The 144,179-nt window shown below is 45.3% G+C and overlaps 1 protein-coding gene and 1 long non-coding RNA gene across 5 annotated transcripts; one reads left to right on the top strand and one right to left on the bottom strand.

Annotated features, from left to right (window-relative positions):
• Positions 1-31,776: 31,776 nt before the first annotated feature.
• FAM78B (family with sequence similarity 78 member B) lies at positions 31,777-138,549 on the bottom strand. Of its 3 annotated transcripts, none has more exons than XR_004249291.2 (3): positions 137,539-138,335; positions 42,371-43,299; positions 31,777-33,188 (listed from the first exon to the last, which is right to left on the bottom strand). XR_004249291.2 is itself a non-coding variant. In XM_032161109.2 (2 exons), exons 1-2 carry the CDS (start codon positions 137,799-137,801, stop codon positions 42,777-42,779), a joined length of 786 nt encoding a protein of 261 aa, XP_032017000.1. In that variant the 5' UTR covers positions 137,802-138,549; the 3' UTR covers positions 41,319-42,776. The 3 variants fall into 3 exon arrangements, 1 of the variants encoding a protein (XP_032017000.1); XR_004249292.2 differs by having other exon boundaries at positions 42,374-43,299; XM_032161109.2 differs by lacking the exon at positions 31,777-33,188 and having other exon boundaries at positions 41,319-43,299; positions 137,539-138,549.
• On the top strand, positions 52,850-63,867 carry LOC131383967 (uncharacterized). Of its 2 annotated transcripts, none has more exons than XR_009214391.1 (3): positions 52,850-53,348; positions 54,892-55,035; positions 59,311-63,867. It is a non-coding gene; the product is annotated as an uncharacterized LOC131383967 (long non-coding RNA). The 2 variants fall into 2 exon arrangements; XR_009214390.1 differs by having other exon boundaries at positions 52,850-53,582.
• Positions 138,550-144,179: the final 5,630 nt, after the last annotated feature.

Genomic DNA, 144,179 nt, shown 5'->3' with positions numbered 1-144,179 from the left:
AAAGTCCCTTTTGTGAAGGGAAGGTCCTGATTTTGGTCATTTACTGGAGTCCCTGGCAGAAGTGGCCATTAATCAGAGTCAGCTTCTTAATCTGGCTGGTAAAGCTGATAGATTTCCAAATCTTGGGTCAGGAGAGGGCAAACTGGGTTGGGTGGCACTTAAATGCACAAAGTGATGAGGTCACAGGTGGATTTTGAGGGTGGATGTGGCAAAAGTGGGGGCTGGAGCAAGAAAGCCCAGCAGGCAGGTGCTGTTAAGGTGCTAGAGGGTGGCAGGAACGATTGTTGAGTCTACCATCTGGGCTTCTCCTTCCAAAATTCACTCCCCTTCCACAGATGCCAATGCTTCTCAGAGGTTTATAGAACCAAAATGAACCTGCACTCCAACTGTTGATGATACCGATGAAGTGTCCTTCATTTTCTGTTGAATGAATATGGTCATTTTTCTTTAACAGAATATAGACTTGTCTTATTAAGCATGTTCTATCTTTTAGACATCGTGCTAAAGTTTTATATGTATTATTGTCTTTTATATTTATTACAGTCCTTTGAGCTAATTTACTATTTGTGGATAAGGAAACTGAGGATCAGAATGGTTGAGTAACTTGCCCTCTGTCACACATCTCATTTCTACTCAACACAGTAAAAAGGCCCATTATTCATGTATTCATTCAGTCCATGAATTCTCCTTAAGATGCTTACTAGAGCAAGCCAGAAATTACTAGAAGCTCACCACCCTGTTTATTTTGGACTTGGCTTCATTTCTTTGTGATTTGCTCAGCTAACCTAAAAGCTCCTAGACAAATCCTTAATAATATTATTTTTAAAAGCCTCCAGGGAAGAAAGTTTTTTCGGTTTTCTTGGTAACTTAAGATTCTCATAACTTCTAGGGATTTCTTAAGGGCTAACCTATGACCATTTTGCTACAGTTCAAACCAACTCCTCATGATAAGTGGAGAACAGCCAGAGCTGGAGGGAAGTCTCTGAGAACAACCTGTCCTTGGAGGAAGGTAGATGTTGTTGTTAGCAATGAGACGGAGCCACAGGGTCAAAGGATACTAGAGCTAACTGGAACCTCAACAGACAACACGACTCTAACTCTCCCACTTTCCAGGAAAGAAAATGAGCTGAGGGAGAATGAACCTTTCCCCCAAATCACTGAGCTATGTCATGGCAGAGCTAGAACCAGTGTTTTGGGCTGCTTGTCTCCAGGGAGGGAGAATACGTGGGAGAAATAGCCAGAGCTTTGAAGGCAGGCAGGTCAGGATTCAAATCCTTGTTCTCCATTTCCTAGCTGTGGAATTGGGCAGGCTTTTCAATTGTATATATTTTGTGCCTTGGTTTATTCATCTGTGAAGCGGGCCTGGTAAATGAGATAATGTACGTGAGTCCCTGCGGCACAGCAGGGACTCAATTAATATTTCTTTCCCTACCCAGGACCCAATCTTTTTATTGACTGTATTCGTTAATGTACAAATCACACCAAAACGTAGTGACTTGAAACAACAATGATCATTTATTTTCTCTAACAATTGCTGTTGGTCAGGAATTTGGGAGGGGCTTGGTTGGGTGGTTCTGGCTTGAGAGTCTCTCATGAGGTTGCAGTCAGATGTCAGCTGTGGCTTGACTGAGGAGGGAACATTCAATATTAAGGAATCTCACTCCTTAATGGCAAATTGGTGCTGGCTGTTGGCAGTTGGGCAGGGGGATGGTGTCTCAGCTTTTGTCGCATGGGCCTCTCTATAGGACTGCCTGAGTAACCTCACAACATGGTGTCTGAATTCCCCTGAAGTGAGTGATCCAAGAGAACAAGGTGAAATCTGCGATGCCATTTGTGATTTATCCTTGAAATTCACATACTTCTGCTATATTCTATTGGCCACACAGGGCCAATCCTGATTCACAGGGTGAAGGGACCATACAGGACACAAATATCAGGAGAAGAAGATCACTGGGGGCCAGCTGACATACTACCCCACAAATGAGGGCCTATTCCTCAACTCACATTGTGCGAGGGTGTTATGTCCCCACTTGACTTCCTGTGTCTTGAGTGTTGTTAATGTTTTCAAAAGTTACCCATAGATCCTCAAGGAAGACAAGGGCTGTGCCCTCCTGAGCGTGTTCTGGAGTTCTGGGAACACTGCTTATAATTAGCCAAGCAATAATTCCCACCACTGAGCTGACTTCAAGGCTCATCTGCTAGCTTCTCTGGAGGTTTTTAAATAGACAGGGATGTGTTAGTGACACAGTACATTATCTGTCTGTTACCATTTTGGCAGGCAACGTAGAAACGTGACTTTTTAAAGGAAGAGTTAATCAGTGTTAAGGCAGCTCCTACGGCACAGGCATGCAGCAATGCTACAGACTGCTTGGGAAGGCTGGAGCTGCAGAACACCAGGGCCCTAACGTCATGCCCTTTGAGTGTCCCCTGGGCATGACCTGGAAGCAGAGCTGGATGAGACACTGCTGGAGCTCCTGGTGCCCTGGCTCAGCTGGGCTCATTACTGCTGAGATCTTCCCACTTCCTCTTCACTTGGAAAGCATTGAATCTGCTCCCAAATTCAGCATCATTCCCAAGGAGGAAGCCTGTGAAGTGCGATTCTTGCTTATTTGCTGATGACTTTCAAATCTGTATGTCTACTCCGCCCCCCCACCAAATCTATCTCTTGAGCTCTAAACTACTCACTGCTCATTTTCATTTGGATGTCCTACAAGCATGTTGAAAGCTGAACTCATAATTTTCTTCTCGCCCAAATTTCCAAATCCTCCTGTGTTTTCTACCTCAGTAAATGACACCACCATTCTTTCCATTGCCTAAGCCAGAAACCTAAATGGTATGACATGATGATTAAGAGGGAAGGATAAGAGGATCAGAGCTTTTGTGCCTGTCCTGAATCTCAGCTCTGCCATTTATAAACTGGTGGTCTTTGGAAATTTGCTTCGCTTAATGTCTCAGTTTCTTCTTTTGTGGAAATGGAGATAATAATAGAAATAATCAAAGAAAATGGTTAGGAGAATTAAAAAAGGAAGGTGCTTGGCATATAGCAGGAACTCAAAAAGTGCTCTACACATCGTTAGACTCTTTGGATTCTATCTCCTAAATATTTCCTGAATTCACTCACTTCCTTATATTTGCCATCTCCAGCCTCGGGCACCATAATTGCTCAGCTGTACAATTGCTTCTTGATAAGAAGAATCTGCAGCCAGAGAGATAGTTCAAAAGTACAGACATGGGGAATGTTACATCCTGGCTCAGCTCCCACATCCTCTTGTTCTTAGGAGTTGAAACAAATTCTTTACATGGCCCAAAGGGCTCCTGTGGGCTTTGACCCTACTTCCTCTCCAGCCTCACACCCTTTCCTTTTACTGACCTTCTTTCATTTCCTCTGATGGAGAATGCTGGCTCTTACCTTCAGGCCTCACACCAGCTCTTTCCTCTTCAAAGAAAAATTCCCCCTGTTAAGCCCTTTCTCAGCATTCACTGTAGATCTTACTGCTGAGAAAGAAAGGCAGAGGCAGGTAGAGGTGAATCAGATAAAGATGTTTATCTCTTCCTTTCACACCACTCCTAGGCCTTCTTAGTTGATTTTTGACTCTTAGGTTTCTCAGTCGTCTGAACGGCTGTGGTTGGAGGATTCCTTAGGTCCGATCTTGGGTTTTCCTAGATGTACCCTGTGACACCTCTGACCCTGCCCCCTCTGCCTGGCTCTCATTCCTTTTCATCCTTTAATCTCGGCTAAACATCGCCTTTTGGGAAATAGGTTCAGATCTGCTGGTCTTGGCCAGGCTCCTCTCATCTCCTATCTCAGTCTTGCTGGTTATTCTCTCCTCACCTCCTCCCTCAGTCTTGCTGGTTATTCTTTCCTCAGCTCCTCCCTCAGTCTTGATGGTTATCCTCTCCTTACCTCTTCCCTCAGTCTTGCTGGCTATCCTCTCCTCGCCTCCTCCCTCAGTCTTGCTGTTTATTCTCTCCTCAACTCCTCCCTCAGTCTTGTGACTAATCTCCACTCACCTCCTCCTTCAGTCTTGCTGTTTATTCTCCACTCATCTTCTCCTTCAATCAATAAGGCTTTGCTGAAACGACTTGGTCATCCACAGCTCAGGCTTACCTCTATGTCCTCTGTGGCTAGGTAGTGACTGGTGCTTAACAAACATATGTTGAATTAATACATGTATGGGTTACTGCAACTTTTCAAGTCTATATGCTATGAATATCCAAAGGGCTACCAACGCTGCCTCTTTGCTAATATTTTACTCTTATTTAAGAAGTGGGTACATAAATCAAATTCTTAGCTTGAGTGTGTTTGACAATTCCCTGAAAAAAAAAACTGATATCCAGAATTCCCGTTTTTCACCCAGCAAATATTTTTTGAGCATTTCATATGTAACAGGAGATACTGAAGATGTAAAGCTGAATATGACATAGTCTCAGGCTTCCTATTGTCACAGAGTTTTCAGTCAATAATTAAACGAGGTATTGGGCAAACATTTGTTGAATGAATGAATAAATGAATAAATGATGAATAAAAGTATTTAATCTTAAAAATGAAACATTTTAACTTTATAATTGTTTAAAGACAACTGAATGAGTGTTGCTGTTGTGCAGTTGGAAACCTATATTCAAATTCATTCATTCATTTATTCATCCAAATTATAGTTATTGAGCATCTGTTATATTTTGAGTACATGAATATCTACTGGTTTCTGGATTTGAGCCATTAACCCTGCCCAAACTGGAAAAATATTATGGGCCCTTCAAGACCAAATGAAATGTCAACACAAAAGAGCTATTTGCAATGCAAATGTGAAGTCACCAGTCTTTGTAATAAACAGGCTGAGGAAAAAAAACCCTGCAAGCTTCTTGGGAGATCAGGCTTAGTAGTTCTGATGAATTACAAAAGCAGTGAAAATCTGGGAACTCCTAATTTGTTTATCTTCATATCTAAGGTCAACAGCATCAATCTGTACTTGGGCAGGCCTGCCAGATCATTGCGCCTATCTGTAAACCAACCAGTTTCTGCCTGTAGGTCAGTGATTCTTAGCCTTTTATAGGACACACACCGTTTGGAGGATCTGCTGAAAGCAACAAATCCGCTCCCAGAAAAATGTAGGCTGTCATTGTCTCAAGAGCTGGAAATCTCCATTTGCGTCACTTTTAATCACAGCCCTTCTCTCTGCAGGAACCTGGTACAGTTTCCTCAAGGGGCTGAGCTAGAAGTTAATTTGAGGGATTCTCCATTCGCACTGACTCCATCTTACCATAGGTTCTTTCCTCAGTGGTGTTAAGAGACCTTGCAGTATGCATTTCCTCCGGTTCTTTGGTGGGGGAGGACTGTCTTAGAATGACGTGGTTAGATGTCAGCCCACCCTATATGGTCATTGTCTTAATCAAATCAACCAAACCCTAGCTGTCCCACTCTTCATCCTAGACAGATACTGTGGATGTGCCAGGAATGGGTCAGAGGCACACAGGCATGTCATTGTTTATTAAAAACCCTGATTGCTCTGTGCCTGATTTGTATCTGAGCCCTCCTGATGTCTTCCGTTCCTGAAATCCCTAGGAATTTTCCGGCCTGACTCAAAATGCATGGTAGCTTCGGTGACATGCTGTTCCTGGCAGACACTCTGACACCTCACTCCAGGTGGGAGGACCTCAGGCCAGGGCTGGCAAAGAGCCACTACCAGCTGGAGCTGCCAGGGTCAAGGCCTGTGAACATGCCCACCCGGACTCTGCCAGCCTAGGCTTTCACAATTCACCATTTCAGCTTCCCAGGGTCTGACAAAAACCCAGCTTTTACACTGCAAGCGTTGCATGAAACTGCCTGTTTGAAATATATTAGCAGCTGCTGTCATATCCAGCTGGCAGGGCACCAGAGAAGGAAATTAAACTGCACTTCCCCAGCCTTCCCCATCTCCTGTTAACCAATCGATTCTGTTCAGTGTGCGTCTGAGAGTGCTAAGTCTTGCCACTTGCCAGGACTGTGGTGCTTGGAGTTCTTGGTGAATTTAGATGCCCATTGAGCCTCTGCCAACTCACTGATGGGCCCAGAGAGTCTAACATTATCCCCTGGAGAAGGATCCTAGCCTGCCCAGTGTTGGACCCTGAAGTGAGAGGGGCCTATGGAGAGACAAAGAAGGCGTGTGGTTGCCAACATCCCAATTGGACTTTTCAATGACAGGGAGGAAATAATTTATAAAAGTCAGAGAAGTGATATGTAATATATGCCAACAGCTTAAGAAATCAGCATGTGAGTAAAAAATTATGGTTCTATCTATCCTATAACAATAAAACTAAAATCTTTCATTGAGAGAAGAATAACAAGTATATTAAGTGTCTTCTTATGGAGACTCCTACCACTACCATGCCCAAGGAATCTGTCCCTTTTTTCCCAACCATTTTACCCAGGTCTGCTGGAGGCCACATAGGCATGGAAGGCCCCTCCTGGCCACTAGTTTACCATCTACTAGGGGAGACAGCAGCCATACACATTATGCCTGCAACACAGAATGTGATAAACACTTGTTCAAGAGAAGAAATATCTACACTGAACACAGGGGCACAGCTCATACCCATCCATTCGTCCAGCAGACTTTTACTGAGCTCTTATCATGTTCCCAGAATGATTATTGCATTTGGGATTCAAAGATGAAAACAAAAATGTAGTCTCTACCCTCAAGGAGTTTATAGTTAGTATGGAGACAAGAAAAGAATACAACTTTTGTAGAGAAAGACTTGGGTTCAAGTCCAAGCTATGCCTTTTAGCAGCTGAATAACCTTGGGCAAGTCACTTTTTTATTCTCAGCCTCCATTTCCTCATTAACATAATGGAGGAGTATGAGAAAAACCTCAAAGGGATGGTGAGGATGAAATGAGATTAGGCATGTGTGAGGTTTTGTAAGAAAGTGGTAAAGCACTGGATAAATAGGAGTTATCTTGGCCCTCCGGTGGGTTGAGAGCTGGGCAGACTGATGGAGGTCTCCTGGCTTGAACATCTCTCTCTGTAAGACCTGACTGCTTCCTCTGCTGGGATCTGGGGATCCTGCAATCTCAGGGCTGCAGGGAGGGAGCCTGGGCACATCACCCATTTCTCTGCCTGCTGGACATGCCTTTTGGGGAATAGGACCTCCTATCTATACAGCCAACCTAATTCTCCTTGTTAAAACATCTAGAACCCTGGGAGGGTCCTACCAAGATGTGGTGTAAAAGCTACTGAGAATCTGGCCCCTTATTTGTTTATTATTTTTAACTTCTATTCTGGAAAATTTCAAACATATACAAAGGTAGAGAAAATAGTGTAATGAACTCCTATGTACCCATCCTGTAATGCCAACAATTATCAATACATATGAACAATTGTTTCATCCATAACCCCACTACTCGTCCTGTACCTTGGATTATTTTTGAAAAAAGCATTTTAGAAAACATAATTACATAAGAGTGTTATTGCACCTAAAATTAAAAAAATTCTTTATGCTATGAAATATTTTGTCAGAGTTTACTTTTCCCTGATTGTCTTATAAATGGTTTTATGAGGAATATTTTTAAAAATCAGAACATGAATAAGGTCCACACAATGTATTTTGTTGCTATTTTGGCATGTGTGTATGCTGATGGAATGACCTGGTAGGGAGGAGGAAGCTGTAGATGCAGGAAAGTGAGAGGATAATTCAGGATTAAAGTACTCTTGAGTATGCCAGGTCCAGAGCACAAGTGGAGAAGCTGACTTTACAGAGGAGTGGAGATACTTTTCCGACTAAACAAAGGAGGAGACAGGGTACGCAGCTTTAGAGGCAGGCAGATGGGAAGGTGGGGCAATTCTTATCTGATGGGTTTTATTTTCTCAATAAAGTATGATGAGAATAAGAGAATTGATTTGACCTGACAAGAGTGAGAGGACTACTCAGAACCATCTTCATTTGATAAATAAAGCAAGCAAGGGCCAGAGAAAAGATCTGCCCAAGATTCCAGAGCTGGTTAAGGACAGGCTGAAGAGCAGAACCTAGGTCTTCTGTTCCCATGGCTGCATTCTTTTTACTAACCCTGTTTTTTTTTTTTTTTTTTTTTAAGATGGAGTCTCATTCTGTTACCCAGGCTGGAATGCAATGGTGCCATCTCGGCTCACTGCAACCTCCGCCTCCTGGCTTCAAGTGATTCTCCTGCCTCACACTCCCAAGTATCTGGGATTACAGGTGTGTGCTTCCACGCCCAGCTAATTTTTGTATTTTTAGTAGAGACAGGGTTTCATCATGATGGCCAGGCTGGTCTTGAACTCCTGACCTTAGATGATTCACCCTGACTGTTAATAAATAGGAAAGCACATGGTTCTCTGGCCTTCTTCTAGTGATGGGTGGCTAGGCTGTGGTGGGCCAATGGAGGGGCGTGTCCCTGAAGATTGTCGTTTATATTCCCAGGATTGGCTTGGGTGAGTCTAGACATTGAGTAGCATAAATGCAAGAGCTTGGTCAAGGATGGGGCTTGGAATTACAGAATTTCAGACTTAAAGAGAAATCTGAGATCCATGCTCGCTGCTAGAATGTCCCCTTCAATCCTCTTAAAGGAAAATAGCATCCTTTGATCCTCTGTAAAGGAAAATAAAAAAATCTCAGGACCCCCAAAACTCTTTATGCAAAAGGGAAGGCTAAGCCTGGAGACTGAGTCATGCAACACCCTCCTCCAAATGAATAGCTATTACTAGCATTATGCATCAGCAGGCGACTCCCGAGACCCATGCTCCTGGCCAGAATGTTCCTTACAACATGCTCCAATCCTCCAACGAGTGGTCGTCCAGCTACTGTTTGAGCATGCATGGTGCCCGGGCACTCACCACCTCTCAAACTGTGTACCCTACTGTGAGACATCTCTAATGGCGAAAAAACATCAGGCTAATGTTGTATTGAAACCAGCTTCCCTATAATTTCTACCCACAGAGCCTAATTCTGCCTCTGAAGCTACACAGCAAGACTCATTTCTCTTCCTCCTGACAGCCCTCCAGTGACTCGAAGCTGCCTCTCAGGTCCTCCTGCTGAGATGTGACACAGCTTCTGAGCCTTGAGAGAGAGGCTGTCCCCAGGACAGAGACTTCTCAGTTTTTGCTACTTGCTCTGTGGATTCCAGGCAATACCCTCTGCTGTCTGTTCCATTTTCTATTTCTTAAAAGTGCTTTCTCATTTCATTTTAGTACCTTGGGACCCAATCAAAGCTCCCTACTACATCCTGCTTCTCTTCCAAGTATCTTGCCTGTTTTCCCTCATGTGCCCCAGGCACACCCCAGGTCCTGCTTGAAAGAGATGTGCTTCTTCCTTCTATGTTAGAGCCCCACAAGGAGCTCCAGAGTGCCAGTCAGGAGGCTCCTCCTCCCCTGACTCATGACAATCAAGAGTCCTTGGCTTGGGAAATGCCCCTCAATGCAGCAGACACAGAAGTGCAATCTTGACTGGAATCCTTACACTTACCCCTCACAATTCAAATCACCCCACACGTCAAGGCTTAACCTCTGGTCCTCTGCATCTGAGAAGCCTTCCCAACTATGCTAATCTGTGCTAACTTCCTCTTCTTTGGCAATCTTAATCTTAACACGAGAGGTATACGAGGAGAGAGGGTGCCGCAGGGCCTCTGTTCCTGTGAGGAGGAATATTTTATCACAGATAATAAGAGTTGTAAAAATGGTGATAAGAAAAAGCAGACCTCCATTGAGTCACCCTATTGTTTCTAAAACCTCAGTGCACACCATACCCCCTTATTGTGTGCACTGGGAGGGATGGGTGCTCCAGTGCACCCACCTGCTTGGCACGCCATGGCTTCACAGTGACTCACAGCTTGCCATGTGGTTTCTGCAACTGTTTTATGTGCCTTAGTTTTCTTCCCCTAATGAGGGATAAGTCACTGATGGCTGGGATGAGTCTTACAGTTTTTACCCGCTCCTTCTGAGCCTGGCCCAATCCTGGGTTTGCAATCGCCACTTAACAGAGAATTGCCTGATTTCATGAGTTAATAATTAGAGTGGTCCTCCTTTCCCAGCAATTCCACAGCAGTGCTCTTCCCTTGAAGTCATCCCTCCTGATCAGCTTTGAGGAGGAGAGGGATTGGAGTGTGTGTGTGTGTGTGTGTGTGTGTGTGTGTATGTGTATAGTGAAGGAAGAGGGGTCATGTGCGTGAGTCGCACCTGCACACCCACTGCTCCTGACTGTAGGAGGAGACAGAAATGGGCTGTTATCCGGCAGGCTGGGTCTGCACCTACCCAGAATTCCACAATCTAATAAGGGCAGGAATTTGATTTTGTTCCTCTTCTCTCATCCTTTCCCCTTCTCACCCCAACCATCCTTTCCTAATTACTCTGATGGGATTTCAAAGACCAGAGCATCCCTTGCCTGACCTCAGCAGTCCCTTTGATTTCATTTTGATTTTGCTTTGATGGGGCTTTTAACCTGTTGTAATTATTTTCCCAAAATGCCTGCAGTCCCCAGTGCTCACAAGCTAATTATCTGCAGAGCATGTACGGAGTGATCTGTCAGCTGCTGATGGATCTGGGACTCTGCAGGCCCTTGTCTATTGGTTAGGTACTAGGGGCTCTGGCTGAACAGCTTTGCATCACTCATTCAGGGTTTTGGCCTGTGGGAGGTTTGGTAAGGGCCTCATCCCTTACTAAGGCTGGTTGTCTATGAGCAACACCCAATAATCAAGAGTAAGCTCTTCTTGGATATTCATTCCAACCACATGGTGGTTAGTCTGCTTCCTGGGAATGAGGCCATGATGGGAAATAATTTAATTCATGTATTTACTCAATTCATTCCTTCATCTATTCAACATCTTTTGACCCCCTACTATGTGCTAGGCATTAGGCCAGATGCTATGTGTCTGACATAAAAATGAATGACAAACAGCTTCTGCCCTCAGGAACCTTGGTCTGGTTGAGGAAATGACAAACACACAAGAAAATTATATATATTATAACAGAGGCATAGATAAAATGCTATAGGAGTTCATAGATAAGAGGGGAAATTTACTTTTAAATAGGGGAGCAGGAAAGTCTTCTTGAGACAGGACATGTTTAAGCTGGGCCTGAAAATGGGTTTAATCTGGACACAGGGAGGCAGGGGCAGAAGAAGCCCTTTGCACACACAAGACTCAGGACTCTCCTGAAGGCCAATCAGTGGATCTGGCTTCTTCAAGGCCAGCCGCAGGGTCTCTCCAGAAAACTTTGCTAACTTCCTGTCTGCCACCCAAGTCCTCACTCCCTCCCTACTGGAGCAACGCTCTTCCAAAAGCTGATGCTCAAGGTCAAGGTCATGGCGTGTCATAGGCCCGTGGTTCCACATTCTTCTCTTTTCTAGCCCAGCTCACAAAAACTGAGGAAGTGCCTCATTTCCAAATCCCACCTGCTTACTTCCCACCATGCCCTCCACAGGGACTGGATGGGTTGCTCTGACATTTCAGCGATGTTGCCACCACAGACTGAGGGCCTGCAGCACACCCACCCATGCCCCGCCCCTGCTCCTGGGCCCGGCCCCATCCAGTGCTACTTCTCAACTTTGTTCCTTTGCTTAGCCTCTCACTCCTTTTGACAGCTGACTCCTTACATCCTTCAACACTCAGCTCCAGTGCTGCTCTGCTTAGGGATCCTTCGCCCTCAACCCAGGCTGTTTTAAGTGGCCCTCTTAGGGTTCCCATAGACACCATCGTTGCCCAGAGCTGCAACATGTTCAGATGATTGGCTTGTGCTGGTCTCTCTGTACTGCCAGGTCTCTGAGGGCAGGAACTCTGTGTGTTTGCATTCCTGGTGGATACACAGTAAGTGCTTAATCGGTGTACGTTGGATGAAGAAATGCAGGTAGGACCCTCTAAAGCAGGTGCCTCTATAATATATGCACAACATTCTGGGATTAGGGATTGAAGAGAAGGACTTTGCAAATTTTTCTTCAAGTTTTCATGATATTCAACAGATGTCACTGCTCCAGCCATATTCTGGCAGGTCAGAGGGCCCTGGGAACAAGCTCAAAAGTGAGAAAGTCTTCCTGGATGTGATGAGAGGCAGTGGTGAATAGCGGCCTATAGGCCTGGGGGCTGGGAACCTGCATTCTCATCGAACTCATCCCTTACCCAGATGTGTGGACCTGGGTCTCAAGAGTCTTCAGGAGGGTGATAAACTAGTTCAGCAGTTCTCAAAGTGCAGTCTCCATATCTCAAAGTGCTGTCTCCAGACCAGCAGCATCAGCACTGACTCAGAACTTGTTGGAAATGCAGATTCTCAGACCCCACCCTAGACCTTCTGGATCCGAAACTCTACAGGTGGTGCCTGGCAATCTGTGTTTTAACACGTTGTCTAGGTAACGCTGATACACACACACACATTAAAGTCTGAAAACCATGGGACTAGCTCAGTGTTCCTGAAACTGCAATGTGTATAAGAATTATTCAGGGAACCTATTTAAATGAAGATCCTTGGACCCCACCCCAGAAATTCTAGTTTGGAAAGTCAGGCAGAAGCCCAGGAATCTGCACCTTGAACAGATTTGCCCTGGGAGATTCAGAAGCAGGCCTACAGATGGTATTTTCATCAGTGATGTAGGAGATGACCTCTGGGTCACTATGACCCCTGTCACAGTGATGGTCTCTGGTACTGATTGGCCAGGAGCTGTGGGTACAATGAGTAGCAGAAAGGCAGGCCTGGGGGCAGATGCTCAACCTGCCTTCCAATTGCTTGGGAGAGGCCCTCAGTCATAACAATGGGGACTGTGTGCCATGAGACAGGACTACCTGAAAAGAGGCAGTCTTTCCCAAAAATAGCAGAGTGGTACCAAAGGGAAGGGTGTAGGACTTCCACCCCTTTAAACACCCTTGTAATTTACATTTAAAAATAGAAAAAGCTCATGAATAATTTGTGAGTCATGAGCAAGCCCCTTCAAAATACAGTCATGAATAAAATATCCCGCTTTGCCTCCTCTAATGGCACTGGTCTTTGATGTTTTATTGATGGATTCCTTGCCCTGAGTGCTAGAAGGCTCCTGGATTTATTCAAGGCACTGGGGCCCTCCCACCTGGAAGGTCCGTGGGTTTGCCCTTCCTGGCTTTCTGGCTTGCTTACACATAAATACATCACCTTGTTTCAGGCAATTCAAAGGAGTGGCCTCAGATTCCTTTGGAACAGAAAGCATAATTACAGGGATGTGGGAACCCCCGACCTGGGCCCACCAAGAGGGTGGGAACCAAGCCACCAGAAGCCTTTGTTTAAAGCCAGGTGAGTTTTTAGAGCAGCTGCAAGTGTATCTCCCATTTTATTGCTTCTTGAGAGGGTAGGAATGGAAAGCAGATTTTAAAAAGCTGTAAATAACAATCTCCTATAGGCAGAGCAATGCCCCAGAGACACAGGCCCCATCTAAACAGAGGCTTCTGCCTGCCCTGAGAGGCTTTTGTGTGAAACAAAGGCAGAAACCCCAAGAAAGAGCTATTAAAGAGAGTCCCTAATGAAGGAGGGTGTAGAGGGAGGTGTGGCTCTGTATCCACCTAGGGAGTCTGTAGACCCAGGCTGCTGCCAGAGCCGGTTTATAGGCAAAGCCCGAAGGCTAGAGTAAATGTGGTCTGCACAGGTGTAGGAAAGAGTGTGGGAGAGGAGGAGGGGACAACCTCATGCCTTTCTTTACTAAAAACACATAAAATAAACCTTATAAAATGAAAAAGTTCCATGGATAAAAAAGGATAGTGAGAATGAAAGACTCAAAGGCACTGGATGTAGGTGTCTTGACTGAGATGTGACCCTACCTTCCCAGAAGATGACCTCGATGCACTGGGAATTCATCTGAGGCAACAGGGGGCTGAGGTGCCTTGGGTCTGTCCTGGGACTCTGAGTGATTATTGGAGGGTTGGATAGTTTTGGAGTGGGCACCCTACAAATGCCTATGACATAGGATCTTGGGTCATGTCTTGAGTTTGTTAAGAAAGGAAGCTATAAGAATCAAGAAAGTGGGGAGTGGAGAGAGAGAGACAGAGAGAGAGAGAGAGAAAGAGAAAGCAAGTGCACAAAGCCACCATTCTGGGAACCCTACAATGGGAGTTGTAACAGATGGAGACAGCCCTTCAGAAGCTTGGCCATGTCAGTGTTGATAACTCTGGTCATCACTGTGATTCTGAAGGGGACAACACCAAATCTAGTGGTGATGAGAAGAGCCAAGGGACCCCAAGTGCATGGCAGAAGCCACTAAATTCAATCAGGCTGGGGCATGAGATCGCCTGGACCTCCAGAGGACTGTGGTGGTCAAAAGGAGTCTGTGTTGGTCAAAAGCTCCCTTGGACCTGCTGAGAAGAGAGAAGGTTTGGAGGTCTTGCATTACTGGGATTCACCTGGTGGGACCTAGAGCCAGTGCTTTTTCTGCTACCATTTATGTCTCAGGAGGAGGGTTAGCCACAGCCCTCAGTTGTTTATGGGAAAGCTTGTATAGCCTGGTGAATTGAGGGTCAGGCAGGGTGTACAGTCCCTGGACACATACAGGCATCTTCACTCTCTCAGGTTAAGCTTTTTGCCCACTGGGCATTCAGGAATAAGCAGGGGACACTCTCCATTTAACACCTTAATCCCAATGCCCTGAGGCCACCATCAAGTCAAATGCCCCTGTTATCTGCAGGTTTGTAGGCACTGTTCCTGGGCCAGGCTTCCTTAATGGGTGTCAGTTCAAGGTAAGGAGAAGAGGCCCTTAGCACCAGAAGGCATCAAATAGTAGTTGCATTGCTCCATAGTTTGATCCAGGGTCTTTCAAAGGTCCCTGGAAGGGAAGAGGCGTTCTGGAGAGAGATGAGGACTGTTTTACACCTGTTTCTCACTTTAGCATCTGAATTCTGTCAACACACCTGGAATCTTTGCTCCCTCTAGGATTCTTTAAAAGTCATCAGGGCACTCAGTCTACAGCCATACCTCCCTGGATGCTCCTGATCTCAGAAGCTAAGCAGTCAGGTGTGGTTAGTACACAGATGGGAGGCCACCTGGGAATACCTGGTGTTTTAGGCTGAAAAAAAGAAGTCATTAGAATCTAGGTGGTCAAAGAAAGACAAAGTGTGAGTATTAGAACAAGCCTAGCTTAAGGTAAAACTGGAAAGGTGTCAAAGATTTTTTTACTCCTCTATTCTTCTTTTTTCTTTTTTTGAGACAAAGTCTCGCTTTGTCACCCAGGCCACAGTATAGTGGCATGATTTTGGCTCACTGCAGCCTTGACCTCCTGGGCTCAAGCCATCCCCCAACCTCAGCCCCTCAAGTAGCTGAGACTACAGGCATGCACCACCATGCCTGGCTAATTTTTTTTTTTTTGTATTTTGTGTAGAGATGGTGTTTTGCCATGTTGCCCAGCCTTGTCTCAAACTCCTGAGCTCAAGTGATCCACCTGCCTTGGCCTCCCAAAGTGCTAGGATTACAGGCATGAGCCACTGTGCCCAGCCCCCTCCATTCTTCTTTAGAACCTGCTTTGCCCATTTTCCTGGCCATCAGAGCTTCCGGGTACCCCAGTTCCTGAAGCTGCCCCCAGTCTGCAAACCTCACATGCAGTGCCCAGACCTCTCACCAACCCTCCTTCTCCATCAAAACTGATATGTCCCTTTGCCTCCTGACCTTCATCTCTGTTAGAGAGAATCCAGTAAATAGTTCTAGTGAACAAGTTATTGATTGAGTCATACCTACAGCCCCAGCTTATTGCCTGTGCTTCGTGCTCTGAGACACCAGTTCCCTGACTTCTCTGGTGGTGAGGGGGTTCACCTGATCCAAGGGCAGCCACTATTGGCTAGCCTACCATCACTGACATGCATCAGCCAATCAGACAGGCTTCTCCCAGCAAATGAAAAGGGAAATACAAAGAGCAGGTGGCAATCAGGAGTGGGAGCTGAAGCAGAAAGGTCATGAGGGACCAAAAGGAGAGGGACCAGAGAGGCCACGTAGTCAATGGGCAGATTGAAACTAAAGGAGCAGACACACTCAGCAGGAGAGAGAACAGAGTACACCCTTGAAAAGAAGAGAGAGGCCATGAAAGAGAAATATTAAGTGGCCCATGAAAGAGGGAAAGTAGGCAGTTCCCAGAGCTTCTGCACAGCAAAAGAAATAACCGGGTGAACAGACAACCTACAGAATGGGAGGAAATATTTGCAAATGATGCATTTGACATGGGACTAATATCCATAATCTACAAGGAATTCAAACAACTCAACAAGAAAAAGCAAATGATCCCATTGAAAAGCGGGCAAAGGACACGAACAGTCATTTTTCAAATGAAAACATACAAATGGCTAGCAAGCATAAGAAAAAATGCTTAATATCACTAATCATCAGAGAAATGCAAATTAAAACCATAATGTTACCATCTCACACCAGTCAGAATGGCCATTATGAAAAAGTCAAAAAATAACAGATAATGGCAAAGATGTGGAGAAAAAGAAACTCATACACTGTTGGTAGGAATGTAAATTAATATAACCTCTACAGAAAACAGTATGGAGATTTCTCAAAGAACTAAAAATAGAACTACCATTTGATCCAGCAATCCCACTATGGAGTACTTATCCAAAGGAAAATAACTCATTATATCAAAAAGATACCTGCACTCATATGTTTATCGCAGCACTGTTCACAATAGCAAAGACATAGAATCAACCTAAGTGTCTGTCAATGAATGACTGAATAAAGAGAGTGTGATTATATATACCATGGAATACTACTTGGCCACAAAAAAGAATGAAATCATGTCTTTTGCAGCAACATGGATAGAACTGGAGGCTATTTTATCTTTTTTTTTTTTTTTTTTGAGACGGAGTCTCACTCTGTCACCCGGGCTGGTGCAGTGGTGTGATCTCAGCTCACTGCAACCTCTGCCTCCCAAGTTTAAGCAGTTCTCCTGCCTCAGCCTCCTGAGTAGCTGTGATGACAGGCGCGAACCACCATGCCCGGCTAATTTTTGTATTTTTAGTACAGACAAGGTTTCACCATGTTGGTCAGGCTGGTCTTGAACTCCTGACCTTGTGATCTGCCTGCCTCGGCCTCCCAAAGTGCTGCAATTACAGGCGTGAGCCATCGCGCCCGGCTTGGAGGCTATTATCTTAATTGAAATAACTCAGAAAAGTCAAATACCACATGTTCTCACTTATAAGTGGAAGCTAAATAATGCAGACACATGGACATAGAGTGTAGAATAATTGACATCAAAGACTGAGAAAGGTAGTTGGGTGGGAGTGGAGTGAGCGATGAGAAATTACCTAATGAGAATAATGTATAATATTTGGGTAATTGCTACACTAAAAGTCCAGATGTCACCACTCTATAATATATCCATGTAACAAAACTGCACTTGTACCCTCTAAGTCTACAAAATAATTTTAAAAAATAAACGTAGGCAGCCCCCATGGCTAGCTTGGTCCCTGAGATGTTTCTAGTTCTAATTTTGGTTCCCATTCATATGGCTTCTTATTGTAAACTCTTCCTTATTTGAGGCTACTTGAGCAAATCTCTGCTGTAACTGAGGGAGGGAGGTCTCAACAAAATAGTGGCATAGTGTGGATAAGAGCTCCAGTCTGTCCTTTTTCCTCTGCTCACAGCTGGAACGCCCTGAGGAAATGCTTATCCTCTTTCTCATTCATTCAACTATAATTTTTTGAGTACCCACCCTCAGGCATTGCTCTAGGTGCTTGGAATACTGAGTGAATAAAACAGACAAAGACTTTCTTAGAGAACTCCCCTGCTACTGGGATGGGGACGGAGCTGGAGATACGGGACAATAACAATAAACAAATTATCTATAAGTTAGAGGTGATGGGGGCCATGGGGGAAAGTGGAGCAACGTGCTGAGGATGAAGAGTGGTGATTATACTTTTAGTGAGACTGGTCAGGGCCAGTCCCATTGAGAAGGTAACATTTGACCAAAGACTTGAAGGGGAGGAAGTGAGCCATGCTGGGATTTGGGCTGTCCAATCAGAAGGAAAAGTAGGGGCAATGGGAGAAATGATTGTTATGTCTTCCTTTCTGTAGGAGGGGATAAAGATAGCATATGCCATGAAGACTGAATGAGGTCACCTATCAAAACCTTCTGCTTAGAGCTGAGTGAATGTTAACAACAATTAGATTAAAAGCCAGTTAACATTAGTGTCCCTGTTTCCAACATAACATTTAGATTTGATGCCTTAACCCAAAGGCGTGAGCAGGGGGAGAATTCTGGGCCTTCTGGTGAGGCAGGCGTGAGATGTTTTCATGCCTTGAAGCCTTTCAGGCCTGTGTCTACTCTGCCTCCACACAGGCCAGAGAGACGCTTTCCATTAGAAGTGGGGCTGAGGGCTATGGGGAGCTTTTCAAAATGCATGGGCCTGGTTCCTCTCCTCCTAAGTGTCGGTGGGAAATTTAAGTGAGGAGTCCCAGCTTTGAGTATTTTGAAATACTCCTCTTCCTCCTCCTCCCTCTCCATGATTCTGATACATTTCCATGTCCCTCTCCAATCCCTCCTCACTCTGAGTGAGAAGTCCTGGGCTAGAGTCCCCAGGCAAGGTCTCCTAGAGAGAGTTCAACCTTGGCTCCAGTTACCATGCAGAAAGAGGACACGGGTTGAAGCCATCACACCCAAAGCCATATTCCTCTGCTTGTAGACCTAATGACACACTCATGGTCTCATCTTAGGAGCCCCATGACTTATAGAGGAAATGTAGGCTCCATGAACCTCGTCTGCCCCATTCTCTTCAGAAACCCCTGAAGAAAGAAGAGAATGGGGCAGACAAGGTTCATGGTGCCTGCATTCCCTGTATAAATCAAGGCAGCAAAGGGTCAGGATAAAGTAGATTCTGTCCTGTTGGGGGTGAGAAACACCAGTGCTAGACCTTTGCCATCTGCCATAAAATTGTCACAAAATATACAAATCAATAATAATTACAATGTAAATGGCACCCTTAGAGTTGTGTGGTATACAGACTGCAGAACCAGGAATGCAGCTTGAGTGGAGGTGGGAAACGGGCTCTCTTGCTATGGCATCAGGCTGTCCTTCCAGGGGGAAGTTGCATTCTAACAGGACCAAAGCCTCAAGCAAAAGGAAATCCTGGCATTGCCCACTGAGAGTAGTTTTCTTGGGGGGATAGTTGTGCTGGAAGTGGCATTTTCTGGGGCTCCTAAGATGAGACCATGAGTGTATCATTAGGTCCATGAACACAGGAATATGTCCTTGGGTATGCAGGGCTTCACTATGACTCCAACTCATTCATTCTGCCCCTACCTATACTTGGGTAAATGGTTCATTCCAGTCTGTAGGCCTTAGTGCAGGGCCAATATTCTGGTTTAAGAGTGTTGGTTTGACAGATTTGAAAGTTGATGCAGAACTTGTGTGTGTGTGTGTGTGTGTGAGAGAGAGAGAGAGAGAGAGAGAGGGGAAGGATCATGAATATAGGCTTGAATTATGAAACAGTTAACACTCACAGGTGAGAAGAGCTCATTGCTGTCTTGGCCAGGGTCTGAGAGACAATGCAGCATTAGGTATTGCTGAGACTCGGGAGGAAAAAACACCAGAAGGGAAATGTTATTTCCAAGCCAGAGGAGGGAGGAGAGGGTTCGATTTCATCTTCATGCCTCTCAGTCAGTATAAACAGAGCATCCTTTCTCTGGAACCTTCTCCCTAATCGAATCCAGATCTCCTTGATTCAGGATATAAACAGAAGTCAAAAACAAGGTCTAATAGAGGCTTGGCAGTGAGATGGCCTGGATTTTAAGTACAATACTGCCACTTACCTAGTGCACTGGAGTGAGTTAATGTCAGTGAGCCTCGGTTTCTTCACCTATAAAACCTATAGTCATTCCATTCCCTTGCAGGGTTGTCATGAAGATGAACTGAGGAAGGTTGAAGCAGTTGGCACTTAGTAAGCTCAGTAAGTGTAGTGTTTGCTGCTTCTTGACTGGGAAATATACAGGAGCAGTATAAATACCCATATCAAACGTGGGAAAGGGTGTATATAGTCATAGGATGAGTTAAAACTTTTTGAAAAGTTATTACACATACACAGAAACAATTCAAATATGGAAAAAGGCATCTATAAAAAATGGATCTCCTTCTTACCCATCCTCCTAGTTCCCAAGCCCCATCTCTCAAAAGATAATAAGGTTAGTCCCTCCTGTTTGAAGAGCTATATTGCAGAATCTCCTTTATTTCATTCTTGTGCTTTAATCATCTCCACCTCCAAAATTTTTTATGCTGCTTCTCTTGCCTGAGAGCCAGTTTTACAGAAAACATGATTTGAAACAAATAAAGGAGCATTTCCCACATTTGTTCTACAAAAGATTTGTTTTCTCACACACTGATGCCCCAGACAACTACATCTGCCTTGCTGGACCTTGAGTGGCTGCTGGTGTGCTTCTGTGTGATACTGAGAGGCAGAAGCTGGAGCTGTGAGTTATGAGGTATGAAAGACAGGTGCCATGTTAAGGTGGTCTTCCGTGGGCATTTGAGGAGGCTGTCACTGCACCTGCCCCGCTGCCTTTTCTCACTCAAGTGTGACTTACCCTGGTAATTGGCTCCTGCAAAACAGCCTTTAGTGACAGGGACACTTGAGAGCAAGTCTTTGGACCCTTGGGGTAGCAAATGCCACAGCTGAAATCTCTGGCAAAAGATAAGCAGCCAAAGCCAAGGAACATTTCCTCTGGGTCCCTAAAAATGCCACTGATGTAGATTCCTGCTTGGGTTCATCTTACGGGGACTTAGTACCAGTGATGGGACCCTTTCCTCCTTCCCCAGGAGAGGCTCAGTCACATGACTCCTGCAAGGTCCTCATGAAGACAAGGAGCTTGGTTGTGTCCAGTTGATTCCAGCCCTGGGAAGGCGCTGCTCCACTGCAAGCGTTTCAAGTCCCAAGCTATGGGGAACGGGACTGACTGACTGTTTCAAGGGCTCTGTGCCAGGCTTGTCTGTCAGCTCACAGAGCCAATGAGAAGGAAAAGTAACTCCAAAAAGGAACTGTTTTGCCTTGTGTAGATGCTTCCTCCACGCGACTGCAACAATTGCCCTGGCAGCACAGGTTCTAGGCTCTTGATCCTAGAATCTCATTTCCATTTGCTCAATGGACATCTCTTCTGAAGTCCAGGGGATATAGTATTGCTCCTGACCTCAGGAACTCACAATAAACAAACTGCAGAACAGTTACATGAGTGCAGAGGTATGTGTGAGTAGATGGAATGGCCGAGCCCTGCAGCATGAGTTGGGGCAAGGGGAGGAAGGGGCATCCACAGAGGGCACAGCTTGTGCAAAGGCCTGACGAGAACAGCACAGCATGTGCACAGAACTTAGTTCTGTCTACACAGCCATAGTCTTTCCAATATTCTGAGTGTCCTATAATTACTTTTCCTTGTTTTTTCCCTCCTTCCTTTCTCAAATAAGAGTTCTGAACTCATTACCTCCATTGAAGACCTAGGAACTACTAGTTTGAAGTATCTTCATGGGGAAATTGGCTATCCAGCCAGAACATCCCCGCTTCTGAAGAAAACCTGTGGGATGTGTCAATTCAAACTCAGAAGGGCACTCAAATGAGCCCCTGGCAAGCTGAACCTTAAGGATAAGGCCTATTGTACTCCAGCCACACTGAGCCTCTACAGCTCTTGATGAGATCAGGCTCGACCCAGCCTCAGGTCCTTTGCGGGGCTCATCTCCTCTTCCTGGTAAGTGCCTTCTCTAGGTATCTGCATGACTCTTCATCTATGTCTGTGTTTCATCTGCTACCTTCTCTTACCACCCTATTTTAAGCTCCTCAACAAACTACATTCTTATTTCCTGCCTTATTTTCCTTCACAGCACTTACACTAACATGACATATAGTTTATGTACTAATATTCTTTATCACTCCGCAACTCCCAATTAGAATGCTAGCTCCTGAAGGTTTTGTTTGCTTTGTTCACTCCTGTGTCCTCTGCACCTAGAACAGTGCCTGTCACATAAGTGTTATGTAGGTGTGCCCTACATAGGTGTATGTGTGTATGTAGGTGTGCCCTATATATTTGTCGAATAAATAATAAATGAATATTTATGAGGGCTGAATAATGGGAATGAAGAGAGGTAATTGGGCCCATTCTTCGCGTCTACTTGGTTGTGGACCACAAGAGAAATTACTGGGAAATTCCTCAGCTTGGTTTTCAAGCTGTTCCATCGACTCTAAGACCCACTCTCCTCTTTCCTAGAGGCCTCACGTCCCTCTACCAGACTTAGGTCACTGGCATCTTCACAGAGTCATTCGAGAGCCTTGGGGCTGGGAAGGCAATGCCGCGTTCCTCTTTGCATCCCCTGTATAGTAGATCATATAGTTTGAATGTGTCCCCATCCAACCTCATGTTGAAATGTAATCTCCAGTGTTGGAGGTGGGGCCTGGTGGGAGGTGTTTTGATCCTGGGGGAGGATCCCTCATGTACTGGTGCTGTCCTTACCACAGTGACTGAGTTCTCACGAGATCTGGTTGTAGTAAAGAGTGGCACAAACCCCACTTCTTGCTCCCGCTCTGCCATGTAAGATGCCTGCTCCCGCTTCACTTTCTGTCACGAGTAAAAGCTCCTTGTGGCCTCCCCCGAAGCCGAGCAGATGCCAGTACCATGCTTCCTGTACAGTCTGCAGAACTATGAGCCAATTAAACCTCTTTTCTTCATAGATTACCTAGTCTCAGGGATTTCTTTATGGCAATGCAACAACAGCCTAACACAGTAGATGTTTGTTATACTGAACCTCTGAGGGGCTGCCTCCCTTTCCAAGTTCCTGCCTCCTAATGTAACTTGGTAACAAAGGAGCTAAACAGTTAGAGGAATTTCCCTGTTCATAGATTCTGGTTTCTGCCTGAGTGAGCTCACCAGCAGAAAAATCTTTCATTCAGGAGGGAAGGAGGCAATACTGAGCTGGAGCCCTCTGTCAGCTTTCGTGCTATTTTTCCTGCGACTTTTATAGGAGCCTCTCTGCCTCTAAGATCCCAGGATGACTGGTCACTAAGTAACTCAGCACTCAGACTCACTGTGCATGCACACACAACCACTTTGCAATGAGCTTCAGCCCATCCATCCTGAGACCTCCTGGTGTCTTTTCCATCTTTAGGGGAGATGGGACTGTGTGATAGAATAACACAGTAAGTAGCAAACCATCAGGGGAGAGCCTGGGAAAGAAAAGGACACAGGGCCAGCTGGGATTAGGTCTGGGATTGGACCTCTTTTCCAAAATGTGTTTCTTCATAGATCATGTGAATCAGCCTAGAATTCTCTTGAAATCAACCTTCCTAGAATTGGCCGAGGTGAGGGGGGTTTCCTCAGGGCTGGGGATGGGAGGTGCCCCTCAGTCTTTTCCAGACCTTAGCAGGGCTTCTGGACACTCTGAAGGATCTCTGACACAGCTACCTCAGCACCCACTTCCCAAGGCAGCAGGAGCCTTCAGCTAGAGAGGCGTGTGGTGAGGGCCCCAGTTTTTGACTGAGCTGGTAGGTGGATGAATTGGTGAATCAGTGGACTATCACTGATACTCCCTGGGGCTTCAATGGTATTTAGAAAGAGGGAAACATAGGGGTCTCACATCCTAAAGGGAAGTGGTTTTCTGGGGCACTCCCATTTCTGTGGTAGCTTTTGGCATGGAATTGAGGCCACACATGAAATAGGAGACTTACTGTTACTCCCCAGAAGCCCCTCAGCCCTTCCATGCCCCTGGAATGGGTTCAGAGCTAGGATTGTAGCTGTGTGGCAGGTTCTTATGTCGGAGGCTCACACTGCCTGGAGGGCTTATCTCTGCTGGAAGCAGAACAGATGGAGGCACAAAACCCAGTGGAATAAGTTGGAGCATTCCCTGCCTCTCTCCCACCTGACAGGGGAGGGAGAAGCTTGGGCTGAAACTCACCCCACCCTCAGTCCTCTCTCAAGGGCCTTTCCTTGGAGTGGCAGCCTCTCCATCCCTGAGTCAGTAAGCCCTCAGCTAGCTAACAGCAGGGGCAGAGGATGTCTCTCTTTGCTGAGCTCAGGACAAGCTATGTGGCTAAGCTAATGGACTTATGTGTTGGACTTCAGTGTTCTTCTCTGAAAAATGGCATGGCTGCATAATATGCAGGCTTCTTTCTCAGCTTTAAACTTCCACATCAGAGTCATGCAAAGTACACTGGATAGACAAGATTGGGAAACTGCAACTCAAGCCCCAGCACTGACATTTATGAGACCGTTTTTTCATATGTAAATCAGGGCTAGTAACACCCACAGGTTTGTTGATAGGATGAAGTGAAGTACCACTATATGTGTCAAAACTTGGTAAGCCATGAGGCTTTATACAAGTGAGAGGGCTTAGGAATCTCTGAATCTGAGAAAGGGAGATGCGTGGAAGTCAGGGGGCATATTGGATCTTAACTCTTGGGGAGCTAGGCCTGTTCACTTTTCCTTTAAACTAAATTGCTTAGCTCTACAAGTGGATGGCAGCCTCATGGCTGCTATTTATTTGACATTAAGGAGATATTTGTGTATCATTAAACACTCCAGAGAATCAGACTGCAGGCCACCTCTTGATAACCTTGAAATGTAGCCTGGTCATGGGTGCCCTAAGTTCTCCTACTTCCCACTGAGGGGCACTGCTTCCCTAGGGGTTGGGCTCTCTGGAAGAAGTATGATTTGGGGGATCATTTCTGCCATCAGTTTAATATTTTGGAATTCAGAAGTGGAGAGTCAACTCAGAATTGCCCAGGGATGGACTCTTCACCCTGCGGCGTTTGCCACTGACTTAATGGACTCCTCTGTTCCGAGTGGAAAAGGGATGTCAGGAACAGAAAAAACCCAAAATTCTCCACCAGGTACCATTTTTTTTCATCCTCTCAGAATCTTAACAAAGGGTCCCTAGGGTTTCAGTTGGAGCCCATTTCTCTTTCCTCAGTGATGGGAAATAACTGGTTCCCCTCATCTTCAATGTAGATAGTCTTACGAGGGTGAAAAATTGCCGTGGACTAGCTGTTGAGCTGAAACAAAGACACATTCTAGAATTTGGGGGATAGATTTGATTTAAACTATTTTATGTCTTGATCAGGCTAGGGACAGAAGTTTTTGGTTTGGAAACTATGATCATCATGATTTTAGCACCCTCATATCTCTTTTTTTTTCTTCAGAGATGGGGTCTTGCCCTGTTGTCCAGGCTGGAGTGCAGTGGCAAGATCATAGCTCACTGCAACCTTAAACTCCTGGGCTTGAGCAATCCCCCCATTTCAGCCTCCCAAATAGCTAGAACTAGAGGCATGTGTCACCACACCTGGTTAATTTTTAATTTTTTTTTGTAGGATTTCCATATGTTACCCAGGCTGGTCTCAAACTCCTGGGCTCAGGTTATCTTCCCACCTAAGCCACCTACAGTGTTGAGATTATGGGCGTGAGCCACCACGCCCGACCTTCATCTCCTCTTTATTTACTCCTGAAGTTATTGCATTTCTATCTTTGTTCATTCTCTATCTTTCCTCCTGAAAATGAGACTTCCCCACTCTTTTCATTTTGAACCTAGGCTTATCAAGGTATCTTTGTTTTTGGAGTGGTTTAATCCAATTTCTCTTGGAATCTTGGTGAGGAGCCTCAGAGGCAGGGATAGGACAGTTTTGCATATCCCCAGCCTGGGTGGATGGCTGAGGAGCTACCAGTCTTTCCTTGTTCTAAAGTCTCCCACTCTGACCATGGCTTCAGAGCTAGGATTGTAGCTAGGATTCAGAGCCAGGATTGTAGCTGTGTGGCAGGGGAGAAGAGAGAAGGCGACATTTGCAGCTCTCTGAAGGTACACTTTTATTTTTGTAGTTTATTTTTGTTTTTTTTTTTTGTTTTTGAGGGCAAGAACATTCCCTTTCTAGAAGCACAGGGATTGGGCAGCTAAGCTTCAGAAGCTTTTCAGAAAGTAGAGTATGCCTCTCCTCTTATAGTTTGTACCTCCTAAGATCTCCCTTCTAAGATCTGCTAAGCAGACTTCAATTTTATTTACTGGCTTAGACTGATGGACTTGGTACCAGCTGCCTTGCAGGCCAATGTGACACTTTTTTCTGTTCACTGGTGGGCATTCTTCAATGACTAGGATAACAAAGAGGGAGAGGCCTGGAACAGGAATAAATCCAACTGGTTGTTCACAGCCACCTCTACACCCCTGGGAACCATCACACGCTTGGCCATTTCTCCACACTTGCACTGTGTACAGTGAGTGCTCAGAGGCTGGTCACAAAGGCCACGTGTTGGTGCTTCTTCAATATACTTACCGTAATTATGCACATGCTTTTAGAGAACACTTTAGAAGTGGGCTTGCTTTGAATCCATTTGAATCAGATAATTAGTTTACAGACAGAAAATATATACTGTTTTAATTTTTCCAACTTGAGTAAGGATCGCTTTGGGAGTTGTGTGCAGTGTGTTATAAAAATAACTTTTAATTATATTTATTTACTTAATGAATCACACAGATGATAGGTGAGTGGAGTTTTGAGACAGCCTGCAGAGTTGCCCCAAAGCCTCACATTTGTACTACTGTGCCTTATGATTTATAATGTAATTTCACATCCAGTCTTTTTTTTTTTTGAGATGAGTCTCACTCTGTCACCCAGGCTGGAGTGCAGTGGTGCTATCTCGGCTCACTGCAGCCTCCGCCTCCTGGGTTCAAGAGATTATCCTGCCTCAGCCTCCTGAGTAGCTGGGATTACAGGCATATGCCACTATGTCTAGCTATTTTTTTGTACTTTTAGTAGAGATGGGGTTTCACCATGTTGGCCAGGCTGGTATTGAACTCCTGACCTCAAGTGATCCGCCTGTCTTGACCTCCCAAAGTGCTGGGATTACAGGCGTGAGCCACCACACCTGGTCACATCCAGTCTTATCTTTGCAGGGAACATTTCAAGGTTTTGTATACCTGGTAAGAGGCAATGCTGGGTCTCTATTTTAGATGTTCCAGCTTCATGTTTTGTGCTTTTTACAAGTGCATTGAGAAAATCATACGATGAAGTCAAAAGAGCCATATTGGGATCCTCACTCTAATATTTAACAGCTGTGTGAACTTGAGAAAGTCATTTTATTTTTCAAAGCTGCAGTAAATGGACTCTCCATGGATTATGGTAAAAATAGTAGACGATAAACCTGATTCTGCTCTGAAATGTATAAAGCGTAGATGTGAAGCCTTTAATGGAATAGGATGCCTGTTAATGCATAAAGGAGGTGCCTGGAGGGGCCAAAAATTATCTTTATTAAATGTAATAATTGATAGTTGCTTCTCGGTATAGCCCAGACATAAAGGAAACAACTCTGTCCTCTTGGTTCCCCTCGTCTGTTCTTGTTTTTCTCTTCTCCCATAATATTTCTCACTGCCTAACATACAAAATTTCTTTATTATGTCTACAGTCTATCTATCCTCTTACCAGAATGGAAGTTCTAGGAGGGATGGATTTTTGTCTGTCTGGTTTGCTGAGGAGTTCCTAGCATCTAAAAGTCTGGCACATGGCAGTCACATAATAAGTGCTTGCTGAAACAGTACATCCTTTTGCTCTGCAGATCACTCCAGTGCTCTTTAGCTATGAAAATGTAGGGTTTCAGGGAGAAGGGCATGGCAGGAGTGGAAAAGTTCATTAGAAGCTGGAACTTTCTGCAAGGTAAGAAACTGACAGCTCAACTCCTCTTCCTCAAGGTTTGAAACAGGGATTCCCATGGGAGCTCCAAGGGGCCCCACACCTGGGCCGGGAGCCCAAGAAAATTGGCAGGTCACCAACTTGGGGAGGACAGCGGTTTAGGTTGTTGACTTGGGTGTAATGAACAAACTTAGAGATTTGTGAGGGAGTCTGTTTCAGCATAACTTAGGAATGATTCTGGACAGGCCTCCAGTACTGGCCCCTTGGCGTCATTCTGCTTTGAGAATAATGGTATGCCAGAAGCTATACCAAGGTGACAACTTGTGTCCTGGGCTTCCTGGCTGCAATGAACTGCCATCTTCCTTTACGCAGTGGGCAGGGAAGGCAGGAACAGGTTAGTATGCCCGCCTTCTGCTTGGGGTTTTGAATCTCTTGGGACTGAGTTCAGGACCCAGGGTTTTTGAGAAATTGGAAGTAGATGGGCTGGGAAAACCTTAAAGAGGGATTACTGTGCTCTCTGTTAACAAAACATAAGATGGTTCAGGTAATTAATTTCAAAAATAAAAGAAATGTGACCATATATGTAACGTGGCAGGCTATACCATTTCATGTAGGTAACAATAAATATACAGTTTTGTTTGAATATTGTTTTTGCTCCCCCAAGTGACTTCGTTAAATATATGACAATTTGGTTTTCAAAAAGTCAGACACATCCCTGTTCCCTTTTCCAAGTTAACATGGAACTTACAGTTTTTTTTAAGTGAGAAAGAAATACCACTTGTATTTTCAGTTTGCCTCAACTGTCACTATATTCTACCAACCCTCACTCATACATTTGTGCTGTATATATATACACACATACATACTGCAGTGTGTTCAGCAATTGCCAGTTCCTTATTTATTTCTTGATATGAATGAACTAAGAAAAAAGTGCCAATTGTTCTTTCCAGAGATCATGCATTCTGATAGAGAAGATGCAGGAATCCCTTTTCTAAAATGTGTCTGCAAAGCGACTTGCTCCAGAGTTGAGCATGTGCTGTTCAGGCGACCTGGTGAGGGTAGAGGGGGTCTTAGGTTAGGTTAGACATATGTATATTTAAAAATACTCCCTCACCCCACGACATGCATGACAGAGGCTCTTTTCTTAATTTTTTTTTTTCCAGGAGTGATAACCACTATTTACCACTTTTTATTTCAATATCTGGGTCTCCTTGCTCTCCCTCTTTTGACTGGTGTCTGTGTGTGTGTGTGTGTGTGTGTGTGTGTGTGTGTGTGTGTGTGTAGAGAGAGAATATGAATGAATGAATGAATGTGAATTAGTGACTTTCAGCCCTCTTAAAACTGTGGACCCCACAGAAGGGTCACATATCTCATGGAAAGATCAGAGTGCAGGTGGTGGGGAGGGGCAGGAGGAGGGCTCTGATAGGCTAGGTCTTCAGTCCTGTCAACCTCCATAGTTTTCAGAATCCAAGTACACCTCAAGACCTCTCTTCCAATCCTGCTGTTCCCACTCTTGCCTGGATGAGTCTGACCATTTACAGATACCAACACTCAGGGAGAGAAGGCAACATTCCAGAAACCTAACTGCCTCAGGAACTTAAACTTTAAGATGACCTGTTTTGATCAGATCCTAGGTGGCAAACATTAAGCTAAAGTAAAATAATTTAGCAAAAGCAAAGCAGAATCTGGTCAAGGGTGTTCCAGGAAGAAATGGTAGTACGAAAGAGATGGAAGGGCAAACTTTATCCTCTGATTCTAGAATGTTCTCTCTCCCAATTTCACAGCACCAAATCATAGGAGAGTGCTATGTTCCAATATTTGTATCCCCCACAAATTCATATGTTGAAATCCTAACCCCCGTGGTGATAGTATTAGGGGTTGGGGCTTTTGGGAGGTGATTAGGTCATGAAGACAGAGCTCTTGTAAGAGAGGCCCAAGGAAGCTCATTTATCCTTTGCATCATGTGAGGGCACAGCTGGAAGGTGCCAAGTATGAACTAGAAAGCTGGGCCTCCCCAGTCATTGAATCTGCCAGAGCCTTGATCGTGGGCTTCCCAGCTTCCACAACAGTGAGAAATACATTTCTGTTGTTTATAGGCCACCCAACTTAGGATATTTGGTTATAGCAGCCCCAAAAGACTAAGCCCAAAGTGTGTCACTAGGGAGAAGGGTAAGGATCCCTTTCTTCCCCTTACAGTTGTCCATGCTTTTTCTCATCTTAGAATTGTCTTTCGGACCAAATTCGATGGCAACATTGTGCCTTAGCCTGCCAGAGCTTTCCTAGCTGGGCAGGATTCCTGCATCTGCCCTCTGTATGTTCCAGAGCTTGCTTGTTCCTGGGGCCATCCCCAGGTTTTGTAGAAAATCAGGCACTGCATCTTTGAGGACCAAATTAAAGAGAAAACATATTTTGTTGTTGTTGAATACACACTGTATTTAACTTTTTTTAATCCCAGAGAAGTGAAATGCAACATCTGTTTGAGTTTATGTAACATCTGAAGGCCGACAACTCAGAATTTCCTAATTAAAGTCATTTTTAAGGCACTCTGCAGAGCCAGCTTTCATCTCTTCCTTCGTTGGGTTTTTCTCCAAACTGTAGCAGAATACCTGGTTTCTCTTTCTTCCAAGTTGTACACACATGCTCATGCCTTAACCTGCTCTTCTGTCCTCCAGGACAACGAAACACAGCACAATTCCAAGGAGGAAATGGTAAAGGAAGGAAATACATGGTGTAGGGGAGCAGGGTAAGGAGAGAGCAGAGAGGACACGTACAAGTAAATTAACTGATACAGTCGGTCGTAGCTGAAAAGAGAAAGAGCAGAAGGGAAATTGAACAGGGTGGGGTGGGCCAGATGGCTGGCAGCCGGTGAAAAAATAGGCTACGTTTCCCAGTGAGATCTAAATTAATTTAGCTAGTTCTCTGTTTTGTTTTTGTTTTTTTTTTTTGTTTTTTGTTTTTTTTTCATTTTAAAGATAGGGCCAGTGCAAGGGAGTTATCTCAAAATTATGGAGGGTATAATGTAGGTAAGTGTGCTTGCTTGTGCTCATGCACTTATGAAGGGCTGCGCTTACAGACAGGTATGATTTGGGGGCTCTAAAATGCCCTTCTGATATAAAAGAATCTCCCTTACTGGCACTTCTGTGCCTGAAATTCCCACCACTACAGCCACTCTTTCTGATTAAGGCATTATCTGTAGCCCCTATTAAAACGTAAATGTCACCTGGGGAGGGTAACACTCGACTCTTTAGCACCCACTGACTGAACTGTCACCTATCAGAGAGTAGGACCCTGAGAGATGGGACATAGGGCAGGGACATTTGGACTGATGGGGAAAGAAGGCTTGATGGTATGGGACGTTGGAGAGGGAATGGCTGGGCAGCTGAGGGGAGTGTGTGAAACAATGCTTGGCCCGGGAAATTACTTAGATGGAGGAGATGGGATGGCAAAATGAACTTACCCACATCACAGGTTTCCCTAGGCTTTCTGTGCGTGTGTGTGTGTGTGTGTGTGTATAGTGTATCTAACAGTTTGTATATATTATACATTCTATGTATATACCTGATATGGAATTCACTGGGGCCCATCATGAACATAATACAGTGAAACTCCATCAAGTGAAAGATAACGAAAGCCCTCAACTGTTTTCATCTGAAATGTAATCACATGTAACGTGAAGTCCGGCATCTCTATAGATCTAGACGGTTTGTATGTAGATAGTGTGTGCACATGTACATGTACACGCACTCACACACACATTTACTCATACACAGCAGTGGAGATCTTGTAGATGTGAAGGGTGAGATGCCTCTTCTCAGCCTTCTAGGATTTGAATGCACAGTATCTGCTGCATTGTGCATCCAAATCCTAGATGGCTGAGGAGGTTGGTTGTTGGAAAAAGGACTTGCTGAGGGAGCATTGTGACCCCTTTCTCTGTTAACAGTAGACCCTCATTCAACTCAGGTGGCTCTGCAGAAATGGCCAAGGCTTGGGTTATAAGACTTACATGGGCCATACCATCAAGATTGGGGCTTGGAGACAGAAATGTCGCCAAAGTGCCCTTTAAACTTTTGGAGTTTGGGAACCTGGAGAAGGTGCAGGTGAACAGAGAATCTTGCAGAGGATAGGTTTCTGCTCCTAGAAAAGCTGGAAATTGTTTGGGAGCAGCCCCCAGGCTGGATGCAGGAACCAGCCTCAGAGTACCACTCATGGGACCTGCCCCCTCTCCAGGGATCTGCTATGGTTGGCTGAGCTGATGGGGAAGGTGCAGAGAGAAGGGGCTGGAGGAATGGGAAGAGGACTCCAGAGAAAGTTTGGGAAGTAAAGATGAAAGAATCTGGATGGGGAGGGGCAAGGGAGAGGTGATACTAGAACTTTCCAACCCTATTTTCACATTAGAGTCATCTGGGTAACTTAAAAAACTCCGATGCCCAGGATCTACCCTTAGATACTATAATTGGTTTGGGCAGGGGACCAGGCATGAATATTTTTTAAGCTCCTCAGATGATTCTAACGTGCATCTGATGTTAGAATACTACATCAGAGCAGAATGAGAAGTTTTGTTCTGCACTGTTAGGCTGAAGGTGGCTGGTCAATCCCCACCTGAGTAAAGGAGAATGAGAAGACTGGTGCAAGGTGGTTGGGGTGGAGGCCGGATTCTGAGAGCTATCTAGACAGTCAAGCCTCTGCTGATTTGTGTGACTTTACAGCCTTGTTAGCTGGTGATTTCTAATCCCATATCTGGTTGAAAATGTGGCTGAGGTGGAGGTGTTTGGGCATAAAGAGAAAAATTTCCCTCTCTATTCTGAAGCTTAAAAGAGAAATAATTCACTGTGCTCTATGGGCCCAGGAAGACAAATTCTGGGGCTGATGCTTAAAAAATGGAAATGGATTTTGTGTTGTATAATAAATATAAATAAATACATCAGTAAGCAAGCCAATAAATAAACCAATAAATAAACCAATGCACACCATTTTTGCCCTCTTAAGGTGGTTTTCCCCTCACCCCATTGATCCTGGTGACTTACACTCTGCCCCAGTCACCTGAAGGCACCCAGCCTGGCCGTGGAAGGGGGTACAAGATGACTGCCTTGGCCCTGGCTCTCCAACGATCAGAGAACGCAGAGAAACCTAGAGAGGCCACCCACATGGAGGAGGAGGAGGAAGGAAGATACAAATCCCCCGTTTCCCACCCAAAAGCATAGGGAGGGAAGGCAGGGTTTGGGAACCAAGGCTGGGCCACCTTAGGTATTTAAAGTCCAGGCTGACCAGCTCTTCATCCCTGGGAGGCTTCACTTTGAGGGTTGGGGAAAGGACTTGGGATCTGAATGAACCCCATCTTTCCACACACAAAAAGATACAGCAGGCACAATTCTCACTTCAACACAGCTCCCCATGGGCCAAGCAGGCAGCCCAGTCAGCCCAGGGCAAGTGCCACATGGATCATGGAGGGTGGGTAGGAGGGACTGGTCATGGGACGGGAAGAAGGCGAGGAGGTAGGCAGGATGGCACACGTTTTAATGCGAAATCAGCTGTCCAGGGATTCAGCTTCTGGAGCCGCCAGCCATTGCTCACTTCCTCCTTCTCAGTCTCTGCCATGTGGTTGTGCTTGCTGGGCTTTCCTTGTCCTACTAGGAGACCTGTATGTGGACATGGAAACATGTAAATAAAGCGGGCATCAAGACAGTGATCAAAGAAATGTCATTCCCTAAAAGCAGATGGTCATGATTTGGGCTCCATTAACAGATTTTAAGGGGAGATGACCCTGAAATTTTACGTAAAATTTTTGGTATTTATTTTCATATGCACTTCTCTATAAAGAGAAAATATAACTTTCATATGGTTATTTTAAAAAGATTAAAAACTAAAATAATATTAGGGATTACAGGTCATTTATATGTGTAACCCATTAGCAAGGCACCAGGCAATCCTCAGAAATGGGGGGGAAGTTGAGACCCCCAATGGCATTGTTTTTTAGCATCCAAAGCACAAAGGGACTTGCAAGAATCACTGAGTGACCAGAGCTCTGTAGCTCACCCAACATTCCTGTGCAAGGGGGTCACACCATGACTAAGCTAAAACTTACTGTTTTATTCCAGAGTCCAAATCACGTGAGATAAAACTTACTTCTTGAATATACAACATTAGAGAAAACTGAAGTTACTCAGTTATTCAACCTGAAGTTCTCATGTAATAGTTGTGGCCATAACAAAGTGGGTGAACTAAAGTTTTAAAATTAGAAAAAAGCAGTCTTGAACATATGAACAGAGTCGCTCTAGGGTAAAGCCAAGCATCAGGCATCCTTCTCTTTTTTTTCTTGATCATTCTGCTGTTTGGTATCTTTGAATTTTTGATATGCTCTGTTTGCTTACAGGGATGTACTGCTATAATGATACAAATTTTATGATTATAAATTAACATGCTGCCTTTTCAGATTGTATGCATGGTTTCAATTTTAGGAGAAAACCAAATTTCAAATTCTTAGGTAGATGGTAAAAAAGACTTGTTCCAATTGTTTGAAGTCACTAGACAACGCCATTACATATATAATTGGGGACTTAACAGCTTAGAAGACAATGCGCCATTACATATATAATTGGGGACGTAACAGCCTAGAAGCCATTCTAGAAAGTGTTCCTCTGCATTCCCTGTGCTGTGGAATAGCTGCCATGCTCTTTGGTGCCACTTCCCCTTCCTGCAATAATGAGATTGGTTAGAATTGGTCAGAGGCACTGACTGTGCTAGGCTTTGCCAGCCCTCAATACCTTGTGTGACATAGAATGACAGACACAGCAGGGATAGAGGGGAATGAGTGGGGCACAATGTGGCTGCACGTGTGCAGAGGCCTTGAGACACCCTGAGTCTGCCTGCTGCTCCTGGACCATACTGTAGAGATGCCTGTGTGCCAATCACATCACCACAATGACTGCTTTATGTCATCATTATTTCACTATATTATTTCTGTTATATTTATTATGCAATAAGGGTGTCTCTGGGTTAGGATAATTTTTCTGCAGAAAATATTTTAAATGCATGTTTGGATTCTATCAGTTTTCTCTAAGGCAGGGCACAGAGGCTCAGAGCTCTCCGTCAAATGTGCTCTCACAAGCCTAAAAACTTTGAGGGTGAATATGGCACTGAGATTGGCCTTCTTCCCATTTCACTGATGGAAAAGTGAAGATCCCAAAGATGGCCTGCATCAGACCACCATCAAGCCAAAATCAGGCCTCAGGGGTCTCAGGTCTTCTGGTCCATGAGACCACCCTGTGCCAATGAACATCGCATTTGATACACAAAGCAGGCTTGGAAAGATCTAATTCTACTGAAGAGAAAAAGACAGGATCATGTCAAGCTGCAGAAGGTTTGGAATCCAACTGAGTTTAAAGCTGCTTATTCTTTCACAGCAAATGCCCTATTTCCCTTCTGATGAATGTGCCTGAAGAAGGCATTTTCCTTTGTTTGATTTTGTGAGTGGCTCCTGGAAACAGATGCTTTCTTGCTATTTCAGAACTTAGGAAATTTTTTAGGTGAGACAGATGAGTCTTTAGTTCCCTGATGCGTGTGCATGTGCGTGTGCGTGTGCATGTGCGCGTACAAAGAGATGGGTGGCGTAGCCTCTCAGTCCTTGCTTATCTGATATGCATGTGCGGAGTCTTTCTTTCTTTCCTAATTAGAAGTAATAGCTTTCCATAGTTTCTGGCACGTGAGGGAGTGAAGTGGGAAATAATTTAATTGGCTGTCTTGCTTTCAAAGCCCGGTTTAATGAAATAGTTCTCAGCCTGAAGTGCATGTATTATCTTTCCTGTTATTTTTCCAATTAACATTTCATTGGATCACGTCTGTGTGGAATATTCTAATTGGTCTGAAGGGCGGGGTGAAGGGACAAGAGCAGATGGAGAGATAACCAGCTGTTTCTTTCATCCCCAGTGTCTGTGCCCGTACTGACGTGGCTGTGGGTTTTTCCTAGTGCCTTTCCTTCAAAGAGCTCAAAGTGCTCGAGAGAAGTCCTTCCCTGTCAACCTCACCTATCCTCATGGAGCCCCTAGGCCAGGAAGGCAACATCTTACAGGCACACTGGCTGATGCACTGGACAGAGAGAACTAAGCAGGCATTTCCCTAGGTTCTGGGCTCCCCTCTGATGGGTGAGCCCAAGAGGGAAAATGGGCAGCTCCCAAAGCTTCCTGTTGGCATTGTCTCCCTTAGGGCAGGACTCTGTTTAGCCCGACATAGGAGACACTCACTACAGACTTGTTGACAGAACAAGTATTCAGAGGGATACCACATCCTCCTCCCTGCTCGATCTTCTTGTGAAGAGAGGAGTGAGTTGGAGGTGGGCATGAAGCAGGGCTGGGACTAGGGGAGGCAAGCCAGGTGCTAAGGTTAAACACTGAAGGAGGCTCACTTGCACAGGGGCAGGTGGGTACAGGATCCAGTATTTAAGAAGGGACTTACTCCCAGGCCTGTGCATGGCCTGACAGTGAGTGCCTTCTTAAACACTGGATCTTATGAGACCAGCCTGGATAATATAGCAAGACTCCAGCTCTGTGAAAAAATAATAATAAAATAAAAATATTCTGGATCCTAGTGCCTGCTTGGGTCACCCAGTCCCAGGACTGGCATGAAGCAAACAATCTCTCCTCCTTTATATTTCCTCTCTGTTCCTAGTGATGCTGGCCCTGGGCTCAGCGATCTCACTATCCAAATACTTCATGGCACTGGCTCTATTCCTCATAGTCCCCAGTAAGGTCCATGTGGCACTGGGTCGTGCTCTGTGTCTCTGGCCTCTCCCATCATTGCTGTAATTCTAATGTGTTTTCCCTTCTCCCGGGCATTTCTGACCCAGCACTCAGCTGTTTTGAGGATCAACCTGTTTTCTGGGTTAGCCAAGGACAAATGTGGGCCTGGAGGCAGAGGATGGGCTCCTATGCTTGGCCACATGGTTTGCTGCCCAGAGGCCTGGCTTCACATTTGTCCTGGTGAGAAGAGCTGGTTAGGTTCTCTTAGGGGCCATTCCCAGGCCCAGCTGGGAGAGGCACAGTTTGGGGTATGGGGACAGGGAGCCCTTGGGAAGCAGCCCTGAGGTGAACTGTGTGGCTCGTCCATGTGGGGCCATGGGGAATGGGGCTGCCTCGGGCAGGTGCAGAGAGAGGCCATCATCATATATGCCTCCAGTGTGGTGAGACAGCCTGGGGGCTGTAGGGTACAAAGAAGTGTTTCTTCATTTTATTTGCACCCACACGGCCAAATCTGAAATAACATCGTTAAACTGTGGGGTCCCAGCCAAGATCTGGGACATCAAAAACTGTGTAGAGACCCACATAAAACTTTGAATATATATATATTTTCCTCTGAATCTCTTGTCTGAGCCCGTAACAGGAAAAATGCAGCTGTTCCCGGCTGGCTTCTCTAGGTTTAAACTAGGCAAATTGGGCTGGGATTTCAAGTCTGGCCTAGACCTGACATTCCAGCCTCCTTTCCTTTCCAAAAGGCCGCTTGGAGTTCCAGCTACACATTCTTTCTAGAGCTGCTTCCTGGAGTGCTATGCAAAAATCTTTCTTTCCTTGACCACCAGGGTTCAGGCCTCCCTGAACAAACTAGGTGGCTGGGGGAAATGGGACCCACTCTCCGCAGGGGCCAAGCCTCACTTGGCAGGAAGAGTGAGTTCTCCTGAGATGGTTTTGGGCTTCCAAGTAGATGAGGCCAGAGGGCCTGCCATCAGCTTCAGGCCCTGTGATTCTACTCAAGTCACAATATCTTACATGAGGCAGCACATTAGGCAATTTGCAGTATTTTCAGACATTGTCCTGCTTTGTCTTTCTGATCGTGATGTTGGCTGGGCTGTATTAGTATCTCAGGTAACAGAGAAGGAAACCAAGGCTTAGAAAAGTTAAATGATTTGTTCAAGTCCAGCTACCAGCAGGACCTCCAAGATCTCAAGTCATGCTGATGTCATCCTGGGTTCTCGCCTCCTACCTCAGAGCACCCAAGTGGGCCTCTCTTCTAATGTGGGATAGGAGAGAAACCACTTGAAGGCACAGCCTGGGCCACCTGAACCCTGACTCCTCAGTGGAGCTTATTCTGTCTGGGTAAAGTGCATCCAGAGATCAATTAGGGCACTCTTTCCTAGTCAGCCCTGCCTGAGAAACAGTAGTGGCTGGACAAGCAGAGGAGGGTGCCTGCATTTAACCAGGGAGAGAATGTTCTGTGAGAATGGAGTAAAGGCCTGGGGTAAAAATATCTGCGTGCAGAGGGCTCAAGTTCTTAGTGTACCACTAATTTTGTGTGACCTTGGACAAGTCACTTGAACTTTCTGCTTCAAATTCCTCATTATAAAGTGGTGATATAATGCCAAAACATTACAGGATTGTTGAGGATAAAATGGCAAAATATTTGTGTCTGTACTATGTAAACTGTAACATACTAATCAGATGGGTGTTGTTACTATTAATAACGACGACAGATCAGGCCAATACTAAGACTTTCCATCTTGAACAGAGATGCCTCTCATTCTACACAAAGGAAATGACAAACTCTTTATAAACTGTAAAGCACTTATACATAAAGGGAATTTTAGGACCCTAAGGTTGGTGATGGGCTCTGTCATGGGCGAGTGCACCGCTGACCTGGGTGGGGATGACATTCCATCTCCCCAGATACCTTCCTGTGAGTGTTTGGAATGACCAAATAACCTTGACTGTCCTCTGGTCACTGAACTGGCAACTCTTCTGATGGCCTTCCATAGGCAGATGTCCTACCAGGGAAACTGGAACCAGATGTACTCAAGATCTCAAAAGAAATTAATGGCAATAAGACTCTGGGGTAAAAATATCTGTGTGCACAGAGCTTGCTCACTCAGCTCCCTTTCTATCTAAGGATCATTTAGGCTTAATTATAGAGTTCAGGCATTCATTGGGTTTTTGATTAATTTTCTTTTCAGTTTGAAGAGTATGTGAGTGTGGTGGGTCTCTGTGTATGTGTTTACATCTTTCTTTGCAACTCAGTTGGGAGCTGGCTCTTACAATGTTTAATTGTGCCCTCAGTTCTAACAAGCATGTTCAATGTGCTAACCAGGGCTTGGAAAGCCACTGTTTCCACTGCTCACACACCAAAGGCTGCTCCTGCCGTGTTGAGGGATGGCGGGTGGCAGGGCCTTGTTCAGCTGGGACCTCAGTTGCAGGATGCATGCTTTCCTTGCCCTTTTTGGCCTTGTGGTGCTTAAGGGATTCTGAGGCCAGGAGAGTAGATTGCCTACCCCAATTACCAAGTGCTCTGCTAAGAGCTGCTGAGTGACGGTTAGCTCACCCACACTGCAGCCCCTGTCAGGCATTATATTCTGGGATAACCTCCCAAAGGGTTTCTTTGCATAAGAAAGCGTGTTTGTTCTCGTATGTTTAGTATGTCCATTTAATAGATTGGGAGAGACTACATGACAGTGTAGATGAAAGGGACTAGCTTTCTCCTTTCCTTCCTTTCCTTTTGGGCCCTCTAGGCAGGGATGAACAGGAGAGGCAGAACAGGATAGTGGAAGGGCACGGAAGTTGGAGCCAAAAGGCCCCATTTCAATCCTGGCTCCTGACATTTTGTTTGTGTATTCATGGATATGCCACTTAACCTCTTTGGTCTCAATTTATTATCTGAAAATGGGGATAATAATACTCCCTATGAGTATTACACTTGTAAGACTGGGGATGAGAAAATGCATGTGGAAGGCTTTTGTAAAAATACTCTATAAAGGGAATCATAGTTCTTTTACTGATCAGAATTGCTGCTTAGTACATGCTTTTGACCTATGAGATATCATTCCAGCACCAGGAAACAGGGAGTTGTAAAAAGGTCCATGGAATGGGAGGTGGGTAGGGGACTAGCCTCCAACCTTCTCATGTGCCCCCATCTCATGTGAGATGAGATTTGGGAGATGTGCTTGGCTCTTCAGTTGGCTAGGTATGTGAGCTACAGCAATGACCCAGGAATGTAAAGTGCAAGCAGCGAAGGGCCCAGATTAAGGGTTCAACCTCAAAACAGCTGTCACAGATAAAGGGAATCTGGAACATTCAAATTTTCTTTTACATAATAGTAACAGGGATTTTCTCTTGTTCTTTAAAGAATGGATCCAATTGTCTCTAGTTTTAGACTCACTGGTTTGTGGGTGAATGGATTAGGGATGATGATAATGTCTTGGTTGGAGACAAGAGGCTGTGGGTCCTAGCTAAGTGTGACCATGTTGTGAGATGAAATTTGGGAGATGGGGCCTTCTCTTGGCTCTTCGGCTGGCTAGGTATACCATTGTGAATAGATGACCTAATTTAACGAGGCCTCAATTTCCTTTGAGATCATGGACTAAAAGATCTCAAAGGACTTGATTAAGAAAACTTAAGACCTGATGAAATGCTTTTTCCCCAAGAAGCCATGTGTTGTGTGTGCATCTAAGCCCTGAGACCACCCAACTAGAACTTAATCAAGGCACTAAATGAGCCCCTTTAAACTGATGGCATCTGGCGTCAGGCCCATGCACTTTGAGGGGAAGGAGGGCTGGATGGGAGGGCAGAGGTGACCTCAACAGAGATTTCAATGTTAATTCTCTCTTGTACAAGAGACTTTCATTTGGCAATATCCTGACTAAGCTGAAAGATAATGATCCACAAATCACAGGAAGAAAAGGGGTCATTTCCTTGTAAAACAACAGTAACTTGAAAATAATTGGCTAAAGGGCAATAGAGCGTTCTGCCAGGCTGACTTCAGAGCTGAGAGACCCAACTGTAGAGTTCACAAGGGTATCAATAACAATAATCACAACGTATACAATGCTTTTAACTTTCATAAGCACTTTCCCATTTTTTTCATTTTGTCATTACACAACTTCCCAGAAAACTGCTGTGGGGGTAATTTCTTTTAAAACTCTGAAAAACTGTGATTTTTCATGGCAAACAAGTCTAGCTAAGTATGCTACACCTTGCTTCAGAAATACAGATATGCTTCTGAAAAAGTTATTTGTAAATATAGTTGTGTAAGTCATACTTTAATGCACTAGGGGAATTTGCAAACATAAATCTTGTATAGCATTTTGTAATGTAAATTCTGATTAATCTGTTGTTTGTTACAACTTTGGAGTTTAAAATATCAGGTTTTCTTAAAGTGGGACCATATGGATTAGATTCTAGGATCAGTATCCACTCTGCAGAATCCCATAGGGGTGGAGTCTAATTCAGTCTGGGGGAGAGTCCTGCCTGTGGTGTCAGCATGGAAAATAAGCTCCTTTGTACTTTAGCCATGGAGCTCTCTGGGGCTGCCTTTCCCAAATAAAACAAGGAAACATGGGAAGGGATAGAGAATTCCAAAGGTAACAGCTGAATTATTTCTAAATGAATGTCTCCAGGTCCTTTGTGAGCCACTGATGTATTATTAATGTGTTGTTATAAATAACTTGCCATCAATAACTAATCTATAACAGAGTAGTTGATGGTTGGGGTGTGAGGTTAACACTACATAATTTGGAGTAGATCTGTTAGCACTCTTACATAAGTAAGTACCATCCCCTGGGACTAGAATCTGAAATAAATTAGACTAAATGGAATTTTTAATAAAAGTAATAAATCCTCCTGCTTTTTATTCTCTCTCCACAAACTCTAGTAGAAGACAGCTCTTTGGAACCAACCATGAGATTGTAAAACTGCCTTGAACTTCAACTTTCTCCCTCTGAAATTAAGCTAGCAGTGCCTACTTATTAAATCCACAATGACAAGTGAAAGTTTTATAATTAGTTTGCATGGAAGGGGGTGGTGAACAAGCAAATATATATACTACCATATATATGATTGAATTATTGAGAATAAAGGGAAAAGCTCTTTTGAGGTGGGGGAGGAAGGGTGATTCAAGCTAGAACTGCAAAAATCCTCACTGTAAAGACTGGAAACCCTCAAAAAGAAGTTTTATATCGGCCTGACTAAAGGAAACCTGGCCTCTCATCTTTACTGGTTAAATCTTAGCAATACAGGCTTACTTAATATGAGTAGCTTAGATTTTCTTTAAAGAGCTCTAAAGTTAAGCCGTAGGAAGTAGTTTCTCACAAATGTTCAAGTTTGAGCTTCTGTGAAATAGAGCTAAAATAAATATATATAAAAATATACAGCATATGTACATACAAAGGCTACAGGTAGATATGCAGGCACTCGTGGCAAATATGCTAGTAATTATGCTACATGCATCCTTCATGTGTGCATGCATGCGTGTGTGTGTATGTCTATGCATACATGTGTCCATTCTATGTGTTCAGATCATTCAGAAACTCAAAAGAAATAGAATGAAAATGCTGTTCTTATTTGCTGAAATGTTCTTGAAATCTTACATGGTTTCATGGCTTATAATTTTTTAAATATAAATTTAGGGCTAATCATGGGAACAGAATAAGCAGCTGTAAACAAAATCACAGTTAGGATTTCACTAAAACATGGACGGGGCCCCAAATATCATAACTACTGCAGAATACAGGAATTACAAAGCCAAATACTGTGATTAAAAATACTCTGAATAAGCAATCTTTTTGGAAAGAGGTAGGTAGATGGAACTAATGAAGTGTTTCCGTTAGTTCACATCAGCACCTTGGACAGTTCCAATGAGGCTTTCTCCCTCAGAAAGGAGTAAATATCAGTATTTATCTAGTTTTCTAAGCATTCATTCCAGTGAGTGTCGATCTGATTATCAACTAATAAATGCAGTAGTATTAATGTGTCACAAAACCTTATTCTTTCCTCTCCCCATCACCCATTCTTTCACCACCCATTTCCCCAGCACCCTCCAGTCAGACAGCAGGAGTCTGTCTTACGACCACCTGGTGTGGATGTTTTCACTCCTACTTCTAATTGGTTGGGAAGCAGCATTTGCCACAGGCACTGTTTAATTTCGTTTCCATCCCCTGCATCTCACAGGAAAGAAATGGTGAATAGTTGAGATAAAGGAATCATCCTGGTCAGCTCCAAAATATGGCTACTTGCATGGTAATCACAGCAAGTCTGTCAAATCAGTGATTTCTTTATTCCTAAGAGGAAGGGATTTCCTAAGGATTATGGTTCTACCACCCAAGGAGCAGCCCTACTCTTCAAAAGTGGCTGCAAAGGCTGGCAAACCGAGAGGTCTGCTTTGGCTCAGAAACTCAGTTTAGCTCCTGTCACCCCGGCACCCTCACTGCATGTCTCAGAGGCGTGTGATCCACACACAGTCAGGCCAGTCCGCTTCTACTTAGGAGGGATCACAACCAGAGGTGGCCCCCGCTTGGGCCTCCACATGAGGACCTGGGCATCATTGGCATTGGGTTTCACTAGTGCATTAGGGGGGATGGGTTCCATCCGGCTCAGGATCCGGGGCTGCTCCTGCTGAGTCCTGCCCACCAGCCGGGCCCGCTGCCCCAAGAGCTGAAGAGGGTCCACCTCAATGTCCACCCTCATCCTCCACTTGATGGTCTGCAGAATGATCTTCTCCTTTGTGGTGGTGTTCATGGCCACCAGCCAGGTCGTGAAACTTTGGTCTCTCTTGATTCTTGTGAGCAGCGGCACATTGCTGTCGCTCACAGGCACTGCCCATGTCACACTGGGGTAGAAGTTGTCATTCATGCTGACGGAGAACCTGGAGATCTTGTTGGTGGGGCCAACCAGGGTCACAGTTTCTGTGGTGTTCCCGTACCAAGGGTAGCTCACCCCATCTGAGTCACTGATGGCTTTTACTCTCCCTTCCCTCAAGTCAGGCAGTTCCCAGCTTGACCTGGCAAAGCAGAAGACATGCACAAGAAAAGAAGAGGATGAATGAATTTTTCAAAAGCTGGAGAGGTGCTCACTGCTTACTAACATAGTCAACTTGGGCAAAATGGGAAGTTCACAGGGGGAATTCAGGTCAAAAAGTTCTATGCTGTGCTGTTTCAGGATTAAATGAGAACAAACCAAAATAAAAGAACAAAGCCATGCCAAAACAAGTTAAATACAACCATGGCTGACCCAATTGAGAACAGGAAACTTAAAGAGGCAGTTGTGAGACCACAAAGAGACATCAACTAGTTAGATGATGGTAATCAGCAGTTTAGAGGAATTCCATTACAAGAACCACTTTCTTGGAAATACGAGTGTGAATAAGGTTTGCTTTTTGGGAAGAAATGATGGTTGAAATTCGATGTACTTGGAAGGCAGTATCTGGGGGAAAGAAGGGCAAAAGGAGGCAAAGTTAAAGGTTATATTAATTTCTTAGGAAATCATAGTAATAGAATTTCTACTTAACAAAGAGGGTTGTTTAAATTCTAGGCATCAGCCAATTCATCACTTAGGCATAGAAAATCGTAACATGAGGAAATCATGGTCATCTTCTGGAAACCATCTGAATGTGAAAGTTGTTCTACAGGCTGGCATACACTCTAATGCACTGCTCTCCCATTGCCTTCCAGGCCAGCCTGGAAGCCTCACAGCTTAGTTTGGCAAACTTGCCATTCTGGCACCTACCTACTCCTCCTGGCTGCCTCTGACCTTGTACAGGAGGAGGAGGAACCAATGTCTCTACCCTCTGCTGTAGACTGTTGCTAATAATAATTGCTGATACTTATTGAGTTACTCTATTACAACCATTGTGCTAAGTACATTATCTCAGTCAATATTCAAAATACTCCACAAGATAAATTTTTATTTCCATTTTACACACGAGCGGATGAAGGCTTAAAGATGTTAAGGTACATGACAAAGGTCCTAAAGATTGCAAGAGGTGAAGCTGAGAGTTGTCTGACTTCAAAGTCCCTGGTTTTGGCCACTGTATCATACTGCCTCCCAAAGTACCCTTTACACAGCGCTGGAGGGAGCTAGAGTGGAGAGGACTCAGGCTGTCTAATGAGTTAGTAGCTCCAAGACCAGTCATGGAGAACTGGACTGGACCCCAATAAGGGCAGAAGTTTAGTCAGCAGAGTCTATTGATGCATTCTCCATATTTTCACTCCGGGTACCAGGGATGGTGCTTGGTAATAATGAACTAGAATTTAATAATTAAAGAAATGAGACTGCTTTATTCATCAGCTAAGAGGCAGTGGTCTTGTTTGATATAAAGTTCTTCCTCCTATGAAGTGACAGAAGATCCTGCAGGGTTTTATGCAAGTGGTCTTAAAGGGAGTTGCATTGTCAAGCTAGTGCTGATTAACATCTCAGTACCCTTACTGTCACATTGGGGACATGGAGACACTAACCACTGCCTCCTACTGACCCCACACAGTACCTCCTAGGCCAGTCAGTCCCAGCCTGAAGTGAAGGGAGGGCTTGGCTGCCTGGGGAGGAGGTGACCCCACAGCTGCAAGAGCCTTTTCTCGTCATGCCCTTGGTAACTGCTGGGAATGACTGCAGTGTATCATGGTTGGCAGACACTAAGTAAGGAATTGACCCGATGCAGAAAGTCAGAGCTCATTTTGCTACATATGCTTTTGCAGCTGAGGGTAGTAGCTCCAAGGTAATTCTATGCCATTTCTTACTGTACAAAAGGGAGTACATGTTCTTTGAGTGGCTCAGAGGTTGGGCAGAGACCCAATCTGCTCATTGGGTTCATGAAATAACCATACTGGAGTCGGTTTCATGCCCCCAAGCAAAGGGCTAAGACAATTCTTCAGTCACAATACATCTATTTTCTGTGTTGCCTAAATCTTGTTTTTCATTTTGGTTGTGACCAGTCCCTGCTGGCCTTTGAGTTCCTTCTTAGAATTGGAGGGCAGGTATTCCCAGCAGTGGCAGACTATTCTTGCTCTCCCACCCTACACACTGGGCTTACTGTGGCATATTCCCTGGGGAATTTGGTTTTGAGTAGATGTACTTTTTATTCTGTTACAACATAGTCCTTTTCAGGCTATCTTGCTGGTAGATTCAGTGACTTTGTCTATGGGGTCTTTATAGTTCTCATATTTTTGCCTCCCGTCTTCCTGCCCAGAGCTGTGTGAGCAGAGACTTGGGCCCAGGGTCTGCAAGTCAGCCTTGTAAGACAAATCATAAAACTTAAGTTTGGTCCTAAGTTTTTGGAAAAAAAAAAAAAAAACCCAAAACAGAGATAATACAATAAAGACAAACTCTTGTGGCTATCTCACGAGGGAAGGAAGATACCCTTTTCTTGGAGGAGTTTCTGGAACAGAGAAATACAACAGGCTTCTTAATCATCACATCAGAACAAACACATCTGGCCACATGTAGTCACTGGGAATAGTGACACTGGAGGCTACACTTTAGTTCCAGCCACACTGTTGTTACTTCTGCAACTGTGCTTTTGGGAATTCCTCAGGTCAGAGGCATGTTCTCTTCCATAGCCCTAGGGAATTAGGACTACATCATTAAGGGATGGTTTGATTTTGGAAACAGCCAAAATTCATTATGATTTAAGTCTAGTGAATAGGGAGTTGCTTTCTATTTGAAAAATAACAAATTTTTCCTTTATGGAAAATAGATACTAATGTACATCCCAAGGCAGTGACCTTCCCTTCTTCCCTCTGTCTCTCGCTCCCTTCCTTTCTCTTTCTTTTTTTTTTCCAAAAAGAGAGTTATGTCTATAAAATGCATGACTGGTTTATGTAGCTGATAAAATGTCTTTGGTAATGGTTTTTTGAGAAGTCTCTGCAAAGTTCCAAGAACAGTAGCACTATTTGAGTCACTCAATGACCATTTAAGGGGATTACTTTGAATGGAATGCCAGAGGCATTTCAAACTCCATATGGCTCAAACTGAACTCATCATTTCCACCATAAACCAAGCCGTCTTCCCCTGTCTCCGCTGCAAGGGGTGGCCCACCGCTCACCCAATCTTCAAGGTCAGAAGTAAGGGCCATCTTTGGCTCTTTCCACACCCTCCCCTAGGCTGCCACAGCGACTGTATCACTGCATCCTGTGAATTTTGCCCCATAAGTGATGCCTGAATTTATCTCCTTTTCCCCACCCAACTCTTACTGCCTTCACTTAATCCAAGCCCTCAGCATCTCTTACCTGGTCTACTGGAATGGCGCATAATTTGTCTCTCTGCATCCAACTCTGGTCTCTCTCAAATCCATCTTTTAGGTTGTCCAAATGTTCAAACATGCAAATCTGATCATGCTCTTTCTATACATAAAATCCTTCCAAGGCTTTTCTATATGGACATCGTTGGCATCACCCACAGGGTAAAATTCAAGTTCCTTAACAGGACATACATGGCTCTCCATCATCTGGCCTTCCCATCTCCACACACCATGCGTTTCTCACCTCCACTGCTGTGCCCTCTGCCTATGCTGTTCCTCCTCCTATTCAATTTCCACTGTATCGAACTACTCATCCTCTGAGAATCACCACATGTATCACCTCCTCCAGGAAGCTTTCTCTTCCATGCACCCATAGATATATCTACAACTACAGGTGTCAGATTATATTATAACGATCTATGTGTCTTTCTCATTAGATTACAGGTTTCTTGAGGCTTAGAATTATGACTTATTTTTGAATCACTAGTGTCTTGCACATTGCTGGCACATAAAACTTAACTATTTATTAAAAAATAAGTACTTTATTTGAATTATTTTCATGACTATATTCCTGGAGCTTGGTAGAACTTGTATACAACAAAGTGTTTTATTACAGTTTTATACTTTATATATTTACTCACCTTTAAAAAAAATCTAACATCTATTCATTTAGAATCTATTATTAGAATAGTATCATGCCTTGCACGAAAAGTTTCTTATCCTTAAGAGGAGGCACGTTTAAATGAAACTGAATGAAGTAGTGAATATGGATGTATTTTAGTGACTACTTGTGCTATCATATACCTACATACAAAAATGAGTGTCAGAGACTCCAAGTGATACAGCAATTGGGAGACATGGACAACCATGCAGGCTACAGCAGGGGAAAAGCTTTGTGAAGGAAATGGCATATGAACACTTTGGAATAGAGACAGGCATTCCAGGTGGGAATCTGTGTCATAGGCTAAAGTGTGATACCCAGCATGGATGTGGAGTGTCCAGGAAACAGAGAACACTGGGAAGAGTGAAGACACTGCTGGCGGGGCAGGGTAGTATCGGTTTGTGGAGCACCTTCAATAATGGGTTGAGGCACCTGGGCTGCGTCCTAGAGGTGGTGAGACTTTTGCTCAGGAGAGTTAACTGCGAGGAAGAAGAGTAATGAAAAAAGTAGGATTAGAGTGTTAAAGGGAGGGAATGAGGATGTTTAGGAGCTTCTGCAACACTGCAGGTGATCTTTAATGAGGGCTTCATCTAGACTGGTGGCTGAGAAAATGGACAGGAGGTGTCACATATAAGAGATATTACAAAGGTAGGTTCTCCAAGGTTTGGTAACCAAATGCCTGTTAGAGGCAAAAGAAGAAATAAACAAAAAGAGTCACTCAGAAGAGGCAAGTATGGCTGACTGTGTGTGTGTGTGTGTGTAATCATTCACAGAAGTAACAAGGTTGTGGTCTCACTGTCTCTGACATTTTACACCCATCCCTGAACCAATCGCAATGGTATTTCAAGGTGTAGTACCTGACTGCTGCATTAGAGCATGAGGATGGTGAGGATGGGGTTGTGTTTGTCTTTGCATCCTTTGTCTGGAGCATGGTGTCTTGCACGTGATGCATACTTACTAATCTTGTTTCTCTTTATATCTCATTATTTCTTTCTCAGTGTCCTTTGCTAGTTCTGCCTCATCTTTCAACCTTTTAACATTGGAGGGCCCCAGGGCTTAGGCTTTGGTCTTCTTCTCTTTTCTATCTATTTGCATTTACTTGGTGATCTCATCTGGTCTCATGATTTTAAGTACCATCTGCACTGTGACAACTTCCAAATTTGTATCTCTAGGCTAGATTGCTCCCTTGAGCTCCAAATCCATATATTCACCTGCCCACTTGCCAAAAACTTTGGAGTCACTCTTGGCCACTCTCTCACATTCCACATGCTACCTATCAGCAAATCCTGTGGATGCAATCAAAATACATCTAGATTTCAACTCCTTTCCACTACCCCCATCACCATGACACCGGCCCAAGCTAGAGTTGTCTCTCTTAGATTACTGCAGTGGCCTTCTAACTGGTCTCCTTGCTAATTACTCAACTTTGCGTCCCTGGTCTATTGTCAACATGGCAGCCACAGTGATCTTGTTAAATATTTGTAAAATCATGTCACTTTCTTCTTCAAAATGTTTCCATGCCTCCTAAAGCACTCAGGAAAAGCTCAGCTACTTAAAATGGCTATGTGGCCCTACATGATCTAGTTCCCTATTTCCTCTCTGATTGTATCTCCTTTTCTCTCCCTCTTGCCCATTATGGCCTCTGTGCTGTTCACTGATCATGCCAAATAAACTCCCACCTGAGGGCCTTTGCACTTACTGTTCATTTCACCTGGAACAATATTCCTCTGGATATCCGAAAGGCTTGCTTCCTTGCCTCCCTTATTCTTGGCCCAAATACCATGTTCTCACTGCAATCTTTCCTAACAACCATATTTAAAATTGCAACCTCCTGCCCCAGTGCTCCCCATCCCACATCTCTGCTTTATTTTTTCTCCACAGCACCTTTTAATACACTATAACTTACTTATTTTGCTAACGGTCTGTCTCCCCTCATCCCACTCTCCAAATATAATCCCTAAGAAGGCAAGGATTTTTATATATTTTATTCACTGCTATATCTCCAGTACCTGGAACAGTGCTGGGAAAATAGTTCAAAATCATTTGTTGAATAAATATCAAATTGATCTGAGGTGAAAGATAAGTGGAGACCATGAATTTCAATTTGGACACTGCTGTATTTGCGGAATTGACTAATAGGCGGACGCTGTGTCTGAGTTAATTGCAAAGTTGGGTCCAGAGCTTAGAAGAAAGTCAGGGCTAGGGATGTAAATTTGGCAACCATCTGCATGGAGAGGATCAGGTGCTGGGTGAGCTCTTTGAGGATGACAGACCTGTCACATGGCCAGAGACAAAGAAGAGTATAAAAAGCAAAGGAATAGCCAGCAAAAAAGGAGAACTGATTTCCAAAGTTGAGAATTTCAGGGAGTCAGCAGTGTCAAAAGCCACAGACATAGAAGAGAAAAAGCCATTCAACTTGTTAATTCTCAAGACAGCAGTAAAGATATGCTGGTGGAAGCCATTCTGCAAGGGAATTAACAAGCACAAGAAAAAAAATGAGAAGAAGGTTGGCAACAAAGGGGAGAAAAGAGATGAAGTAGAGAGCTGGTCCAGCATCATGGCTGAAAGCAGCATTCTGGAGCCAGACTGCTTAGGCCTGTAAACCTAGTGCTACTACTTACTAGTTGTGTGAACTTTCTGTACCTGTTTCCTCATCTAAGAAATAAGGAATAAAGATAATAACAGTACTTACTTGATGTACTTGGTGTGAGAATTAAATGAGATAATGAATGGGAAGTACTTAGCACAGCTAAATACTTTCATGTGTAAAACAGGAAGAAAAATAACTCCAGGTCTCCCTACATCTCAAAACCATTACAGAAATCAAATGAAGTGATGATGTAGGAACAAATGCTTTGTAAACTACAATACACAATGTCTCTCTCTCTCTATATATAATTTATATATAAATTATATATAATAAATACACGATTATATATATTTATATATAAATTATATATAATACATGATTATATATATTTATATATAAATTATATATAATACATGATTATATACATTTATATATAAATATATATATAAATATATATAATTATATATAATACATATAATTATAAATATTATATACAATTATATATAATTATAATTATATGTATTATATATAATTATATATATTATATATAATAAATATATATTTATAAATAATAAAATATATCTATATATAGTTTTGAGATGGAGTCTCACTCCGTTTCCAGGCTGGAGTGCAGTGGTGTGATCTTGGCTCACTGCAACCTCCGCCTCTTGGGTTCAAGCAATTCTTCTGCCTCAGACTCCCGAGTAGCTGGAACTACAGGCGTGTGCCACCACACTCAACTAATTTTTGTATTTTTAGTACAGACGGGGTTTCACCACGTTAGCCAGGATGGTCTCATCTCCTGACCTGGTGATCCGTTTGCCTCGGCCTCCCAAAGTGTTGGGATTACAGGCGTGAGCCACTGCGCCTGGCTGTCATGTTAGTTATTATCTAATTCCCTTCCTTCTCCTACAACCCTTCTCCTCACTGTGGTAAACAGTGTTTTTGTTTTAGACAACCAGCCATTGACCCAAAGCTCACAGCTAATGGACTTGCCAATGGGCCTAATAATGAAAACATCGATTATGGCAACCTTCATGCTTTCTGCATCCCGTTTTTAGAAGAAAGAGGCAAATCTCAATCAAACATCATGTTAAGCATTTCATTCAAATAAGCAGTCCATGGGTTAAGGTCAAGACTCCACTCAGACCCAACAAATTCTCCCACTGCCTTTGAGGGGCAGAGTAACTTCTCTGAGAAGAACCCCACTTTGCTCCCCCTGAAGCCCTGCAGTCATTGGGGAGTCTGGGGAGAGGCTGGCAGCAACATTCTTGGAGGCAGGGGGTGCGCAGTTGTGCAGGGACTCTACTGATTGATTAACTAATGTCCCCTGATGCGGTGTCGGATAGGAGTCAGGGGGAACCACACATGGAGGACTGATGGTTTCAAGCCTGGAGAGCTTCTAGGGCAGGCTTTGAAATCTAGGGCAGTACTACCCTTAGACCCAGGTGAGAGGAGCCCTGGCCTGGCCTTACATGTTTTTTATTTATTTATTTATTTCTTTAGAGATGGGGGTCTCACTCTGTCACCCAGGCTAGAGCACAGTGGCACAATCATAGCTCACTGTAGCCTTGAACTCCTGGGCTCAAGTGATCCTCCCGCCTCAGCCTCTGGAGTAGCTGGGACTACAGGCATGCACCACCATGCCCAGCTAATTTTAAAACATTTTAAAAGAGATGGAGTCTTGCTATGTGACCCAGGTTGGTCTTGACTTCCTGGCCTCCAGGGATCCTCCTGCCTCCGCCCCTCAAGTTGCTGGGATTACAGGCATGAACCACTGTGTCTGGTTGGCCTTACCCTTTTAAGAGACCCACTCTGGTATCTTCTGGCCATGCTCTTTCACACTGGGTAAGAAGTCTGTGGGGCTGAGACGATGTGCCCCTCCTTCGAGAACACTCTCTGGGTACCGAGGATCTCAATATTTCCAGCCCAAATGTCCCTAAACATACCTCCAGAGTCTATTCAGGCCTTTTCCCTGTCCTGTCTTTCCGAGGGCAGTCCACTCCACTGTGTATGCACTTTTGGGCCTAAGGGGTGGGCCACAGGGTGGCTGTTTGTTGGGGGTATGCATGGAGTTTGGGACCATGTGTTGGGTGCCCACACGCATATGTGTGATGGAACATCTTTTTCAATGTGGTACAGAGCCAGGGGTGGGAGGGGAAGTGGGTTGAGCTAGGGGCTGAGGGTCGCTTGTTCCTATGCTGCTAGGTTCTGGCACAAAACTTTGAGGAGTCCAAGAATGCTAAATTTGAACATAGCCTTCAGGTTTTTATAAAGGTATACTTGTCTAGGTAGGAGGATAGAACTTACTTGATTCAGCCCTCTGTTAGTCTGACCTATAACTTATAAATATTGAGAAATATGGCACCCAGGCCTTTGTATTCGTACTCTGAAGCCTCAAATGTTAGGGATGGGCAGAGCTGGGAGATGTAGATGCACAGTTCTGGAACCCAGGACAGTTCCAATCTGGAATATTTTCCTTTTGTTATGTGTGGTTTCACTGCTGCTTGTTTAGTCTTAACATGCACAAAGCACCCTTACAACCAGTATCACATCTACTTTGTACATCAATTGCATGAGGTGGGCATCTTTCTATTTGCCATTATGCAGTAGGGAACTTGCTCAAGATCTTTCCGCTAGTGAGGGGCAGAACCAAGCTGTGAACCCAAGGTCTGATTCTAAACACACGCTTTCTCATGATGCCTCCCTAGTACAAAATTAACAGTCCAAAAGCTCTGAAAAAGAATAAAAGTCATGAATGAGATTAGCTGATACATACTGCTATGACCATGCCAGCTGTTAAAATATTCAAACATTTTTGGAACAATTGCTAAACAACCCCTCTCCCTCCCCATAATGCCTTCTCTTTGGCCACCCAGGTTCCTCCTCAGCTACCCACCACCATGTCTCCAAAAATTAATCGACTAAAGTGTTTACGCAGGCACAGCAGGGGATCTCCAAGACAGGCTCTGGTTCTAAAGCTGAGTATATTAATAGTTCTGATAACATCACCTTAATCATAGCTCACACTTAACCTGAATGCCAGGCACTGTCCTGAGAGTCTGTGGTCTAACCGCTATGTTCAGCCTACTCTTTAAAGGAATTCTGACTGCTGCGTTAACTTTACTTCTCTTAGAGGGTGGGAAAAGAGGCTTCTGCCTTTTGTCTTCATCTTCATGGCTGGAACCTAAGGTTCTACTATTTGGGTATGTGGAAAGTTTAGTTAAAGAGAACACCACACCCTGAGCATTGAGGCTTCCCTCCATCTAACGTGAAGGAGAGCAATGTGCCCCCAGTTACGTGAGTCTCATGTTCCGTGCCATTACAGACTTTGCAGCAACTTTCTCCTCCCAACCCCTCCACAGGAGAAGCTGGAAATAACAGTGCATGGTGGGACAGTGAAGAGAGAGGAGGCACGGAGGTGGAGCCTGGCACAGGGCTGGGGCTAGAGGGGAGCCAGGCCAGGCGCCTGTCACCTGGGCAGCCACCTGGCCCCTGAGACCAATTTCCAGCCCTGGCTCTGGCAGAGGTCCTGATTCTCAGATGCTTTGCAACCATGATTACAGAGTAAGTGTTAAAATTAGGATTTTCCTCATTCTGCACTGTTTATATCAGACTCCAAGCAGCCTGTAAATACTCCCCTCCCACTTTCCCCTCCGCCCACTTCCTTTCTGACCACATCCTTTTCTTTTTGGCGCACAGGGAGGCATTTTTCCTATTGCAGAAAAGATCATTTGCAGTTTTTCAAGAGTCACCAGTGCGGAGACAGGCTTTATGTTTGTTACCACTCTTGTGTTTAGAGTGAGTTCTTCCAGCACTGGAAACATCTTCTCACTGTGTATTTAACCTTCACCACGTGGAGGTCAGGTCACCCTGTGCCCTCTAAGTTGCCCCAGCTGGTTTCTCAGAGTCCTCTGCTGACTTGTTTCAATTTGATAGCCCTGAGGTCTGGGGTCGTTGGCCAGTTTTCTAGGTCACATCTGAAAATGGTTGACTTCCGACTCCAATTCTGAGTTTCTTGGAGCAAAGCACCTTATCCCACACAGAGAAGCAGTGTTCTCTAACGCCTGCAGAGCGCCGTGCAGGCCCAGGCTGTGTCCCTTACAAGGGTCATGTCCTCTGGCCACACAGCAAGCCCTTTTGGCTCCCTACCAGTCACTGGGACTTGTGTCAGGCCCAGTGGCATTTGTTCTCCATCCTGAAGGAGGTCACAGCCCACCCAAGGTGACAGGTCAGATGTCTTCCCACAGGAGTAAGGCCCTGCTTACGCCAGGCTCTGGGGGTGCCAAGAGGAAGCAGAGGAAGCTGGAGGTAGAGGTCAGCAGGCCTCCTAGGGGAAATGGGGCAGATGAGGGGGAATCGATGTGGGTGGCATTCCAGGTGGTGAGCATGGAGACCTGCCTGTCCCTCACCATGCCCCAATCCTCAACTGCTCTTAGACCAACATGTTTCTCCACTATGCCTCTACAATATGGCCAGAATTTGTCTCTTCTCTCTAACCCCATGGCCACCACCCTGCTCCAAGCCATTTCTCCTCTATCCGGGACCATGCAGGTCCTCTCCTCACTGGGACACTGCTTCCAAGCTTGTGCTGCCCCTGCAAGCCACAAATGTGGTTTTTATAAAATGTACATTAGGCCATGTCTCATCTCTGAAAAATCCTATGATGGTTTTCTACTGCATTCAAATGTCCATGTTTCCTTATTTGCCCCATCAGTTCTCCAGCCTCATTCATCCTCACCCCCTCCCTCCCGGCTCTCTAGACTTCAGCAACTTCAACTTTTCACATTTTTCAACAAGATGAGCTTCCTCCCACTGGATTTGCTGTTCCCTTTGCCCAGGACGATTTTCTTTCAGTTCTTTACATCTGGACTCCTTTCCTTTTTCTGAAAATAGAGATGGGGTCTCACTACCTTTCCCAGGCTGGTCTTGAACTCCTAGGCTCAAATGATCTTCCTGCCTCAACCGCCACAAAGTGTTGGAATTATGGGCATAAGCCACCACCCTTGGCTCCCTTTCATCCTCAACTTGCAGTTCCAGGTCACCTTCCGAGAGTGGCTTCCAATTGCATATGCATTTCAGTGTGCTGATTTGTTTGTGTCTATGCCAGTTTTCCACTAGACTGCATGCGTCCTGAGGACAGGCTTTGCTGCATCTTCAGTACCTCCAGAAGAGCACAGAACAGGTGCTTCCTTCAAGCAGCACAATGAATGGAGCAAGTGTTTCTGGAAGAGCAGGCAGGGCTGGCTGTGAGGTGAGTTCAAGGGAGCAGCAGAGGGAGTAAGATGGGGAAGGCTCTTCTGGAGTCTAGGGGAGAGTCCCACGTGATAGCCGAAGGGATGGGAAGGGACTGAATGCAGATACATTGGAACGAGTGTCCCTGGGGCTCCTGGCAAGGTACTGAGTGAGTGCCTTTCATCTGACAGCTTGCATTAAATAGGAGCCCAGCTAAGCTGGGAGAGGATGTAGGGGCTGGGTGGTGGCATTGAGGGGCATGGGGATGCAACACAAATTCAATCCAGCCCATGGCAGTAGACTGTATCCTCTACTTCCAACCCTTGAAGCCAGACAAATGGCAAGTAGAGGAGATCGGGAGTGGATGTGTGTTTTTTTCCTTCTTATTTTGGAATTCTGCTATTATAGGCAAACCTTAGTTAACCTGAGAAAAGACATTCTTGGGTGGATACACCAAAATGTGAAAAGTGCTTTTCTATAGTTGTGGGACTATAGGAGTTTTCTCTTTATTTTGTGAATATTCTCATTAAAAAAATCAATTTGTCTTTATTCTGTAATAAAAAGGAATGAGTTACCTCACAGAATTACACAGAATGAATACGAAGCATTTCGAGGAAAGAGAGAGAAGAGGTAGGGGAAGAGTGCGGGGTGGGACTCCCAAGATCTGCATGCAAACCTGGATGTTACCACCTGCTACCATGTGGCCTTGGACAAACCACTAAGCCTCTTTGGGCTTTCATTTCTTATGTGAATGGGGATAATAACAAAACCTACCCTGTAGGTTTTTCCTTTTTTTTTTTTTTGAAATGGAGTTTTGCTCTGTTACCCAGGCTGGAATGTGGTGGCACGATCTCAGCTCACTGCAACCTCTGCCTCTTGGGTTCAAGCACTTCTCCTGCCTCAGCCTCCCGAGTAGCTAGGACTACACGCGCGTGCCACCACGCCCAGATGATTTTTGTAGTTTTAGTAGAGATGGGTGTCACCATGTTGGCCAGGATGGTCTCGATCTCTTGACCTCATGATCTGTCCGCCTCAGCCTCCCAAAGTGCTGGGATTACAGGCGTCAGCCACGCACCCAGCCTTTTTTTTTTCTTTCTTTCTTAATGAGAACTCTATGAAAAGTAATCTATATCATGCCTGCCTGGCACATAACAGGTCACAAATGAGAACTATTATTATGGGTATTGCTCATTCAAAAAGGATGTTGGCTGGCTGGGACCTGAGCTTCTTCAAAGGGTAGGACTCATTTCCTCCCTTTATGCAAGTACGAACTGAGTATTTCCCTTCCATCCTGACAAGGTAACAGAAGGGTAGATGGCCACACTTTATTTACATAATAAGGACACTGAAGTAGAGAAATGACTCATTCACGGCATGCACCAAGAAAGATGCACATCCACAGATAGTATTCTTTTCACAAAGAGCACCTACTTTGTTCTTAACATTGCGTCAGACTTTGTGGATAAGACAGAGGATGTAGAAACCACACACACACACACACACACACACACACACACACACACTCTCTCTCTCTCTTTGCCTATAATTTCATCTGGTAAGGGTCTCAAGTCTAAAAATATCTGCTCTGGAAGCTACCAGCCTAGATGCCCTTTCCGGGATGACTTTTGGGCTCCAATGTGAGCCCTTTCACCTTCAATTTCCTCATCTACAAAACAGAGTAGAATAAACAACCTCATGGATAAGGATATGTCCAGCTCCTACAATCTCTGACCAAAGACCTCAGTCATTGTGCTGATGGCGAGTGGGATTTTCAGGGCTGCAAGGGAAGAGTTATGGTTTCAGAAGAGAGAAATATAGTGGTTATTCCCAAGGGATGAGCTGCTCCTCCCAGAATACAGGACACCACACTGTAAGGCTGTAAGGCTCCCAGGGATTCAGAGTGGCTTCCCTGCACCTGGGTCCACATCTACTCTCCTATCAGGGTTCTAGCTCCTCCTGATTGAGTCTCCTGTGACACCTGCCGCTAGGGAAGGACTACAGCTCTTGAACCCTGCTGGATGTCTCTGACTTGCTGCTTGTCAGGCTTGCCACCTGCGCATCAGGTGGTGGAAGTGGGGCACCACTCCTGCCTGCATATGGCCTGGATCCCAGCCCCAAAGCCTGGCTTACCTTGGTGCCTGTACCTGGAGTCTGCAATCCTGCAGGTCCTGTGGCTATAAAAGGCCTTAACACCGTGAACACCTAATGCCTTTCTTTTTGTTTTTTTCCCTTTGTGCCTGGGCATTGACAGAGAAGGTGTGGAGCACTTATTTCTTTTTACCTTATTTGTCAAGTAAGATTCCTAGTATAGAATCTTCTGGTGGATCCCTGGAAGAGAAGCTCTTGGGGCCCTCCGCCATTTACCCTGTCTTGGTTAACTGGCACAGTTTGGCAATGCATCCTCATCTCATGGACTGTTTTAGCATCTCATGGACTGTTTTAGCACAGAACATCTGCCGTTTTAACTGTTACTTGTAAAGACACGACTAGTTTTTTTGTGGCTGAATCTAATGGCAGCATATGCATCTGATGGAGATAATGAACACTGAGCATAGTTGGCTGGGGACCCTGGGCAGCTCAGGGGAAGGAGGGCCACTGTGCCATCCCTTCCCATCTAGACCTAAAGCTGATGTGCTGGCTTCGGAGGCTGGGGTCAGAACTCAAGATCTCTTCATATCTTTTGGCCTAGACAGCACTTCCTGCAATTTATTCCCATCTGATTTGGGAATCATTAAGGAGAACAAATTTTCAAGGTCAAGGAGACGCTGATAAAGACATGGTTGTCAAATCTTCTCTAAGATGAATCAGGAGTTACTAGATACTTATCAGCTGAATGAATGAATGAATCAGGGCACGTCTGCTGGGCACAGCGTGTGAGCAGGAGTGTAGGGCACTATCAGCCCTTCTATCAGACAGCATTCTTGCCTTTCTCCTGCCTCCCTGGTTAGAGGCCTCAGTGACCCCATGACAAGTGACTATGACCAGAAAGAACATAACCCACAGGGTCTGGGTACCTGGGAGTCAATGCCAAGTCTGGCCTGGGGGCTCCTTGGCCTCAGTGGTCTGGAAACCAGGAAATCCAAATTCTGGAAACCAGGAAATAAAGAGATGTGTTTACTGGGGCAAGAACAAGGCCAGGAGAGTCACACAGCAAAACAGCTGTGGTGACAAAGTTGAGACGATCAAGACAGGCTGGGAGCAGGAATCTCAAATGTCAGGTATTATTAATACTGCTACTACAGGTAAGAGGAGCTAATATTTACTGAAGGCTTCCAGGCAGTCTACTAAATTCTTGCTATAGCAACCTTCAAAGTAGGTACTATGTTTCTTTTTTTTTCTTTTTTTTTTTTTTTTTGCATAAAGGAGCTGAGGCTCAGGCTAAATCACTCGCCATTGTCACAAAGCAAGTAAATGGCAGCTCTGGCCTCTGGCTCTCCAGTACTTTTGACCCCTCTTCCTGGTCAAAACCAAAGGCTTTTGCAGCCAGTACTGACCCAGGTCCTCTAACCTGATTCTCGCTCCCCCACCATCCCCACAGCACAGGGTTTCCTCATAGGTGACACTAGAGCAGAGGAATGTCCCCAGAGAAAGCACAGTGGCAGAAGGGCAGGACAGTCATTTCTCTCACTGGCGCTGGGCAGGGTAAGGGCGGGAAGATGGAAGGGGCTTCCCAGTTTCCACCAAATAATGCTCAAGGTGTATGGGGAAGGGTCAAGTTCATGAAAACTGGGCAGAGGGAGGCAGACACAGGAAAACAGAAGGGGAGAGGCTGAGGATGGAGTGCTCTAGCAGCACAGACTTTAAAATCAGAGTTTATCGTTTTCATTAACTTTCCACTTTGTGTTCTTTGCATGCCACATTTCACCGCATGCTGAGTAGGGCAGCAGATGTGGGGAGTTTCCGGCAGCAGCTGAGCTGGGGCAGGAGATATAAGGATGCTGGCAGCTGAGTGTGTACCCTGGTGACAGGACCATGGAAATGTCTTACTAGGCAGATGCCAGCTTAGCACACAAAAGGGGTACCTGTCTGCAGTTGGCAGAGGTGGGGCCACACTGTCCACACATGTGTGGACAGAGGAATTCACATGGGTATTATCAAACTAGAGGGGCAGAGAGACTGCAAAATTCCTAGGGATGCCTAAATGTTCCCCCAGTGTGGCTACATGCAGTCTGGCCCAGGTGAGATGTCTGTCTCAGCGATTGTGGATGAAAGTGGTACACACACTTGCTTTCATTTAATCTGCAACAACACTACTGGGCGGCTACTATGATTACCATCTCCTTTTTTTTTTTAGACGGAGTTTCACTCTTTCACCCAGGCTGGAGTGCAATGGCACAATCTCGGCTCACTGCAGCCTCTGCCTTCCAGTTTCAGGTGATTCTCCTGCCTCAGCCTCCCAAGTAGTTGGGATTATAGGGCGCCCGCCACCATGCTGGCTAATTTTTGTAGTTTTAGTAGAGACAGGGTTTCACCATGTTGTCCAGGCTGGTCTCGAACTCCTGACCTTGTGATCCACCTGCCTCTGCCCCCCAAAATGCTAGGATGATAAGCAAGAGCCACCGTGCCCAGCCCATCTCCATTTTGCAACGGAGGAAACTGAGACACAGTGACACCCAGGATGACAGCTGGAGTAAACCATGGAGGCAGGATTCTCACCCTAACAGATACCTCAACAGGCCAAATTTAAGTACTTGTGGAAGGAAAACTACCATGTCTGGAGCACCTAGTATACTTCAGGCACCATGCTAGGTACTTTGTATGGGTTAACTAGTTTGGTCATCATAAGTCCTTGTGAAGGGGGCACTGTAAGTCCTGTGTTACAAATGCAACAACTTAGATGGAGAGAAGTTAAGTAATGTCTCTCTCTTTGCCCAGCTTGTAAGTGGCAGAGCTGGGACTTAAACCCAGAGGAGACATCCACATGACTGTGTTGTGTTGTCAATTTTTAAAAGTTACATTATTTAATTGATTGGCTAATTCTTTTAATGGGTAATGTTTGAAATGTGTAGGCATCTAAGGCAGTATGTGGGCAGGGGGTGGGCGGGGAGACACACAAAGATGACTCTGACCTGGCTACTAGCAGGCATAAGCCGTAAGTAAATGACTGCAGTGCAAGGAGGAATGGGAGGAGTGCCGCTCAGGCTGGAGACCATTCTGGGGTGCTGGGGATGGCAGAGGGTACTTGTGTCTGCTGCTTTTACCTTCTGTACCCTGGGGAGGGTGGTTCAGAAGTCAGCCTGCCCCAACGCAAAGCCCAGGCTGCAGATGCTTTGACCCAATTCTGCTCAAGCCGTTGGTCATCTCCTTCCAACACTCAAGGGACTGGCTTTTGTTCCTGGATGGATCATCTCTGCTCTGATGATTCTGGCATCCATGTGAGAGCCAGCAGGGGAACTGCCATGCAACAGAGGCCTCTGGAACCTCACGCTCTTTAGATGTTAAATTGAAATCAGGCGCTTTACGACTCTTCTGTATTCAGGAGCCCATCAACGCTGCATGGGAACTGCTGTGGATTCAAAAGGAACACCAGTGTCATCCCTGCATGGCCCCTTACTCCACTGTGCTCCATGTTCTCCTCACTCCCTCCCAAGGGAGTTTTCTCCCATCCGCAGACCCTGCTGGGTGGGGCAGAAAGAGCACTGGGTTTGGATTCGGAAGATCCAGGTCCACTATCTGGTCTGTCACTCAGCAGCATGACTGTCACGAAGGCTCTCCTAGGCCTCAGTCTTCTGAGCTGTAAAATGGGAAAATAATGCCTTCCCGCAGAGCTGCCATGTGGGTTACATGAGAAGTACGTGGAACGGTAGGTGTCACACTTACTGCAATTTCCAGGCCTCACCGACTGGCATCTAGCTATGGCCAAGTCATTCCCACCCTTCAATCCTCTGTGAAGGGCTTTCCTGACTGTTCCAACCTGCCTGACTTCTGGAGGGATGTACGACTAACCCGAAGTATTTGGCCAACCAGGGGGAGGGGCAGAGGGGGCAGACACGGGGTGAATCTGGCTTTGGGCTGTGTGGGGCTAGTGGGCTCCTCCAGTGTACAACTCTTGAGAGGCTTCCCAGTACTGGTAGAATACCACCCAAACCCCTAATGTCCTCCACACCGTCCTGCATCCTCTGGCCTCTGACTCCCAGCTTCCATCTCACACCACACTTCCCCATGCTCTCAGTGTTCCACTGCAAACAGCTTTCCACTCCCAATAGCTTTCCTTATGGCCCTCCAACATGCCAGGCTCTTCCCTGCCTCAGAGCCTTGGCACACACTGTCTGGAAGGTACTTTTTCCCACTGCTCCCTTGGGCAACTGAGTAATCCTTAGGTCTAAACCCAAGTGTCACTTCCTCTGGGATACCTCCCCTGACCCATGCACCTTCTCCTCCCACGATGAACGAAACTAGGTCTCTGCTATAGAACTGCATCTTCTCCTGATTCATAGAACTTACCACCATTTGTAATTATATACATGTGAACCTATTTATGATTTAATGTGTCTCTCTTCGTGTGGACTGGAACACCTTAACTGATCACAACTACTGACGAGGACCCACCACAGCCTGGGATATAGTGGTATTCCATCAGTGTGTATGAAGAGTGAATGTCTACATGAAACAGGTAGCAACCAGGGGCAAGAGGATGGAGGGGAGTGGGAAGGGAGTGGTGGCAGTGATGTGCCTGAGAGGTGCCACGGTGGGCAGCAGGGAAAAAGCAGAGGGCTCTAGGAAGTGAAAGAAAGGGTCAGGAGGAAGACCTGAGAGTGGGCTGTTTGCATTTAAGATTTCAGAGGGGCAGCCATGAAGCATGGCCTGTTTTGAGGCTCCTAGGAAGGGGAAGATGCAGCCTTGTGATGGAGTTTTGTGCAGTTAGGGCATCCAGAGTGCCCTGGGAGCTGGGAACTGGCAAGGAAGTAAGAGAGAGCTCTGGAATGGGGGGTGAGGGGGTGGGTACCGACGGTGCCTATGTCCCTGTGTTATGGGGTGGCCCTGCCCTCCAGATGTCACCAGTATCCCTTGGACTCAGTAGGAGGGAGCTCTCTCTGGGGGAAAGGGAACTCTGTTAACATAACCGCAGTGGGGGTTAAAGAGCAGCTTTCCCTCAGTGGTACAGAGCCCTGTGGCTGGCAATGCTGCACAGACTCCCGAGACTCAGCTCCCACTGTCCCTGAGCCACAGTGGGGCTCTTCGCCCTCCTGGCAGCAATTATAAAGTTGAACAGCAGAGGCAGGGGAGAATCGAAAGCCAAACAGGAAGCCGATAATTGCCTCTTGCAGAAATAGCTCTTTCAAAATAAAAGTGAGGTCCTGAGGTTCCTACCCAGGTCAGTTATACAATGCTGCTCCTGTCCCTCCCAGAGTCCTGTAATCTTCCCAGTGTCTACTTTCTGGCCCTGAACTCCAGTACAGGTCAAAAGATGTCCCTGTGAAAACCAAGAAATAAAAAGTCCAATCCCCCACGCAACACTTTTTAGGGCTTCTGAGCATGTAAACACAAATGAACATACAACATTTTCTAAGCCTGGTCATCACAATCATCTGTCCACACACTGACACATGAACCTTCTCAGCTCCTGGACAGGCAGAGCAATGCCTCACTGAAACTGACCCCTTACTCAACAGGAAGACTAGGCTGAAAAAAACAAAACAGGGGAAGTAGATGTCAGGAACCAAAGGAGGAGGCCACTCCAAGGACAATGGAATGAGAGCTCTCCAAGGTCACCAGCTATTAACTCGGTCCTTTCATGGGTAAAACTAACCCTCTGAAGGGAATGCAGTCCCAATCAGAGTCAGTAATAAAAGCCACCTCAGAGATACGGCTCATGAGACATCAGTTCGAATGATTTCTTCACCACCTGCCACGTGCTTGGTACTGTCCTGGGTGCAGGGGACAACAAGACTCATGAAACAGCGTCCCTGCTCTAATTCTGGGACAGAATTAGAGGCAGATCAATACAATGTGGGGTATTTGGAGACAGAGACATGTCATCAGGGGCAGCAGCAAAAGCCATCTGGGAAGAGGTGGATGATGGTGACTATAATGATGGCTAATGTTTATTGAGGGCTTACTCTGTGCAGGTATTGCTCATGGCACTTCACATGCACCAACTGACCAATCCTCACAACAACCCAATGAAGCTGGTACTAACTTTATTTCCATTTTAAAGTTGGGGTGCGGGCGTGACTGAGGTTTGGGGAGGTGAAGAAACTGGCCTAGGGCAACGCAGGATTTGAACGTAGGCTGACTGTCTCCTCCTGAGCAGCATCCTGGCTGAAGGATGAGCAGCAGAGGAGGAAGCAGCATGCGCAATGGCCTCAAGGTATGGCACGGGCAGGAAGGGTAGAACTAGTTGTTTCTGTATTTCTTAAACACAGTGTTGGGCCAAGAGGGAGGGAAGTCAAGGCTGAAGGGGAGGTGGTGGACTTGACAGTTTCCCCATGAAAGTCTGGTTGGGTTGGTGCAAGAAGGATGGTGATATGGTTTGGCTGTGTCCCCACCCAAATCTCATCTTGAATTCCTACATGTTGTGGGAGAGACTCAGTGGGAGGTAACTGAATCATGGGGGCAGGTCTTTCCCTTGCTGTTCTCATGATAGTGAATAAGTCTCACGAGATCTAATGGTTTTAAAAAGGGGGAGTTCCCCTGCACAAGCTCTTTTTGCCTGCTGCCATCCATGTAAGACGTGATTAGCTGCTCCTTGCCTTCCACCATGATTGTGAAGCCTCTCCAGCCATGTGGAACTCTAAGTCCAATAAACCTCTTTCTTTTGTAAATTGCCCAGTCTCAGGTGTATGTTTACCAGCAGCATGAAGACAGACTAATACAGATGGTATCTCAAGCCTAATTCTTTACTGGTCCTGCCACCTGACACGGCCACAGAGATCCTCCACAAGGATTTGGTGGCTGAATTAATGGGAAAGTAACCATAACCAGATATGGACTTAGTACCTTACATTTCACAAAACAATCCCCATATAAATGATCTCATTTAATCTTCACAATAATGCTATGAAATAGGTATTATGTCCTCTACCTTAAAAACAAGGAAACCAGAGCTCAGAAAGGTTACATGATTTTCTCAAAGTCCAACAGTTCGTAAGTGATGGAGACAGAAGTCTTAAACCTACATCCACATTCTGTTGTGTTTTCTACCACACTACCCCTGCTTCTCAATGAAGCAAGACAGCAGGATAATCTAGACACTGTGTGGTTAACATGATTGAGCCATCTTTTTTTTTTTTTTTTTTTTGCAAAACAAAAAGTGGGGGAAGCTTATGTATCAAAAGTCTATCTTTCTGAAGAATTTTCCAGAACTTAGCTCTCAGGAGGATGATCTGCCCAAAATACCTGCAGTATACTTGGTAAACATGAGCCAGAAGTAATTAGCTAACGAGCTACCATCAATGTTAATTATCTGTGCCAATGGAAGTGAGCATTGATGTGGAGAATAAAAAGTGTGGCAGTGTCCCTTGGATGGCAGAGCCACAGCCCTCCTCCTTCCCAGTGGGGGATGCTGAGTTGTCCTGCCCTATGTGCAGCCTGCACCCCCAACCCTCCCTGGCATTGCCCACCAGGGGCTTGTTCAAACGGGCCCCTCCAGGTGGTCAGTGCTCTCAACACCTCCTCTACCTCCTCCCACCCCTAGTTAGTCCTGCCCTGCCTCTTCTCTTTTGTAGACCCCTTGCTGTGGATTCAGTTTTGGTTCTCTGCCTATTCTATGCCTACTGGTCTTTAAGCCTCAAACTTCCTTAAGCCTGATCTTGTCATGAAGGATGAAGGATGCAGACTGATTCCCCTTTACCCCATGCTCCTCAGCTGCAAGCTGGCTCTGCCCACCCAGAACTCCAGTCCTGACCCATGCAACCCCAGGACATGGGCTCCCCAATATGAATTCTGTGTATACAGCACAGATTTCATTTTAGGTCCAACCATCCCAAACATACTCTTTAAATTTGATGACATCTGTCTAGTTAGTTATTTTTGTGTGATACAGTGAGAGTAAAAGAGGCCTTCAGAAATGCCATTCTAATACACATTTTTGATGAATGAAGGAATAAGTAACTTGTTAAATCCTCCCAACAATGTTGGTTAGGTGGATATGATCATCATCAGACAAGCTTACTGGATCTCAGAGACATTCTAACTTGCCGCTAAGTGTCCGGGCTGAAATCAAACCTGGGTCTGAGCCCCAAACCTACACTCATACAAATCCACTTATAACAACAATATTAGCTGAGAATATATTTAAAAAATAATAAAATATACTTGGGTAGCTACTCAAAGGAACCCTGAGAGAAGCATTGTTTGGAATAGAAAACTCTTTATGTAATATGTAAATAAGCACCTATTAAATTTTCCTACTTTATATGTTTTTTCAAATATATATCTCTCCAGCTTCTCAAAGTGGGGCATGCAGTTTGTGAGAAATGGCCCAGAACAGACATTCAGCAGAAGGTGGGAAGAAGACATGGCCAAGTCATGTCTGCATTCCAGGTGTGGACAATGGTTGTAATCAGCAGGAAAATGATAAAAATGATTTTAAATCCTCATCTCCAAGCAGAGGTTCCAAGTCCCGTCCCTTCCCATTGCTCCCACCAGGAAACAAGAGGCTGACAGGCTGACAGGATGTCTCCTTTTATTTCCTTTTCTCCTGGGTCAAAGGCAGAAGAGAAGAAACACAAACATTACTGCCCTGACACGTTTGGCCCTATATGACCATGGATCCCCATTTTAAAGCCAGGGGCTTGCCTTCTTTTACATAAAATATCTTTCTATTCCTTCTCACATGTAAAGGCTCTAAGAGACTGAACCTTTGCCAAATTAATTGAGGACAAACTCATGAGAGAAAAGTATTTCAGGGCAATTCTTTGCAGAATAAAAGAATCCTGATCAGCCGAGGCTTCTCCAGGGCCTGTAAATGGCAGACAAGCAGGTCACATGGGAAATCTATTTTTTTTTTAAAGAAAGCAATAAAATTAGCAGTTGTAGATTGGGCTCTGGTGGTAAGGCAAGCATTGATTTTCTTAGGAAAGATTTGAATTATACCTCGATGTGTCCTGATTGGCTGGGATGATACAGAATAGGGCTGCTGCAGAGGGACTTGCATAGGCTCAGGATCAATGATGGTGCACGGGGAGAGAGGAGCAGGGTGGGGGCATGGGGGACAGGGAAGAGGGGCACACAGGGCTTGCGAATGACTGTGTGTGTGTGTGTGTGTGTGTGTGTGTGTGTGTGGTGTTCTTGAATCTCTGCTTTACTGAGCCAATGGTGCAGCAGGGGAAGGAAGCAGGACGTCGGGATGCAGGGCTGATCCCAAACAGGAAGCACCGAATGCAACCCCAGAGCAGAAGCCATCAGAACAGACAGCACTTAGGAACATGCCCATGCCTATAGCCAAGGGAAAAATGATGGCAAGCGAGAAGCAGGAACAGAAGTGGCAGGAATGACTGGAGGCAAGTGGGTCCTGATGGAGCAGGAGGCTACAGTCTGGAGGAGACAGAAGCAGAAGGCTACCACCCTGATTTGGGGCAGCTATAAAGAGAATCTGTGTCCCGTGCTCCATGTAGGGCTCAGTCTCATGCCATGGCGGGGCTCTCCACTGCGAAGTGTGCATGCAATGCTGACACCTGCTCTTTGACAGAGAGCTGCAGTGGACATTTCCCAATCACTATGGACCTAGAACTGCCTGTGGCCAGGCTGCACTGTGTGGTGATGAGTCTGTAAATTTGTGCTGTTGTGATCTGTCAGGGCAGATGTTCTTTGACTTCCAACAGTCTGCACTTTTCTTGGAAGACTGATAGTGCAGGAGTGCCCTATAGATGTGGAGACAGAATGTGCCTTAATGTTTCTGCAGTGAATATTCTGACCCTATATGGATGCTCCCATGAATCAAAATGGTCACATATTCTGGACGGAGCCCTGAAAAGATAAGGAAGACATCCGGATGCCAAGTGAGGTTAAGACATGCCGGGAAGGACAAGACAGAACTTCCTTGGTCGTGACAGCAATAACAGTGCTAGTAATAACAGTGCTAGTAATACTTACTGAGGTTTATACACCTATTGAATGCTGGAGGGTTTACAGCATGCTACATACATTTCTTTGTTTCATCTTCAGAATGACCCTTCTGCCTAGTAGATATTATTAGTTTGGTTCTGTCTATAAGAAAACAAGTTTAGGGAGCTGAAGAGACTTGTCTAAGGTGACCAAATCAGCAGGTGGCTGAGCTGACATGTCTGATGCTCAGGACACTTCTGCCTTCATCACCTGGTCTAATGATGACTCTGTCTGTCCATACCAGTCCTTGCAGAGTCATCACCATCCTTGCAGAAGCGTCTGCTGACATCCCTACCCTCAGAGGCTTGGAAGGTCAGTCCTCAGGGTGGCTGCATTTCCCCCTGTTCCCAAAGGGCTTGCCCATGCCCTGTGTGCTCCCTTCCCTTGAGCATGGCATACTCGACGCAGCAGCCCCACAAGAGCAGCTGGAGTGCAGGTGGCAGCAGAAGAGTGCAAAGCTATCATGGGTGAGAACAGAGGTGTGCTGAACAGTCTGGACAGGTTTAAAGATGGCAGAGGGGAGGGTACAGTGGTTAGTAGAGCCAGTGGGCCAGGAAACAGGACAGGAATGCTGATGAGGCTCAAATAGGCCTGGTGCTGCCCGGAGGTTCAGGTGCCTTTGGGGGCATGTGTACTCTTCCTAGCCAATGCTGGGGCATGGGCAGGGGAAGGGAGATTAGGAACTTCATACTGTTTTTAATAGGAGCGTTATGGCCAGCCCCTGCACCTCTGCCCCCGTCATTGTGAGCCCACAGGAACCCCAGGCCTCCTCAGAGTCCCCTCTCCTCATCCTGCCAAAAAGGGGGCAGGAGGAAAAGGGCAGGGAATTGCTTATGTGATAGATAGTAAGTGCTATACAGACCACCCCTACTCCCAACCCAGGTAGGTCTCTGGGACCTGAGTAGATGAACGATTCACGAACTGTTCTCTGTATGTGTGTGTTGGGGTGGTGGCGAGTAGGGAGGCAACACTCCAGTGGCACAGAGGAGTAAGGTGCTGGCTCCCAGGATCAGTGACAGATTAAACACAGAGAAAATCAAATGCTAAATGCAGGAAGCTGCAGACAGAAATGTATTTCCCCAGCTGGAAATGGCAGCACCTAAAAATACTGAGCTATGGTTCTCACAGGAATGCTCAATGCCTCACATTCAATCTAGAATGGCTTCTGGATTATGGGTTAGAGTAAATAAAAAAGATAATCTAAGCAACGTAACCATAGGTTTTTAGCTTAAGATGACATCTGGTATCAACATATTATCTGTCTCTAAGAAACTCAAATTGCCAGTCGTCCCACGAACCTCTGCTGTTCTCAGCAAATTTTCATCTTGACTTGCTTTGACTGCTGGGGAGAATATAAGTTTGGATTTTAGCTCTCCCTTGGGTCTTGGAGTTCTACTACTACCCAGGAGCTACTGTTGAGGGCAGGCTGGTCACTGGTCAGCACATGGCCTGGCCACTCTGGCATAGCACAGTGAGCTTGGGCTGCTTACATCTGTGGATGGGTAGCTCACTTCACTGGCCAACCCAAACAGCCCCATGCATAGATCACTCTACATCCGTCTCTTCTCCAAGAAAAACCACTTTATGTGCACAACCTCTCAATGGTCAGTCAGTGGTAGCATTTTGTTGTTGTTGTTAAGAAGGAAAACTTGCTCCATAATAGATCTCATTCCTGGTTTTGCAAAGTCCTACCTATGTGACCTAGGACGAGTCACTTGGCTGCTTTGTGCCTCAGTTTCCTCATCTGTAAGGTAGAACGAGAGTATCTCCAACTGTCCTGACATAGTGAAAGAGGCCTGCCTCAATGTTCTTGTCCTCTCTCCTTACCCAGTTGGTCTTCCTCCCTGAGTACTTACTATGGCAGCTATGCCTGCATCCCACCCTAGGCTGACCTTTGACTCCAGAAACCAGCCTGGAGTCCTATGATCCAGAGAAGATGAAGAGTTGTCTTCAAAAGAAAAAGAATGGGGCGAGGGGAGAGAGATCATGGTGGACGGGAGGCAAGACTAGATTGCAGCTCTGGACAGAGCAGTGGGAGGCGGCTCACACTGTAAGCTGTAGGTCCAGATTGACTGCAAGAACAAACCAGCAATCCTGAGAGGACCCACAGACCCTCTGAAAGAAGCGGACTGCTCCTGCACGACCCAGGAGACCACCACCCAAAACTGTGAGTGCCCCAACTGCAGAAGCAGGAAAGGGAGACGCTCCTCTCTTGAACACACACCCCTGCTGGAGAAGCTGAAGGTCTGTTTGTGGGAGAAGTTTCCGACTTTACCTGGAGCTGAGTCAGTCTGGAGAGCTGAGAGAAATACAGGAGTAGAGGAAGCAACAGAAAGGCCCTGGGAGCTCACTAGGTCCCCTAGCAGGCCATTCCTGCCTGGCACCACAGGGATCCAACGGGAGAGGAGCAGTGGGTAAAACTCCACAGGGGGAAGGAATTCTCTAGCTTAACTTTGCAACAACTTGAATAGGGCGAGAAGCCTCCTGGCCAGAACTCGGGGGAGTCGGTGCAAATCCAGTGTGCAGACTGCACAGGCAGGCGGAAGAACCAAGCCCCTTTTCTTTCGCAGCTGAGAGGCAGATGGCCTGGGGCAGGTTTTCAAGCCCGTATGGCTCTCCAACTGGAAAGGATCTGGGGACTGTTGTGGCGAGCATGGTGGGAATGAGACCAGCCCTTTGGGGACTGAGACCAGCCCTTCGGGTTGCATGGGAGCTGGGTAAGGCCTGTGACTGCTGGCTTTCCCCAACTTGCCTGACAACCTATATGACTCTACAGAGGGAGCCATAATCCTCCTAGGTGTACAACTCCAGTGACCTGGGAATCTTACCCCCATCCCCAGGGCAGCTGCAGGAAGACCAGCTCAAGGAGAGTCTGAACTCAGACATGCCCAGCCCCACCCCCACCTGATGGTCCTTCCCTACACACCCTGGTAACAGAAGACAAGGGCATATAATCTTGGGAGTTACATGGTCCTGCCCACCACCAGTTCCTCCCCATAATACCACAACTGATGCTCTCTGGAAAGCGTCACGTCCTGACAGGAGGCCAACCAGCACAAAAATGGAGAATTAAACCACCAAAGCCAAGGACCCTCATGGAGTCCACTGCACCCCCCTGCCACCTCCAACAGAATAGGTACTGGTATCCATGGCTGAGAGACCCACAGACCCACATCACAGGACTCTGTGTAGACAACTCCCAGTACCAACCTGGAGCCGGGTAGACTCGCTGGGTGGCTAGACCCAGAAGAGAGACAACAATCACTGCAGTTTGGGTAACAGGACGCCACATCCATAGGAAAAGGGGGAGAGTACTACATCAAGGGAACACACATGGGACAAAAGAATTTGAACAACGGCCTTCAACCCTAGACCTTCCCTTTGACAGAGACTACCCAAATGAGAAGGAACCAGAAAACCAACTCTGGTAATATGACAAAAAAAGGCTCTTCAACAGCCCCACCCTACTGCCTCCAAAATCACACTAGTTCACCAGCAATTGATCCGAACCAAGAAGAAACCCCTGATTTACCCGAGAAAGAATTCAGAAGGTTAGTTATTAAGCTAATCAGGGAGGGACCAGAGAAAGGTGAAGCCCAGTGCAAGGAAATCCAAAATATGACACAAAAAGTGAAGGGAGAAATATTCAAGGAAATAGACAGCTTAAAGAAAAAACAATAAAAAATTCAAGAAACTTTGGACACACATTCAGAAATGTGAAATGCTCTGGAAAGTCTCAGCAACAGAATTGAACAAGCAGAAGAAAGAAATTCAGAGCTCAAAGACAAAGTCTTTGAATTAACCCAATCCAACAAAGACAAAGAAAAAAGAATAAAATATGAACAAAGCCTCCAAGAAGTCTGGGATTATGTTAAATGACCAAATCTTAGAATAATTGGTGTTCCTGAGGAAGAAGAGAATTCTGAAAGCTTGGAAAACATATTTGGAGGAATAATCAAGGAAAACTTCCCTGGTTTTGCTAGAGTTAAGACCTAGACATCCAAATACAAGAAGCACAAAGAACACCTGGGAAATACATCACAAAAAGATCTTTGCTTAGACACACTGTCATCAGGTTATCCAAAGTTAAGACGAAGGAAAGAATCTTAAGAGCTGTGAGACAGAAGCATCAGGTAACCTATAAAGGAAAACCTATTGGATTAACAGCAGATTTCTCAGCAGAAACCCTACAAGCTAGAAGGGATTGGGGCCCTATCTTTAGCCTCCTCTAACAAAACAATTATCAGCCAAGAATTTTGTATCCAGAGAAACTAAGCACCACATATGAAGGAAAGATACAGTTGTTTTCAGACAAACAAATGATAAGAGAATTCTCCATTAGCAAACCATTCTCCATTAGCAAACCACCACTATAAGAACTGCTAAAAGGAGCTCTAAATCTTTAAACAAATTCTGGAAACACATCAAAACAGAACCTCTTTAAGGCATACATCACACAGGACCTATAAAACAAAAATACAAGTTAAAAAGCAAAAACAAACAAAAAAATGAAGTATGCAGGCAACAAAGAGCACAATGAATGCAACTGGTACCTCACAAATCAATACTAACATTGAACGTAAATGGTCTAAATGCTCCACTTAAAAGATGCAGAACCCACAGAATGGATAAGAACTCACCAACTAACTATCTGCTGCCTTCAGGAGACTCACCTAGCATATAAAGACTCATGTAAAGTTAAAGTAAAGGGGTGGAAAAAGCCATTTCATGCAAATGGGGTAGCAGCGAGCAGGGGTAGCTGTTCTTATATCAGACAAAACAAACTTTAAAGCAACAGCAGTTAAAACAGACCAAGAGGGACATTATATGATGGTAAAAGGCCTTGTCCAACAGGAAAATATCACAATTCTAAACATATATGTACCTAACACCGAAGCTTGCAAATTTATAAAACAATTACTAATAGACCTAAGAAATGAGACAGACAACAACACAATAATGGTAAGGGACTTGAATATTCCATTGACAGCACTAGACAGGTCATTAAGACAGAAAGTCAACAAAGAAACAATGGATTTAAACCACACCTTGGAACAAATGGACTTAACAGATATACAACAGCTACAGAATACACATTCTATTCAACAGTGTATGGAACTTTCTCCAAGACAGACCACATGATAGGCCATAAAACGAGCCTCAATAAATTTAAGACAACTGAAATGATATCAAGCACTCTCTCAGATCACAGTAGAATAAAACTGGAAATCAACTCCAAAAGGAACCATCAAAACCATGCAAATACATGGAAATTAAATAACCTGGTCCTGAATGAGCATTGAGTCAAAAACAAAATCAAGATGGAAATTTAAAAATTCTTTGAGGAGGCGGTTCCAAGATGGCCAAATAGGAACAGCTCCAGTCTACAGCTCCCAGCGTGAGCAATGCAGAAGACGGATGATTTCTGCATTTCCAACTGAGGTACCGGGTTCATCTCACTGGGGATTGTCGGACAGTGGGTGCACTGCACCTAGCGTGAGCCGAAGCAGGGCAAGGCATTGCCTCACCCAGGAAGCGCAAGGGGTCAGGGATTTCCCTTTCCTAGCCAAGGAAAGGGGTGACAGATGGCACCTGGAAAATCGGGTCACTCCCACCCTAATACTGAACTTTTCCAATGGTCTTAGCAAACAGCACACCAGGAGATGATATCCTGTGCCTGGCTCAGACGCCCCTATGACCACGGAGCCTCGCTGATTGCTAGCAGAGCAGTCTGAGATCAAATTGCAAGGTGGCAGTGAGGCTGGGGGAGGGGCGCGTGCCATTGCTGAGGCTTGAGTAGATAAACAAAGCAGCTGGAAAGCTCGAACTGGGTGGAGCCCACCGCAGCTCAAGGAGGCCTGCCTGACTTTATAGACTCCACCTCTGGGGGCAGGGCATGGCCAAAGAAAAGGCAGCAGAAACCTCTGCAGACTTAAATGTCCCTGTCTGACAGGTTGGAAGACAGTAGTGGTTCTCCCAGCAAGCAGCTTGAGATCTAAGAACGGACAGACTGCCTCCTCAAGTGGGTCCCTGACCCCCAAGTAGCCTAACTTGGAGGCACCCCCCAGTAGGGGCAGACTTACACCTCACATGGTCAGGTACCACCCTGAGACAAAACTTTCAGAGGAACGATTAGGCAGCAACATTTGCTGTTCACCAATATCTGCTGTTCTGCAGCCTCCGCTGCTGATACCCAGGCATACAGGGTCTGTAGTAGGCCTCTGGCAAACTCCAACACACCTGCAGATGAGGGTCCTGACTGTTAGAAGGAAAACTAACAAACAGAAAGGACATCCACACCAAAACCCCATCTGTACGTCACCATCATCAAAGACCAAAGGTAGATAAAACCACAAAGATGGGGAAAAAACAGAGCAGAAAAACTGAAAATTCTAAAAATCAGAGCGCCTCTCCTCTACCAAAGGAACGCAGCTCCTCACCAGCAACGGAACAAAGCAGGGATGGAAAATGACTTTGAGGAGTTGAGAGAAGAAGGCTTCAAACAATCAAACTTCTCCGAGCTAAAGGAGGAAGTTCGAACCCATGGCAAAGAAGTTAAAAACCTTGAAAAAAGATTAGACGAATGGCTAACTAGAATAACCAATGCAGAGAAGTCCTTAAAGGACCTGATGGAGCTGAAAACCATAGCACGAGAACTACGTGACGAATGCACAAGCTTTAGTAGCCGATTCGATCAACTGGAAGAAAGGGTATCAGTGACAGAAGATCAAATGAGTGAAATGAAGTGAGAAGGGAAGTTTAGAGAAAAAAAGAATAAAAAGAAATGAACAAAGCCTCCAAGAAATATGGGACTATGTGAAAAGACCAAATCTACATCTGATTGGTGTACCTGAAAGTGACGGGGAGAATGGAACCAAGTTGGAAAACACTCTGCAGGATATTATCCAGGAGAACTTCCCCAATCTAGTAAGGCAGGCCAACATTCAAATTCAGGAAATACAGAGAATGCCACAAAGATACTCCTCGAGAAGAGCAACTCCAAGACACATAATTGTCAGATTCACCAAAGTTGAAATGAAGGAAAAAATGTTAAGGGCAGCCAGAGAGAAAAGGTCGGGTTACCCACAGAGGGAAGCCCATCAGACTAACAGCTGATCTCTCGGCAGAAACTCTACAAGCCAGAAGAGAGTGGGGGCCAAAATTCAACATTCTTAAGGAAAAGAATTTTCAACCTAGAATTGCATACCCAGCCAAACTAAGCTTCATAACTGAAGGAGAAAAAAAATACTTTACAGACAAGCAAATGCTGAGAGATTTTGTCACCACCAGGACTGCCCTAAAAGAGCTCCTGAAGGAAGCACTAAACATGGAAAGGAACAACTGGTACCAGCCACTGCAAAAACATGCCAAATTGTAAAGACCATCGAGGCTAGGAAGAAACTGCATCAACTAACGAGCAAAATAACCAGCTAACATCATAATGACAGGATCAAATTCACACATAACAATATTAACCTTAAATGTAAATGGGCTAAATGCTCCAATTAAAAGACACAGACTGGCAAATTGGATAAAGAGTCAAGACCCATCAGTGTGCTGTATTCAGGAAACCCATCTCATGTGCAGAGACACACACAGGCTCAAAATAAAGGGATGGAGGAAGATCTACCAAGCAAATGGAAAAAAAAAAAAAAGGCAGGGGTTGCAACTGTAGTCTCTGATAAAACAGACTTTAAACCAACAAAGATCAAAAGACACAAAGAAGGGCGTTACATAATGGTAAAGGGATCAATTCAACAAGAAGAGCTAACTATCCTGAATATATATGCACCCAATACAGGAGCACCCAGATTCATAAAGCAAGTCCTGAGAAACCTACAAAGAGACTTAGACCCCCACACAATAATAATGGGAGACTTTAAAACCCCACTGTCATGATTAGACAGATCAATGAGACAGAAAGTTAACAAGGATATCCAGGAATTGAACTCAGCTCTGCACCAAGCGGACCTAATAGACATCTACAGAACTCTCCACCCCACATCAACAGAATATACATTCTTTTCAGCACCACACCACACCTATTCCAAAATTGACCACATAGTTGGAAGTAAAGCACTCCTCAGCAAATGTAAAACAGAAATTATAACAGCCTCTTAGACCACAGTGCAATCAAACTAGAACTCAGGATCAAGAAACTCACTCTAAACTGCTCAACTACATGGAAACTGAACAACCTGCTCCTGAATGACTACTGGGTACATAATGAAATGAAGGCAGAAATAAAGATGTTCTTTCAAACCAACGAGAACAAAGACACAACATACCAGAATCTCCGGGACACATTTAAAGCAGTGTGTAGAGGGAAATTTATAGCACTAAATGCCCACAAGAGAAAGCAGGAAAGATCTAAAATTGACACCCTAACATCACAATTAAAAGAACTAGAGAAGCAAGGGCAAACACATTCAAAAGCTAGCAGAAGGCAAGAAATAACAAAGATCAGAGCAGAACTGAAGGAGATAGCGACACAAAACATCCTTCAAAAAAATCAATGAATCCAGGAGCTGGTTTTTTGAAAAGATCAACAAAATTGATAGACCGCTAGCAAGAATAATAAAGAAGAGACAAGAATCAAATAGACACAATAAAAAATGATAAAGGGGATATCACCACCAATCCCACAGAAATACAAACTACCGTCACAGAATACTATAAACACCTCTATGCAAATAAACTAGAAAATCTAGAAGAAATGGATAAATTCCTGTACACATACACCCTCTCAAGACTGAACCAGGAAGAAGTTGAATCTCTGAATAGACCAATAACAGGTTCTGAAATTGAGGCAATAATTAATAGCTTAGAAACCAAAAAAAGTCCAGGACCAGATGGATTCACAGCCAAATTCTACCAGAGGTACAAGGAGGAGCTGGTACCATTCCTTCTGAAACTTTTCCAATCAACAGAAAATGAGAGAATCCTCCCTAACTCATTTTATGAGGCCAGCATCATCCTGATACCAAAGCCTGGCAGAGACACAACAAGAAAAGAGAATTGTAGACCAATATCCCTGATGAACACCAATGCAAAAATCCTCAATAAAATACTGGCAAACTGAATCCGGCAACACATCCAAAAGCTTATCCACCATGATCAAGTGGGCTTCATCCCTGGGATGCAAGGCTGGTTCAACATATGCAAATCAATAAATGTAATCCAGCATATAAACAGAACCAATGACAAAAACCACATGATTATCTCAATAGATGCAGAAAAGGCCTTTGACAAAATTCAACAGCCCTTCATGCTGAAAACTCTCAATAAATTAGGTATTGATGGGATGTATCTCAAAATAATAAGAGCTATTTATGACAAACCCACAGCCAATATCATACTGAATGGGCAAAAACTAGAAGCATTCCCTTTGAAAACTGGCACAAGACAGGGATGCCCTCTCTCACCACTCCTATTCGACATAGTGTTGGAAGTTCTGGCCAGAGCAATCAGGCAGGAGAAGGAAACAAAGGGTATTCAATTAGGAAAAGAGGAAGTCAAACTGTCCCTGTTTGCGGATGACATGATTGTATATCTAGAATACCCCATCATCTCAGCCCAAAATCTCCTTACGCTGATAGGCAACTTCAGCAAAGTCTCAGGATACAAAATCAATGTGCAAAAATCACAGGCATTCTTATACACCAATAACAGACAAACAGAGAGCCAAATCATGAGTGAACTCCCATTCACAATTGCTTCAAAGAGAATAAAATACCTAGGAATCCAACTTACAAGGGATGTGAAGGACCTCTTCAAGGAGAACTACAAACCACACTGCTCAATGAAATAAAAGAGGATACAAACAAATGGAAGAATGTTCCGTGCTCATGGGTAGGAAGAATCCATATCATGAAAATGGCCATACTGCCCAAGGTAATTTATAGATTTAATGCCATCCCCATGAAGCTACCAATGACTTTCTTCACAGAATTGAAAAAACTACTTTAAAGTTCATATGGAACCAAAAAAAAGCCCGCATTGCCAAGTCAATCCTAAGCCAAAAGAACAAAGCTGGAGGCATCACGCTACCTGACTTCAAACTATACTACAAGGCTACAGTAACCAAAACAGCATGGTACTGGTACCTAAACAGAGATATAGACCAATGGAGCAGAACAGAGCCCTCAGAAATAATGCCACACATCTACAACTATTTCATCTCTGACAAACCTGAGAAAAGCAAGCAATGGGGAAAGGATTCCCTATTCAATAAATGGTGCTGGGAAAACTGGCTAGCCATATGTAGAAAGCTGAAACTGGATGCCTTCCTTACGCCTTATACAAAAATTAATTCAAGATGGATTAAAGACTTAAATGTTAGACCTAAAATCATAAAAACCCCAGAAGAAAACTTAGGCAATACCATTCAGGACATAGGCATGGGCAAGGACTTCATGACTAAAACACCAAAAGCAATGGCAACAAAAGCCAAAATTGACAAATGGAATCTAATTAAACTAAAGAGCTTCTGCACAGCAAAAGAAACTACCATCAGAGTGAACAGGTAACCTACAGAATGGGAGAAAATTTTTGCAATCTACTCATCTGACAAAGGGCTAATATCCAGAATCTACAAAGAACTCAAAGAAATTTACAAGAAAAAAACAAACAACCCCATCAACAAGTAGGCGAAGGAGATGAACAGACACTTCTCAAAAGAAGACATTTATGCAGCCAACAGACACATGAAAAAATGCTCATCATCACTGGCCATCAGAGAAATGCAAATCAAAGCCACAATGAGATACTATCTCACACCAGTTAGAATGGCTATCATTAAAAAGTCAGGAAACAACAGGTGCTGGAGAGGATGTGAAGTAACAGGAACACTTTTACACTGTTGGTGGGACTGTAAACTAGCTCAACCATTGTGGAAGTCAGTGTGGCAATTCCTCAGGGATCTAGAACTAGAAATACCATTTGACCCAGCCATCCCATTATTGGCTATATACCCAAAGGATTATAAATAATGCTGCTATAAAGACACATGCACACGTATGTTTACTGCGGGACTATTCACAATAGCAAAGAGTTGGAACCAAGCCAAATGTCCAACAACGATAGACTGGATTAAGAAAATGTGGCACATATACACTATGGAATACTATGCAGCCATAAAAAATGATGAGTTCATATCCTTTGTAGGGACATGGATGAAGCTGGAAACCATCATTCTCAGTAAACTATCGCAAGGACAAAAAACCAAACACCACACGTTCTCACTCATAGGTGGGAATTGAACAATGAGAACACCTGGACACAGGAAGGGGAACATCGCACACTGGGGCCTGTTGTGGAGGTGGGGTGGCGGGAGGGATAGCATTAGGAGATATACCTAATGTAAATGATGAGTTAATGGGTGCAGCACACCAACATGGCACATGTATACATATGTAACAAACCTGCTTGTTGTGCACATGTACCGTAAAACTTAAATAAAAAAAAAGAAAATGTAGTAAATATATACCATGGAATACTATACAGTACAAAAAAGAATGAAATCATGTCCATTGCAGCAAGACAGATGCAGCTGGAGGTCACTGTCATATAGTGACCATTTAAGTGAATTTAAGAGCATTTACGTGAATTAACACAGGAACAGAAAACCAAATACTGCACGTTCTCACTGCTAAGTGGGAGCTAAACACTGGGTACTCATGGACAAAAAGATGGCAACATCAGATACTGGGGACTACTTGGAGGGGGAGGAAGGGAGGGAGGGAAGCAAGAGTTGAAAAACTAACAATTGGGTATTATGCTCACCACCTGGGTGATGATCATACCCAAAACCTCCGCATCACACAGTATACCCACGTAACAAACTTGCACATGTACCCCCGAATCTAAAATGAAAGTTGAAGTTATATCAAAAAAACTTTCATCAATAAAAACAAATACAAAAGTAAAAAAAAAAATCTTTGAACTGAAGAACAATAATGACACATCCTACCGAAATCTCTGGGATACAACAAAGACGGTCTAAGAGGAAAGTTCATAGCCCTAAATGCCTACATCAAAAAGACTGAAAGAGCACAAACTGACACTCTAAGGTCACACCTCAAGGAACTACAGAAATAAGAACAAACCAAACCCAAACCCAGCAGAAGAAAGAAAATAACCAAGATCAGAGCAGAACTAAATGAAATTGAAACAAATAAAAAATACAATAGATAAATGAAACGAAAAGCTGGTTCTTTGAAAAGATAAATAAAATTGATAGACCACTGGCAAGATTAACCAAGAAAAGAAGAGAGAAAATCCAAATAACCTCACTAAGAAACAAAACAGGAGATATTACAACTGACACCATGGAAATACAAAAGATTATTCAGGGCTATTATGAATACCTTTGTGCACATAAACTAGAAAATGTAGAAGAGATAGAAAAATTCTTGAAAAATACAACCCTCGTAGCTTAAGTCAGGAAGAATTAGATACCCTGAACAGACCAATAACAAGCAGATTGAAATGGTAATTTAAAAATTACCAACAAAAAAAGACCAGGACCAGACAAATTAATATAAGAATTCTATCAGACATTCAAAGAAGTATTGGTACCAGTCCTTTTCATTCTATTCCACAAGATAGAGAAGGAACCTTCCCTAATTCATTCTGTGAAGCCAGTATCACCCTAATACCAAAACCAGAAAAGGACTTAACCAAAAAAGAAAACTACAGACTGATATCCTTGGTGAACATAGACGCTAAAATACTTGCTAACTGAATCCAACAACATATCAAAAAGATAATCCACAATGATCAAGTTGGTTTCATACCACAGACGCAGGGATGGTTTAACATATGTAAGACAATAAATGTGATACACCACATAAACATAATTAAAAACAAAAATCACATGATCATTTCAATAGATGCAGAAAAAGCATTTGACAAAATCCAGCATCACTTTATGATTAAAACTCTCAGCAAAATAGGCATACAAGGAACATACCTTAATGAAATAAAAACCATCTATGACAAACCCACGGCCAACATAATACTGAATGGGGAAAGGTCGAAAGCATTCCCTCTGAGAACTGGAACAAGACAAGGATGGCCACCCTCACCACTCCTCTTCAACATAGTACTGGAAGTCCTAGTCAGAGCAATCGGACAAGAGAAAGAAATAAAGGGCATCCAAATCGGTAAAGGGGAAGTCAAACTGTCACTGTTTGCTGACAATATGATTGTTTACCTTGAAAACCCGAAGGACTCCTCCAGAAAGCTCCTAGAACTGATAAAAGAATTCAGCAAAGTTTCCAGATACAAGATTAATGTACGCAAATCAGTAGCTCTTCTATACACCAACACCGACCAAGTGAAGAATCAAATCAAGAACTCAACCCCTTTTACAATAGCTACAAAAATAAATAAATAAATAAATAAATAATAAATATAATACTTAGGAATATACCTAATCAAGGAGTCAAAAGACCTCCTTGAGGAAAACTACAAAACACTGCTGAAAGAGATCATAGATGACATGAATAAATGGAAACACATCCCATGCTTATGGATGGGTAGAATCAATATTGTGAAAATGACCATACTGCCAAAAGCAATCTACAAATTCAATGCAATTCCCATCAAAATACCACCATCATTCTTCACAGAGCTAGAAAAAACAATCCTAAAATTCATATGGAAACAAAAAAGAGCATGCATAGCCAAAGCAAGACTAAGCAAAAAGAACAAATCTGGAGGCATCACACTACCTGATTTCAAACTGTACTATAAGGCCATAGTCACCAAAACAGCATGGTACTGGTACAAAAATAGGCACATAGACCAATGGAACAGAACAGAGAACCCAGAAATAAACCCAAATACTTACAGCCAACTGATCTTTGACAAAGCAAATAAAAACATCCAGTGGGGGAAAGGACACCCTTTTCAACAAATGGTGCTGAGATAATTGGCTAGCCACATGTAGAATGAAACTGGATCCTTATTTCTCACCTTACACAAAAACCAACTCAAGATGAATTAAGGACCTAAACCTAAGACCCAAAACTATAAAAATTCTAGAAGATAACACTGGAAAAACCCTTCTAGACATTGGCTTAGGCAAGGATTTCATGACCAAGAACCCAAAAGCAAATGCGATAAAAACAAAGATAAATAGCTGAGACCTAATTAAACTAAAGAGCTTTTGCACAGCAAAAAGAACAGTCAGCAGAGTAAACAGACAACCCACAGAGTGGAGAAAATCTTTACAACCTATACATCTGACAAAGGACTAATATCCAGAATCTATAATGAACTCAAACAAATCAGTAAGAAAAAAACAAACAATCCAATCAAAAAGTGGGCTAAGGACATGAATAGAAAATTCTCAAAAGAGGATACACAAATGGCCAACAAACATATGAAAAAATGCTCAACATCACTAATGATCAGGGAAATGCAAATCAAAACCACAATGCAGTATCACCTCACTCCTGCAAGAATGGCCATAATTGAAAAATAAAAAAACAGTAGATGGTGGTGCAGATGCGGTAAACAGAGAACACTTCTACACTCCTGTTGGGAATGTAAACTAGTACAGCCAGCTATGGAAAACAGTGTGGAGATTCCTTAAAGAACTAAAAGTAGAACTACCATTTGATCCACCAGTCACACTACTGAGTATCTACCCAGAGCAAAAGAGTCATTATTTGAAAAATATACTTGTACATGCATGTTTATAGCAGCACAATTCACAATTGCAAAATCGTGGAACCAACCCAAATGCCCATCAATCAACGAGTGGATAAAGAAACTGTGAGATATATATATAGATATATCTATATATCTATATATATATATCTCAATATATATATGATGGAATACTATGCAGACATAAAAAGGAATGAATTAACAGCATTTGCAGTGACCTGGATGAGATTGGAGACTGTTATTCTAAGTAAAGTAACTCAGGAATGGAAAACCAAACGTCGTATGTTCTCACTGGTATGTGGGAGCTAAGCTATGAGGACACAAAGGCATAAGAATGATGCAATGGACTTTGGGGACTTGGGGGGAAGTAGAGGAGAGAGGGATAGAAGACTATAAATATGGTGCAGTGAATACTGCTCGGGTGATGGGGCACCAAAATCTCACAAATCACCACTTAAGAGCTTACTCATGTAACCCAATACCACCTGTACCCCAATAACTTAAGGAAAAAATATTAAAAAGAAGAAAGAGAATGGGGATTTATCACTGGCCCTGATCCTGCTATTCCCTGGGTATCATGAAATTCCAACCTCAGATCCTCCCTCTGCAGAGCTGGGCATCTTTGAGGAGTCAGGCAGTAAGAGATAGCAAGTGAGCATTCACTTCTGCCGTTTTGGACATTACTCATTATTATTATTATTATTATTTTTCCCTGTGGCTGAGGCCAACACAAGTGGTAAGCAACCAGTGTCTTTTTCTCCCATGTGGTAGTGCCCAAAGCTAGCTGAGAGTTAACTTCACCACTGCTTTCTTGCTTGCCTGTCATGGAAACAAGTGACTGTATTACCTGTGCACACTGGCTAGTGGCTTGGTGGGCAACAGTGACTTAAGATGGTATCCAGCTTTGAATGGAGCCACACAGGGTGACCTGAGGAGTCTCTGCTTTTAGAGAGTAGAGCCTATGCCCCCAACTATTAGAGGCTCAGCTTATGATACTTTCCCAGAGCATCTGGCAGAGCTCTGTGCAACTGAGCACATTTAGGCCTGTGAGAAGTGAGGCAGAAGGTATAATGAGATAAAAAGGTATTAGGACAGGCTGTGAATTAAGAAGTTACAAGTGTGAGCATATATTGGCACTATATAATCAAGCTTTGGAAAGTCTGTGCCCCTATAAATGTATATAGAAATGACAGAAACCTGAAATGTCCCTGCTGGGCAAATATGAAGGAGGACACAGGAGTTGGGGTGAATAAAATGACCAATATGAACTACCATCTTGGATAACCCAGCTCGGAGGGTGGAAGGTGTAAGGTCTCTGTGTGAAGATAAGCTGACGGGGCCACTGTAGATAGGTGTCTCCTGACCATCCCAGAAATACTAGCACAGACTTGGCCCTTCTCTTTCATATCTCCTCTGGGTCAAGCAACCATGAGGTCCAGGTGGCTAGGATGTGTCCAAGGATCAGTGCTGCTTTCTGCATCAAGGACACTCCAAATGGATGAAGTTGTCAGAAATAGGAACTCTCTCCAGGACTGATGGGCAGGGATAGGAAGGGTAAGGTTATATTGAATTTCATATTTGCTCTCTGCACTCCCACCAATGGGCCTCTGCTTTCAGAGCTGGGTTACCAAGTTGAGAGGCCTAATACACAAGTGTAGAGAACAAGTTAGAAATCTCAGATAAGTCCAGGACTACCTGTTACAGAGGCTGGAGCAGCTGTCTACAGCAGTAATACATTGACTATGGTTCACAGACAGTGTCCTTGCTGTGCCTATAGTCTATTTTGGAAATATAAAAAGTCTTTTGCTTTAGTTACGAGTAACTGGGAATATCACTTCCTTTTGGTCACCTGAAGTGGGGGAAAAGTCAAACCCCCAAGGTCAAAGTCTACGTCTTTATAACAGAAAACTGTCAAGTGGTAAGTGGACTGGGATGCCCTCTGCATGGGGGTTTTTCAGGGGATCCAATGAATGCAGGTCATCGAAGTTCACAGCATAGTTCTTGGCACATAATAAGCACGCGGCAAATGTGCATTATTATCTAATTTCCTCTAACATTTAAAAAACAACTAGCCATAGAGCAGTGTCCAGAGGCTATACTTCATTGCCTGTTCCATTCTTATTGCTCTCTGGCTAAATTTCCATCCAGGTCATAGAGATTTTGCCTAAGAGAATATAAGTTGAGTTCAGTTAAGTTGCGTGATCTAGGCTCTCAAAGTCACGTTTTCTTTATTATAACATCAGAAGACATGACTCAGTGCTGTGGCCTTCCCTGGCTATAATTCTGTAGTTTCATCTCCAGAAGCAACCTGGCCTCTCTGGCATCACTGCCCCTGCCTAAATTCTTGGGGTATATCTGTCCACTGCTCTGCAATTCTCTTTCAGCTCAGTCATTCCCATCTTCAAAACAGATTTACCAGGGATTAGCCTTCTTACTTATTTACCGTATTTCTATTATAATTGTGCTCATAACCCTGGTCCTTGGATTGACAGACACAAAACATTAAGGATGACGAAAATAAAGGTGTGAGCCCAAAGCAAAGCAGAATTTTATGAAGCCCAGCCGATTTCATTTCTTGTGATCTTCACCTCAACTCACCCTGTTTATTAAAAAGTACTGATCAGGTTTTTTAGGTCAACAGTCTGAATTAGTCTAGGAGTGAAGTCTCTGGAGTTTGAAAGCGCACCTTCCCAAAGAATCTGCCTCCAAATGCTACAAGACCAAGTGCTCTCATGGGTCGGCCTCGGGGAAGGCCTTGAAAAAAAGGATACTAATTCTTGGATTCTAATGATGACAAAAGGAATACACACTAACGTTCCACTCCAGCTGCTCCTTTCTGAGGATGCCCTATTATTCAAGGAGTGGCTAGAATATGCTGGTGCTCCATCACTCCATAAGGCAGGCATTATCCACACCCCTGCTCTCAAACCAATAACGGATGGAGAGATGGCAGCAAGGCTGTGGTCCACCTAGGATTCTGTGAGCACTTCCTACATGCCAGGCCCTGTGTAAACACTATGTAGTCAACTTGTCTTCCCAACAATCCTATGAGGTACATACTAGCATTTCTCCCATTTTACAGATGTGGAAACTGAGGCCCAGAGAGGTTATATAATTTGCCACAGTCATATCACTAATAATTGCCAGAGTTGAGAAATACACTCATGTCTATATTATTGGGAAATCCAATTAAAGTGCATTGTTCAATTAGCTTAGATGAGAGCTTTTAAAAAATCTGTTTTCTAATTAAAAAAATAAAAATACAGAAACTTATTGTAGGGAAAGAGGCTCAGCTGTGCTATCTAATGGTCACTCAGCTGAAAGATGCTCAATGGCCCCAGACCCTTGACCCTCTGAGACCCTGTCCTGGTCAAGGTGAGGAGGTGAGCAAACCGACTCTCAACACGGCCTCTAGGCCAAGTTTGTTGGCCTTGGCCAGGACCCTCCTTCGGTGGGTCCTGCAAATCCCCCAGTCAGGGTTCTGCCTCCTTACAGACTTCCTGGGAGAAAAAGACTTGCCTTCCAGGGGGATAATGTTGTGTTTGAAATCCCAACTCTGTTCCTTGCAGATGCATGTTCAGATTATTTCACTGCTCCCGCTCCAGTTTCCTCATCTGTTAAACAGGGCTAATAGCTACTTCACGGAACTATGAAGATTAAATTAAATGTGTGATGAGACAGCACGTGTGAAAGCCTTATAAACATTAGCGACTAAACACACTACTAAAATTATTTTCACTGGGGTGTGAATGCCCATTAGGATTTACCCTCCAAGGATATCTGCAAACAAATGATGCTCAAATTAGTGGGATGTGCATGTGGCACCAGAAGTTAAGGAATCCTGAGACTTCCTCCAGCTGGCTGGAAGGACTGGAGCCACACCTGCCACCCTTCTGCAAGGCATGTCCTGCCATAGTGTCCCAGCTGGCTTTCCCTGAACTCTCACTTAAGTATTTTGCCTTAAGCAGCCCTTGGGCAGCAATGAAAGGGTGTTTCCTGGGACAGAAGGGATGCTGAACAGGCATAGGAGATGGGCCAGTGTGCAGTTGGGTGTACCTCTGAGACCCCCAGGCCTCTATTCAGCTCTCCTCAGTGGGGAATAGAGAACAGGAGAAGATGCCACCTTCGTAGGGGCAGTGTCAGGGTCCAAACTGCTGAAAACCAGTGAAGGTCAAACACAGGTCAAAAGAAGCAGCCCATCAGAACCCTCAGCACTGCCCACATTAGGGCCCACCAACCTGAAGACACTTGTTAGACATGCAAATCCTTTACAAAACAAGACACGGGACAATAAATAAATCACATAGATACCAATTATCCTTTCACTGTTCAGCCAAAGGCCTCCTCTGTGCACACTCTATGCTGGGCACACCTTTGGGTGCAGGATGATAAAAATACATTTCTATTGCACATTCGAATTTTTGAGGTGCTAACACATGTATGATCCAACTAAATTCTTGACACAAACCTGTGCAGAACATAGTCTAATGCCCATTTAGAGGTCAGGAAACTGAGGCTCAGGGAAGGAGGGTGCCCTGGGTCATAGTTATTAAATGACAGAGCTTGTGCCGAAGCCGACTGGTTCACTCATTCATTCATAAAATGGTTTAAATTTTTCAGAATTAATTTTGATCCAGTTTGGAATAGATGTGCCACGTTTTGAAAAGACTGGCATTTAGAAAGTTCTGTGTGAATACTGAATACTATACTTCCCCCCAGGATGGGGTTTATAATAGAGACAAATTCTCCAGAACCAATTTTCAAGGAGAAAAGAAGAAATGCACTGCAAGCAAGAAAATTGGGTGTCTGGGAAGGTTTCCAGCCAGGAGATTTCCAGCAGGACTTGAAAAGACTTGGTCCATCCTGCATTAGAACAGATAGTGGGAGTAGGGAGGAGGTGGCCTTTACTCATTCCTCCCTGTGCTAGTTACCTCAGAGGACACGGGAGGGGAAGACAAGGAGCCTTCCCAGAAGAGAATAACAATGTGGATTCTTTATTTTAAAAGAGACAACAATATAGTGTATTTTTTTGTTGTTGTTCTCTTTTTCATCCCCAAACTCAGAAACCATGGTCATCCTGGCAAACAGCTTAGAGTCAGACTACATCTGACGCATGTGTATCCTAGGGCCTCCTGATTCCCAGGGGATAGTCTGGTCTTCTGGAACAAGTTCTCTTTAGCCTTCTCCATTGATAGCATAGAGGTGGTGATTCTCAAATTTTAGAGGGGAAAGGGTGAGAGTGAGAGTTTTGGGAGGAGCATGTAGTATGACTGTCCTCTCAAGATGTGACAGAAAACACCTTTGGCTGCCTGAACATGAAACAGCATGGTTTGTTCGTTCATCTGACAAAAGTCTACTGAGTGCCAGAGACTGCTCCAAGCTCTGGGCTCACAACAGTGAATGAAACAAAGCTCCTGCTCTCAGGGAGCTTACATACTGGCTGGGGAAAGCGACGATACACAAACAAGATAAAGGTAATGAAAGACGGGGCTGCTTTTTTTTTTTTTTTTTGAGACAGAGTCTTGCTCTGTCGCCCAGACTGGAGTGCAATGGCGCAATCTCGGCTCACTGCAAGCTCCGCCTCCCAGGTCCACGTCATTCTCCTGCCTCAGCCTCCAGAGTAGCTGGGACTACAGGCGCCTGCCACCGCGCCTGGATAATTTTTTGTATTTTTTTTTTTAGTAGAGACGGGGTTTCACCATGGTCTCGATCTCCTGACCTTGTGATCCACCCATCTCGGCCTCCCGAAGTGCTGGGATTACAGGCGTGAGCCACCGCACCCGGCCGGGATTCCTTTTTTAAGACAGAAGGCAGAGATGGCCTCTTTGAGAATGTTGTCACATTGTCATTTTAAGCAACACCCAAATGAAGCGAGGGAGAGAATGCATGGATATCTGGAGGCAGAGTGTTCCAGGCAGAGGGGACAAGCAAGGGCAAAGGCCCTGGGGTGGGAAAGTGCTTTGTGCATCTGAGCTCCACTTGGGAAGGTAGGTAGGGGTGAGGTCAAAGAGGTAGCAGCCTGGCAGCGGGACAGATCGTATGGGCCCTGGAAGCCATGCTGAGAGGACCCTGGGTACTTATCGTGCAGCATCTATGTGCCAGGGATGTCCTAGGGCCTGGGGGCGGACAAAAACACATCATGATCCCTGCCTTCACAGGGGCAGCTTATGATCTATCAAAGGTTGACAAAGAAGGAGGTGAGTCCAGGACACCATGGTAAGTGCTGAAAGGCATTTGGAGGGGCTGAGGGCTCAAGAAAGGTCTTCCAGAGGAGATGACACCAAAGCTGGAAGGAACAGTTGTGAAATAAGCCAGAAGTCAGCTGTGTTCTGGAGCCACTTTTGCCCATTTCCCATCTCTGTCAAATCCTTGGATCTTTCTGAACTTCAACTTCCTTGTGTAAGAAATGGAAATAACAATACCTGTTCTCTAAACAGAAAACAAGGTCAAAGGTGTGAAGGTCTTTTCAAGACTGTAATGTTCCAGAGAGATGTAAAATACTCCTACTATCTCACCACAGTGCTCTCTTCCTACAGACCTGTGACTGTGTGAGTGCACACAGCTAAGTGCATAGGCTCCTAGCACCTCCCCTTGCACCCACCAAAGCTGGTCAGTTTGTAAAGCCAGGCTTCTTGGCCCAAGGCCTGGTTGCATTCTGCAGCTTTCATGTGTTCTGTGGCTCTTGGTGGGGCTGCTGGAGACAACATCCTTGTGGCATTTTCTCCGCTGGTTAACTGGAATTGCTCAGACATGTGTGCAGACTCCTGTTGGCTTCTGGGCTCTTCATTCTCTCTGACCAGAACCAGAGATGGGATCCTGCCCCTGCTTTCCAGGCCCCAGAGAAGAGGTGGCCACTAGGCTGCAGGTACTTGGTCACCCTGCATTGCTGTTTGTCTGTATTCAGGAGGGGGACACTGTTCCCACATAGGCCAAGTTTGGCTCTGTCCAGGGCAACATTTCTCCATAGTGATAGGCGCTCAGCCAGGGAAAGAGAAGCGTCTGCCCTCTCTATCAAGAAGGTACTTTGGGGGAATAAATTTCCATCAGCAGATTGGCAAGGTCATGGTTTAAAATCAAACAACCCCCAACAATGAAAGCCAGATTGCAGCATGATCCACCTGTCCTCTCTGGAGTTAAAAAGTTCTTTTTCTCTAGGACCCTTCAGAAAGAAGAGTCTATTTTCACCAACCCCAAGGTTTTAATGTATTTCATCTTCCAGTGTATTTTTTCCAATCAGAGTTGTCCTACAGTAATCTTACCCTCTTCAGCTGAAAAATCCCCTTTCAACTTATGGGAAAACACTGGCTAGGTTCAAGTGTTGGCTCTGCTCTGTCACCTTGAGCACCCCTTTGGCCTCAACAACTATCGGTAAAATAGGAGGATTAAGAACAGGTGAATCTTAAGGTTCCTTCCAGCTCCAGCCTTCTAGGATCCCATGACGCTCTGTCTCTAATGGCAGCACCCTGCCATCCGTCTTGGCTAGGGAGTCACCACATCCCTTGATGATGACCTTGACTTCTGCCTTTTAAAGTAATAAATGAAGTCTATAAATGCTAAATAAAATATGTGGTATTCTCCTACTTTGACAACTATATCCTCATATCTGGAAGACCAAATTCAAATTTAGAATTTTCAGACACCCCAGAACTCTGTGTTGCTCTATGGTCTCTTTCTGCTGTTTTCCCCCTTAGTTTAAGGAGACATATGATCTCCCTGAGTAGAATTCTTGTTGAATTCCAGTAGAATTCAAGAATCCTACTCAACAATCCCTGAGTAGGATACTTACCTATTTTGCATTTTGTATCTTGTGGGACATGTAGTTTGCTGTTGCTGTAAATACAACAGCAGACTAACGGACCTCCAAATAGCACACTTTTTCTCTCTCCTTTTTTTCTTTTATTATTATTTTTTTTTTGTAAGGGGATGAGTATCAGTTGTGAGGCACATTTTCCTTTCTTAATTTAGACAACCAGCTTTTAGTCTTAGCACCTCATATCACATTTCCTCGTCAGCAGAAGCTGCTATTTCTCCTATCCATTAATTCCCGTGTGAAAAGTGCAGCTTCTAGGGCCCCCATTTCATTACAGTTTTAATGGCACTTATTTTTCTATGGATATGTGCTTTGTTAGCATAGTTTTCCATCAAGAAGGCAGTTAGTTGTTTTATTCAAGGCAGGAATGGCAGACCTATGGGTTTTATAGGTACGTGGAAGGCACTGGAGGTCTCACTGGTCTGAAAGAACGCACTTTAAATATCTAAAGGGTTATGGTATATTCTAAACCTTTTTCCTAGATGAATTGCGACCTAGGGGCTGGACACAGCAGGGCTTCTGGGTGTCTGTGAAGAGCACAGAGGTTGAGTCAAGTGGGGTCTAAAAGACAGAGTCAGGAGCACAGCTGGAATGGAAAGCCAAGCAGATAGTCCCACAGAATTGCTCACCGTAAAAATCTGGGCAAGGGTGAGCAAACCCGACATGAGGCAATTGGGAGGGGCAGGGGTGCTGGGCCCAGAGTCAGGTTCAGACTGGAGGGAAGGAGGTAGAACTGAGGTGGTCCTTTGAAGCAAACCTCATGGCCTCTGTAAGAGAACCATAGCTCCACTCCTGGGGACTAAGGTAGAAAGAAAACGTGGAATGAAGGAGCAGGCATAACTAGGACCACTGGGAGAAAGTTACATGGAGGCAGATTCTGCCTTCACTGAGAACCTGCTCACAGACGGGAGCGTGGATGGAGTGGGTTGCCTCCTTAGATGACAGGCTCTTTGCAGAATACAGATAACCAGGAGTCAGGAACTTGTCGAGGAGCTTTCAGCATGAAGGGTGCAGTGAGACTCTATGATTGCTAAAATCTCTTTCAGCTCTAAGGGTCTGAAATTCCATGATATTTTTAAAAAGTCTATACCAAGATAACTATCTAATGTATAGTTTCAGTTAATCACATAGCAAATAAAAGAACCAATAATTTCACATACTAATAGGTTTTGTCTTCACAAGATAAAACATATAGCTTTATTGCTAGAAATAATCTTATGTGTCATTTAATCCAGCACTTGACAAACTATGGCCTACTGCTTGTTTTTATATTAATAAATGAAGTTTTATTCAAACACAGCCATGCTCATTCATTTATATATTCTCTTTGACTGTTTTCGGGCTATCACGGCAGAGCTGAGTGGCTGCAAAAGAGACCTTACAGCTCACTAAGCCTAAGATACTTATTTCTCTGGCCCTTCAGAGAAAATGTTTGCGACCCTTTGATGTAATCTAACCCCCCATTATACAGATAAGCAAACTGAGGCCTTCAAAGTAAAGGGCTTACTTCAAGGGAGCTACGTGGTGACTGAGTTGTGGCAAGAACCATGACACGTGACACCCAGGTCTTTGTTTCTCCACTTCTGCTCCCAGTGTCCCATCCCCGGCTCCTCTGCTGATGTGCACCTCTTCACACCATTCCATTTTGTCATTTTGCAGACACCAGGCCGGAGGGGCAGAGGTGAACTGACTGGCCCAGGGTCACTATGTCTGTCTGCCGGCCACAGGACAGGCCTCACACTTCCGAGTTCTGATCCTACAGAATCGGCTTCAAACTGCTACTCCAAGTAGGAGTAGGAGAGAGAGCGAGAGAGGAGTGGAAGGCAGAGAGAGCTTTTTTTTTTTTTTTTTTTTTTTTTGAGATGGAGTCTTGCCCTGTCACTCAGGCTGGAGTGCAGTGGCGCGATCTCGGCTCACTGCAAGCTCCGCCTCCCAGGTTCATGCCATTCTCCTGCCTCAGCCTCTCCGAGTAGCTGGGACTACAGGTGCCCGCCACCACGCCTGGCTAATTTTTTTGTATTTTTAGTAGAGACGGGGTTTCACTGTGGTCTCGATCTCCTGACCTCGCGATCCGCCCGCCTCGGCCTCCCAAAGTATTGGGATTACAAGCGTGAGCCACTGCGCCCGGCCCGGAGAGAGCTTCTAAGAGCTTTGAAGACAAGAACTCATTTGGCTCCCCAAGTCCCTCTCAGCATTAGCATTCACCTTCTGTTTTCCAACAAAAGGACACATTTACAACTGTCTCGAGTTCAACTTGAAAACCCTTTTCACGGGTTTCCGAGGAAATTACTCCAAGCAGCTCTGTTGGACTAAAATGATTTTAACACATCCAGTTGTCTTCAATTCCTTCAGTGGCATCTGCTACAAACACCAAAACATACGAGTACCTGATATTTACCTTTCTTTGACATGAGAGATTCCAAAGGAGACGACGCACAGGGTAAAAAACAAGCCCTATCTACTCACAATCACATTTAAAGAACAAACAGCCAATCTGAGGCCCAGATCAGGCCTCCACTTTCTGTGTGGGAGATTTCCCAGAGTGACAAGAATCAATCAGCCCATTAGCATGCTCTACATTTGTCCAGGAGAGTATCAGTTGAAAGCCGACCCCACTTTAACCCTTCCTCCAGCTGCCTCCCTAAGAGAGCTGTTTTCCTCCTCTTTGTCATTTACAAGCCTTTACAGTTTCTGCATTTCCACTTCTATTACACATCTCTCTTGGACAGATAGGAATGAATATTCATCCAAGAGATTAAAGCGCATCAGCAGTTCTAACGTAAGTGGTCAAAAGAATAAAGGGCGTGTGTCGTAAGTGGCCACACGAGACTCCCTGAAGCCTTGCCAAGGCAATACACTGAACATGTGCATGGTTCCCCAGGCCCACAGAACTTCTGCCCAGCTCAGACGCATGCCTGAATTTCAAGGGTGACATTTCCAGCCACAAGAGGGAAGCTAAGCATGAAAGAGAAGATCCGTCAAGAGAGGCAGCTCTGTTTGGGGCTCAGCCTGTGGATCTACTGTTCCTTGTGCCTCTGAATTCAGCCCACTCCCTCCCATGAAGTCAGCTCCTCACAGCTGAAAGGTGAAAACCAGCAAGGATTGTGTGAGGCATTGAGTGGGCTGCCAAGAATCAAAGATAAATAAAGTCCTTGTCTTTACATTTATTGAGAATCTATCTGTGCCAGGTGCTGTGCTGGGGGCTTTACATATGCCATTTCTTTAAATCCTCACACAGCCATAAGGTCAGCTTATTTTCCTCATTTTATACACATAGCACCTGCAACTCAAGAGAAGTTAAGCAATTGGTCCAAAGACACACAGCAAGTTAGTGGTGGAGCCAGGCATTCAAACTCACATGTGTGCCTGTGTGCTTTCCATCACACTGCACCATATCCAAAGCCTGGAGGCTTTCTTTCATCACAGTTGCGGGCTGACCATGCCACTCCTACTTAGCAGGGTGCCCCGCAACTGAGGGAACATGGGTCGAGGCTCAGGTGCATTCAGTGTGCTGTACATCATGTTGAAACGAGAGCATGTTGAGGTGAAGATCACTTGGAGAGCGGAGGCAGAAGAGTGAAATGAGAGAAGAAGAAACCCAATTTGTGTGGAAATACAAGATGTACAGTCAACAGTGCTCATTTAGATAATAGGGGTCCTGAAGAGGGGTCCCTGCGGAACAATGCAAGGGAGGCTGAATATAGCAAAAACACAAGCTTCCAGCAGAATCTGAAGTGAGGTGGGTGGATGAAAACAGGAGGAGCTAAGAGCTGTCCCCAAGAGCAGGAGTACACGGTGAGCAGAGGACATCCACGGTGAACTGACAGTTAACCAGGGGCAATGGATAAATGCGCTAGGCAGGAGGCTCCAGAACCCTGGCCATATCTGCAAACACCATTTGTCTTGTTCTTTACAGCTAAGTTTCCGACACTTTCCCCTTCATCCACTTGGCCAAAGTGGAGAAGTGTGAACATAAGTCAATACAGTAATACTATCACTTCTAGATGCTGTCACCAGAGCTCCAACTCAGAGTGACCTTTCTTGATCTCATTCTTTACCAGCAAGATTATTATCACCAGGTACACTCTTTAAATTTGTAGAGCCTCGGGCAATTTTTTTTAAAAACCCACCTATCATATGACTAAATATTTAAAAGTTACAAATCAAGCCTACAAATGATAAATCAAAGACGCTGCACTATGGTGGCAAGGGATGGCACACACATCGGTGTGGATACCATCAAGGTCCACAAGAGGCCACATGCATATGGTCCTGGGGACTTCAGCATCCCACCACCGGCGTGTAGCTGTGGTGGGATACTGAAGTCCTCAGGACCAGGCTCTGTCTACACCCTCACCTCAGTCACTCTTGGACCCCTGAGGGTTCACAGGGTAGTGGAGCCCACCCTGAGGAAGCAGACCCAGGGAAAGTGTCCAAACAGGTTCTGGGAGCTCTAGACTGTCTAAGCAGGGAATTCCAGGGTCCTGGCTACCACTGCAGAATGGTCTAGAAGAAGGGGTATGGGCCTGTGTTCTTGGCCCTTCAGAGCTCCATACCCTGTGGAAAGGGACATAAGAGAGGGCCAGAGCAGGGCCCTCTAAAGCATGGGTCCCAGTGCAAGGGGCACCGAGTGGTAATGACCTTTGATAGCCCCATGTGCTAATAATGCTTCTAATAATTAGCACCATGTGCCAAGGTTTAGCTGTCCCAAGCATTTTACATGTGCTAACTTGTTTAATCCTCCTAACAACTCTGTGAGATAGGTACTATTACTACCGTCATTCTACAGATGAGGAGCCTGAGATACAGAGCAGGTAAGCAACTTGCCCAAGGTCGTAAGTGATGGAGCCAGGTCATCTGGCTGCAGGTCCTCACTCCTACTGACTACATCATATCCCCTCTACACACAGCAGGGCCCGCCTTTGAGGCACATACTGGCTTACAGGGCAGCCTTCCAGAGCTCAGCCTTGAAGGCAACTCCCAACCAGGCACTATGGAGTACCCACTCTGTACTCATGGCCTATATTCATGAACATTTGGGACAACTCTTTGTCACATCTCCACACCTCTGACTGCTTTGTGGAATCACAGACTAATTCCCAGATCTGTCCAGTAGGTTTGCTGAAGCACCATTTTGGAAAGTTGGAAGTGAGTCAGGAGATGGCTGTTTTTCCTTGCCTCAGCCAGGATAAGGAATGAAATCATCCCTAGGGGAGGGGATAAGCATAGTCTGAGGGCATTGGTGGTTTAGATGCCACAGCTGATAATCAGGAGAAGGCTGCTCTGCCCAGGGCACAGACAAGAAGAGAGTTATAAGTAGCAGTCCCTACCTCTTGCCACTAGCTTTCCCAGTGGAGACTGAGAGTTATAAGTAGCAGAGCCAAGTTCAAGTTCTCCTGCCTGAAAGCAGGAGAGATGGAAAACACCCCAGATGAGTGGGGTTTCTAGCAGCCAGTGATGATAGCTGCCCTTGAATTGGGAGAAAGTACAAGCCAAAGAAAAGAGATCTCAGTTCTCTTGAAAGCTTAAGCCACCTCTATCTAAATCAGGTAACAAATGCCAAGGAAAACACTATCAGCTTGATATTTATACATGTTTATAAAGCTTATTATCCAACATTATATCAGCCAACTTATATCTCAGATATTAATAGGCCTCAGAATAGAAATTTGCTACAACCCACTCACAAATGCTTAAAGAAATCTTTCCAAATGTGGAAAGGGCATTGTGTGAATCACCCTGAATCTGGGTTCAAATCCTCATTCTGTCTCTTAGCAGCTGTGTGGCGTTGTATATGTTATTTGATCTCTCTGAACCTTGGCTTCTTAGCTGCAAAATGGGGATGGAAAATATCTAACAGGATTATTGCGAGAATTCAATGAAATAACATGTAAATGCTCTGGTATACAAAATATGCTTTAAAAATGTTATTTTCCCCCCCTTCTTTGGCCATTTCCAGCTTCTCCTCCTCCCTCCTGGAAGCCTCTGTTCTCAGGTTCTCTTTAAGATCCCATGGAGTGGATTATTCACAGCCATCTGAGGCCCCTCTTTTATATGGGGGAAATGTGGTCGGGCTGAGAGCTCCAGGACGAAGGTATAAACACTGCAGAGGGTAGAGCCTGCTTTTGATCAGGGGCCACTCTAAGAAAGGTGGGAAACTAGATAAATACATTTAAAAGAAATTCCTCAGTGGCAGGGACAGCAGAGCAGCAGGGGGTAGATCCTGACATGGAAAGGTAACAGTGTGATGTGGCAGAAAGGCTTTGGTTCCAAGTGGAGAACAGATGTCTCTGGCTGCCTCTGGCAGCTTCCTCCTTCTGGGCCTTGACCTTTCAAAGCCAGGCCAGGCCCCCCCTACCCTGGACCACCTGTAGCTGGTTCAGGGGCCCCAGGCTGGGCTTCACAGGTGAAGACACAGCTGACTCAGTCTCTGGCTCTGTTGGCTCTTGGCCACCTCGCCGCTCCCATAACAGTGTTTCTCAGGTCAATCCCTCTTCTCCATTCCTACTTCAGCGTCCTCAGGTCAGGCCCTTGCCACTTCTCTCCTGGACAACGATGACAGCCCTTCACTGGTGTCCTCGTCTCCAGCCTCTCTAATTTATCCTCCACAGTGCTGTCAGAGTGACATCTCTAAAACACACAATGACCCCAATTTAATATTCTTCAATGGCTTCTGAGGATGAAATCCACGCTCCTTAGTCTACTAGTCAGGCCTTTTTCATTTGCAAATATCAGAAATCAACTTGAAGAAGCTCAGATTAAGAAAGAACGAAAGGATTTATTGGTAGGATACTGGGAAAGTTCCTAGCAGAAAAGAACCATAAGAACTGGGCAATTCCTGGGATCCCAGGAGTCAGGGCAGGGGCCTTCTCCACGGGGTGAGGAAGAGGCGTTTAGGGACCCACAACCACCCTCCTCCAGCAACATGCCATGAGGGGCAAGCTGGATTCTTCCACCTCAGCTCCAGCAGAAATCCTGGGCAAACATTATGATTGGCCAGCTTGGGTCGCATGCCCCATCGCTTGATAATTATCATGGCCAGTAGAATGGGGAATGTGATTGGTACCTGGGTCCCAGGCCCAGGCCTAATCCAAAGTGGGAAGAGGAGGAGTGGGATCTGGGCTGCGGAAGCCAGGAAAAGGTGCTGAACTGATGAGGACAAAAGCCCCTCATGATCTGACCCTGCTTTGGCCTCATCACTCACTATGCCCCACCCCGAGACTGCCACCATAGCAACACCAATCTCCTTGCAGTTTCCAGCACACACCAGTCTGCTTTATGCCTCTATGTCTGGCTCATGGGTTTCAACACCCTTTTCCTGGAACATCCTTTGCACCTTCTTTGGTTGGGTAATGCACAGTCATCCTTCCAGATTCAATTCACAGTTGCTTCTCCCCAGAATCCTTCCCAGAGCTCTTAGACTAGATTGCTTCTTTCTGGGCTCTCAGCACACCTGTGTGTCTTTATTGTAGTTACTACAGAATAACACTAAACAAAGATGATAATAACAAAAACAAACACACGTAGCACTTACTATATGCCAGGCACTGTTCTAGGCGTTTGGTATATTTTAATTCACTTGCTCCCATAACAACCCTATGAGGTGGGTACTACTACTAGCAAGTGGAGCTTGCTTTATTGAAGCAAGGAAACTGAGGCACAGATAATTTATGTCACTTGCCTGAGATCACAGAGTTATAAGTAGCAGAGCCAAGTTCAAACCCAGGAAGTGTAGCTCTGGGTTCTGCTTTAGAAATAATTTAACAGGCTTCAGTCTACCCGGCTAGGCTGTGAGCCCTCCAGGGCAGATACTGTGACAGCCATCCTTGCACTGCTGGTATTGGCTAAGTCCCTCATGAAATACTGTCTGACAGAACTGAATAGAACCTCCTCTGTTGGGCAGCAGGAGGAGGAAGAGAGAAGTAGAAAAGGCCACTTGGGCTCCTGGGAGCAGGATCATACAGGGCTGTGGAAGGAATGGAGTCATTGGAGTCCAGTCCCAGGTTGGCTGCATCCTGGCAGACCTGGTGTGGGAGAAGGGACACAGACACCCAGCAAGCTGGTCAGTACCCTACACCCACCAGGTCACCTCTGAGAAAGGTCTCTTCCCAACTCAGCTACATTTTTTCTCTCCAACTTGACCTATTCTTTAAGCAAATTTGGCTTCTCCTGTGGTCAGCTGAGACTTGCCAGCATTGAGCTCTCACAATTGCAGTACTTTTCCATGTAAAACTTGATAAGGCCTATGTTGGGGTATGCATGTTCTGGAGTGATTTTCACTCACAGTTGATTTTCACCCATTAACTAAATTGAGCTAATCCCTCAGTTTAGCTTCTTTTTCCTACGGTTGTGGGACCAAGGGCCAGGCAGGTCTCTGACTCACTGTCTTTCCTTAAATAAGCCATTGGATGCCCCCTGACTCAGTTTCTCCAGTTGCATATTGAGGCTGAGTCTAATAACCTGCCTCAATGGGCCTTGGAGCTCAGTATGAGGGCCTATTTGTCTCCACTGGGAAAGCTAGTGGCAAGAGGGAGGGACTGCAATCATTATGGCCAGTCATTAAACATGGTCCATCTTCCCTGCCAGTGGGACCTGAAACTTAACTACAAACCGACAGCAAATTTATCAATGTCAAAGTCAGATATGATGAGAGAAGCCTTTTACTGAGTCCTTCCTATGGGTCAGACATTGAGCTAAACTATTAACAAATACAATTGTCCCTCTCTGTCTGTGGTGGATTGGTTTTATGACCAATTCAAATACCAAATACCCAAATCTTCAGATGCACAAGTCCCATATATAAAATGGCACAGTATCTGCATATAACCTATGCACATCCTCCCGTATACTCTCAATGATCTCTAGATTACCTATAATACTGAATACAATGTAAACGCTATGTAAATAATTGCAACACTATATTGCATTTTGAATTTCTGTTATTATTGTATTGTTACTTTTAATTTTTTTTTTTTTTTTTTGAGACTGCATCTTGCTCTGTCACCAGGCTGGAGGGCAGTGGCGCGATCTCGGCTCACTGCAACCTCTGCCTCCCAGGTTCAAGCGATTCTCCTGCCTCATCCTCCCAAGTAGCTGAGACTACAGGCATGTACTACCATGCCCAGCTAATTTTTGTATTTTTAGTAGAGACAGGGTTTCACCATGTGGGCCAGGGTGGTTTTGATCTCTTGGCCTGGTGATCTGCCCACCTCAGCCTCCCAAAGTGCTGGGATTACAGGTGTGAGCCACTGTGCCCAGCCTATTACTTTTAATTTTTTTATTTTCTGAATATATTCAATCCATGGTTGGCTGACTCCGTGGATGCAGAACTCATGGATACAGAGGGCTGACTGTCCTATCTAATTTAATCTTTACAAGTCTGTGTTGATCCTTTTGACAGCTATGATTAAGTACCTGTAGATGCCAGGATCTATACTGGACACTTGGGAAACAGCAGTGAATAAAACAAAGATCTCTGACTTGTAAATGGACAAGTAATAAACACAATAAATGAGTAGTAAACTACAAGGTAAACCACGTAGTAGGTTAGGGAGAAATAGTATGGATGAAATAGTAGAGCAGGTAAAAGAGACTGGGAGTGCCAGGGAATGGTCCAGGTAGGCCTCATTGAGAAGACAATAACTGAGCAAAAATTTGATGGAGGCGAAGGAGTCGGCCATCTGGGGGAGGGGCATTCTGGGCAAAGGTCTAAAAGTGGGAGCATGCTGGGGTGCTCAGGGAGTGGTAAGAGGGCACGTGAGGCTGGAAGGAGTGATGATGGAGGAGATGAGGATGAGAGACAATGAGGGGCCACATCATATGGGGTGTAATATACACAATAATATGTGATAATTATTGCATTATGTAGGATACAATATTGAGTACCAATATTAGTCCCATTTTATAGATGAGGAAACTGAGGCAAAGAAATATTACATATCTTGTCCAAGGTGACATAACCAAGTATTGGAGCTGGGAATGCACCCAGGTGGTCTCAGTTCAGAGCTTATGTGTGCATCCCAATGCTAACACATGGAAACCAAGATGTTTCATGATATCTTCTCCTGTCAACCAACTTAGGCACAGTAGGACCTAAGACTCAGATATTTGTGATCTGGAAGGAATCCAAGAGATTTCACCTGATTCTTTTGTGGTAGAAGGAATAAAAGATTTTGAGGCTGGGTCTTTCTCTCTTACTGGGTGACATATAATGTTAACCTTTCTGAATGTCAGTATCCCCACCTGAACAATGGAGAAAATCACTCCTGCTTTACAGGGTTGTGAAGATTGAAATGGATGCATGTCCAAGGGCTTTGACAAGTGCTGGCGGTTCCTCTTTCATTTCCTACCACTTCCCCAGCTTTTGGCAGCTGCAATCACTGACAATCCATCTCCAAGTTCAATTCTGCCCTAGACAGAGACAGCATATATATTGGCTGCCTCCACCCCAATCACCTCCAGTCCAGGAGGGAGCTTGGAATTAAGTCTTTCTCCAGACTTTGGGCAGAAGGGTTTACCTACGATTGTGGAAGACCACCTCCCTTTTTGTCTCTATTACATGGAGAGTCCAACTTCCTTCCAGGGGACTCAGGATCTGGTGCTCGAGGAGTCTCTAACCTTGAGACTCTGCAGTCCCTTTGCTACCAATTGGGGCCTACTGCATGTGCTCACAGCTCTGTTTAAAGTGTTAGACACATATTAGGTGCTCAGTAAACAGCTGTTATTGATAATAGCACTAGTAGAAATGGAATTCGTTGCTACCAAAAATGTATTGCCAGTTTGAACAGATGTTGGTAAAGAAAAGCTTGGTGATGAAAAGAGAAAGACAAATTTAGTTCAAAAATGTGTCTGACTGCTACTGTGTGTCTGTAGCAGGGGAAGGGGGTGGGTGCAGTGAAACAAACACACCAAGGTCAGAGAGCACACAGACCACTGCTGAGGTTAACCCAAAGGCTAAGGATAGCACCAAGATCATACTCACCTGCGACAGCCCTGGTCCATTAGGTGGCAAATGGATCCACACATAATTACTTGGCACGCACTTACGATTATTTTAGAAGTAGCCAGTATAAAATACAGAGCCACCACGTCAGACAAGATATTTTGCTACTTGATAAAAACCACCTATGAAATTGGCCTCAGTAGTATAAGCTTTATTGTAGGAGCAATGGAAAACTTATAGTAAATAAAAGCCTAAAACATAGGGAGTGAAGGAAATGTGGAAACTGAGAAATAGGAGAGCTAAGCCAACAAAAGTAATTCTGACACCCTATTACCTACAGGAGCTAAACTTCTCTCCTTTGCAGTTCATCTCCTTTTATTTCTCTTTTATTTATTCATTCATTCATTTTATACTTTCCTCATTAATTTTACACATTTATTTCATTCCTCCTTTATTTATTCCTCACTCCACGAAGGCCATAATGAGCACTGAATGGACTGGAGAAAGCCTGCGGCAAGAGAAAGAAGAGATGCAAAGGGCCATGGCAGAAGTCAGCAGGTGGACAGAGCCTGGGCTGGCAGTCAGATGCCTGGGGTCTGGTCCTTGCACTGGCACTGAATCACATCCCTCCCTCTCTGCACTCTGTCCCTTATAAAGTAGGCAGTTAACACCTGCACTAGTTTTCACTGTGACAACTGAATGCGCTAATGTTGGTGAAAATGCCTAATTGTGAAAGGCTATCCCCATGTAAATCACTGTTCTTTGGTTATAAGTCAGAGAATAGAGGAGAGAAGGTTTCACAGCTGGATACCACTGCTAACATTCACAAGCTGGAGCCAAGGGAGGTCTGGTCTTCGGGCATCTCTTTCCACTTTCCCACTGGGAGAGAACATGGCATTGAGTCTGTGAGAGACAATGGGTGAGGCAGGATGACTTGGTTCCCTATGACAGACCCACTGACACATGGAGCATCTCTTTGGCTGGTTAGTAGATAAATATTAATGACTAAATATGTATGCAGGGTAGAAGACGGATGGGTGTTCTGGGAGCCATCACTTTGATTGTCCCTTCTTAGATGCATTTAAGGATCTCAGTATCTTAACTGCATAGAGTGTTGGAATGAAATAATACAAAGCATGGGAGGAGGTGAAGCAAGGTTCACGGGAGGAAAAACAGACCAAAGTCGGGTCACCTGCTGGGGGGCCAAGACGCGAATGTGATTGAGTTGTCCCTGAGAACACAAATGTGGAGATCCTGCTCACATCCTCAAGAGTCCAGGCTATGCTTCTCTGTCTGGGTGTGTGAGCAGTGGCAGAAGGCCCAGCTGTGCCAATTCAGTGCCCAGAGCCCCTGCTGTGGGCGCACTCCTGTGTATACAGATTTAGAGCATCCCAGTGTATTGTTAGAATATTAGGAAAAAGCAGCATATGGCATGTGCTCCGCATGCAATTCTGCTCCTGCTGTTAACTTAGTTAAATCCAAAGTCTGATTCTTTCTGCTTATAAAAAGGTGCTTTGCACAGGAACGAAAGCCCCAGGCTGAGTTGCTTTTCTTTTCTTTTTTTCTTAATGTTATTTGTTGAGGGCCACATAAATAGTCCTTAAATGATAAATAGATTCAAGAAGCCCATCTCTGCAATGAACAAAGCATCAAGCAAACACTCATGTGCCTTTTCTCCCAGGAAGTGTGTGAGACCTTTTCAGGCATGGATGTGGATGAATTTAGGAAACCCTCAATTTTAATGTTTTACCTTGGCCCTTCTCCAGTGCTCGAACTTCCTGATTCCTGGTTCCTCCTCTTGTCTTCTCCTGTTCTATTCTGGGAAACTCTTTTCTCTGAGCTCCAGAGTCAAAATTGTGGTCCTCTCCTCCTCTTCCCTTTCTTCACCTTCACAGACCCTGCTGCTTCTTCTCCTGCACTTTCTCTTCCATTAACCTCATCCTCCCTTCTCCTACCACAATCACTCTATTCAGGTCCCCCAGCCACGTTGTGCTGGCCTCTCCTTACTCTAATCCATTGCCACATGACCCCCTTCAACACAGCTATGGCCATGCCATGTCACTGCTAAATTAGGGACAATGAACACATTTGGCATTCCAAGCCTTCCTAGACTGACCACAAGGTCTTATCTCCTGCTACCTTCTCATCTAATCCTACGTGCTTTCTATCCTGGGTCACTGCTCCCTCTGATTCAAGCCCCTTCAGGCTATACCAGCCTTTCTCTGTCTACTGAAATCCAAACATCACCTCCTCTGTGAAGTGCTTCCTCTCTGACACCAGAGCATGCCTTTCTGGTCTTAGTCATTTCTACGCCTAAATATTCCTCCCATGAGAATGTGTCATCCATGAAAACAGGCACTGCCACTCACCTCTGTAGCTCTTCACACACAGTAAATATCAAGCCCATTAGAAAAGGAGAAACCTACTGAATCGCATGATGTGAAAGCATGGACATAACAAGTCATTTGCTGGACCACATAGGGATGTGGATAGAATATGCTGTTTCTTCTTTCTGTTTCTACGTAAGTATAGACAATCAGAGAAGACGAATGCCAGAGGAGGAGGAAGACAACCATGATGTCTTGTATTTTCACACAGTTATTTAATGTATCCTGCTAATCCTATGAGTTAATGCAGTGGTTCTCAACTGGAGACAATTCTGCCCTTCAGAGGACACCTGGCTATGTCTGGGAACACTTTTGGTTGTCACAGTTGGAAGGTACTACTGGCATTTAGTGGGTAAAGGCTAGGTATGCTGCTAACATCCTAAAATACACAGGACAGCCCTCTGCTGCCACTCCAACAAAGAACTAACCAGGCCAAAATGTCAACAGTACTGCTATTGAGAAACCCTGAATACTTACTAATTAAAATAAGTATTATTAATCAAGTTGAAAAAACTGACACACAAACAAGTGAGGTGGCTTGCCCAAGATAGAACAACTATTTAAGTGGGAGATACAGGCCTAAGCCCCAGTTCCCTGACTCCCAGACCTGTGCACTTTCTCCTGCATTGTGTGTACATCTGCACAGCCAGACACTGTGGCAGAACTGAGAAGAAACAGAACCAACAAAGAATGCTGTCATTACTAAGCTTGGCCGATGTCACAAGGCTGTGGGCCCAGGAGGTAGAATAACTTGGTGTATCTGCATCTCCCCAGGTGTTTTTTTTTTTTTTTTTTTTTTTTGATACAGGAGTCTCGTTCAACATGTTGCCCAGGCTAGAGTGCAGTGATGCAATCTTGGCTCACTGCAACCTCCACTTCCCAGGTTTAAGCAATTCTCCTGCCTCAGCCTCCCGAGTAGCTGGGACTACAGGTGTGTGCCACCACACCCGGATGATTTTTGTATTTTTAGTAGAGATGGGGTTTCACCACGCTGGCCAGGCTGGTCTGGAACTCCTGACCCCAAGTGATCTGCCCGCCTCAGCCTCCCAAAGTACTGGGATTACAGGAGTGAGCCACAGTGCCCAGCCCCTTAGGTGCTTTTTAATAGTGTCTCCAAATTATGTAAGACAGTGAGAGGCAATGTCAGAAGCCCAGCAGGCAGCTAAGGCCCATCCCAGTACACCAGGCAAAACTGCTCCAGAGTTAAAGCAACTCCACTGTTCCATGTTACAGAGGGGGTTAAAGGAGATCAAACTACCTCACAGTAGTGGGCAGCTGAACCCTCCAACAGACAGTGACTTTACTGAGACCAAGCAACAGCAGCGTTAGTTTTCCTGGTTCAAAGAGCTGCGGTGAAGTCTGGGAAGCAGCCCAAGGAGAGTAGGTATCTTTGTGATGGGAATAACATGCTGGGAAATCTAACACCACCCCTTCCTTGGTTACTGAATTCCTTGACTCAAGAGAGCAGAGAGGTAGCACACTGGCACGGAGGAGGAGGAGCTTAATAGACACAGATCACAGATGCCATTTTTCCTGAGCATTTGGGCCCGTGTCCTAAAACCTATCACCTGCATGACAGTGGTGGGTTGGAGGGCTGGGGAGGACTGATGTGGACAGGAGAACTTGGCGGGGTGGACACGAGCACTTCCTGAAGTCTGCAAGGTGGCTATGTGTGTCTGTGAGAAGACCTATCTTGGGGGGATCTGATGGGCAGAACTGGGCTGCATGAAGAATAAAATTTGACCGATTTGGGCTCAGTATGAAGAAGACTGGGGAGAACTATCTAAAATGACACAAAGTTCCATGTCATTGGGGTTCAGGACACTGAGTGTCCCTTAGAAGAAAATAGTAAACATATTTTTACTATGTTTTATGAAAAAAAAGTAAGGTTACGTGGCTATGCACTAGTTGGAGGGCCTGAACTGAAGACCCCAGCGGCAGGGCTGTCTAGGGGTGGGAGATGGAACCTGAAAAAATCCTGCCCTCACATGGCAGAAAATAGTCAGCTGGGGGCAGAAGACCCAGGTCTTAAATTGCAGTGACAGTGATGTACATGCATTGCTCTCCCTCTGAAGAAAGCTGTTGACTTCAGTTGAGAGAGACTTCCGCTTCAATCTGAGGCTGAATGTCAGGAAGGCCATATAAAAGGCAAGGCCTAAGCACAATTTTCTCCAATTTTATAAACTTGTCAGCAGATATCTCTATAGTAAGAGCAACAGGCTATGAAGAGTGGAAACATATTAGCTGCCATCATAAAATAAAGTAAATATGACATGTTTAGTGATGTCTTATCATTACTATTGTGTAACACCAGAATTAAGCAGTTCACATAATAGCTGAAACATTATTATTTATTGAGCCCTTACTTTATACGAGGAACTAAGTGAGATAACTTCATGCCACTTGTCTCATTTCATCCTCACCACCCCAAAGGTTACATGTACTTACCTCCATTTTACCAACGGGAGACTGAGTCAGTGGGTGACTGAGCCCAGACCTGCCTAACTTCCACCCTATGTTCTCCCCACTATCCACCTCTTCAGGTTCAGAGAAAAGAAAGTTTGGGGGGGTTCCCCATGCTGTCAGGGGTTTCCCTGCACTGTCCCTAGAACATTCATTTTCTCCTGTCAGAGGGGAGAAATGCTCTACTTTATCCTTTTCGGAAAATAAGGCAAAGCAGTCCCCCACCCCACCCCCAACCCCACTATTCTTATATTCTAGGGACTCCCTGAATAAGTGTGCATATAATATTTATTTACTGATCCACAGTATTTTGCTGCCCATGAGGCCTTGGAGGGCATTTAATCCAACTCCCTTTCTTTGCAGAAAAATGAAGCAGAAGTGCAGTGTTGCCCCTAGTCAAGCAACTAGCTAGTGGCAGAGGCAGGACTGCAGCTCAGGTTTCCCATCTTACGGTTGGGCTGAGTACCCCCTAGCTTTTCCAAATCATTTGAGAGAGCTCTGAAGAAGTGGCCACTTGAAAGACACCAGAACATTAAAGTAATAATAATAATAATAGGTATAAAGGTTAAACTGACCTAAAAACACTGGAGCATAAATAGGTAAAGAGGTTAAACTGGCTTAAAAATTTTGACTGGAGCATACGAATTTAATAATACCTCAGTAGGTCAGACCAGCATTCATCCACCTAACATTCTGTTCCTGATTGTGGTGTCACAAGGCTCACTGGAGAATATGGGGGATCCATTCGTAACGATAACTTAAAACGATTAGAAAATGCTCCCTAATGTCCCTTTAATAACTCAATTTATATCTGTCATCCATGACGCTCTCTAAAAGTTCGTGTCTAGAATCTATTTATAATTTCAACACATACTGTTTCTGGGAGTAATGATTTTCACACATTTACTACCTACAGCATAAAGTACTACTTCCTTTTATTTGTTCTAAAACTATCAAGCTCTTCGGCTCTGCTCAGCAGGGCAGGATGAGAAGCCATTAACATCTTTCACCTGAAGAATTATTTTTAAAGAAACTAATTAAATGTACAATGAAAGCAGGTATGTTACTATGCAAACACATTAATTAGGTCAATTGTGAGGTCCCTACACGTTCCCTGAAAAAGTTCAGTCCACCTACAGAGGTTAATTTTCCCTAGATGACTTCCAGTTAGGACTACTTCCATAGGAGTTTTCTCTAAACAGCTGTTATCAACACGGCTTATAACTGCCTCAAAAGAAAAAGTGAAAAAAAGCAAGACCAGTGGGCAGGAATGTATAAACTATAAAGTATAACAACAATGACATATTGAAAACACATTCTTTTGTTTTCAAAGTCCAAAACTCTGAAAACAATTCCTCTCTGGACAAAGGGTACACTGGTAATGGTTAACCAACTCCAGCATCTAAAGCTAAAGCTGGGAGATGGCATAGCAGGAAGCATCATCCTGATGATGACTCACATGGCACTACCTGAATCCTTCCACATCAGGATTTATAACGAAAGCATATATCATGTATTGCTCCTTGTCTGTTTCACTAGCAATAAGTAGTAAGATTCCATTGCTCTTCTACTCAGTCCAGTAGCATGAGACATGTTGGGTGAAGATATTCTCCTTGAAGACTCAAAGAAAGGACATAGATAGACAGCACCCTCTGAGTATTCTTTTGCAGCCAGGTGGGGAAAAGGAGAAAGAATCAAACTAGAGAGAATTCCAAATGGAGCTGTTTCCACCATGGTCTCAGGGTTCTGGACTACCTGCCCCAAACACAGGAGCAGCCATAGCACTTTTAACTCAACACCATGACTTTGTCAACTGCAGAGGGGAGGTCTACGCCCAAAGAATTTTTTTTCCTCTGAATAGTCACATTGTGGGTGTGTTCTGCAAAGATGGTGCAAAGGTTAACAATCCAAGGTATTTTAGAATCAGTACAGACCAGACTTATTTTCCAGAAGTTGGTTTTTGACATATTAACAAGAGATCTAGTCTCCTAAGACCTAGAATATCCCCAGGGGTTCCTGCATTCTCAAGATAGAGCAGAAGGAACATTGCAAGCCTCAATGCTAACTTTTTTCAAACAGTTCTTTTAAAGGCGACTTGTCACTCATGACTATTCTAGTGGGCTAAGTACGGTGTCTTAAACAAACCCTGCCAGTAATTTGCTTGTCTGTGGGACCAGCTGGGAACTAGCAAAGGACACTGAGGATGTAACAGAACAAGGCTGTAAGAATTCTCATGCATGGAGGGTGTCAGAGATTTAATAAGAGTTCAATCTTTTAGCCATGCCTGGATTCACAGCATGGCTTTTTCCAAGAAGTGCCAAGTGCTTTAAAGATGACACACTAGTCTTCACAGAGCCTGGGTAATGGAAAGCCTGAGCCTGCAGGGACAGGGTGTGAGGGGTGGGGAAGCTGACTTCTAGCTGTGTGCTGGCCCCCGTGAATGGATCAGTGACGTAGGTAACACAGCAGCCATCTCCAGATGCCTTATCTCTCTGCCCTCGCAGCTGCTGCTGTCTCTGCCAACTCTCGCTCCAGTGTTATTATGAACCAGGATCCCTTCTTCTTCCCCTCTTTACAACAGCGTAAGTTTATCGATAAGTAATGGCAAAAAACAAAGGCACCAAAGAGCAGATAAACAAGTAAATGGAAACAGGAAGATCTACCAAAAAGAAAAAGCAATGAACTCCTGGAAGGTAACGTTATGAGATGAAAAAATCCACCTCTACCTGAGGCCCCAGGCTACCTTGCCCCTAACTGGGCCGGTGACTCTGATTTAGAGCAGTTGCAGCAACACAGCTTGCCTGGATGGTCAATAGTCTAGGCTCCTGCTCAGTTCCTGAGAGGGAAGAGGGTCTAGATGCCTGATGGGGAGCTCAAGTTGCTGTGTGTTAGCATAGTGCCTGGCACACAGTTGTCAAGCACTGATGTCTGCTAACTGAATGTACTTGTATGGCTCATAACTATCATGTGAGGTAGGTGTTATTACATTCTGTGAGGATACTAAGCTCCTAATGGAAAGAGAAGGGGCCTGAACCTAGATCTTATTTTAGTCCTTTACTTTTCCTACAGATCTATAGAAAAGGAGTGTTCCAGGATGACGTGATGTAGAGAGCATGAGGTTGGAAGGGAGGAGACCAGTTTTCTATGCCCAGAATGCTAGACTGGAAAAAAACTTGGACAGCTAGTTGAGGAATGGCAAGCAATTTCCTTTTATGTGCTAACCCTGATTTTCAGCAGTGGTTGCTGGCTCCCAGGAGCCCTGTACTGAGGACTCTGGGCTGCATCTGGCTCAGCAGGACAGTGAGCTATGATCAATTAGCCATGTCTGCCACAGGCATGCAAAGGACTGAAAGGACTAAAGATGTCCACCATCCGCCATATTTTCTTTTTCTAGTCCAACCTATTTATTTTATAATAAAATTAAGCATCAGAAAACAGATGTATTCTAAGTTACATAGCTGGACAGTAGCTGATATGTGAACCCAGGATTCTTGACTATAAGTCCAGTACTTTTTTTTTTTTTTAACTATGTTGGCTATCCTTGTCCTAATACTAGTTTTACTATAGCTCCACAAGTATGGATAAATGTGCTCCCTGTGACTGAGTTTCCTCACCTGCAGATCAGAGGAAATAATTCCTATTTTATCTATCTCACAGAAATACTGACAATCAAATAAAATATTAGAATTCCAGAACTTTGAGTTCTGAGGCCATGTTCTTGCTGTTGTACCATGATGTTATTAGTAAATAGATGTGGAAACACTGAAACGCCTAAGCAGCACTACAAAATGCAGAGTAGTACTATGGAAAGTAAGGAGTCTGGGCTCTAGACTCTGCTTCAATTGCTCCATACCTGCAGGCTTCCTGTCTACATCCCCACATGCAGGAGTGCAGGAGGGAACCAAGGCTAACAGCAGAAACAGACCCTGGTCCCCCTGCAGGCAGCTGGTCTCAGGTATGTCTCAGAACACAGTGGGTGGCTGGAGGCAAAAACTCCTGGCAGGGCAGGGCTTCTGCCCTCTTAGATCTCTCTACCCCTCCTTCCTGCTCTCATAGTGGGCGTCCCACTAGTCAATGAGTATGAACTTGTGTTTGGAACCTGGGACACTGCACCTAGACTCTCACCTTTATGGAAAGAGGACGACGGCAGTAGGACCTAGAGGGGAGGGAGGCTGCGTTTCTGGGACTTGAGTTGGTGGTTTCCTCAGGTCTTTCTCCTACTTCTGCCCCTCCTCACTCCCCTCATCAAAGGCTTCATCCCCAACTCTCCTGCTCTCTGTCTCCTCCTTCTCTTCCTCATGACTCACTGTCTCTGGTCCTTCAATGAAGTTGCCCACCTCCTGTGTTTCTCTTTCTTCATCCTCAATATCACAGGGATCTCAAGAAAAAGCAACCCCTCCACCCAGACCCCCACCACAATGCACGTTTCTAAAGTACTATTTTTTAGGTGCCTTTTCATAAGAACAGCCCGCTGCATCTACCTTATCTCTCTTTTTAGAGTGACAGTTACCATTGAGTGGAGGTCATGATTTGGCTTAGTGGTGTTAGAATAGAGAGATCACACATCTTCGCTAGCCTTAGATTCATGGGATTGCTGGGCTAAAAAAAACTAACAAGGTCATTTAGTCTACGCAGCCACTGGAAGCAGATTTCTAAGTACTAAACGTATTCCTGAACACAAAGAGCTCAATAGTTCACAGGCAGCTCGTTTTGAGGGTCCAAGAAGCTCCTCTCCATTGTGTTTGTTTTTGAATTGTTTCTGTTCACTAGAATTTCAACTCCATAAAGGCAACAAGATTTTTGTCTGTTGTATTCATTACTGCATCATTATTTCTGAGAATAGTGCCTTGCACATGACAGGTACTCAAATATTTGTTGAATGAATTAATAATTGGTCTTATTTATAACCTGTGGGGCCCTTCAAGATAATCTAATCCTTTTCATCTTCTACATGACAACCCCTCAAATAATTCCAGACAGCTGTCATGTTCCCTGAGTTGTCTCCCTCCCTGAATATTTTATGAAGAATTTCCAGACCCTTTGTCATGTTGGGGTGTTCTCCTAACGTACTCCAGAATTACAAAGCAGCAAGGGGGACACCACAAATTTTTCTAGCTAGCCCACACTCTCATTTTACAGACAGGAAAATGGAGGTCCATAAAGGTATAGCAGCTTTGTTAGAAGGGGAAGCCTAGACTCAAGAGTTTTATCTAGTTGGAGATGAGCCAACATAAGAAACTTTGTAGGCAAAATAAATCCCGGACCAATACATTTCCCATCATCTTGATGCTGTCCATATCAGTAGAAGAATTCCAAAACAAGTGTCTCCAAGACCAAACCACTGTAGTTTTACATGAGAGCAGACTCTTTATTCATTCAATAGGCATTGAGAGTACTGTATGTGCTATGAACTATGCTGAATTTTGGGGATACAGAGTTGAAATAAAAGTCTCTACACACTTGATACTTAATAGTCTAGTGGAGACACCCAAGCCAATAATTAAAATTCTATAAAATGGCCACAGTGACAGAGGGGCAGAGTTGAGAGGGAACAGAGAAGGAGCCCATAAGGCAGCCTTGGGGAGGCAGGGAAGTCTTCCTGGAGGAGGAGGTGGCATTTGAACATCAACAAGACCACATGCATCTGGGATGGGTTTGTGACTGGCTTCAGAACCAACTCTAGCACATATTGGTTCTATAGCTGGCAGAGGAGGCTGCAGGGCTGGTCTTAACCAGACTAATGAATCCCAAAGGCTGTTCTTCCTGTGGACATGATCAACCAGGTCTCTGCTGCCCCAGAAATAGCACAGTATGGTCTTTCAACCAGAGAGCTGAACAGCCTCATGAGAGTCTCCCTGTTGCTGTTGCTTCATGAAAATCCAAGTTTGGCTGTCCTGCTTTGAGGGTGGAGGGAAGAGGCTGGGCTTTCCCACATGCAAAGCCAGGCGGCAGCTTCCCTACTACTACCACCAGAGGAACCTTGGAGGAAGGATGTGACAAAGGCCACACAGGATGAGGGAGAGGGTAAAGGCAGGTTTCTGCAGACTTTTCAGGAGACTGCTTTAAATGAGCAGGAAAGAACTCAGAGCACACATGCTTCTGAAGCCTGCAGCAGGGCTAGACTCTTCTAAGGAATAAGATGGCCTTTCTAACAGTGGCCTGGACATTCCAGGAGCAGTAGCATTGCTCTCTACCCCAGCAAGTCTTCAAATGTGCAGGCTACACATTCACTCTTTCCCATAGCACAATCCACTGCCAACATGTGGCTTCGAAGCGTCCTGGAGAATGAAGGCTGACTTGCCAGGAAAAAGTGAGCCCACAAATGGATGAGGAACCAGCCCTAGCTTGGTTGCTGCCTGGGAGGATTTGGATTGGATGGTGGAAGTGAATATGTAAACCGAACTCCAGATATTGTTAGGGGCTAGAAACTATGGTCATAAATCTGGGAAGCCAGACAACAGCATTACAGGGCTTCGGGACTTCAGGAAACGATAGTTAGGATGACCAATAAATCTGAGACTTGACTTCTTAACTGAGCCAGAGCAGTGAGAAAGGCACCATCATCTCTGCTTCAGGGAAAGATGATAAAGCTAATCCAAAGGAGACTTCTGTCTTTTGTGAGGCTGCTGATGCTGAATAAGCCATCAAGGCATGCCTCAGTTTTCCTTATTGCAAATGGTGGGATAAGTGGCTGATTACTAGAAAATAGTGTGGTTTATTGAGGTTCCCTAAGAAAACACTTGAGGTAAAATACAACAAAGAAGCCTTTTTTGGGGGTATGATTTGTATCCTCCCTGATCACTGGTCCACCATTGATCTGTACTATGGAGAGGAAGTGACTTGAAGTTTACAAAACGGTTTTCCATAATTCTGGGGCATGGGGCAGCAGCAGAAGCTGCTCTCAAAACAACCCTGTGAGGCAGGTAATATTACCATTAGTGCTCAGAGGAACCAGGCAACTTACTTGGAGTTCATAGCCAGCCAACAGCAGAGCTCTGACTACAATCTGGTCTTTAAACACCAAAGCCAGGCTATATAAATGAATGCAGCACAATTAGAGGGGCGTTAATATATCAGAAATGCTCCCCTGACATTAAAGGCCAGGCCAGTGGGCAGGTGGAACCCTCACAAAGGGCTCACCTGCCGTAGTCCAGGAAATATGTATGAAGTGCCTACTGGGGCAAGGTGCTGTGCTAGGTACTGGGGACAGCAATGTGCAATGTACATAGGTCTGATCTCTGCCCTCATGGTCTCTAGTGGAAGACACAGACAAGATGCATGTACAGTGAGACAAATGGTTGAGAGGGCATGTGCCAACACTGACCACACCAGAGGTCTGGGGACATAGAAATCTAAGTGGGTTTTACTCCAGTTATCAAGCAAGATATTCCTCTCCCTGAACATCCTTGTCATAGAGATCATTAAACAACTGAAAAAACAGCATGGACTACTACTTTTTGTATATTCTTCACATAGTTTTGAAACTCCTTTGTCTAAGACAGATTTTCTTAAAGTTATTGTAACTGAGCATTTATTATGTGCTGGTAGCTAGGCCCATAATAGGTACTGAAGAGTTGTTAAACTAGTAAATGCAGAATCTTCAAAAAAGCTCTGCAAAGTAGGCATGTTCATACCCATTTTACAGATGAGCAAAGTGTATTCCAGCTTGGAGGTGATGGGAGGTACATACCTATGTGAGGCCTGTCAAAGGCTGACTGATAGATAAGTGGCAGCTACCTCTGGTGGCTACCCAATGCACAGTCCATCACAGCTTGCATTGGCTTTTGCATGGACACTGACAAATGTAAAGTTGCACATGCCAAGAACAGACTAAGAGTGTGCCCTGGAACTGGAGGAAGGACAGTGCTCTGGGATGGATGACCATTCATCCATATCATCCAATGCTGGATGAGTACTCATCCATATCATATTGATACGGACAAAGGGAGGAGGCAGGCTGACAGATGCTGGTCCTGCAAAGTTGTGGTGTTCTCTCCTGGTCTTGGAAGGGCATGCCACCTGTGAGAGGTCCCAGGTGTCCTTGCCCTGAGCACAGCTCCTCAATGATCAGACGGGCTGTGAAGGTGAGTGGCATGGTGACCAGCCCTGCTCTGACTTGGGGCAGTCTGCATGGAAGGGACAGCTGCCTTGTGGAGAGCTATACCCAGGCAGGTCACTAGGGGACATTATGCAATGGAAAACCATTATTGGGGAGTGGAGGGTTAGACTGCACTTAAAGGAGGTTCTAGTGTCTTGAACCACTAGGGTCTATTGCAGCTTGAGACTCTGCACCCAAAAATCTACTTCCAACCTAGACTCTCCCAGACTCTCCCTGTGCCCTAAGTCTTCTGGGTGACTGCTACCACTCAGGCCTGGGAAGACTTCATAGCTGAGGCTAGGACATGGGGCAGCAGCAGAAGCCAGAAGTCCACAGACAGAGTCAGTGGTGTATTAGCACCAGCACTTACTGAGCACTGGGCATTGACATATCTATGGTACACAATGGGGTTCCTCCCCTCAAGGATCTTGAGGTCTAGGTGGGAAAAGAGGGAGACTATTTTTATTTGAGGATCGACCACAAAACAAAGAAACTGGTTTTGTTTGTGATTTGAGGAATCATTTTCATTACTTCAGATTTAGGTATAATCTTTATCTCTTCAACCAAATTAGTTCCTCAAGGGTGGAACCTTGTCTTCTGTCTCTTACCCTTACCACTGTAGCACACAAAAGGCCCTCTAGGCACTTTTTTAATGAAATGATGTAAGGGTAATGGGTTGTAAAAGGTGGGCTAGTCTTAAATCTACTGAATATCACAGGCCTCGAAGGATGAATGGGTTGAAGGGTTAATTAAGAAGGAATTGTGCTCTTGCCCTGTGTCAGGGCACAGGGTGCAAACATGAGCAGCACATGGTTTCTTGGTTCAAGGAGCTCAGTCCAGAGAGGGCCATGGTTTGGCCAATGGTACAGCAGTGTAAGAGGCCATAGAGCCCAGTGGTTATGAGTGTAGACTCTGGAGCCAGATCATTTGGGTTCAAATCTCAGCTCTTAGGAGCTGTGAGATGTTGGGCAAATTAGGTAATTTCTCTATGTCTCAATTTCCTCATCTTTAAGTAGCCATAATAATGACAGTACCCAATATAGGGTTGTTGTGAGGATTAAATGAGTTAAAACATAAAATATTTGCAAACGTATTAACTATTAATATATAGTAGAGGCCAGGACAGTGGCAGGGAAGATGCCTAATTCAGACTGGGGGAAGGGTGCCAGGGAGGGCTCTGGGGAGATGCACAGGTGTCTTCTAGGAGGGGAGAGGGTAAGCCTGGCTGTGGAACAGCATATGCAAAGGTCTAGAGGTATCACGGCTGGGAGCTACATGCCATGTGGTGTAGCTCTGCCCTAGTGCCAAGGAGAGACTGGCAGATGAAGACAGGCCAGAGATGTTTCTGGTTCCCTATCTAGGAAAGGTCAGGCCAACAGAGGCTTGGCATTACTTGCTAAGGCGTGTAAATTTTATCTTGAAGGGAATGGGGAACCTTAGGAGGCTTTTAAATAGGAGAGGGTGATATTATCAGCTTTCTATTCTGAGTTGCCTACTCGGGCTGTGGTGCAGAGGACAGGTGGTGGAGGGGAAGCATGTGGAGCCAGGAGGAAGAGGGGCCTGACGGGAGGCCATGGCAGTAATGAAGGTGAGAGGCAGTGAGGGTTGCTCTAAGGAAGTAGGGTGGAGAGGCAAGCAGAGATCTAAGAAAGATCAAGAGGTTAAACAACAGAACTGCATATACTAAAACACCATCACTGACAATGCATTGAGCCCTTGACCTCATGTCAGCCCCTGTGCCAAACACTTCGCATGGAGCATCTCTTTTAGTCCTTACCCAAACCCTATGAACCACAGTGTGTGTGAGGGTTGGGGGCAGGATGGGGAGGGAATGTCCCTCCTCCAGAATGTCCTTAGGAGCTGAAGGACAGATGAGATACAAACTGCTAACTCACATCTGATGACAATAAAAAAGGAGGGTGATTTTATTAAGGCGTAAGTAACGATGACGCATCCAAAATAGCTGACAAAAGGCACCAGAGAACTCCTGGGCCCAAATTAATGGGGGTCCAATAACTAGGGTTCCCAGGGATGAAGGGCTTGGTGGGTGCCCACTTCCAATTATTTAGGGGATGAACACCAAACTCGAAATTTCCTGCCAGTCTGTTGTGTGTGTGTTAGCGTTTTCACAGATCCCTGCTTAGGCATTTGGACTGGGGAGAGCATGAGTAAGGGCTGGGGAGGTGGGGGGGGGGGGAGTCTAGAAATGGGCCTGATTTTCCTTATGAATGATCTTGATGTGGGTGTCACAGGAATGAAATCAACAGATGGCAATACATTTGTAGGAAATGAAAGAGACAGATTTAAATCCAGAATCACAGGAACCCTTAAACTGCTTCTATGCGAGGAAGGCATATGAACATTAAATATTTTTGAAAGGATTAGCTCAACTCTGATCCGTCTCTGTCCAAAGGTAGGAGACAGGGATGGGGAGAAAGAGGTTGGCTGTTGTCCTCATGATGGAGCAGGAGGGATCAGAGAGTAACAGGGTGGGCGGAAAGGGGAGCAGAGTGAGGTCCCCATTCATCTTAAACTGTACTGGCTCTTGACAGACAGGGAGTGGGTGGCTGTTTATCTCTCAAACCTCAGCTATTTTCTCCAGCAACAAGGTGTAAACTAACTTTCCTCAAGGCAAAATCTTCAGCTGCAAGAGGGGAAAAGCACATCAAAGGTATAGAGCCCACAAAAGAAGGAGAGACTTGCCACTTCTTCATGGTAGAAACCCCCTTTCTGTTCTTTACCATGGCACCTCACCCAGGGGTTTTGCTGTGAACCCATCAATCTTTCCATAAAAAGGCAACCCACTCCTCTGATTTCCTGTCCATGGAAGGGAGAAGTTTGGGGTTTCTTTGGAAAAGACAGACATGGGGTGGGGGTTGGGAGGACTCAACACCACCTATCAGACTTGACTATCATTTTAAAGGATACATCAGTCCCCAGTTCCTTCAATCTCAAACCACACCAAAGAAGACAGGTGGGAGGATGGGGGAAATGCCCTCAACTTGGGTCAGGTCTATTCCAGTCATGGTGAAGATTGTACCAACTGGTTAGCCCTGGGACAAAAAAGCTGAACCCCTCTCAGCTTCTGATATCCACAAACTAAGGGGGCCAAGCACTGCAGGAATCACCATCCCTGCCTCAGACTTCCACCTCTTCTATCAAAGCTGCTTCCATCAAGTTTATCTTTGCAAGTCAAAGATGCCTCCTAAACATGGTACCAAAGCAAGATTTTACATGTTGGGTGTGCTTCCACTTGTCTCACTTCCCTGCCTGAAGCCTACCTTCCCAGGGTGCATTAGGGCATCCTGCAGGTTGGTACCAGGTGCCATTATGGCAGCAGCACTTTGCCCATGCTTTCAAAGGGAAAGAGGGCTTTTTGATGGGCAAAGAGGAGGATGGAAGGGCCTGCATGGTACAGGATATTGCCTGCCTCTCAGTTGCACGGAGGAGGGGAAGGGATGAGTCAGATGTTTTCCAAAATTCTCTTCCAGCTGCTTTAGGACTCTAAGACAGGCCACAATGCATTATCTTAGCAAAAATCCAGCAAAACATCTAGTCTTGGATCTGTAACTTATCAAAGGCAATCTCGTCAGACACATTTTTGGCACCAAATGAAGCCCATCCATGCAAGCTTTTCAAATGAAAGGTGACTAACACTTTTTCTTGGTTGGCTGCACATTAAACTGATGCTAAATTCACAACCTGAAGGCTAGTAGGGTGGTAAAGTAAACAAATACTGGATAATTAGTCAGAAGATACTGTTTTAGTCTTTTGTCTCCTCCTTCTGGCTTTGGACAATAAATATATTAAGGGGTAAGTTATTGGTCTAAAATTCCCTTTTTTTGTTGTGTCTCTGCCAGGCTTTGCTCCTTAAGTCTCAGTCTTAGTTCTTTTCATTTACGAAGGAGAGATGATGGCTTCTCTGCTTCCTCTCACAGCTACTGTGAGGAGCAAAAGAAATGTGAATGAGAGTACTTCGTAAGCTTCTACTACCTGTATGAAGGATGAAGGATGGTTATTATTAACATTGCTTGAAAGGTCCAGAATCTTCCCTGAGGACAATTCAGGGGGATGCTTTAAAACATTAGTTCAATGGACTCATGTCTCACAGTGCCACTGCCATTCTGTTGAACTGACTTCTGACCCAATGACCAATTTCTATTTTCTTCACTCAGGGTTTTACGGCATCTGGGATCACAAGGCATTATGTTTATTTAGGATACTGTCTGAGACATTTCTTCTATGTTGAATCAAACTGATTGATTTTCATAGTCCTCTCATGCCTAGTATAGTGCTTGCTATAAAGCTGGTACTTGATAATAAATAAGGGCTGTTGACTGGACAGGTAGGATGATGCAGTCCTACGGAAATGAAGATGGACAGAAACTTGCTCTTGTTTACCAGTTTTAGGAGGAGATTTCTATAACCTAACTGGGCTAAAAGCACTCCAAGGTCAGAGCTCTACTAGGCCAAGGGCAAGGGGGGGTCTGAGGCTGCTTATGATAGTCTCCCCACATTCAGAACAAGGAGGTTGAGAAGTTGCGAATATACAGTGGGTCAACGGCGGCACATTAAGCTGATGCTCAAATTCAGAAGGCAGAGGGGAAGTGGGATGTTAAAAGTAGACAAATCATAGATAATGAGTCTTAGGGAACATCTGAGTCAACCTCTCAACAATAGTAGAAATGGCCTTCTGAGCATCGGCATTCATTTCATTTGTGCTGGCAGGAATCATCCTGAGCTTCCTCTTTGCAAGCTTCAGGTCATTCACCTCCCTCTGTATTGAATGTGCAGGCTTGGTTCACCACTTTGTGAGACTAACCTACAATCTCTCCTTGCAGGTCTGATCCTCACATCACCAAGCACACACACAAAGCTGTAAGGTTCCTAGACATTCTAAGCTCATAACCTCATCCCAGAGCTTTGAGTTCTGGGTCTGGTACTCGCTTGACTGGCGTTCAGGAGAGACTTGATCTAGGAGGAGATAATCAGAAAGAGCCTTACCCTAGGAGAGGTGGTCAGGAAAGAACAAAGTTCAGCTTAGTAAGTGCAGCAGTGGACACAGGGAGGGGAAACTTGCTCAACACCAGGACAGGAAACGCTGGTTGTGTGTGTGGTGAGCGCAGTCAGAAAAGTCCTAGGGGTTGTTGAAGGTAACAGTCAGCCTCTCTTACTGGCCTGCTGTGGTTTCAGAGACAAAAAGCAGGCAATGCCAGGATGATAACGCCTAAATGAGCATCAGTGGGCGGGAGGCCCAGGGATGTCCTCTCATGGCTGCAGCCAGCTCAGGCCAGACCTTCTTAGGGAACTGAGTCCAAAGGATGAATAAGTTAGAACCCATAAGGATATTTTAGAGAACTGGCACAAGTCTGCCTGGGGAAGGCTGGATGGGAAATTACGGTATTGTCAAGGTGTTTTTATGGGTCTACTGCGTTCCCCCTGCTCAGACAGTTAATGTGCCTGAAATCACACAGCTAGTAAATGGTGCGAGCAGGATTTGAACTCACATACTAAGGTTCCAGAGACCATGCTTTTTTTTTAAGACAGGATCTCAATCTGTCACCCATGCTGGAGTGGAGCAGTGCAATCATAGTTCACTGCAGCCTTGACCTCCAGGGCTCAAGCAATCCTCCCACCTCAGCCTCCCCAGTGGCTGGGACTTCAGCTGCACACCACCATACCCCAGGCTAATTTTTGTATTTTTTGTAGAGATGGGGTCTTGTGCTTTGTTGTGTGGGCTGGTCTCGAACTCCTGGGCTCAAGTGATCCTCCCACTTCAGCCTCCCAAAGTGCTGGGATTACAGGCATGAGCCACTTCCTTGGCCCAAAGTCTGTGCTTTTTAATGTTGCCTGCAATCAAAGAGGGGTTAAAGGAAATTAATTCTTGGTGACGGGTGGCTTCTGAATCTCATGCTCCTCTCCACTGTGGTACACTCTTCCTGTTAATCTAACACTTCAACTTTAACAACAATGAATCTCTTTTTGTAGAAACCCATGTAGAAACAGATCAATGCAAAGTAAGATATGAGGGGTCTAGAGAGCTGGTAACGCAAATAATTCAACTCTAATCAGATGTTTTAAGGAGTGTCTTATGGCTAAAAGATAAATCTTGAAATACTTTCAGTACAGTAATTTGGCAAGAGTGATTGCAATAGTTTTGCCATGATATGTTCAAATTATTTGCTGTGCCCAGCTTTCTCAAGCCCTGCTCAGAATCTGAGGTTCCTTTTTCTCTTTTAGGTGAAGCATCTACATAAGCATGATGGTAGGCAGAGGCATAGCTTTGGAATTCTTCTAACCTGGTGTTATATTCTGATTCTGGCACTGAAAGTTTGAGCAACTTACATGGTCTTTCATGAGCCATAGTTTCATTATATGTGAAACAGAGGTAATGTAAGTGTTAAATGAGATATCATTTGTGTAAACGCCTAGCACCTCATGTTCATCTGTGCCCATTAGGTGATGAATCAATGATGAAAATCTGCATTAGAAAAGGATCTGCCCAATGGCAGGCGGGCAGCTGAGATGCAGCTCAGACTTCTCATGGGAACTCAACGGAAATGAGAGAGGAGACAACCTTTGCTGTCACTTTGAGCCAGGAAGATCAGGTGACAAAGGGAACTCATATCCTTTCCTCCCAATGCAGTTGTCCATTCAGCTAGATTATTCCTGTAGACTGTCATCCCACCACAGAGTGGGTTTCTCAGATAAGCGATAAGCATTCATAAAAATTATATTCACTGAATTGAACTGTTATAAAAAACAGACATTTTAAATAAACTCCATCCTTTGAGGATCTCTTAGCTTTTTTGTATGAGCTTGGGCAATTCCTTTTTACCTCTTTTTACATGTCTTCTCACCTGTAAAGTCAAGGAAGAAGACTGGGATCTCCAAGGTCTTTTCAGCTTCAGAAGTTCTATCACTTTCCCCTTTTCCAGTATCAGCTACCTAAAAGGAGTAATCAATTTGGAACTGGATGGCAAGGGTGGCCACCTCCTAACCATGTAAACCTGCTGAATCAGTTCAGCATGCAGAGCCTTGGTTTTCTCTCATTACATGGAGAACAATAATACCATCTCTAAAAGTGAGTGTGAGGCTCAATAGGAGTAACATACATGGAAGCATTTTTGTAAACATTGAAGTTCAAGCCTAGCCTTTTTCATTACATTCAAGGTTTATATGGCCCTAACCACCTTGAGCTCCATATCGTAGAATACCTCCACACAGGGAATCCCCATGCTCCATCCCCACCTCTGGAGAATGTCAGCCTGCTGAGTGCAGGGTGATACTAGGCATGTGTGCCTTCTTGGGGGTTGCTGGCTGCACCTTTCAAATGACATTGCTTTGCCTCTTGGTCTCCTCTCCCACCTCCCTTCCCTCTGCTGGTCCTTCCTAGAGCCACCTGGAAGAGAAGAAAGCAATAAGCTTCCTGCCTGCCAGAAGCCAAATGCCAGTGCAAAGTGAGCCCTGGGGGTAAGGTCAGGGAACAGGTGCAGAGAAACCTGGAACTAGCTACTTCGGACTCTGATACTGCATAGGGACAATGAGGATGGCTGTGCCTCAGGGGGATTTGAGATGTCTGAGGAATGCATCTCAGAGAAACTGGGTCTGCTGAGGCAGCAGTATACCCCAGGTGGTTGTGCCTAGTGCACAGTGGGACAACGTGCTGGACTCTCTTGTCCTTGGCCTTAGACCCAAACCCTCCCAGTGCCTTGGCTCCCCCTTCACCCCTAACAGAATGCTAAGTAAAAAGAAACCTCAGTTCTTTTTATCAAAGAGTCTTGCCTAGATAGGCAGCTTGCTTTGAAAGACAGTCATTCAAACCAGAAAAAGGAGACATGAAAAGCTTACTACTTTTGTCTATAATTGAGGAACAGAAGAATATAGTAAGTAAATCATAACAGACTAAATCTCCTGAAAAACTCCTATATTCCAAGTTTCTTCTTGAATACACAGTTGAATTTGCAAAAATAAATTCCTAGGGGTCAAAAATGAAGAGGAAGCCCACAACTCAAGAGGTAAACAGCCTCAAAATGTACAAAGCAAAATGTGAAAAAACTGCGAAAAGAGTTATGACCACACTAGCATACACAAATTTCAACAGATCTTCTCAAATGATAGATCAAACATAAAAATTACCAAGAATATAGAACATTTGCACAATACAACTAGCAAGTGGGATCTTAAGGACAACAAGAAATACAAATACACATTCTTTTAAAGTATACATAGAAGCAGGCTGGGTGCAGGGGCTCATGCCTTTAATGCCAGCAGTTTGGGAGGCTGAGGCAGGATTACTTGAGCCCAGGAGTTTGAGATTAGCCTGAGCAACACAGTGAGACCTTGTCTCTACCTATATTTAAAAAATAAAAAAATTAAAATGTATAACAGAGATAAATCAGAAATGTTTAGAAGTTGGATGGTATGACCCAGAACTGGGGTTTTAATCTGGTATAGAAGTTGATTTTTGCCAAGGAGTTTGCAGGGAGATTCACCTCAGTTCTGTGCTGGGTTATAGAGGATGGCATCAGAGAATGTGAACACCTGAGACTGGAAACAAATGCATGTGGACTTGTAATAGCTCAAGAGTTCAATGCTACCCTGTAAATTGGCCTGTGCTTTTCAAATGTCTCAATGAGGACAATCTGACTGTCTCGTCCACTTCTTTCTCTCTGGTTACTCTGCTTCAGTTTAACCAAGGGCATTTCTGATAGAACATTTTTTCAATGTTTTTGCTTTTTGAGGATGGCATGAAGACAACCCAAGATTTTCTTTTTAATGGAAAGTCATAAGTACTAGGGTATAATTCTAGATTCTAATTCTGATGACCAGACATTTCAGGAAGCACCAGATGTTGAAGGTAAATCTTGAAAAAAACCCTCCCAGCATCCAAGGAAGACTCTTCCTCTTAGAATAAAGCCGTAAACATTCCTGGGTTCTGATCCAGAAGCATCCTGCTTTTCTTGGCTCAGCAGTGAGTTTGTCCAATTGTTGGCCTAGGATCCCTCAATCTGAAGTCATTCATACAGCCACAGAAACCACGGCCAGATGTAAGTGGACAAGAAACCATCTTAGCTTCTAGGTGTTCACAAACACTCCTCAGTAGGGGCTGTACCCAAGTGTCTCTGCTTCAAGTGCCAGACCTACTCAACTGTTCAACCATTTGGCTAAAGAGAATTAGCTGCTTCATGAAAAAGTAACTATGTACAGATCCCAAGGTTAAAGGTCAACAGATAGGGTTTCCGCAAAAACTTTATCATGTAGACAAATGCTACCTCTCCCCTTCTGTTCAACTTTGAGGGCCTGGTAGGAGGAATGAGCCCATTAGTAACTTTACCCCGGGCCCAACTCTCAGCCTAATTATACAACAGTCCCATCTCTGAAAGACTTTTCAATTGTGATTACGCAACCCCACAGGTACCCAGATTATCTAGAGTCTCTGTCAGATACAGGGTCTGAAAAGACAAATTTTCTCAAAGACATTTGAGAATCCCAGCAGCCCAGGCACTGGCCAGGGAGGAGAATGTCCACCACGGCTGTAAAGGGCCCTTCAGTTTTCCTAGCTCCTCCCCTCTGGAATCTTCTAGCTAAAGCCATCTGCTCAGCCATCCAACTGGAGATGTTACCCCAGGGAGCTTTGCAGCAGAGAAGCCCGTGGTGGTTGTTGTTCTCAGGTGTCAGGGATAGGGATGGGAGCAGCTGCTAACCTTGCCCGGGCCTTTCAGTTCCATGCTGTCAGGACACAGCAGGACCAAAGGTCAAGAATTTGTCTGGTCTTGTCGTGAGGAACTAGGCCCACCATAGCTTCCCTTGGCCCTGTCTGCACCCCATTAATTGTTCTCTTTTCCATATTTTAGGATCTACTCTTGATATCCAGGTCTTTAAGATGCTTGCCCAGAGGACAACCATGTTCTTAAGCTTCTTTCATACTCCCTCTCTGCTGCAGACTTGCTGTGGATGAACCGGCCCCGGACACTTGTTGAATCAATCCGCCTTTAACCTGTGCCCTCTCCCTGGATTCCAAACCCCACATGCTCAGGGGAAGTTCTTGGTACTCTGGATTTATTTATTTATTATTATTATTTTTTAGATGGAATCTCGCTCCGTCACCAGGCTGGAGTGCAGTGGCGTGATCTCTGCTCACTGCAACCTCCACCTCCTGGGTTCAAGAGATTCTCCTGCCTCAGCCTCCCAAGTAGCTGGAACTACAGGTGCACGCCACCACGCCCAGCTAATTTTTGTATTTTTAGTACAGACGAGGTTTCACCATGTTGGCCAGGATGGTCTCGATTTCTTGACCTCATGATCTGCCTGCCTTGGCCTCCCAAAGTGCTGGGATTACAGGCGTCAACGTGCCCAGCCGGTACTCTGGTTTTAACTGTTCCCAGCTTCCTCACCAGACATCCAGAACTCTAGCTGAGTTGCCCCTTTAGATCACAAGTAATTTTCTTTATAAAGATCATCCATGGTTTTTGGAAACCCACTCATGAGATGAAAGTAGACGCCCAGCCAGGCTTGGAGGCAACGTGGAAGACAGAGTGATTCATGGGCTCCCAGGAGAAGAGTGAATGGTTCTGCTCCAAGGGTGGAGAACAGCTTTGCTCTTCCAGCTGTGGCTCCTTCCATATTTATCTCTCCAGAGGGAGAGGAGGAGCACAAGTCAGGGAGTCAATGAGAAGTGGGGGGATCCAGGGGTCTGGGGAAGGGCATCTGGCTAAAGCCCTGCAGCTTGAAAGAGTGACTATCCCAAGACAAGCAGAGGGTCAGAAACCAAGCCGGTAGAACTTGGGATGGACACAAAGATGAACAAGTAGTTCAAAGGCAAGCAGGAACCTGGCAACAAATACTGAGAATCAGGCAGCAGGGCCAATTGATCAGACAGGCAGGAGCCCTGTGAGTTACAGGACTTGGAACAGGCCATGCCAGGCAGGCAGGACAACAGTGAAGGGTCCACATAGCCCAGGAAACATGAGGATGCCTCCTCCTCTACAGAGGCCTCCAGGGAGGGCAGAAGCCAGGTCCTAGTGCAAGCGTAGAGAAGGAGGGCCAGGCTGCAACAGGACTATGTAAGGGGGAGGTGGACCACATGACATTGCCCTGGATTCCCAGAGTCCTCATGACAGGCAGTGTGGAGTGGTACAGAAACTACAGCTTTAGAGTAAGCCAGCCAGGCAGTGATGGCAGGATGCTCGGAGGTATATACTCGTCTCTCTCTGCAGTCCTCCCTCTATACCCCCCTTAGATCCCAACAAGGGCAAAGCAAAATGGGGTGTTGCCTAGACCTGTTCCCTCCCATTCTTCCCCAACCCCACCTCCTTTAGGGTAAGCAGACTCAGCACCATTTGATCATGCCCCTAAACTGAAATGCCTCAATAAAACAAAACAACGACGACAAAAGAATTGACTGAAACCAACTAAAAGCCACAACAGAGACAGGGTCTCCAGGCTGCTAGGATATCCCTCTCAGACTTCTCCCATCTGTTCTGCTCCACAGAGGCCTCCCAGCTGAGCCCTGCTGTCAGGGGAGGGCCCCTGGCCCCCTCACAATCTGTCATCTTTGACGCTACTTGGATCTTATTTCTTCTAGAGCTGCCAGGGGCTAGGAAGATACCTTGCCTGGGTGTGGGTAGGGGGCCAGGAGGGCCATGCATGCCATCAGCACCGGGGCTGGGGTGAGGGGGGTATTGAGGGGTGGAAGGAAGGGATTCTGGGTTGTTGGGAATCCTGGCTAAATCTCAATTTCTCCATACTTTCCCCTTCCCTTGGGCTGCCAAGCCCTCCCATCTCCTGCCATCTCTGATAGGTGTCTCTGGGGAGACCCTCTTCTTTCTTGCTTGCTAATCACTGCATATAGACACTGAAAATAGACTGGACTCTCTGCTCCTGGCAACTGTGTAGACATCCCTTGGGCTGATGTGAGTTCCTCTCTGTGCTGCCAAGGGATAGGTTCTTCCTGCACCCTGTGCACTTTCCTTTCCTGGGCAGGTAGCCATCTCTGCCTGAAGACCTGGACCCTCAGCAAACCTGGTTGGGGGGCGGGGGCAGGCAGTGATGAAAAAACAGGCGGTGGTGACCACTAACTGCTGCTTTGAAGACCAGGTGTGCTGGGTGCCTCTAGCCCTGACCCACAGAGTTAGCCAGTGATCCAGGCCCATGGACCTGGGTCTGAGTCCTGGTTCTGTCCCTCACTAGTTGTGGCACTGCCCTTTTCTGGGCTTCAGCGTCCCCATCTGTAACAGAAGCAAATGAGCTAGATGATTTCCCGCACCATCCTAACACCCTGTAAGTTAAGGATGATTCTGCTGATCTACCACTTGCATTCTTCTGGCCATTTCTCCACTCTTTAATCAAGCCCCTGCTGTGACTGGTAGCTGGTAACAGTCACCTGTGAGGTAGCTGAAAGGACACAGGACTGCCTCTGGTGCTGGGATGGTCCCCTGGGTCTGATCCCAAGACCCTGGTTTCATTACTAACATCCTGAGCAGCTGAGTGAACCAGGCCACTGGGAGGCGAGGAGGCTAGTCATTTCCAATTTGATTGAAACCTTTTGTTTCCCAAGTCTCCTCAGCAAGGACAAAAGCAAACACTCAAGCAATACCCTGAATACTTCCTGATCATTCATTCATTTGGACATTGATTCGTTCAATCCTTATGAGGCAGTACAACATCATAAGGAGTCACAGGAATTAGTTTGACCTGCTTTCTAAATCTGGCTCTGGCACTACCTAGCTGAGTAATGCTGGGCATGTTATCCAGCTGCTGTGGGTCTCCGTTTCATCTCTAATATGAGGAAAATAGTGGTGCTACCTACTTCACGGACAGCGCATCTAAAGCATCTGGCACACACTAGTTGTTGTTATCATCAAGTTGAGTAAGTTGTTCATGGTTTCGTGGGGAGACAGACCATGAGCACATAGCTGCCCATCACTCAGTGTGTGCACGTTTCTTAGCAAAAGACAGGCTCCTTGGTTCTGAAAGCCAAGAAAATAACTTCAACAGGAGTTTGGGGGTTAGTTTGTGGCACAAATCACTCATCCTTCCTAAAGAAAGTGAAGATGGTTCGTGGAAGCTTGAAACAGATTCTCAAATCATTAAGTCATAACAAAAAATCTGTTCTTGAATTGATTTGCCCAGCTCAGGTGTGGGGACTGCCATTTTGGAATGGAGGCTCAGCGTGTGTGGTCTTGGCAGAGGAACAGAAGGTAAGTAAGATCCTGCTCTCACAGAACGGGCATGTCTGATTCCCTTGACACCTCTCTTCCCCTACATATCCCAGCCTGAGCCCCCATGCCGAGGGCAAAGCAACATCTAATTTGCCTGTTTCTGGCAGCTCTTGGACTTGCCAAAGCCTGTACCTGCCGCCACGCATGCCCCAGAAGCCTCTGCCTGCTCCTTCAGGATGCTGCAGAAAGTGCTGACTGCGGATGCCGATTTACTGTTTCCCATTAGCCAGGCCTCTGACAGCCTCTGAGAGCCTGTGCCGGACACAGGCCCACCAGCCAGCTCTGAAAGGTCAGGCCCCAGGAGCAGGAGCCAGCCAGAGGCTTTGCGATGTTGATGTGTCATCCTTTATTTTGTTTTAATAACAAAATGGCCTTATTTATTTTGTTTTAATCTGACAGCCTGAAAATTTCTCTTAGCACTTGTTGAAGACATTTAGGTGGTCCTGTTTACCCTCTCTTGTCTTCAGATATCATACATGATGCCCCTAAAAGTGTCCACATGCTGGCTGAGCCAGAGGTGCCCAATGCACATGGCTCTGAGGATGACCTCTCCCAACTCCGACTCCCATTCTTGGTTGGCTGAGCATGGACTCAGTATGGAGGGCACTGGGAGAGGAGGTGGGACACCTGAGCATCAGGCCTGAGTCTACCAGTGCTTGCCAGGATGACCTTGGGCACATAATTTAATCTCCTTAGGCCTCAGCTTGCTTATGTGAAATAGGAATAACTGTTGCCCTAAATGTTTCATGATTATTGTGAGGTTAATTATGAGAGGTCCCCTTATAAAGAAGACAAAAATCATGAAAGGGACCTGCAAAGAATAAAGTACCTTAAAAATAGCTTTGGACACAAATGATTTCAGGTGTTGGTCTCACCGTCCGCCTAAGCCGGAAACTGCACAACCTTCCTGAGCATGAACAGCATGGCTCATATGCTCCAGCATCACCCCACCCTCAAGTCCTTGGCTTGGACAAACTGTTAACTCCTTCCCCCAGCCTGAGTGATACTGTTACCAAAGAAGGGCTCAGGGATGGGACAGGAAGTCCCCACAAGGATGTGGCTAGGCTGCAGGCATCATGCCTAGGGATTAGGAGCAGCCAGGGTCCTGGAGGCTTCCCAAAGTCTACAGCTTAGAGGAGAACAAGGAGGGTGACTTCTGAGTGACATGACGTCAAGGGGAGGGGGGGGCTCCAATGCCTTCCTCTGAGTTTGAACAGAAAACAGCCCTGGCTCCAGAGGTACAGAGCAAGCCTTTCTCCTCCCCTCTATCTTTGAGTGGGTTTGTACGGGAGGTCTGTATAGCTGACATGCCAGAGACCCCTCTCCAGAGTCTGAACGCTTCTCTGTCCAGGGAAGAGGCAGGGCCACAGCCACAACCTCCCTGTTCCTTAAGGCTGATCCACAGTCATCCTCTAGCAATAATAACGAGCATGCTCTGTAATAACAAAAATCACAAGTGTTGATTCCTAATCCCTATGGCATTAGGATAGGGGAGATCTTATTACTGTCCATTTATGTACAGGCAAACTAGACGCTGGCTTGTTAAGGGACCTGCCAAAGGTCATGCAGCTGGCACTGGGACCCAGATCTTCTGACTGGAACCCTGTGCTGGCGAACCAGCAGCTAAATCTTCCACTGGCACAGTGAACAGTTCCAACTGGCATGTACCCCAGAACCTAATGAGGGAGCAGGGTCCACATGGGCCTCGAGAAAAGGAATAATGCAGGAATTCTTGGGAGCCAGAGGTATGTCCAATGGGCTGATGACAGAGCCAGGGGTCCCTTCCACCACCAGAAGGGAATCCTTGTTCTCCTTCTCTTCCTAATCATCCACCCGAACAGCAACTGCCTGGAGAGTTTGAGAGATGAACAGATCTCCATATCTAGTACCTGGGTAGTCTAGGTGACTGTCTGCTGGGGCCCAGGGCTGCCCATTAGGGCCTGAAGGTGTAGGCACATGGCTAAAAGCTACAGCCCAAACCAACCAGCTTGCAGTCCGAAAACTGAGGATGTCGTCCCCCTGCTCCCAAGGAATGTGCTCCTCAGCATGAAAGGAGCTTATTCCCTGCTGTCTTTACTCCTGGCCCCTCACAAAGATATGGCTCTTACAGCTAACCACCAATGCCATTCTCAGGGGGAATGCAAGGAGGTTCACACGCATGATCTCAGAGTAACTTACTCTGTTTCCAAAGGAGTGAGGAAATACAGAAATCAGAGAAAACCAATAAAGCTAGGTCCATTATCACTATTTTGCAAAGCAAGTTCAGAGAACTCCCTTCCTGGGAGATAAGGCCATCATCTATTAGAAACAGAATACTAGTCAGGTGTGGTGGTACATGCCTGTGGTCCCAATTACTCGGGAGGCTGAGGTCAGAGAATCGCTTGGACCCAGGGGATCCAGGCTGCAGTGAGCTGTGATTGTGCCACTGCACTCCAGCCTGGGTAACACAGCAAGACCTTATCTCAGATAGACGGATAGATAGATAAATAAATAAATAATTTTTAAAAAGAAACAGAGTAGTCAGAGCACATGAGCTAGACTCCCGGCAAGGCTCCTTGCTGGCCATGAGGCCTTGAGCTAGCTACTGAGCATCCCTGGACCTCACAATAGGATAACTTCCCTCACTGGGTAAGATTTCAATGAGGCCATGCATGGAAAGCACCCCGCACAGTGCTGGGCACATAGACCTTTCATGTGTGTTATTTCCCTTCTCTGTCCCTTTTCCTTCCCAAACAGCATCTCCAGATGTTCCTCGATCTGGACAACTCTCCCGGCACAGGCACACTCACACCTTCTTTACTAAAACCCAAAACAAAAACAACTCTGGAACCATCCTTAAATACCACACTGATTTGGATTGGTGAGAAGAAGAGGCAACTTGCCTGATGACTCTGCCTCTGTGGGGGAATATCCCACTCTGTGGGCAGCTCTGCTGTTGGTATGCAGGCAGGCACCAACCCCTTCCAGGGACCCTCAGCACCACGAGGACTCTGTTTCTTTGTAAGTATTCACCAGGATGCTCTGCTACTGCTAATTTCCTGTTATTTCTCTCCTCAAAGGAGTCCACAATAACCAACTTATAAATGACAGCCACTTTTTGTGGCCTGTTTGGTGTTAACACAACAGAAGTTGTGGCCCCTCTGTTATCTGTGACAACTTTTTCTTATCAGTAGACCAAAGTGGTCCAGGGAAGGAAGCTGGGTAAGAAGAAAGCCATGCTATCAACTACTTGGAGCCTTTGGGCAACCCTAGGCTTCCTTAGAAGAAGCTTTGAGGAAAAGAGCTAGGTGCATGATGACAATAACAGCGGCCATAACTACTAACTTTTCTAGTGCTGATACGAATGGAGGGCTGACCTGTCCCCTCACAGGCCAAACTGTGGCAGTATATAGAAAGCCAGGACACAGGGTCAGAAGACATGGCTTGCAGTCTTAGCTCAGCCACTTACTTGACGTATGGCCTCAGGCAGGTTACCTGACTCCCTGAGACTCAGTTTCCTCATCAGTAAGATCAGCATGTTAATAGCACCTAGTTCCCAGGAACCAGGGGAGTCAGATGAGAGGGTCAGATGAAGGGGTCAGATGAGATCAGAATGCAGTACGAACTAGAAGGAAAGGGGATATTTGGGACTGCACACCCCACACCAGACGTTGCATTTCCCTTTCACTTGCCAGTCTGCATCCTTAACCTGGAACATGATGCCTCTGCAGACCTGCCCCTAGAACAGGATTTGCCCCTGCTGCCTGTGGAAGGTCACTGACACCTTGCAGTCTGATGCCCTCACAGTCCATCTCCTGTCCTTGCTTTCCCCAACCCATCCAGTGCCCTCGAATGCAGATTAATATCCCAGGCTACACAAGACACATTTTGTTAACTTCCCATTTGTTTCTCCCCCTCTACATTTTCCCCTAATCATTTGTTTCCTCCCCTATCTCTCCAACTCCTCCTTTGACTCCAGAGTTGTGCTTTATCTCCAGTGAGCTTAATGCTTCCCTGATAAGACCAGTTAATCCTCTGCTGCTCCTCTTTTGCAGAGATGGAGGAGATTAGAGGCAAAGGGTCATCTCCCCTCCAAGGGCACTCAGGACTTTAATAAAGGAACTGGATCCTGCTTTCCCAGCTGATGCTCTAGACTGGCATCCCTATTGTTTCTGCTGAGAAGCAGTTCTGGTTATTTCCAGACGGTGAGCCTCCTGATTGGAATGAAATGGAAATGGTGGGGGGGAGAATGGGTATTGGTCAAGTGGCCTGGAGACTCATCAGGCTCCCTGGACACATGGGCTGATCTGGTCCTCGAGAGCAAAATGCCCAACTGTGTGACCATCTCTATGGTCACCAATGAGGGCCACACTTAAAGCCACACTGGATATGTAGCAGCACGTAACTGGTAAAAAGAAGGGGAGCTCTAGCTTGGGGGACATAACTGTACCAGACAAGGCCTTTAGCCTTCTCCTCCACAAGTCTGGGATTAATGAGTTAGTGATGCAGGTGGAACAGTGCCATAACAAGGTCTCCTTGGGTAGACTCTGAATGCCACTTTACAGCAGGTAGGTGATATCAGAGCAAGGCTTCAGTGTTTGCTGAACACCACTCCCAGTGTACAGAACACCTCAGGGAGACAGACGAAGTGACAGAAGCAAGCCCTGTGCTGAGAAACAAACCATCTGGTGGGGTAACACAGGACAAATAACGCAAAAGCACAGCGGAGTTAAACTATATATTAGTGCTAAGTAACTGTTGGAGTGTCTTGGGTTCAAGATCTTTGTGGGTTCTGGCTTAGGTTTAACATGAAAAGCTAACTTTGAAGACACATTATTTGTTGAAGAGGACAGACTATTTGAGGTCAGAAAAATAGTTCATTCGTTTATTTTGTATCAAATGTTTCTTGAACATCTGCTATGGGCCATGCACTGTTCATAAACAAGATGGACATGACATCTGCTTTCATGAAATTTACACTGTAGTGGACAAGTCAGAAATTAAGTAAACAATTACATTCTCACTAATTATATTCTTAGTAATGGTAACCAGTATAAGAACAGGGCATCTTGAAGGAAAAGAACAGGAGGATCTTAATTTCAGCTGTGAGATCAGGGATAGGCTCTCAGAGGAGATAGTGGCTGAGACCGGAATGAGGAGCAGGAAGTAGCTAGAGCAGTGCAGGGAGAAAGCACATTTCAGATGGAGGGCGGCATATGGAAACGTTCTGAGTTGGGATAAAGTTGGTTCTTTTGAAAGACTAGAAGAAGGCTGACGTGGCTTAAGAACGTTTCAGTTAGAATGGCGATTCAGTTAGAATGGCGACCATTAACATTCAGTTAGAATGGCGATCATTAAAAAGTCAGGAAACAACAGGTGCTGGAGAGGATGTGGAGAAATAGGAAAACTTTTACACTGTTGGTGGGACTGTAAACTAGTTCAACCATTGTGGAAGTCAGTGTGGCGATTCCTCAGGGATCTAGAACTAGAAATACCACTTGACCCAGCCATCCCATTACTGGGTATATACCCAAAGGACTATAAATCATGCTGCTATAAAGACACATGCACACGTATGTTTATTGCAGCACTATTTACAATAGCAAAGACTTGGAACCAACCCAAATGTCCAATAACGATAGACTGGATTAAGAAAATGTGGCACATATACACCATGGAATACTATGCAGCCATAAAAAATGATGAGTTCATGTCCTTTGTAGGGACGTGGATGAAACTGGAAATCATCATTCTCAGTAAACTATCGCAAGGACAAAAAACCAAACACCGCATGTTCTCACTCATAGGTGGGAACTGAACAATGAGAACACATGGACACAGGAAGGGGAACATCACACTCCGGGGACTGTTGTGGGGTGGGGGAAGGGGGGAGGGATAGCATTAAGAGATATACCTAATGCTAAATGACAAGTTAATGGGTGCAGCACACCAACATGGCACATGTATACGTATGTAACAAACGTGCACATCGTGCACATGTACCCTAAAACTTAAAGTATAATAATAATAAAATTAAAAAAAAAGAACAGAAATTCAGAGAACAGCAAGAGATTTTCTTTTTTTCTTTTCTTTTTTTTTTGAAACAGTCTCACTCTGTCACCCAGGCTGGAGTGTGCGGATCTTGGTTCACTGCAACCTCCACCTCCCAGGTTCAAGCGATTCTCGTGCCTCAGCCACCGGAGTAAATGGGTTTACAGGCGTGCGCCACCATGCCCAGCTAATTTTTGGAATTTTTAGTAGAGATGGAGTTTCACCATCTTGGTCAGGCTGGTCTTGAACTCCTGGGCTCAAGTGATCCACCTGCCTCAGCCTCCCATGCAAGAGATTTTTCCATTTTATTCCAATTGCAATGGTAAGTTATTAAAAGGTTTAAGCAAGAAAGTTATAACATCTATGTTTTTAATATATCACTCTGGCTGCTATGTGGGAGGCAGACTGGAGGGGGACAAGAATGGTGGTGACAGGTTCAGTTAGAAAGTCTCTACAGGAACAGGTGACAGTTGATGGTGACATGTCCTGAGATGGTAGCAGTAGACAGACAGTGGTGGCTGGATTACACACATATTCTGGAGATGGGATCAGTAGGATTTAATGATGGGCTGGATGTGTGGGGAAATATCTAGGGTGACATACAGATGGTTTCGCTTGAGCAACTCCAAGAATGGAGGTGTTGTTTACTAAGATGAAGAACGGCAAAGGTGCAGATTTAGGGTGGGAGCTATAGTGGGAATAGAGAGTTCGGGTCTGGATACCCTAAGCTTGAGATGTCTTTCACTGTGTCATGTCATCATTGTGTGAAGACACACACACATCTGGACTAGAGGTGACTGTATATCATAGAGGTTCTCTCTCACCATTAGGATGGATGAAATTACCCAGGGAAAGCAGAGAACCAGAAGAAAAAAGTCCCATTAACTGTATTTTGAGGTAAGATGGAGTTAGAGGAACAGCAGAAAAATAGCACAGAAGCTAAAAGATGGGGGTAGTTCCACACAGAGAAGCCTGTCTACAAGGAATGCTGCTGAAACGGTGAGTCTCTCAAAAGTGTCTGAGGGATTCGGCAACATGGAAATCACAGACGAACTTAGCAAGAGCAGTTTCAGAATGGATAGAAATCAGCTTGGACTAAACTGAACAGGCAACAGAGGTGAGTAGGTACAGCCAAATCCTCAATCATCTTGGCTCTGGAGGAGGAGTAGAGGGACAGGCAGGAGCTGTCTCTTGAAGCTATGACTTCCTGAAGTTTCACACAGGCCAAAGTTTTCCAAATTGGCAGTGGAGATGGTTTCCATACTATCAGCCCTAGCCTGACCATGGCGAGTTCCCTTATAGCCCCAGAAGACTCAAAGAGAATGAGAAGGGCCTTTAGCTATTGCTGGTTTTCCCTGACCTTGTCTTCATCTCATTCAACCCTGGCACAAGAGCCCCATTCCTTGTTCAAATCTTACTCAGGAAACCTCTTCAGCATTGTACTCCAGCATTCAAAACTGTTCCATTATAAACATCTTCCACCTCTGTTGGAAAGCTTCTGCATACTCAAGAGGTATAAAGAAGATAGGAAGAGCTTCCTGACATCCTCTGTCTGGTCAAGATCTGACTTTAATCTTTTCCTTTTCCAGACTGTGTTATTCTGGGCCCACCCAACAGACCCCAAGCTACCTTTCGAACCTCATCTCCTACTGTTCTTCTTCTTGAACACTCCACTCTAGCCAACTTATGCCCCCTTAAAACACCTTCTATTTTCCTACCTCCATATCTTTGCTGGTTTTCCCCTTTGGAATTAGTCCCTCCTCCTTGCCTACCTGAATATTACCCATACCTCAGAGTTCACCTTGAGTCCATTCACCGCTAGAACACCCTGCTTGGCCCTCCAGCTCTCTCTCAGGCATTTCTTCCACACCACCAAAGAGCACTGCTTTTCTCTGCATGTGTCGTCTTATAATGAGAAGCAGTGAAAATTGCCTGCATATTCCTTTTTCTGTGGTGCTGCTGCCTGCACAGCAGAAGCATTTGGTAAATGTTTGTATATTTGCAGGTTGATTGAGAAAGTCAGGAGCCCTTCCTCCCCAAGGGATGAAGACTTGCAGCAGTCTGTTCGAGGCTGCACTAGCAAGATTTACTAGGGCCAAATGAGAAAAAATACGTGCCACAACTATTCACCAGCCTGGTTTCTATAGAATCATTCGAGAAAGTGCCATGGCAATGAGTTCAAGTTCAAATTAAGCTCTGGCCATCATGGCCATCAACTATTTCAAATGTTCTTTTAGAAGCCTACCCCTTCTTGGAAAAGTCTACAATTTAAACCACAAAACCTCAGGCTTTCTTTCAATCCTGTAAACAGAAGTTTCTTGCCATTTTATGTTGTGGATTTCCTCTGGCACAATCCTTTTCAAAATATTGAAAAGGCAGTTTTCTAATCCAAACCCTTTCACCATATTGTGGTTCATGTTACAGAACACTGCACAGGGGTGAAAAATCACTCCATGCTATTTTTTACAATCCAGATACTGGCTAAAGTAGACATAATAATTAATAGACTGCAGCAATTTTCATGCAATATGAGTTCCCATTAAAAAGTTTACACTAGCAAAATTTTCTGGGCATCAATATCTTGTGGAAATTGGTTCATTCAAATCTGGGCTCCAAAGTGGCCTTAAACACATAGCAATTATTGCAACCATGAAGAAACAGGTAGACTTTGGACACAAATCTATAATAATATGCTTTATGATTTATTGGGGGTCTATTTTTGCTCTCCTATATCTACATGAAAACCAATAATCTTAAAATATCAAAAGCGGCAGTTTAAAAACATAACTTCTTTCCAAATCCCACATGCAAGGATTCAGTGGGGAAGGGTCAGGAATCCTGTCACTGATTCATATCCATTACAGTTGGTTCCAGTGAGGACATACCTTCCCTATAGATTCCAGGAAGTTCAACTACCATGTCTGTTTGTATCTCAACTTGACTTCTCCTAAGGTAAATAGTTTTACGGAAATAATTCTGTATTTATATATTTGCTTTTACTTATTCATAAGAGATTTGAGGCAACAGAGAGCTCCGCTGTGCAGTCTTGGGAAAAGTGAGGCTGCTTCTGCACAGTCACTCCTGGCCTCCTCTACCAGGGACCCCAGGCTGTTGGGAGCAGTTGCTGTCCTCCAGCAACCTACTGCCATCAGGGTGAGGCCAGGGAAATGAGAGGGAGGGCTCTTGCCCTGCCTGTGGCTTTCTCTGACTTGGCTGGAAACAATGGGTTTATTTTAAAAAGCAGTTTTAAGAGACACATGTGCTCACATACAATCATTCTTTTGCGGGTATGTCGGTTTTTAAATGGCATGATTCACCCCAAATAAAATGTCCCCCATTTCTCATATCTAGCTGTCTTCCAGAAAGAAGAATAGTGTGCTGAGGCATATTGGAAACTGGGCCTCACATTTCTTCACTAGAAATTGAGTTTTCTCTAGCATTAAGCTTTTGTGCTTAAAGAGAAAAGTGCAAAATCTTTGGGAGGAAAAAAGGAAACAACGACCTGTCAAAATTTCTTTTAGCGCCTATGACTAGTGTTAACTGACATGCTCTCAGAGTGCAATAAAAAGCCTGCAAACTGCTGCTAAAAAGATGGTTTGACCTTTTAAAATGGGAACTCCCCCACCCCATATCCATATTAAATAGGCGAACCTTGGGAGCTCTAGAGTTTTAGATTAATAAATGAAATGAGGTTGAATTTCCAGAAAAAGGGTTTCCCTGTAGGCTGCAGACTGGCTAATTAGGGTGTTCTAGACCTACATTGTAACAGCAGGTAGAAGGCAGGCCCTAACCTTTTAGCTATTGTCGTTGCCACCTGCTCAGAGTCTAGTTCTGAAAGGAGGCGGGTGCGGAGTTATGAAAATTTGGTAAATATAAAAGTCCTGGACGCGACCGCCCGTAGCCTGCGGCCCCTGGCGGTTGAGGAGCCGCGGCGATCCTTGGTCTTCACCGCAGCAGCCAAGCCCGGCGCGCACCAACCGGCGCTGCTGAAAGTTGGAGAGCTCCCAGCTCGCCGATAGAATTCGGCGGTGGGCGCCAGGGGAATCCCTTCCAGTGCCGCAATTAGGAAAGTTTTAACAAGTAAGGACCCTAGGCAGACAAGAGACCCATCCTTTCCTTTAGCATAGGAAACACCCCGCGCCGCGCCAGCCGAACGCTGCTCGCACAAGGCTATCCGCCCTGCTTGGCCGGGACGCACCCCGTGCCTTCCAGCTCCCCACCAGAACTGGTCCAGGGGGCGCGGAGACAGAGGCAACTATGTCCGGCTTGTGGTTCCAGACGGAAACGCCTCCGGGATCCCTGGCCGGGGGGACAAGGGTTCGAATTCAACAGTCGCGAGGGCAAGGACAGAACTACCAACTCCCGCTCAGATGCCCGGGACCTGCTCTTCCAAGCCCGCTCCGGTTTCTCCAAAGGACGCGCGGCACAGCCCATGCGCCCCCGGCACTCTACTCCACTCCTCTATGGTTTCCCCCAAACTCTTCCCGGGGAGCCCCACAAAGCACAGACGGCGCCCTGAAACTCGCCAGGCATTCGCCAGCCATCCCCACCTCCGCCTCTCCAACCCTCCTTGTCGCGTTCTTCCCGCCCCGCACCGTTCTCTTCGCGTTTCTGGGAAGTCAGAAGCAAACCACGAGAAAATGCCTTCGCAAGGAGCCTCCCTACACCCGCCCTGTGACTGAAACAAAAGCGTAGGGAGGAGGGAGGTGGGAGAGGAGGCTGGAGGAAGGTTTAGAAAGACGATGGGGACAGCAGTAGGAAGGAGCTGGTGAGGGGGGTCAAGGTGGCAAGCAGAGCTGGGGGCCCAGAGTCCGCTCCCGTGCCGCGCGGCGGGTCGCTTACATGCCCAGGTCGCTGTAGGTGTTGAAGAACTCCATCTGGTTGCACGCCTGAATCCAGCCCACCACCCAGGTCTCGTGGCGGGGGATGGGGGGCATGACCACACGGGCGGAGGCTTTGAAGTAGGGGGTCTTGTAGCGCAGGACGATGGGCGAGGTCTCCTCGATGCGCGTGGGGCACTGGTCGATGGTGGCGCACACATCGTACACCACGATGTTCTCGCGCCGGATCCGCGCCTTGCAGGTGATGCTTTGGATACAGCCCATCCTGCAGCACGGTGCCGGCACGGCGCTGCGTGGGGCAGCGCGGGGGCCCGCGCGGGCAGCCTGGGGCGCCCGTCACGCCGGCATGGCGACGCGCCGCTCGCTCCCGGTCAGACTCAGCTCGCACCTAGGAGCGGGGAGCCGCCGGGCATCCTTGGGGAAGCCCCCTCCTCTTGCAGCCGCGCGGGGTCCCCGCTGCCCCGACGCCCGCCCACGCCCGCCCCCTCGCTCAGGCAGGGCGCGCGGAGGGTGCACTCCTAGGAGGCGGCGGGTGCCCTCGCCGGCTCCAGCGCCCGGGCGGAGGGCAGGGAGGGGAGCGGCGCTGCGAGGAGTGGTGCCCACCCCCGGCCGGAGCCCCCCGCCCCTCGCTGGAGAGGAGGAGGCGGCAGCGGCGGCGGCATGGAGCCGGGGGAGGGCGGCGGTGGTAGCGCCCGGTCTGTCTGCCTCCGCGGCGGCAGCAGCAGCAGCCGCCGCCGCAGCCGCCGCTGCATGAACCTCTGCACCGCGGCTGCCCCCCGCGTGCAGCGCACCCAGCGGCGGGCGAGCGGGCGGCCCGAGAGGCAGGCGGAGGCAGCGGCGGCGGCGACCGGAGCTCCCGCCGGCCCCGCCCCGTAGCCTGACCACACCGACACTCCTCGGCCCGGCTGCCCCGGCCCCGGGGGCGCCAGGAGGCTGTGGCCCGGGGTGGAGAGCCCCAACGGCTGGGGCAGCACAGGACGCGCTCCGCGGAGGAAACTGGATGTACGCCATGAGTTTTGTCCCTATCCGGCTGCCGTCCGGGTAGGGGGGGGTAATGTGTAAGGGTGGGGGTGTTTAAAGGGCCGCTAGCGCCGGGGTGGGGCCCCGCACGTGGGGCTGAGGCGGGGCGGGGCCCTGGTAGGTGGCGCCGTGGGGTGGGGGTGGGGGAATAGGGCGGGCCCAAGCGCCACCGGGTGGGTGAGGCCGAGCAGGGCGCGGCGCTGTCCAGAGTCCAGTGGGGAACCCAGTGGCCCAGTAGGGGCTGTAGAGTGAGTGTTTCGGGCAGCAGAAGGGTTAGGGGAACAGCTTTATCAGAGATTGGTCGTTATTCAGAATATAGCTTGTTGGATTAGACTTAGGCTTGAGCCTTTTTAGTATCCTACCTTCAGGAAGGGTGAAGGGCGGGCTCCAGCAGCGTTACTAAATGCAGTGTATTTGCCTGTTTGCCTGAACTGGGTTTGTTCTGGAAGCTCTTCTTTCCACCACTTTGTGTAGTGGGGATACCGGAAGAATCCCTCCGTACTCCAACACTAAGTCTCTCATATGCCAGAGTTTTGGCAGACATTGGGCATTGTGTACAGTATGACCACGGTCATGTGTCTGATACTGCAGTCTAATGTGCCAAACAGGAAAAATATTTAGCAGATGCTTTTACTAGGCATCTTCTTACATTTTTATTTTCAAAGCCAATAGCTTCTTTCGAAGTATTTCTTCTCCGATCATTGAACATTTGCTGCATCTGCTGCCCAAGTGTGAAATACTGACTAACAGGCCGCAGGAGGTGCTAGAATTAGTCTTTAGCTAGAACAGATGTGACGAGTAATTTAAAAATTGATTGAGGTCTAAAAGCACTCTTCATCCTTGTTTTAACTGTTCTGACACCTTAGTTCACTTTATAGTTAACAAAAAAGCAGTTTTTCCCTTTGATGACTTGTCTCTCTCATTTTACCATGTAGCCACAGACCTCAATCACTGGTCCTTTCATTCAGCAAAGGCTGACTGCCTGCCTGGCAGGAGCCAAACATAGTGCTAGGTACTAGGGATTCAAAGTTGAACAAGAGCACATGGATCGCTGGAGAAAATAAAACTGTTAACAAGTTATTATAGTAAACTGTGACACCTGCTTTAGAGGGGATGCGTATCCAGTGCCGTGGAAGGCCAGACATGTAAATCTCTGGCCACATGTCAATCTCTCAGTGGCCAGAGAGCCACTGAGAGATTTACATGTGACTTTGCTCAAGTAGTGACATTTAAATTGAATACTGACAGACTGTAGAATCTCATTGAAAAGAGAAAGGTGAATTAGTAGTACAGGACCAGCATTTGGCAAATGCAAAATGCATAGAGATACGAAAGAACTCATCCTGTACTGAGGGGGAGAACCAACTCACAGTGAAGGCGTTTCTCAAAGTGTTATGTGTCGACCATGGGCATCAGAATCACTGTCCAAGAATCAGTTGGGGATTGTTGATAGACCATATCTTTTTTCTTTTTAAAATTAAGACTACAGACTTTATTTTGATTTTACTAGTTTTTCCACTAATGTCTTTTTTTTCTCTAGAATCTAATCCAAGATATGATGTTGCATTTAGTCATTACATCTCCTTATTCTTCTCAATCTGTGACAGCTTCTCAGTCTTTCTCTGTTTTTCATGACCTTGACATTTTTAAAGAGGACTGGTCAGATATTCTGTAGAATTGTTCCTCATTTGCATTTATCTGATGTTTCCTCATGATTAGACCAGGGTTTTGGATTTGGGAGATGAATACCATGAAGATGAAGTGCCTTCTCATTGCATTATGTCAGGGGTACATGATAGCAATATGACTTATTACTGGTGTTATTAACCTTGATCACTGGGTTTGGTGAATAATTTTTTTAACTTTTAGGTTCAGAGGTACATGTGTAGGTTTGTTATATAGGTAAATTGCATGTCATAGGGGTTTGTTGGTCAGATTATTTTATCACCCTGGTAATGAGCATAGTACCCAATAGGTATTTTTTTATCCTCTGCCTCCTCCTACGCTTCACCCTCTAGTAGGGCCCAGTGCCTTTTCTCTTGATAGGACCTTATCTTAAACTTCAGTGGAAGCCAATGAAGGCAAGCCATGCATTTTGAGAAAAATTACTCTGCATCCATATAGAGAATAGAGGAGGCAGAGTTTCAGAATATTGTGATGACAGATACTTTGACCCTCGGCTAGCTTGGGGCAGTGCTGTGGGGCTGGAGAGGCCTGGCTGCATTTGCATTTGAGAATCACTTAGGAGGTGAATGTATTTACTTGGTAACTGAAAAAGGAGATAGAAGGGGAAGCAGCTTGGGACTGTGGGTGATGTCATGTTAAGTTCGAGGTTCTTGCAGGTATTTGAGGGGCAGGGTGGGGTCAGAGTTTGAGTTTCAGTGGTTATTAGGTTCCAGGCAATAGACCAAAAGGAAAGCATTTCATTGGGGAATGTAGTTATGTTTCTTAATTTGAGTTGCTTGTCAGGCTGCAGTTTTGTGGATAACTCCTTTGTCTTCTGGTGACACATGTTAAACCTTCATAAACAGGAAGGGGAATGGCAGCCTTTCCCAAAATATAGGGAAATCACATAAGGAAGAATATCTTATTTTTCAAACTTAAAATAAGATTTTGTTATATTTAGTAAGGCCAATAAAATGTAACATTATTCATGGACTCGGACCCTTGACATTCTCAGAGGGTTCATCCATGACCTTGGTGAGTCTCCAAAATCATGAATGTCATCATGGCATATGATTTCCACCACAAAGTACAGTAAAGTGTAGCTGAAAAATGTAAAGAATCTTTTTAGACTCTTAATGGTTCTATGAATATGGGGCCAAAGTAATTTCTAAAGCTACTTAAATAAATTTTGCCATTAAAATAAACTTCTTACTTCATTACCTTATATCTTTACCTTATTAACACCCTATTTCCCTGACTCTGTGAAGAAAAAAATTGATCACAGTATGAGAATTATTGTGCGGACGTCAATGAGAAAGGAAGGAGAGCTAAGTGGTACTAGGACACAAATGCCAGTGTTAGGAGTGGTCATTCACTAGCTGAGTGGCTGGCAAGTACACTCTGGCCTCCTGGCAGCCCCATTCAAATTTGTGTCTCAGCAAATTACCTCATGACAGGGACCTTTTGGATTACTCACTGGGGGTTTTTATCATTCATGCATATTCAATCTGCAAATGCCAATGCAGGGCTATCTGTAGCTCAAATGAAATCCCCAGAATTTGCAACAGTTTCTCTGTGCTGTTCTTCTAAGTTTCTCTTTCTGTCTCCTCGTGGTAAGTCCCTTGCTTCTATTAACACCTTTAAAGCTATTTCACAGTTCCTCGCTCACACTTGTCTCTCCCAATAAGCTGTTCACTCCTCAAGAGAATGCACCATCATGCCCTGTTGCCCAGCCCAGTGCGTGGCACCTAGGTGCTGCTCAATCAACATTTGAATGACTAAAAGTATTCTTAAAAATCCAATAAAACATTATTTCCCATACATCATATTTAGTAGAGTGCCAATAAAACTTAACGTGATTCACAGACATGGACCCTTGACATTCCCCATAAGCTTCCCTATAAGCTCTGTCTCAATACCTGCAGCAAGCGCATGTTTTTATTCTAATTCTTTCTGCACTGTACCTTTGTCCCCCCCACTCTTTTCTTAATGTGGCTCCTTGATGTTAAGTGATGCCCTTTGTCTTCGAGCACTATACATGATCTCAAGGGTTATCAGTTCTAGACACCACGAAAATGGGAAAACTCCAATGACAAGACCTTGACAACAATCATTCCTTGTGAATAACTTCATTGGAGTTCATTCTCAGGGCACAGAACAAATGATCCTTTGTACTTCAAGCTTCTGATGTTCTTGGGCATGACAGAGCTCCTCAGTTCCCCGAGTTGGAGCCGTGCTGTACACTCTCCAGGATGCTGGCCTCTGTGTCCCCTTTACAATCCAGTCCTTTAGCTGTAAATGACTCGGTCCTTCCAGAAACAGGGTGATCTCTGACTTTATTTTTCCTCTTGATTGACTCATTGCTCAATTTGTCAAGTGAGCTTTTTAGAAACTCTGGGTCACAAGGGCCTATTTTCTAGTTGACCTTGGCAAGGGTTTTCAGAAACTATAGAACAGACTACCAAGAGATGTTGAGGAATTGCCTCTGGAGCTGTTAAAAACAGAGATGGATTTCTGTCTCACTTAGATGGCCCAAAGACAGGCAAGAGGTTAGCCTCAGGCCCAAGACTGCAGGATTAAGGACACAGCTCCTTCTTGGTTGTGAACTCTTCCTACCACTACTTCAGAGCCGGGGTTACTAATTTCTCTTCTAGAACGGGCTAAGAAACTCAACATGGAGTGGAATATGGCAAGGGACTCAGGCACTTTGCAGAAGTCATTCAGCCCAAGATGTGGCAGCTATTGTGTGGTTCAAGTAGTCAATATTTATCAAGCTTTTTCCACTAGCCTTGCATTAGATTAGGCCACAGAAACTATGAAGAAGGATACCTTGGTTCCTCAGCTATTCTGTTGTAGGTCTGCTGTGCCTATCTCTGCCGCTTTCAAAGTCCTTTTCTCTGTCCTGATCGGTCAGATTTGGCACTCTTAAAAGAAAACTACTTTTAATCCCGTGATTCTGCAAATCCTGATTCTCCTCTTAGCTTCTCTGACTCCTCTTGCTTTCCTCATTTTCCAGGGTCGTACTTCCTAAGGGTCTCCCCTCTTCTTCCTGAACTCCCTCAGGGTATTTATCCATGTTTTAACTGGTATTTTTCATGGATGTCTTCCAAGTTTGTCTTGCCAGCCCAGCATTTCTCCTGAACTCAAGGTCAGCAGGCCCATCTGCCTGCTAGATGTTTTCATTTGGATGTACTGCTGTATCCTCCTCCATCGCAATGAGTTTTGATACCTCTCTTTCTGTGAGCCATTGTCTCTTCCTGACTACCCTGTTCCTGGCTGAAGGTGCCAGTGTCTTCCTACTCTTAAAGTCCAGAGCCATCTTGGGCTCCTCCCTCTCCATCTTTGCCACTCTCAATCTAACATATCAAGTCAGAGCACATTTTGATCATGTATTTCTCTACTATGGAAACCTTCTGTGTTTTCTTATTACCATTAAATTCATCACAAATCCCTCAGGTTGGTATGGAAGTGCTGCACCATGATGGGACCCCAACCAACCTGCGTTTCTAGCCTTCTTTCCCTCTATTTCCTACACACCCTGGGCCTCAGGTCAAGCAGATGACTCACCAGTCCTTCAGCAGTTTCCTATTCTCTGTTTTGGTTAGGCCATGTCCTCTGACTGTATGTTCAAGCCCCACCCTGTTCCATGACAATTATAATAACCATGTGTATCTCATTTATTCCTGGCATAAGTCTATATCATTATCCTCTTTTACATATAAAGGTACAGTGGAAAAGAGAGTAAGGAACTTCCCCAAGGTCACAACTGGCAAGTGGCCAGGCTAGGACTCAGACCTCCATCCGACCACACCCTAATGACCCTCTGGCTCCTGTAAGAACTTCTGGGAGCACTTCAGCTATATGTGATCTTTCCCACCCTAGAGTCCTGCTCAGAACATGAGTGATGCCTGTAGACACTGAGTAACTGATGCCTGAAAGAATAAAATAACAAGGTTT

The sequence above is a fragment of the Hylobates moloch genome, unplaced genomic scaffold, assembly GCF_009828535.3.
Source record: "Hylobates moloch isolate HMO894 unplaced genomic scaffold, HMol_V3 SCAFFOLD_8, whole genome shotgun sequence".
NCBI classification, from domain to species: Eukaryota; Metazoa; Chordata; class Mammalia; order Primates; family Hylobatidae; genus Hylobates; species Hylobates moloch.
This window is presented reverse-complemented; position numbering and strand designations above follow the sequence as displayed.

Coding starts and splice junctions, on each gene's coding strand:
- FAM78B (XM_032161109.2), bottom strand. CDS start 137,801: ATGGGCTGTATCCAAAGCATCACCTGCAAGGCGCGGATCCGGCGCGAG. Junction 43,300..137,538: donor ACCTACAGCGACCTGGGCAT/GTAAGCGACCCG, acceptor CTGCTTTGCCAG/GTCAAGCTGGGAACTGCCTG.